The sequence below is a fragment of the Balaenoptera physalus genome (assembly GCF_965194825.1).
Source record: "Balaenoptera physalus genome assembly, chromosome: 6".
Classification (NCBI taxonomy): Eukaryota; Metazoa; Chordata; class Mammalia; order Artiodactyla; family Balaenopteridae; genus Balaenoptera; species Balaenoptera physalus.
The window spans coordinates 34,447,120-34,591,298 of record NC_138885.1 but is presented as its reverse complement, the minus strand read 5'-3'; the positions used below and the strand labels follow the sequence as shown (position 1 = coordinate 34,591,298).

The window sequence follows — 144,179 nt, the reverse complement described above, 5'->3', positions numbered from 1 at the left end:
AAACTTGAAATATAGTAGGTGGCACCTCCCTTCCCTTTGGGTGGGTAGGTGGCAGAACTTAAAGCACAGGGCGTGCTCTCTCCCAAGTGGAATTGCCAGATAAAATACAGGATGCCCAGTTACATTTGAATTTCAGATAAACAACAAATACTTTTTTAGCACAGGTATGTCCCATGAAGTATTTCAGACATATTTATATGAAAAAGTTACTTGTTGTTTATCTGAAATTCAAAGGTAACTGAGTAACCTGTATTTTCACTTGCTAATTCTGACCACCCTACACCCAAGAAACCTCTTCTCAAATCTTTCCCTTCCATATCACTCTCCAGTGTTTTTATCCTCTAAGAGTGGATGATAGGTTTTAAGAGATTGTGCAACTCATTCTCTGGATTTCTTGACTCACTTTGGTTGAGTACCTTACTGGAGAATTCTCAGTCTATCGCGTGCTGGTGCATCAGCTGAAAGATAATTTAACAACTTCTCACATTATTAGCAGCAGGCATTTTGCAGAGCATTGGAGATGGCAAACCTTTGTAGAAATACTCTGGATATTTTAAGTAAACTGAGCAGTCACACACAGAGACTATTTGAAATAGTCATAGGGCTCTGACACAAAGAATTAGTGTCCAAGTAACAGCAGCCTAGCATAAGGACAGCGTGGTACACAAAGAAGTAAATCAACAGATGTTAAAATGAAAAAAAAAAAAAAAGATGAGGCTTATAGAGCACACAGGAGCAGAGAGCTCTGTAAACTAAAAGTTGCTACCATTTCCTTAAGGATAAGAAAATTAAAATTAGTATAAGAACATTGAACATCTACAATTTTTGCATATTAAGGTAATTTAATTTTACTTCCGTTATGAATTATCAGTCATTTCTAATAAATCCTTTTTGTTGTTTCATAAAAAAACAAGTTAAAAAGCTCCTGCAGGTACTGTTACGGATCTATATCTGGACCTGAACAGAGCAATCTACACCTTACGGACTGTAGTATTATATGGGCTCGTTTCAGTTGGTGAAATTGTTTAAGGACCTCTGATACCAAATTGAGGTAAAATGCTTAGTATGAACTCGCAGAAAGGATCTGACTCCAGGAAAGAATTCTAGTTTTGTTAGAAAATAAGACACTTTGGGGGATTATGAAAAGATGGTGACCTATACACATAGGTCATTTAATACATTTACCAGTTCTTTGGGGATGGTTTTCTAGAGGTACGATTGCTGGGTGAAAGGGTAAATACATGTGAAATTTTACTAAATGTTGCCAAATTCTACTCCATAGCTGTTGAAATGTATGAGTGCCTGTTTTCCTATTCTCACGACACAGCATATGGTAAGACTTTGGATTTTAGTCAGTCTTACAGTTTGTTCGAGTCTACTTTTGTATATTTATGCTTAAATTATTTATTTTATCTTTTTCCATTTTAATGGAATTTTCTGTTCCTTTGTATCTTCTAACTTTTATTTACATATATGAAGTTTCCAATATTTCAATGTTAGTTTAATATATTGCCATTTTACTAAATTCACTTATTATTTGCAGTGGTTTTCCTTTGACTCTTAGGACTTTTCCAGATATTCAGTCATAATAGAGATTTTTTTACTCTTCTATTGCAATTCAAATTTCCAAATATTTTATTTTGTCTAATTACATTAGCTAATATCTTCACTGCATTATTACATAGTAGTGCAGATAACGGGTAAATTTGACTTGTTATTTAGTGGGACTGTCTTTACTATTTCCCTATTAGTTGGCTTTCAAAATGAGGTACATATTAAGAAAGGATCCATCATTTACTATTTACAATATGTTTTTGTCAAAGATGGGTGTTGCAGTTTGTCAAATGCCAGGTGTCAAAATCAGACAGTGTATTACTAATACTGAACTACTCTTGCATGCCGAAAAATATTTCCACTTAGTCATGGTATATTCTTTCTATTTAAATATAATTTTTATTGAAAAGCGAACAATTTATTAGGCACAGCTGATTGAGTTTTCACAAAGTAAACATTCATGTAACAGTATACCTATCAAGAAACAAAAATTACAAAACACCAGAAACTTCCTGCCACCTTCTAGTCACTACGGATCCACAACAGAATAACCATCCTCATTCCTTCCAACACCATGGATTTGTTTATTATGCCCTTACTCCCTCGAGGCCCCCAAACTCAAGCCATCAATGGCTCAGCAATGTTGCTTTCATCTAAGCTGCACTGGCAACAATAGTAGCCACTAGCCACACAGAGCTATTTCAATTTAAATTAAATAGAACGAAAAAACCAGATAAACTCAGAGAATAAGATTAATTAAAGCAAAATCAGGAATAAATAGTTAAGAAAAAGACAATAATAACATCAATTAACAAATAAATAGTTAAGAAAAAGACAATAATAACATCAATTAACAAACTGGTTGTTTGTGAAAAGTAATGAATTAGATAAATTATTAGCTAACCAATTCAAAGCAAAAAAGAAAAAAAACAACACAAATACCTCACCATAGAAATGATAATAGAAAAATATCCACAAATACAGAGGAAAATAAAGGAATCACAGATTACTACTTTGTTCTTTTTTTTTTTTACAAGTAAGCTTGAATGTGTGGGTCAAATAGAGGAGCTGTCTAGTAGAATTTAAATTACCAGAAACGATCTTATATGGAAATAGAAAATGTAAAAGCTTAAAATTGTGCTCAAGCTTGATTAAAATGTTAATTGAAACCGTAGGACAGAAGTCACAATTTTATTCAGTAAAAAACCTTAGGAAGGAAAAGAGATAGCTAACCCAGTTGCTTCATAGAATATGAAGTCTAGGATAGTCTTTATTTTTTATTATAAATAAACACATAAAATCAACAGTAATCACAGAGAAAAATGAGTGTGTGTTTGAAAAAGAAAAGGGAACATTCTACTTAAGTTATATTTCTACATAGTCTGTATCTTGGCAATAAAAGATTGAGTTCCTGTGTAGCTTAGTTTATTATAAGAGCAAGGCCTTGATACTCTGCTCTTTAACTCAAAGTAATTTATTGCCATGACTTTAGTATGTGATCCTTAACTGAGGGTCTGTCATTACTGTAATCCTTTTCCTTCTTGTTAGAATAAATTGTATTTTTTTTGAAGATGATGATTGTAGGAAATTTAATGTTATCACCTGTAGTGTAGGGTTGAATGGAGTCCCCCTGAAAGATGTGTTCTCATTGTGACACCCAGAACCTCTCTATGTGACCTTAGTTGGAAAAAGGGTCTTTACAGGTGCAGTGAAATTGAAGATTCTGAGGCGAGATCATCCTGGCTTATCTGCCTGGGCCCTAAATTCAATGACAAGTGTCCTTACAAGAAGCTGTAGGAATAGGGAAGGTTTTTCTCCTACAGCTTTCAGAGGGAGCACAACCTTGTCAATACCTTAATTTTGGACTTCTGAGCTCCAGGATTGTGAGAGAATTATTGTTTGTTTTTTCCAAGCCACTAATTTTGTAGTGATTTGTTACGGCAGCCCTTGGGAACTAATACATCACCCCTGTTGTAATGTTCACACTAATAGTGTAATGATTACCTTGGTATCTGTCAGTTCATTTTATTTGTAACTCTCCACGATAGGTGTGGTATAAATTTACTTCCTTAAGAGAAAGGTTTAAAATATTTTGTCTTGGATTTCCTAGTAGAGGTCTATTTGAGAAAAAGAAATTAGTCATTCTAACAGATTCATTTTACACCCAAATGCAAAGCTTATATTTTTTATTTTATTTTATTTATTTATTTCCAGTTTTATTGCGGTATAATTGACATACAGCACATGTATAAGTTTAAGGTGTACAACATAATGATTTGACTTACATACATCATGAAATGATTGCATCGTCTCATGTAGGTACAACAAAGCTTGCATTTTTGACAACTGAGATAAATTTGAAAACATTAGCAGAGCAGCAGCCATGGAAGAAACGTACCCACTCCCTGTGCCTCTTGCCATGATGTTGGGTTCAGAAAAGTTTACATTTAAAATTTTTAGACCTTCAGGGGATACTAATTCCACAACTGAATTACGTGATAGTAAAATTTGGTAGAGATAGAAGAAGTATTTTTAATTATTATAATAAAAATAGTCTAACATTAAAGTAATAATAGAAAGGACAATGATATAATTTTATAAATGCTTATGAAAATTTTAGAGACTATAAAAGTAGGACATGTATAAAAAGAGTCCTTGCCCAAATTGTTTTAATAGTAGAACGTTTCAATACAAGCAAATACAAGAAAGCACTATTACTAGTTCAAAGGATAAAATAAAATACTGAGTACCTCAATTGAAGCCAAAACTGTGTTTATCAAATGTTAACATCCTACCATAATTTTAAACTTTCAAAGTAGAAGTAAATGGTAATAGTAACATCGTGCCTTATGATACGATAGTGGAGTCATTCCCACTAACGTCATCACAATATTCTGGAAATTCTATCCAAAGTGATTAGATGATACACAGAAATGAGAAGTGTAAATGCTTGAAAGGGTGAGTGAGAAAATAAGAATATTTTAGGATTATACAGTTCATTACATATAACATCAAGATAATCACTAATTTCCCAAAATGCCAATAGGTTTCCTACATATAAAATATATATAATAAAGAAAAGTATTCATTATTAAAGCAAAAAAGTAGTTGAAATGCATTGACAAAAGATAAGCATTTAATGTACAGAAATTATATATTGAAGAAATACTTCAAATTATAGTGAGGGATATCAATATATACTTTAATAAATGGGAAAAGATTTCCATTTATGGCAATATGGTAGATCAGATTGATTATCTTGTTTAAAACATTTTTTCTAAAAATTTGCTTTTAAATGAATAACCTGGTTTTTAAAAAATGATCAGAAGAAAGACTTCAAAACAGACTGAAAATAGAATTTGGTAGTACTGAACATAGCTTTTGCTCCAAGGGAAACTGTTAAACACTCGTTACCCTGAGCTTCTGTTTTGATGGTCAAACAAGATACTGAAGAAGGCATTTGGTGCCTAAGACTTATGAAAGGTGGGGAATGCAATAGGCCTCTGTATAAAGCTGAAAATCTAAATGGATCTCTTGGGATCAAGAAATCAACTTACCTCACAGAAAGAGACAGTAAGAAAACTTGCCTGAGTTGAGATTGGTACTAATGGAAAAAGAAAAACATCTTCCCTGAAATGTTTTAGTTGCTCACATCATTTTATGGCTTAAATTCACAATACCTGTTTCATCTGAGAGGCATCAAGTGGAAAATTAAAAGTGGTTGAAGTCAATAGGGCCCCAAGCTAACTGGCAGAAGCAAATGAAAATCTGTTTTGAAAAAAAAGAAGAAACCAAAGGTGTCCAATAATTCTCTCAGATAAAATTCGAAACAGTATATACATTCACAGTCTATGGCCATAAAACAGTGAGTCATCAGGGGAATGTATCAATAAATTAAAGTCACAGTAACGTACTCCACACTCACTAACATGGCTAAAATTTAAGAGATTGACAATACCAAGTACTGGTGAAAATGTAGAGTAACAAGAACCCTCATGGATTACTTGTATACGATAGTATAATTGCTTTGGTGAAATGCTTAACAATTTATTGTAAAGTTAATATACACTTACTATACAGCTGAGTAATTATTTGCCAAGGCAATTACCTAAGTGAAACATAAATATATGTCCACCAAAAAAAGACATATGTGAATGTTCATTTCAACTTTATTCATATTAGCCAAAACACGCAAAGAACCCAAATGTCTATTAACTGCTGAATGGATAAGCCATTTGTTGTACATTCGTAGAATGAAATAATGCTTGACAATAAAAAGAAACAAACTATTGATACAAGTAAAAACATGGGCTTAATAAATATTGAGGTACCCAGGCAATTATTGCTAGGCAGTGGATATATTGGAGAGACTAAAAACAAACAACAAATTATAAGTTCACTTGGAAAGGTAATCAAAGCATATTTTACACTAAAAATAATTATACAAATAAACAATTTGCTAAACAGTGTATTTTCCATCTCATTTCTGATTTCAAAGAATAACTTCAAATATATGCAACTATAAATAGAAAGACGGATGGATAGATGGATAAATGGCTAGATAGATATGTTTAAAAATTGACAAAAGTCTGGAAAGATAGGTTATCAAACCCTTAACAGGAGATGTCTACTCTGGTTATGGGATTGTATAGAATTGATGAAGGAGTATATAAAAAGAGAACTTGCACTGTTTAATTTATAAGTAAGAAGAAAGTCTTCCAGTTCTGGATAATTGGTTTCCTTTGGTGTGAAATCTGAGTTGAGAGGCTGGCAGATATTCACACTGAAGTCAAGAAACAGACTGCCTACGCAGGGAACTCTACTCAGTATTCTGTAATAACCTATATGGATAAAAAATCTGAAAAAGAATGAGTATATCCACGTGTATAACTGAATCACTTTGCTGTACACCTGAAACTAACACAACATTGTAAATCAACTATAGTCCAATAAAAATTTTTAAATGCTTGAAATAAATATGACAAAATTAATAGTTGATGATTCTGAGTTGTGGGAAATACAGGTTTTCTATGTGTAATGTTTTAAATATCTAAAATAAAGAATAACAAGAAAAAAAAGAAACAGGCTGCCTGTACCATAGGCAATATGATCAACATTATAGAGACTCAGAAGGGCCTGCAGTCAGCAAGAGCCAAGGGGTGCCCAGTTATAAGAAGAACCGAGGACATCGGCAGAAAACGCTATCAGAATACCTGAGATAGAACTGGGTCAATCAGTCGTATCCCTGGAGATGCTAAATATTAAACTTTCAAACAATTCTAGTGTATAAAAATCATCACATCAGGACCAAGTGGGTTTATCTCAGGAGTGCAAAGTTAGTTTAACATTCAAAAACATGTTATGTGGTCATGTTAACAACAACAAAAAAAGGAGAATTATAGATGCAGAAAATGAATTTGATAAAATCTAACACGCAAACATTATAGAAACCTGAGGAAACTAGGAATATAAGAGAATTACCTCGGGCTTCCCTGGTGGCGCAGTGGTTGAGAATCTGCCTGCTAATGCAGGGGACATGGGTTCGAGCCCTGGTCCAGGAAGATCCCACATGCCGCGGAGCAACTAGTCCCGTGAGCCACAACTACTGAACCTGTGCGTCTGGAGCCTGTGCTCCGCAAGGAGAGGCCGCGATAGTGAGAGGCCCGCGCAGCGCGATGAAGAGTGGCCTCCGCTTGCTGCAACTAGAGAAAGCCCTCGCACAGAAACGAAGACCCAACACAGCCAAAAATAAATAAATAAATAAATAAATAAAATTAAAAAAAAAAAAAAGAATTACCTCAATCTGATAAAGGATATCTACCCCAAAAACCTACAGCTAACACTGAAGACTAGGATGAAAGACTGAAGACTTTGACCTTTTTTTGTTAAATGTTTTAAATTTTTATTTGAAGGTCTAAAAAGAAACCTAGCAACCTTCTTCTCGTTTTTTAATCCACTATAATTCCTATTTGTCGTTTATTTCAGGAAAAACATCAGAGAATGAAAGATCATATTTCATCTAATCTAAGACACAATCATTTTGTGTCATACCATTATTTATTATGCAATTAATAAAAAATTGCCAACTAATTGTCAGATGCCAACAATTATGAGAAACATTTTAATTTTTGAAATCTTAAAATGTGAAATAAAAGTTCATCTCAGAGTTAATGAAATGAGATACTTAGCAGAGGACATGTAAGATGCAATAAACATATTATGGAAATATAATACAAAAAGAATGAAAAAATACTTACTAGAACTGAAAATTTTTGAAGACTTTGCCCTTAAGATCAGGAGTAAGACAAGATGTCTATCCTTGCCACTTCTATTCAACATTGTACTGGAGGCTCTAGCCAGGGCAATATGGCAAGGGGGAGAAAATACAAGGTATTTAGATTGGGAAGGGATAGGTAAAACTATCTTTATTTGCATATGACGTTATCATATAAGTTCTAATGAATCTACACACGAAAAAAACTATTAGAAATAATGAATTATGTAAGGTCACAGGAACAGTGCCCATGTAGAAAAATTAATGCATTTTCATATACTACAAAGAACAGTTGAAACTAGAAATTCCCCTTTGTAGATCTTGAGCAAATATTGAACTTTTCTGAGTCAAGTTTCCTGACCTATGAAATGAAGGAGTCGGAGAAGATGGAATGATCTTGAAGGCTCCTTTTCACTTGATTCTTTAGTGTTTCACTACTCTGTAACTTCGTGAGATCAGAGATTCTGTTTTCATCATCATTTTATTTCACAGAGCCCAGAACTGTAGGTGTAAATACATTGTCTGTTGAATAATAAAAGAATGAGACGCTTGAATAAGCCACCAAGGAACAGGAATGAGACTTCACTTGTGCAGATGTTTTATGAAGTAAGTAAAGAGCTGCCATCTGGAGAGCCTTGTAATTCTAAAGTCAGAGACTAAACTGTGTGGTCTTTTAAGGTTTCCTTTGGCTCTAGGAGTATATAATTCTTCCCATCTGAGGCTATCCATCGTGATAATGAACTGCCAATCAGAAAGCTGTTACTTACACTAACTTGAACGTCGCACTGCGCTAGGCAGTGTGCGGGAAGAACAGTAGACCATTCCCTGCCAGAGACCAAGAGTCAGAGGCAGAAACCAGAGTGGAAATTATGTTCCATCTCCAACAGAAGCTCAAGTGTTTGTAAAATTACCCTCTAACGTCTCTCTCTTTCCTAAAATTATGGGGAGCAAAGACCTTTGGCTGTAATAACTTCAAATCACAGAATACTTAACCTAGTTTAATATGCAATTGCCTTTGAATGTATCTGAGGTTTGCATGCTTCATTATTCTTTTGACAACCAGGCTGTAAAAAAGTTTGCGTGTGTAAGCCTACAGAATGATCCCTGTTGGAATGTGTATTTTACCAAGGTTAGTTCTGCTTCATATCACCCCTGGGAGGCAGGTCAAAATTAAACTTTATCTCAGAAGCAAACACACACACACACACACACACCCCCAGTGAACTAAAACCAAGAATCTAAATAGTAGGCAACTGAGATTATTTCCCCTGAGCCAACATAGACTGAACTCAGAGCCAGGCAGCTCCAAAGAATCAGGTGTCAGGTGACCTCCGAATGAGTCAGTAAATGTGTGAGTGCTAGAACACATGCAGAGTTGGTGACCAGGACTCATTTCAGAGAGAGAACAGGGAACCAGGGGGAGTAACAAACATGAAATTTCAGACAAAAACTAATGGCCCCTAGATTCCAAATGTACTCACATAGTCAAAAGCACTTATTAGGGTAAAAAGATATTAAAATGGAAATATTTAAAAAGATGAAGAGTATGATCATAAAGCAACCTAATTTTTTTTCCTCCCACTGTCCATTTAAACCCCTTCTGTATGTGAATGAAAAAAAGGGAAAAAATATATATATAGAGAGAGAAGGAAGAGTAGGAGGAGGAGGGGGAGGTGGGGAGATGGATTTATTTTAAGGCACTGACTCACATGATTGTGCAGGCTGGCAAGTCCAAGATCCAGAGAACAAGCCAGCAGGCTGGAATTCAGGTAAGACTCCTGAGTCTGAAATCCTTGAGACAGGCCAGACAGGCTCAAAATACAGGCAGGATTTCTGTGTTGTAACATTGGAGCCAAATTCCTTCTTCAGATAACCTGTCTTTGCTCTTAAGGCCTTTAACTGATTGGATGAGGCCCACCCACATGATGGAGAGTCTGCTTGACTCAAAGTCCACTGATTTCAGTGTTAGTCGCATCAAAAAATACCTTCACAGCAACATCCAGACTGGTGTTTGGCCAAACAACTGGGCACCATAGCCTAGCCAAGTTGACACATAAAATTAGCTATCACAGTAGGTAATTCTCCCCCAGTCCCTTGGATGAAAATAAGAGTAGTAATTATGATTCTCTGCTTCCTCCTAGGAAATGAACAGTTCTCAAGTCATTTCAAGCCACAAAACAGTCTCAATTCAAGATTTCAAATAGTCTAAACATCCAGGTCCATATAAATAAGGTTAAGGCTTCATCCCTCAATCAGCTCAGGTCTGCTTTGGGCAGGCTGCCTGTATTAGTGGTGGGAGAGGGAGTGTCTGCTTCGACAGGTCCTAGCCTAGCACCTCGATTTTTCCTCCCTCATGCACTAGGCAGCCTCTAGTTCTTCCAGGGTTGATATCAAAATGAGCAAGAGTCACTGATGCTGTCATGAGCTGCTTGGTATTAGCACTCTCTGGGCTTCAGAGAAATTTAAAGGTGACTTTTCTCTCAAGGGATGTTTTTTGTCCGCTTTTATAGACACATCCCACCCCCATCTTGGAATGTCTCACTTGTCTTCCCTTGACACAAGTACATAAATGTCTTTCCTCTGACTTAACAGTGGTATCTCTTTCTCAACTCCTAGGAACAAGCTGGTCCCTCATCTTTTTTTTTTTTTTTTTTTTTTTTTTAATTTTTTTTTTTTTTAATGATATTCTTGTCTGCTTACATTCTTTTTTATGTATGTATGTATGTATGTATGTATGTATGGCTGTGTTGGGTCTTCGTTTCTGTGCGAGGGCTTTCTCTAGTTGCGGTGAGCGGGGGCCACTCTTCATCGTGGTGCGTGGGCCTCTCACCATCGCGGCCTCTTGTTGCCGCGCACAGGCTCCAGACGCGCAGGCTCAGCAACTGCGGCTCACGGGCCGAGTTGCTCCGCGGCATGTGGGATCCTCCCAGACCAGGGCTCAAACCCGCGTCCTCTGCATTGGAAGGCAGACTCTCAACCACTGCGCCACCAGGGAAGCCCTGGTCCCTCATCTTTATGTTGGTCACCCCATTCTTCCAGGCAGTTGTGTTCTTTCTTTCACAGGAGTCTCAGGCATGGGTCTTGGTAAATACACAGGCATCAAGACCCTGATAAACTGGGATCCTGCACAAAATGCTGTACTAACTTCCAGTCTCCTTCACCATCTAAGCTTTCAGGGGCAGAAACTGAGGTCCTGGAATTGACCCATGAGGTCCCCGTCTCTTGTACAGTTGACCCTTGAACAATATGGGTTCGAACTGCTTGGGTCCACTTATACATGGAGTTTTTCAATAAATATGTACTGTGGTACTACATGATCCGTTGTTGGTTGAACCCCTGGATGCAGAACCACGAGTACTGTGGGAGGATTGTCAAGTCGTAGGTGGATTTTCGACTGCTCCAAGGATCTGAGCCCCTAATCCTCACATTGTTCAAGAGTCAACAGGATTGAATTTAGGGACAACTCTCCCACCACTCCCTAAGGAAGGTGTGTTTCCTCTAAGGCTCCCCAACTACTGCCAGACCTGGGCTTTAAGCTTTCTCCCACTTGTCCCCCAAAGCTATCAAACTCAATTTAGGAGATATGTAAATATAGGTCAGAGACAAGTTTGGTGTTCCCTTATGTCTCTTCTATGCATATAAAAATATTTTATGCAGGGTTTTTAGTTAGATTTTGAAGGAGGAATTCTTCAAATAACCTAGCCTAACATCATTTCTAGAAGCTAAATTTGAAATTTTCCAATTCTCCAATATAACACGCCACCTTGGAATAAAACTGCTTACTTATCAAAATATAATTAAAGTATTAACAACTGATGAAAATGATTATTTTAACTAAAAACCTTCTTAATCTTGTTCTACAGAATGACAATAGATGTGAAAGGAAAAAGGAGTGTGGTTTGTGGTCAAATAAATTTTGCAAATGCTGTAATAAACACTTTCTGGACAGGTTTCCTCTGAACTTTATTTATTTATTTATTTTTTTAACATCTTTATTGGAGTATAATTGCTTTACAATGGTGTGTTAGTTTCTGCTTTATAACAAAGTGAATCAGTTATACATATACATATATCCCCATATCTCCTCCCTCTTGCGTCTCCCTCCCTCCCACCCTCCCTATCCCACCCCTCTAGGTGGTCACAAAGCACCGAGCTGATCTCCCTGTGCTATGTGGCTGCTTCCCACTAGCTATCTATTTTACATTTGGTAGTGTATATATATATATGTCCATGACACTCTCTTACCCTGTCACATCTCACCCCACCCCCTCCCCATATCCTCAAGTCCATTCTCTAGTAGGTCTGTGTCTTTATTCCTGTCTTACCCCTAGGTTCTTCATGACCTTTTTCCTCTGAACTTTAATATGCATACTTATGTAAAGGAGAAGTGTATATGTTGCTGTCCTTTCCGAACCTATTTTAACACAAAATTTCTTTTATACTGTAGCATCTCCAAGGACTAGTGTTCCACAGCATGCACTTCAGAAAAAAAAAAAATCCTAAAAACTAATAGCTGCAGATTTGGGAAGATATGGTCATATATGTGTATGATAATTTATTTTTCCCAGTTTTTATGCACCTAACTTTGCCTGTTTTCAGCTTTTATAAAACCACTTTGTATCTTTTGCATATTGCAAAATGCTACTTGTTAAAAGATCAAAAAACTGACAATAACTATTATATTATTGGCTGTAAACTGATTTTTCTGTTTTCAGGTTGATATTTAAGGACTTAAGAAATCTTGAGTAGATATGATTTCAAGATAAACATAGGCACACAGGACCTCTTAATGATTTTCTGATGAGTCCCTATGGATTCTTTCAGGACCCCTATTTTCATATTCAGTTCTCTCAAAGGTGGTAGTAACATACAAATATTTGCCCTGGTGGCGGGGGCTAGGGGGGGAATTGTGAGGTAATTCTGAGTTTAGAGAAGATAAATGTGAAGGAATACAAAAAATGAATGTGTTTTCATTAAGTTGAATTCTAAGTGAACTTTGTAAATCATTTGGATTGAAAGTGTGGCCCCCCCTTCATTCTAGAATTAGCCCCAAGACATATTACTAGCACTGCTTGACACTTTGTTAAATATTCGCCATAAACGCCTACTTTCATAGACAGTTTTAGTTTTAATTAGTTTGCACTGGTGTAGCGTTCCTTACAGAAGGAACGTCATTGTGGTTGGGATTATGGATGGATTTCTCGAGTAATGATGAAGGTTACTAACAAAAGACCATGCAAACTCACATCATCTCCTCCCATACTCCTAATATAGAACAGCAAAGAAGTTTAACTTCCCCATCTTATTTGCAGTTATTTTTTTAAATTGCATTATATTAAAAGAAAAAGCTATAAATTATTCATATATCTCTTACCTAATCCTGGATTACATTTCAAAATGATGATAATCAACAGGCTATAGAAAATGGTACGATATTTATAGCAACATGGTAACCAACTTAATTAAGTAATATCAAAGACAAATTGAAATCTCTATGTTCTTTCTCTTGATTCAGACAATTTTCTTCATGATATGATAACTCAGATGGAATTACATGGCTAGATTCTCCAGATACTTATTGGTTCCTCAGGATCAGTTATCCACATTTATTAAGTGCTATATCTAATTGGCAAATCTATTCCACTTACACTTTTTAAATCGCTCCATTGTTGGTCAAATTGTGTTTGACGGTACCAGACTCCATTATACAAAGTAATTTAGTTATAAATATGATTTTAGGTTTCCCTAATGCTGTTTCTCTGATTATACATGACAACTTGGATAGACTAGAGCCATTGTAAAGACTGGAGCTGCCATATCATTTTCCATATTATGAAATCAGTCTATATTCTTTATAAATGCGGATCCCAGCAGCAGGTTTAAACTCGATTTGCTGCATCATCGTTTATACTATAGGCAAACTCAAGTGAGTAGCAGTACAATAATATCCATAGTTCAATAGATGAAGAAAACCCATAAAATCCAGATTGTTTGATTATAGAATCTAAGAGTTAAAAGAGACATCAATGATCTAGTACAACTTCTAACTAAGGCAGAAATCTCCTCTGCTATGTACCAGATAGGGGATAGTTATTTTTTTATTTATACAAGTTCAACAATTAAAAAAAAAACAATCACTTGCTAACAGGGAATCCCATTACAGTTCAAAGCATCAGAGAAGTATCACATCCTCGTGGTTAAGCCTATAGCCTATAGAGCCAGATTGTGTGTTCAAATACCATTTCTACTATCTCCTTAATGGGAAGCTAAGTACATTTCATCACATCCCTGTACTTCAGCTCTATGGTGTGGAAAGTAGATTTCTATAAAGATTAAATTCATTGAGACATACAAAGACACAGAGTTAATAATGTATAAACACACCTAGAAGAACTATTGGCATGAAAACAATAATATTTTTTAGAAAATTATTCCACATATTAAACTGAACCTGTCTCCTAGTACCTTCCACTCATCAGTTCTAGCTCTGACTCTAAAAGTGCACAATGTGAAACATTCCCTCTTCTACATTTCCAGTCTTGGTCTTCCAGACTTCTTTTCTTCAGGTGGAGAGTTACCAAGTCTCTAATATACATGAATACTGTCTTCAAGCCAGTGGAGGCCTAGGCTAAGATGCATGTGTTTCTTGATTTCTTTGCTGATTCACGGCACTCTACAATGATTTTTAAATTTTTTTTTGAAATTGAGATGTAATTGACATATAACACTATATTACTTTTGGGTATAAAACATAATGATTTGATATTTGTATGTATTGCAAAATGATCACCACAAAAGGTATAGTTAACAGCCATCACCATACATAGTTACAATGTTTTTTTCTTGGGATGAGCACTTTTAGGATCTACTCTCTCAGCAATGTTTCTTTTAATTAATTCTTTTTTATTGGAGTGTAGTTGATTTACAATGTTGTGTTTCTGCTGTACAGCAAAGTGAGTCAGTTAATATATATACACTCTTTTTTCAGATTCTGTTCCCATATAGGTCATTACAGAGTATTGAATAGAGTTCCCTGTGCTATTATATAGTAGGTTCTTATTCTCAGCAACTTTTAAATACATAATACAGTATTATTAACTATAGTCACCATGCTATACATCCTCATGTCTTATTTATTTTATAAATGGGAGTTTTTACCTTTTGACCTGCTTCACCCACTTTGCCCACCCCCTACTGCCAGCCCCTGCTTCTGGCAACCACAGAATCTGTTCTTTATGTCTGTAAGCTCATTTTTTTTGTTGTTTTTGTTTAGATTCTACGTGCATGTAAGATCATACAGTATTTTTCTCTGCCTGACTTATTTCACTTACCACGATGCCCTTAAGGTCCACTCATTTGTCGCAAATAGCAAGATTTCCTTCTTTTTTATAATGCTGAATAATACTCATATATATATTATGTGTTCTCTATCTATTCATCCAGTGACGAACGCTTAGGATGCCACCATGTCTTGACCTTTGTAAAGAATGCTGCAATGAAATGGGGGCACAATGACTGCTTTTAAAGAGCCTCAGCATGCCTCATATCCCTTCACAAACTTCACATTCATTTTAGCAAAAACGTAACCACTAAATTTAGAACGAGGAAAGTATGTCACACGCCAAATAGAGGCACACACAATGTGTGCTTTGTTGCTGTGGCTGCTGGGACTAGAGACAGAGCACATCCTTCCGGAGCACCACTTCCCTCTGTGGGGCGTCCTAAGGCTGCGGAAGAGCAACTGGATCAAAATACACAGTAAATATTTAGTCATCTTTTCACGTTCAGAAGGCAGAATCTTTTCCATTTCCTCATGTACTTCTATCAAGCCTTCAAGAGGTCAAAGACACTTATCAGGAGGAAGATTACACAGAAGAAAATAATATGTATTACTCCTAGAAAGGTAGACCGTAAAGCACACAGTGTCAACCATGGAGTGTGTTCTCGACACCTATGCAGGCCCTTCGCTCCACAGACACAATGGCCGTCACATGGCCCTCTGCCATTTATCTACGCAACTTGGTTCACATAACTCTGCGTGGTTACAGATTTCACAGGAGCCTTGTTACTACTCTTCTATTAATTCTAAGACCCGAAACAGGTTATTGAACTTCTTGTTGCCACTTCTAACGAATGATGTTGAAAAACAAGCCTGCTTACTTCACAGAATCGGGTTACCGTGAGACGAGAAACTTCGAGATATTGAAATCACTCTAAAAGTATAAAATTAAAAAATTACCAGGATTGTTGCTACTGACAGTCCTGAGAAGATGCTGGGTCCATTATCCGTTTTTTATTATCCAGAATATTTGGGTATGTCTAGTAGTTTCTTTCCAGAGCGTTCAGACACAGGATCTGCGTCAAGTTTGTTCAGTTTTTCTCCAGCCGTGACTGACATTCATATATTGTTTCTCCAAATTTGGATTGAGTTCTCAGAGGGCAAGAACAAAGACTTCTCATCAGGGAACCTTCACAAAAGCAGATATTTAATAACAGTAATTAAATAAATGTGTGGCCCAAAGCATTAAAAAACAGTAAATTTTCAGCATAACAGTTCTTTAGTGCTTCAAAAGCTGGTCTGAGAAAATCTGCCTAAAATGTCAGTGTGAACTCATATTAAGAAATTTTTAAAACTATGAAACATTAATATTAAACCAAAACATTAATATTTTTAGGCTGTAAGGGAATGCTAATACTGAGTAATCCCTATAGTACTTTGACAATAACAGGAACATTCTTGGCCATGATGGTACATTTTACTTTTGGTCTCCTTCTTTTGCAGATGTGTGTGACTTATTAACTTGTTCATGAATACAGTAGCCCTGCATGGAGCACCCACTAGATGCGTGGCTCTGTTCTGAGCACTGGAAATCCAGTGACACATGAGACAGATTGCCTGCGCTTAAGTTACACTAGGAGAGACAGAAATGCGATAGTTAAACAAACAAGTATATACACGGATGTACTTTCAGATTGTGGTAACTGTTGCCAAGAAATTAAAGGGGAGAGAGCATAGGAAATGGAAAAGCTATTTTTTTTTAAACAATTTTTTAGAATTTATCTTTATTTATTTATTTTTAGCTGCGTTGGGTCTTCATTGCTGCACGCAGGCTTTCTCTAGTTGCGGCGAGCGGGGGCTACTCTTTGTTATGGTGCGCGGGCTTCTCATTGTGGTGGCTTCTCTTGTTGCGGAGCATGGGCTCTAGGCGCGCGGGCTTCAGTAGTTGTGGTGCCCGAGCTCAGTAGTTGTGGCTCATGGGCTCTAGAGTGCAGGCTCAGTAGTTGTGGCGCATGGGCTTAGTTTCTCCCCGGCATGTGGGATCTTCTCGAGCCTGTGTCCCCTGCATTGACAGGCGGATTCTTAACCACTACGCCACCAGGGAAGCCTGGAAAGGCTACTTTAGAATGGATATCAGGGTGGGTGTTTCCGAGGAGGTGATATTTGAGCAGAGATCTGAAGATATGTAGGGACAGGCTGTGCGAAGATCTGATGAAAATGTTCCACAGAGAGGGAATACTGGGTGTAAAGTTCTCAAGAGAAGAGCTTGGAGTGTTGTAAAAACCTCAGGGAGGCCAGTGTGACTGAAGGGGAGAGTGTGAGGAGGAATAAGTAGGAGGTAAGGCTGGAGAGTAGCAGAGGCCAAGTTGCATAGGCCAGGGGAGCCCCTGGTAAGGAGCGAGGCTGTTATTCTAAATGTGATGTGAGGCAGTGGACGAGTACTGCAGAGGAAGTGACAGAATCTGACGTGTGGTTTAAAGAGCTCTCTGATGGCTGTGTAGAGCAGAAACTGGAGTGTTGCAAGAGTAGACACAAGGGGACCAGTTGTGAGTCAATTTCTACTGTCCATGAAGGAGATGGTATCTCAGAGTATGATGTTTGCAGAAGTGAACAGCAGGAATGGGACTTAGATATATTTTGAGAGTGAACCCAACAGAGCTTTCTGATGGATTAGATATGGGGGAAGTTTAGGCCAGAGAAAGATTTGAAATAATGGAGCCATCTAGATTTGTGCAGTGCACAACCTTCATCTGTGTACAGGTGAAGCTTTAGCAAGTGAATGAATGCTCGTGGCTGCAATGAGGAAGAGAGTGAAAAAGCAGACTTGGGCGGGGGGGTTGTGGTGGGAATATACAGTTTTGATTTGAACATGTTATGTTTTAGATACCTTTACTACTGTTAGTACTAACTACTTAGTTAAGGATGAGTCTGGAGTCAGGGAGAGGTCTGGATGGGGAATACAAATTGGGTATCATCAGCATGTAGATACTACATAAGACGACAGGATTGGAAGATCTCTGAGGGAGGTAGAGAGAGAACAGGGCCAAGGATGAAGAACGGGAGAAAGGCAATAATCAGGAAAGGATAGAGGAAAAGAAACTGGCAACTAAAACTGAAGAGAAGTGGTCTGTGAAATAAATTTCATGGAGAATAAAGTAAAGAAGGTATATATTAGAAATCTCACTGAATGGAGGAGTTAAGGTAAAGACATTGAACTTACTGATGGATTTAGTGAGATAAAGGTGTTGGTGACATTGATGAGTGATTAGTGAGGAAAAGCTCTGCTGTAAAGTTGAAAAGGAAATGGAAGCTAAGGAAGTGGAGACTGAATGTAGATGACCCATTCAGTGATTTTTCCCCCTAAAAATAGCAAAATAAATTGACAGTAGCTAAAAGGGGATGTAGGATCAAGAGGTTTTTTTTGTTTGCTTGTTTGTTTGTTACAATGTGTTTGTATGCTCTATTAGTCAAGATTAGCTAGATTATGCTGCAGTAACAAATTAGGCCCCAAATCCCAGTGGTTTACTACAACAAAGGTTTATTTCTCACTCATGCCACATGTTCTAGGAGAGTCAGCTGGAGGCTCTGCTTAGACTCCATTGATCTTAAATATGCAGACTCTTCAATAGCTACAGTAGAAGAGAAAGATGAGAAAAGAATGAACGAGATTTTCATTCTCTTAGCCTGAACTGATGCACGTTTAATGGTCAGAAGTAGTCACATGGCCCGCCTAACTGCAAAGGAGGTGGAAAATGTAGGAGAGCTAATGAAAGCTTTAGTGGCCATCACTGCCTCTACCACATCAGACAATAAGAAGGATGCAATAGGGAAAATACGTTGGATGTAAGAACCAACTTCCTGAGCAGACCAAAGGGCATGGAAATCAGTGTACTTCTGGAGAGACTAGTTTTAGCAGCCCTATCTGAGTGAGGATGTTTTACCCACTGTATCAGGAAAGAAAGTTGAGTATATGGATACTGAGTCATGGAGACTGGGAGACTTGATGACGGAAGGATGAGGGCATTGTCTTCTGAATACTTTATTTTCCTGGGGAAATAAAAAACAAGGTCATCCATTAAGAATGAAGGAAGGGGAGTGATTTCTGCAGATTTCAAGAGACTGTCAGTAATGGTCTCTAACAGTGGAAAACAAGTTTACTAGGAAAACAAGATAAGATGGTAGAGGTAGCATAGTGTACTAGTTACTCTGCATAGATCTTGGAGGCAAACTGTTTGGAATCCAGCAGTGGCTGTGTCACTTATGACTATGGACTCGGGTAACTTACTTAGCAGCTAAGGGCCTCAGTTTCCTGATCTGTAAAATTGTAGTAATAATAGTACCTTCATTATAGGGTTGTTTGGGGGATTAAAACAGCCTGACACCATGTTGTGTCAGTTGTTATTGTGAGGATAGCCTGACTGTGGGAAAACTTCAGGTTTATGGTCTAAAAATGAAATGATGCCACGTAGTATGGCTGTGGTTTTTTTCCTCCATCCATGTTCAACTGCTGAGTTGCTAGGAAGAAGGTGTGGAGTAGGCAGAAAATTAGATTTTATCACAGTTAGACTAGATGTGTATGAGAGGGTATTTTGTCCAGTGCGCTATTGCCAGGTGGTCTTAATCTTCCAAGTTTGAAGATGTCTGCTTTCACATTGTTTTATTTTTTATCTGAAATCCTAAGCATTTTTCTAGTTTCTATGAGCTATGTGAGATTTCACAAAGTGGAACTTTGTAGAGGCCCTTCAGATTGTTTAGAAAGTTGGAATTCCATTTATGATTAAATTAGTCTTCTTCTCCAAGAAAAGCACCATTGATGATGTCTTAAACGTGGTACATTTGGGACTTCCGGGGACACGGGTTTGATCCCTGGTCTGGGAAGATCCCACATGCCATGCCGCAGAGCAACTAAGCCCGTGCGCCACAGCTACTGAAGCCCACACGCCACAACTCCTGAAGCCTGTGCGCTCTAGAGCCCACAAGCCACAAGTACTGAAGCCCGTGCACCTAGAGCCCATGCTCTGCAACAAGAGAAGCCACTGCAATGAGAAGCCCATGCACTGCAGTGAAGGGTAGCCCCCGCTCGCTGCAACTAGAGAAAGCCTGCACACAGCAACGAAGACCCAATACAGCCATAAATAAATAAATAAATAAATAAATTTTTTTGAAAAGGTGGCACATTTGACAGCAACCAACCTGCAAGTCTCTCCATGAGGAAACATCACTTAGAGCTACAGAAGTCAAGTAAATTATTTTCAAAGTTTCTCTCTTGGAAATGAAGAAAATTATTTCTTTACCAAATGAAGTTACATGATTGGGATAAAGCTTACAGTATTTTTCCCATAGGTGACTCCTTTTTCCTGTATTTGAGAATCCCTGAGTATTTGAACTTTGATCTTTATTGGGAAACAGCACACCAAGGATCTCCGCTTCAATTATCCTGCCAGCTTATACACTGCTTTGTCAGTTACTAATGATCTGAAGCAAATGTCACCAAGTAGAAAAGAGGAGTAATTCTAACGAGACTATATGGGCATGCCGAATCTATCTTCTGTCCTCACTCAGGAATCTGCAAGGAGGCCAACAAAGGAATTTGTTATTGTGAAATACCAATAGGACAGTTTTCTCCATGTTTTTCTTTGCCTTTAGAAGTCTTTTTCCAAAATTCATCTCTAGTTTCCTTAGTAACTCAGTCTTTACAGAAACCCTTGTGATGTTTGATACTGGATATTACTCGCCATCTAATTCATTGGACTTCCTCATCCTACAACTATTAGATTTCTGATTTCAAAGGGCAAGTGGCTGGCAATATCCATGATGGCCTCTTCAGTTCTCATTAAAATATGATTGTAAATATATGAAGCAAAATATATGGAAACAGCAAAAGATGAAAACTCAGAATAAAGAAACGAAAATTGGAAAATAACCTAATGCCAAAATCAAAGAAAAATTGTAATTATTTCTATTGCAGATGGAGCCAGGTGGGAGGATGCTCCATAGTCCATTCTTCTATTCCAAGAGCTGGATGATTAAGGAAATATGCAGTTCTTCTATGATGTCAGGTATGATGTTTACCTTCTTTGAGTGGTGGAATTGTGAGTGATTTTGATATATTTGCCAATATTTATTTCTCACTTTCTAATTTTTAAAATCTAAATAGCTTTAAGAAGAGAGTATCTATCTATCTATCAGCGAAGATAATCTCAAATGTGAAGTGGTTGTTTTGGGGATTGGAAGTTTGGGTGATGATTTTGTCCTTCTATTTTATTATATTTCCAAATATTTTTACTATATTCATATGTTATATATAATTATAGAATAGAATATAGTTTTTAAAAGACAGTACTATAGAGGACTCTGAGAACATTGGTTTTATTGCCTCTCATTTCAAGTCACATTTGCAACAAAATATTTTCTTTCCTACTTGGTATTTTTTATTACCAAAGTGAGAAAGATTATCTTTTTTATGAACAAGACTTGTTTATATGTATATATAAGAAATTCAAAATGGTTGCCTGGATTCTTACCCAAAATGGAGGGTGTGTTTGAGTGGTCTGCCTTAAAATATAGTCTAGGTAGCACGCAGAACTTACAATGGTTATTCCAGAGCTAGATTGTGTAGAAGCTAAAACTGAGGATGACTTTTTAATAATAATCATTTTAACAATGTGGAGAGAATTATTGAGATAATCTGTGTCATTAATAAAATATCTTTGGATGCATAAGGGGCTGTGGCATATCTTAAAAGATATAGGAGTCATCCTCAAAAGCAACTAAAACTGAGGTATGATAAGAGACTCTTGTAACTGCTTTAGACTTTATTGTTTTATTATTGTTATTATGATTAAGGCATAATTTACATACATTGAATGTACAAATTTTAAGTGTACAGTTCAATCACTTTTAACAAATCCATATAACCTGTATAATCTGCATCTATATGAAGGTATAGAACATTTCTATTACTACAGAAAGTTCTATTAGGCTTCTTACCAGACCATTTGGTTTCTTCCCAGTTTAGGGCTTTTGTGAATAAGGATACTATGAATGTTCTTGTCCATTATAGTAGATACACTCATTTCTGTTGGGCATATGTCCAGGATTGAGGTTGCTAGGTTATGGGGTATGTGTATGTTGAGATTTAGTAAGTACCTTAAAACATTTTTTCTATGTGACTGGACCAATTTACACTCATCCTGCTAAGTAAGAAATTCACAGTTGCTCCATATACTTGCTAACACTTAGTATTGTTCATATTTTAATTTTACTCATCCTGGTATGTAATGACAACTCTTCTTGGTTTTAATTTGCATTTTTCTTGTGAGTAACGATGTGAGCCTTTTTTCATATGTTTATTGGGTGTTTTGATGTCTTCTATTATGAAGAGCCTGCCTATCATAGTGTATCATAAATGTCTATTTGCTTGTCTATAATTATGTTCTAACAACTGGTCTGTGAATTCCCTAAAGGTAAGGAATGTTTTTAGTAGACCTTTCTTTTCCTGATACTTAGCACACTGCACTAGCCCACTGAAGATTCTAAAAAACATTAGTTTGAACAAAAAAGGGATAATTATTAAATAGCTCTTCGTATGTGTCAGATGCTCTTTGTGTATTACCTCAGTTAATCCCCACAGTAAATCCACTTACCGATGAGGAACTTGAAGCTCAGAGAGCTTTAAGTATTTGCAATGGCCATAGAGATAGTGAGTGGCTTGCATTGCTATAGACTAAAACCAAGACTTTCTCATTTGAAAAGTGTCTCAATTGTTCCTTCCAATCCACTACAGTGGCTTCAAATTAGAAAGTGGTCTTTCATTGTATTCATTTTGCACCCATTTTTACTGCTCATGATGGCAGAGGATGGTGTGCTAATATCCAAGTTTCTCTTCTTTTCTCTGGGCACACAGCTAAATTACCTTTCCCAGGCCCCTTGACGTTGGGTAGGGTCTGTGACCAAGTTACAGCAACAGAATGTGATTTAATATTGTGTATACCACTTCCAGGTTTCACCTATAAAAATCTCCCACACGCAGTCTTCCACTTGCTGCCTACACGTTGAAGATGGTGGCAACATGAGCTATAAGGAGGCTGGGTCCCTGAGTGACTGTGTGGAATAGAAACTCCTCCCCTCCCCCCACCACAGTGGTCTATCATGAGTGAACATGAAGCTGTCATCATGATAGACCACAGAGATGTCAAAGTTTGTTATAGAAGCCCAGTCACCTAAGTCTCTCTCTAGATATTGGTGATGTGGAGATGATGGACTTTGAGAGCTTCAGTTTGGTAAATAAAGAATTCTAACACATGACAAATGTTATAATAAAGGTACAAACTAAGTTCTATGGCAAATGATGGAGACAGATCAGTTCTGCCTTGTAAACTTAAGGAATATCTCACTGAGGGAATAATATTTTTTTACCTTGTCCTTGGAAGATCAGATCGAAGTGATGGGCATTTCAGGTTGTAGAAACAGCATGAGGAAATGTGTGGAAAGCTAAAAAGCATGGTGTACCGCTTTTGCCTGGAGATTTGTGAAGTTCAGTGTGGCTAGATTACAACTCATATGAGGAGATGGTAGGAGAGAAATTTAAAAAAAGGAAAAAAGTTTGGTGGCCAAAATTGAAGCATCTACTCTACCATGAAAAGGAATTAGAACTTGGTGTTATGATCAATGGGGAGCCATTTCTTATGAATTGAAGGGAAAGAAACTGGACCAGGAGAGTCATTTAAAGGCATTGCAATTATCCAGATGAAAAATAATGAGGATCAGAACTAAAACATTGTCAGTGGGTATTAAGAGGAGGTAGATTTTTAAAATTAATGTGGCTGTGGAGACAAAACGAATGACATTTAGACTGTTTCTTTTGCTGAATGTCACCCACTATTAGAAAAGTATTACATAAATCAAGTCCAAATGAATCTTTGGTATTTTCAGGTCTTCTTCTAGAGTCTGTGTTTCTTGTTAAAATGTCAGGTGTTGATTTCTTTCTCTAACTTCTCAGAACTTCTGGCAGCCTCGTTCTACTTAAAATGTGCTCAACAATAATATTCTGTCAATGAAAAAAAACAAGTTAAGATTTCTGTAATTGTTCCTTGCGTGCTGTTCCCCAACATTTCAGTTTGTTTTCTGTTTTAGATGGAAGATAAACAATTTAACTCCACAAATAGTTATTGAGCTCCTATTACGTTCTCAGCATAGCAGTAGTCAATAATGATAAAGAGAGAATAATCCTCAATTTTCAGCCTTTATGAAATTCCTGGTCTAGAGTCGGTAGGGAAAAGGAAATCAAGAAGGATAACAACTCCAAATGGCAACAGTACAGTCTAAAGCTACTACCAAAATGAAGTATTATGAGGGTTCAAAGTGCTAAGAAGATTCAAAGGGGTGATGTTAGGTATTTGGAATGGTAGGTGTGGTTTTGTGCAGACTTCACGCAATGTGGTGTAGGTTTCGATGATGAAGGTGATGATGATGGTGATGATGATGATGGTGGAGGACAAGTTCCTTTTAGCATCTGTAATTATATGACACTGTAGTTACTAGTGACATGCCTGTGGGCATATGACCAGGAAGGCTGTTCTTCCACATGCATGCCTGGTCTCCTGCATTAATGATTCAAATCACTGATTATATAATAATAATAATGAGAATTGCTAGCCAAAGAGTCAATTTTCACTGTTTGTTTTGCTTCTCAGGCGAATAAAGGCAGTTTTAGAAAGGCTCCCGTGAATTAACAGAATAAAGCAAACACACAGGAGGAAAAGCATCACCAAGGATTAAGGAAGCTCACGTTAGAATCAGAGTAGGAGACACACAGAAGCTTAGCAAAAGGAATGAAAGAGCAGTTTCTTTTCTTCTGCCCCTGAAAATATACTTGCAAACTGAATCACAAGCAGAGGAGGAAAAAGGTAGGCCATTGTATGATGAGAGGAGGAAGGAAAAAAAAAGCAGCAAGTAGGATTTTAGTTCGTTTTTTAGAGGATTAAATAAGGTGGATGCCAGGAACATGCTGAAGTAAATTTCCCAAAGGGGTAAGATTTTGGCAGAAAGTCAGAATCATGTATTTAGAAATGAGCATTATTCTTTAACTATACCAACAAAAACTCTAAAGTATTCAGCCTGGAAATGAATTTGGAAAGAATATAATAGATGTATTCATTCATTCATTTATTCTGCAAACATACATTGAATGGCTATTATAGAACAGACACTCTGTGAGGCATTGGTAGGAAAAAAGGCTGAGACAGTCAGGCCTCCCTCAAGAAGTTCATGCAGGGTGACTCACAGAAAAACAAAAACAGAAAAACAATAAACATGGTGGTGTGTATTGTGAAGCTAGGTATGAGCTAGCTGCTAAGGAAGTGTGGAGAAAGAAATTCTTCATCTGGCTGGGGCAGTCAGGAAAGGCATCCCAGAGGAAAAACTCTCTTGAGTTAGGATGTGCAGGATGAAAAGAAATTGGCCAAGAGGAAAAAGCAGGATAGATGTTTAAGGCAAAGAGAAAAAGAAGAGAAACAGATCATGCACCAGTGATAATTGCTGCACATAAGACTCACTGTTGGATGCTAAAATTAGTGGGTAAAAGCTTTTGAATAAACAAAATTTACACAGTCTCAAAGTATCTCCCCCAAGGTATGTATTAACTACAAAGGCAAAGATAGTAATTTTACAGTAGAAAAATTCAGCAGAAACCAACTTCTAGTAGCCAGAGATCAACATCACCAGTGAAAAGCCATGAGTGTTATGAACCCAGTGATACGATGCACTGAGAAGAACACAGCATTTCTGTATTGTTCTTGCCCAAAATGCATAACTTCAGTCCAATCATGAGAAGACATCAGACAAAAGAAAACTGAGGGGCATTCAACAAAACAACTGATCAATGCTCTTCCAAGGTGTCAAGGTCATGAAAGATAAGGAAAGACTGAGAAACTGTTACAGACTGTAGGAGACTAAGGAGAAGTAAGAACTGAATGCAAGGTGGGATCCTGGTTAGGATATGGAACAGGAACAAAGTTAGTGAAAAAAACTGGTGAAATTTGAATAAGGCTGTTAGCTTAGTTAATAATATTGTCCCAATGTGAATTTCTTTTACTCAATTAATGGACTGCTGTTATGTAAGACATTAGGGGGAGTGAAGGATATATGGAAAGTCTCTGCACTGCTTTTCCATTTTTTCTGTAAGTCTACAGTTCAGAATTTGACAAATTTTTAAAAGACACTCAAGTTTAAGATAACAGAATGTACACATGGGAGGATGAGCACATTGATAGAATCTTCATGTTGGATATTTGTGGGAGGTGAGGTTGCCCGAGTCCTTCCGAAGGAGTTTGGGTGTCGGTGACAACAGGCCATTGAGGAAGTTAAGCAGCAGAGCATCATAATCAGGTTTGCGTTTCATGCACATCCTTCTGGTGACAGCATGGACGTGAAGGTAAGGACTCTGGAGTTGGGGACAGTGTTAAAGTAGCTATAGGTCCAGAGAAAGATGGTAAAGACTTGTACCATGACAGTGGTACAGGTGATGGAATGGAATTCTAGAGTTGCACAACAGGCTTCTAAGAGATTCATCATCATCCCCTTGTTAAAAGTCATATGTAAAAGTTTCCTAAGCCTATTTTCTATGCTTATCACCCATATACCTATGTATGTAGCCTACACTGTTGGCCATTTTATCCTAATTAGGAATTTACTTATCCTCCATCCCATATGTGCTCCTCCTTCCTGACTTCCAGCCTGAAGTTTGATGTCATTACCTGAAGATCAGCTGCTCCTTATATACAACAGGTCAGATTTCTTTCAGTAGACCGTGCAACCTGGCGATGGGCTTTTCCATTCCCAGAACACTCTGCATGTAGGCGGCAATAAACAGAGATAAGGAACTTCCTCTCTTTCCCCGTGCTAAAGTTGCCAACCCATCTAGCTGATCAAGACCACTTGAATCCAAGATCAAATAAGTTCTTAGCCATTACTCCTTTGTTAAAGAAACAGAAAAGGAAGAAAAAAGACTAAGTGAGATTGTCAAGGAGAATATTTCTTTAATCTCAAAACCAAACAATACAACCCACCTTCCAAACCATTTCTCTTCTTTGAATCTTGTCACCACTTTACAGCGTTTTGCCACTGCCTCCAAAATTCACTACTTGGGCTTCCACTTGAGGCTGCTTAGTTCTGCATTGTATTGATAATTTACCCTGGAGTTTTGATTTTAAAAGACCCAGAAATGGGAAAGGCTTCAAGTAGGATAAAAAGGCTGGCAAATGTATCCTTCAAAACCTCTACTCCATCCTGCACCCTCTGCTAGTTTCTTGAATGCTTCCCTGTAAAGGGAGCCCAGGTGACCATCAGATGGCTTCATAAAAAAGCAGATTTGATTTGATAAGTAGAGGAAATAAGTTGCCTTCCCCAATGATATTTTATCTGCATTGTTCTATTAAGGACTTATTCCTTTTTAATTAAGCATAGCTTCCTAAATCTTTTTTTTTCAGTATTCTTTTTTTAAAATTTTTTTATTGAAGTATAGTTGATTTACAACGTTGTGTTAATTTCTGCTGTATAGCAAAGTGATTTAGTTATAAATGTATATGCATTCTTTTTCTATATTCTTTTCCATTATGATTTATTATAGGATACTGAATATAGTTCTCTGTGCTATACAGTAGGACCTTGTTGTTAATCCATTCCATGTATAATAGCTTACATCTGCTAACCCCAACCTCCCACTCCATCCCTTCCCCAGCCCCTCCCTCTTGGCAACCACAAGTCTGTTCTCTATGTCCGTGAGTCTGTTTCATAGCTAGGTTCATTTGTGTCATATTTTAGATTCCACATATAAGTGATATCATATATTTGTCTTTCTCTTTCTGACTTACTTCACTTAGCATGATAATCTATAGTTGCATTCATGTTGCTGCAAATGGCACTATTTCATTCATTTTTATGGCTGAGTAGTATCCCATTGTATATATGTACCACATCTTCTTTATCCATTGATCTGTTGATGGACATTTAGGTTGTTTACACGTCTTGGCTATTGTGAATAGTGCTGCTGTGAACATAGGGGTGCATGTATCTTTTTTGATTAAAGTTTTGTCTGGATATATGCCCAGGAGTGGGATTGCTGGATCATGTGGTAATTCTATTTTTAGTTTTTTGAGGAGCCTCTATACTGTTTTCCACAGTGGCTGTACCAACTTACATTCCCACCGACAGCATAGGAAGGTTCCCGTTTTTCCACACCGTCTCCAGCATTTCTTACTAAATCATTTTCTAACGAAGCAAAGACTCCTGATAGGAAGGCTCTGCCAAGGCCATGTAGTGTGTTCAGTGTTATTGGATCTCTGTCCTCCTTGAGTAAAGCAGATGGAAAGCCTGAATATGCTGGACACTTTAAGAGGAACAGTGGCAGAGGGTCAGGGTTAAAAAGGTATAGCAGAGATTTTGGCCTTCCAAGGATGCCACACCTCCACGTATTAGCAGAATACCTGATTTATTCCCACGTTTGCCCCATTGCTTTGCATTATGTATGGGATTGCCTAAGACATTATTTTAAATATAGAGCTACTGACTGCTTTGAACATTGGAGTAGGTAAGGAGTAGCTTGGTCTTAGGTGAAAGAGATTAGAAAAGGATTTCTGAAAAAGATCTTGAAAGAAGGAGGGAAGAGACTGCACTCACAAGAAGAGCTGGAATTAATTTTTTTAAGTTAAGACACAGTAAAAATCAGCTAAATGCCCAAGCTGAGACTGGGAACAAAAAATAGAGGAACCAGGGTTTGTAACCAGGACGGTGCAGAGTCGGGTGACAGGGAAAGATGAATTAGAGAGTGTAGACATATAAGCATTTGCCTGAATCATTTGTCTATTTGCCTGAATATCTTGGGTCTAGTTACCTAGGGTGTAACTTTGCTCCCATCAACTGATGTAAAAAAACATGATAAATGTTGTCAAGTCTAACAAGTTTAGTACTAAGGTTATTGAAATCCTTGGCCTATTTTGTGACCCTGTGACAGGGCGGAGGAAGCCACTGTAGATGAGAAATCCAGTAACAAAACCATCCCAGGGAGAAATTGTAGGTGTGTTTCTATTTTAGGGAATTTTTTGTGCAAATATTATGGGAGATTCCCAACTCCTTCTCAGGCTCCAAATTAATTGGTTCTTCTTATAAGACAATAAGGAGAATTCAGAAAATATAAGGGAAACTTTAGACAGAAAGGTTTTCAGTAAACTTTTATTTTCTACTCAAAATGACATTAATAATTAAATATTACCCACATTGGTTTCTCAGCTTGGTGTGAATGAGTTCTTTTGCCTTTAATTTTTCAAATGCCAGAGTACAGATTCAAGATCTCTTCTGTTTTAGGGGGAGGAAACAAAAAGAGACTCTTCTGCCGTCAAGCTTGTGGACGGTGCTTCTCCCCTCTTTGGGGACCTATCCTCTGTTACACCGAGACCAATAACAGACATAATTACCTGTTACATCATTCCCTTTCTCAGTTGAATGTAAGAGGTAGGCTTTTTTCTGCTACCTGGCTTTTACAAAGTAACAAGCAGGCAGAATTCTTGTGATATATAAGATACAAAGCTCAAAGAACATGCTACGTTCACTTCCATTCCCTTGTTGTAAATCGTGCACTGGAGTGCACCGTGCTGTTCTAGGGACAGTATTATCAGTTCCTTATACTCATAGATGAAGAAAGTACTGTCACATGAAAAGTGGTCAAGAAGAATTATTCATGGGACATGTGATACAGTTCCAAAGATAAAACTTCACCTAGCTCATAATTTTACCCTGAGTGAGCCCTGAGTTCAGGGAAGAGTCCTAACAGCCATATGGGAGTGGCCTCTCTCCATCATAATCCCACCACTCAGGACTCTGGGACAGTAGAGAATCATCACTCTAGGTACTCACTTTCCATCAGTGGTGTGAATGCTGCTGTTGGGATGCAGAGGTTGTCTATGGGGATTGATGGGATTTTATAACAATTACCAAGAACTAATCTTCATTCAACCTCCATTAAGCATGATGTGCTATATATTAAAAATATTACTTACCAGGGATAATTTATCCATGACCTTTTGCAGCATGAGGAATTATCTTGTCATGTATTATCATAGTAAATCCTCTCTCTCCTTTATCTAATAGCAAACATTTTTAATAGGTCTCTGAGGATCTATTTTAAATAGTCAACCTAATACAGAATGCTGTAAACATATATCTTTTGCAGATAAAGAGAGCTGCTTTTCTTTTTCATTGGAGATCCTGGGCTTTAGATAGAGGGACTGCTGGGGAAGGTGAAATGTTGAAAGCTATGTATCTGATTCAACCCCCTCACTTTGAAGCAGAAAGCTAAGAGGTTAGCCGATAGTCCAAGGTCAAGGGCAAATCAGATGCAAACCTAGACTCACGCTGAGTTTCCTTCATTCTCTGTCCAGCACTTTATCCTGCACATTGACTGAGAACAGGGTTTAGAAGCAGCTGCTGTCCAGCAAGCCAAGAGAGGAAAATTCATGCAAGAGTGAGAGGAAAGACTTTGTAACATATATGGTGAATTGTGTTGCTGTCTGTTACTATGCTGCTAGGAGGTGAAGTTGGTTCTGTGGAGAATAAAGAGGTCTCCCTGGAATTCTAACATAGGCCAAGTTATATGTGCAGGAGTCATGGACGTTTGTTCTTTAAACAAATATTTATTAAATACCTCTGCACACCAGACATTGTGGTAATTGTTGTCTAGGAATCTCGGGGGCTGAGGTAGGCATCTCCTTTCCCCAGCTTCAGGGGTCTATGAGAAGAGACATCGCTTGATGTCTCTAACTCCCTCCCCACTCCACCACACACATCTTCCCCAGTTAGGTAGTAGAGGTGGACGGTGACCTACCTTATTGAAGAGTTTCAAAGAGGAACCTGGCGTGACTCAGCCCCCTTTTATTCTCTTTCTCTTGGGAATCTCTCTGGTCAGCTCTTGGTCATGTGTTCAGCGTAACAGTAAAAGTTCTGTTCTAATGGGGATGAATCCGTGGTTTCCCCTCCATGCTTATGACAGGAGCTGTCAATTTATCTAATACAAACCCTCAGTTTTATGAAACCAAATTTGCCTCACACTTATGTGAAGTATTCCATCAGCTTTACTAGTAATAAAGTTGGTTGAAGTCAGGCAAAGGGGTGCTAGGTCTACAAACAGCATTTGGGCCACTACAGTGCAGGGCTGGGGTCATGGGTGTACGACCAGTGCAGTCATACAGGGTCCTCTACTTGAAGGGCCCACACTAGGCTTAATGCTTTGCTGTCATTGTCTTGAAATTCTGAACTTTTGAATGAGGGGCCCACATTTTTATTTTTTTACTTGGCCTTACAAATTCTGTAGCCAGTCCTGCCAAGGTTCTTAGTTCAACAGTGGGGACTTAGAGCATGGGCTGTGTGGCTTAATCTTAAGCTACTCAAGATGACCTTGGCCTGGTATTGCCAGATCATTTTAGTCATTAGTGGATAGAACATTTGCCACTTTTGAACCTTAAGGTGGCTGGGATCTGCGTACAGAGCACTGGTAAGACTCTAGCAGTAAAATGTTAGGTTGATCTGGATTTGCTACCCCCAAATTACATTCCATATTCAGGACTACAGAGGGGATTCTGTATTCCTGAGGCTTTTCAAAAGCCTGGTGTATCACTACCCCCACCCCCTCCCAAACATACAAATTGGCTTCGGAGTGATTCAGGACCAGTTAATAACTAAGCTCTTTCTGCGTTTTTCTGTATTTGAAGAGCACATGTCAGAGATTTTGGTCCTCGCAGGACCCCTACGTACAAGTTTCAGAAGCAATAAAGGCTTCAGCTCCAGGGTACTGGTCCTGCTAAAACCCAGGTAAAGAAAGTGAGAAGCTCTCTAGAAGGCAATTTCCTAGGCCTAATCAATTCCATAACAAGAGACTTTGTTAATAGACACTGAGGCATAGGAGTAAGAATGCCTACCAGCACTCTTACCGTAAAAATATGCTTCTAGAACAAGCTCTACTCAATAGAAAACTGGGGTGCCAGGGACTCAGGGATTAAGGGAGAAATGGAAATTAGTAAAATTTAAATACACTGAATGGGGAAGAATGATACCTCAAAAAAGACTTGTTGATTGGACTGCTACGTTGCAAATTTCTAAACCCCCGAAGCTACACGATATCAAATGGCACTTTCTGGGTGACAGAACCCCAGGCAGAATCTTCTCAGGTATGATAAAGGCACCATGCCCAAAGAAGCTTTCTTTAAAAAGATCTCCCAACTGAGTTTAAATTTAAAGGTCTTGGTCTTCTTAAACAGGCACGGCCTAATTGACATTCTCTGGGGCGAAAATAAAAAATTTCCACACTTCTTTCAAATACCACTTCTTTCAAATACCATCAAATCTTTGCTATATTCTTTGGCAGCCCTAAATTCTGGGTTTCTTTGCCTGAGATGAGGGCTTGAGGACTGAAAATTACCTTTGTTTCTATGTTTGCTAGGTTTGCAGCAGTTCTGAAATAATATCTTGTATTCTAATATACCTTTGAACTCTTTAAAGAGTGAGGTACATTAAAGATTTTATGTGGAACTAATTCAACTCTTGAGGTCCAAAGGAACTGCCTGTATTCTAGTGAGGGACAACACAGGCTGTGGCTTCTAAAGGAACCCAGCTCCATTTGATCACTGAGAGAACACCTTCAACTAAGACAAAGCAGCATACAAAAAAGACTTCACTTTCTTTGGGCTTTTCATACCCAAGAACAATATCTGATTTTGCACTTTAATTACTTTCAACTTTGATGTATTTGAACTTGAACTGTCAAGGGACTCTAATCTATGGATTTATTTTCTCTCAAGGAATTTGATCCTGGAAGGGAGTTTATATTCAGGTATTGGGAATTTTACTATTGAATTAACTTTAAGTTTCCCAATGAGTTATATTAGGCAGTGTACTTGAACGTAATTTAGAACTGGGTGAAAATAGGCAGACAAATTTCACTTGGCTGCCGTGGTTTTAGAATTAGTTTAATTAATGACCCATTTCAGTGGGGAACAATCTACACTGTCTTCTGCAACCTCAGGAGGGTCCTTAATGAAGGAGTGATTGGTATGGAGGAGAGCTTTATGAAGACAGAATCAAACCACCCTAATGGGCTGCCACTTTCCTCCTCCAATGAGATAATCATTCTGGTGTTGACTATATATTTAGGGTTAAGCCAAAGGAGTTAAGAGAACCAAAGTCTTGGGAATGTTGATTGGAAAGCATCCTTTATCCTGGTTCCTGTTTCCAAGGGAAGAGACATCAATCAGTAACCTCTTGGCTTCTCTCCTCCTATCTTATTTTTTCCTCTCTAAGGCAGATAGAATAAATTATCAGATTGGTGTGATAGGGAGAGGGACCGGGGATTCTCAGTCCCTTGCTGTCTTTTTGTGCTCTCTCTGCATTCAGAGAACGTGTATTCTTGCCTGCTCTTGGCCTTGTGCTAACTTTGTGCTTGAGGCTTCCTTTGGGGAGACCTGTAGTTTTCTTATGCTATTTGAGATTGTGTGTTATGAAGTACACTGTTGCTTTTCACTTAAACTACAATCTCCTTCAGCTGTATAGTGGCAAGTTAACATTTTAACTCTCACTGCCTTGTTGTAGACACCGGAAAGACTTCTATTTTATAAGCTAGATGATCTTTCTCTAACTATTTAACCTATTTCTCAGTTTCCCCATGTGTAAAATGAGATAATACCTCTACCTACTTTTGCAGGATTGTTATAGATGGAAAGAGTTAGTGGCAAGTGCTTAGGAAAATGCTATATCAGTGTTTGCTATTACTATGTTATCTTACTATGTTATCTTATCTACCAATTTGTACAGAATTTGAGGAGTGGGAATGAGAGATGCATTTTATTGGGTTTCCCATGCAGTCCAACAATATGTACTAGGTACACAAAAAACAATGTCATGGTCCTGGCTTCAGTCTTGGGGAAGACTTGGGGCTTCAGTCTTGGGGTCCTGGCTTCAGAAACAGACAAGTGAATCAATAATTGTAGTATAGCATGTGACATGTTATAATAAAGACCTGTGCTCTGTGCCATGGGAATTTGGAGATGGGACCAACTGACAATTTAAATGTTACTGCGGCTGTGCTCAACACTAGTCCAAGGAAAATTGTGAATTGGAGCCTCATATTTTTCAGCCCCAGAGTTACACCTTCATTTTAGTGCCTTCTGTCCCCATTTTTCTGCCACACCATGATCCATGCTCTCTCACCACTGCCTGGCTGCCCTCCTGGAGTTGCTCCCTCTAATATTCAGTTGCAGACTCAGTCGCACGTTGGGACAACAGCTGCCTGAGGCACCCATCCATATCAGCTGCCAAACCATCAGTTGAGGGTTGAAAACATCACTGGATATGTAACAAGACAGAGAGAACTGAGTATATCAGAAAGGAAAGGAAATTGGGTACCAGATGAGGATTATAGTTCTAAGCAACAGAAGCTAGCTCAGAAAGATTGAGCAGACAAGGAATTTATTTAAAAGATATTTAGCGGATCACAGAACCATTGAAAGCAAGCTGGAGACTATTATGTTCATGGCAATGCTTTAAAACCACATTGTAATACTGGTCTGGGGAGGAAACTGTAGCTGAGGCCACTGTACACTAGATGACAAAATGTGTACCACTGTCACTAGTGCATCAGGACCTCTGCTCCTGCAGCCACTGTTGCTGCCTACATGATGCCGCTTCTGTACAAAGCAACTTCACAGCTTCTGCAGCCACCACAGACCCCAAAATGATGGACACTTTCTTAAATCTTGCAAAACAACAACAGTGACAACGACAACAGGACTGTGAATTCTGTGCAGTTCTTGCTTTTGCCACTGCTTACTTTCTACCAGTTTTGCAAAGGTGCATCCAGTTGGTAGAGACCAGGTCATATGCCTGAATTCCAGTGGCAAGGCAGCTGGCAAAGCCGGTTTTCTGGCTTCTCTCTTGGGGTGGTGTTGGGAAAGTATTAGACAGCCAGAAAACATGACAAATGTCTAGTATACTACTGAGAACCTTGGAGGAGGAATGAGACCCTTTAAAGACTTGATTGAACAATGATTGATGCCAGTAAGTACCTTATAAGGTTTTTTTCCTTTCTTTTTCAAAGGAATGGAAAGGTTTTCTTTTTCTTTTCAGTATTAGCCATTATTATTATTATTCATTTTTCCTTTATTTCTCTCGCTGTTGAGGTTCTCCCCAGCCTCCAAGTCAAAGTGAAATCCAGACGTTCCTAAAGGACCCCATCCCACCACCTCTCTCCCCTCAAACACAACTGTGCTTTGCTCTTCTTTTATAACTCATCACAGTTTCAAAGACTGACTTTTATTTGAGTCACATATTGTCTTTTGCCACTGCCATCACCTCCTTTGTGACCTTTCTAGAAGCCGGAATTGGCTTCATCTTGGGTTCTCCCATACATAGGTAAGTTGCTCATATAGAGCAGAATTTCAGCAAATATTTGTTGGATTGAGCTAAATATTAATTCTTATTTTGTCTCATACCCCCTGGCTTTTGTTAATTAGGCATAGAGTATAAAGTATTTTAATAGGACACTGAGTTATCCTTTCATATAACTCATTTTAAATTTTTTAAAATTTTAATTCATTTATTTTTATTGACGTAGAGTTGATTTACAATATTATGTTAGTTGCAGGTGTACAGCAAAGTGATTGTTATATATATATTATTATTTTCCACTATAGGCTTTTTACAAGATATTGGATATTGTTCCCTGTGTTATACAGTTAATCCTTGTTGCTTATCTATTTTATATATGGTAGTGTGTATCTGTTAATGCCATACTCCGAATTTATCCCTCCCCACTCCCTTTCCCCTTTGGTAACCATAAGTTTGTTTGCAATGTCTATGAGTCTGTTTCTGTTTTGTAACTAGATCATCTGTATTATATAATATAATATAATATTTGTCTTTCTCTGACTTCACTTACTATGATATGCTCTAGGTCCATCCATGTTACTGCAAATGGCAATATTTCATTGTTTTTTGATAGCTGAGTAGTATTCCATTGTGTATATATGTACCACATCTTCTTTATCCATTCATCTGTCGATGGACATTTAGGCTGCTTCCATGTCTTGGCTATTGTAAATAGTGAACATTGGGGTGCATGTATCTTTTCGAATTAGAGTTTTCTTCTTTTCCGGATATATGCCCAGGAGTGGGATTGCTGGATCATATGGTAGCTCTATTTTTAGTTTTTTTTTTTTTTTAAGTAACTCATTTATTTTTATAAGGGCCTTCTGGAACCACTTTGAAAACTTCTTAGGTATAGGGGTTCCCTAAAAAGAATACAGGTAACCACCCTTGGGAAAGGTAAAGTAGAACCTCATGATCCAGAGGAGAGGTATATCCAGAATAACCCCCTGTATTTCACAGGGAAAAAAGGAAACTTTCCTGATCCTTCAGAGAAAGAGTGACAGTAAACAGAGAGCTGACTTCAGGAACCAAACAGGGTACGTGTGGGTTGAATTCAGCACCAAAAAGTAGAGTCACTTTCAATCTCTTCTTCCCTTGAAAAATCATTGATGGAAGCTAGTCAAGTGAAAACCTGTAGTGCTGGATGTTATCAGCCAAATTCTTCAGTGACACTTTCTGGTAGTAAAAAACCATGGGGTCAGAAGCTGCCACAGACTGATCAAAAAACCAGCCTCTCCTTCTTTGGACATGGAAGTCAAAGAATAGGGTGGGCAACTCTTTTCTAAAGTTTCTCTGGGAGTTTGATCTGGTTTTATTTTAATTTGGAGAAATAAATTGTCATCAAACTTACAGGCTGATTTACAGTACTTGCAACCAAAATTATGTTTTTACTGCTATAGTTGGAAAGGACATGGGGAAGACTGGGAAGCTGGATGGGAAATGTATGACAGTATAAAATACAAGTATAGGTGATTTAATGTGATCACAGATAATAGCTTTTCTTCAGAGTAAGTTCTAGTTGCTGTTTATTCTTCTGCTGCCTAGTGAAGTCCTTTTGAGGGAAGGATTACAGAATGTTTGTAGAAGAAACTTGGAAATTGTCTAGTCATTTCATCTGACAAAGAAGTACCCCGAAGGCTGGTGAGGAAGTGAGACCTAATAAAGGTCACACAGAGTAAACAGCAGAAGTGGAATCAGATCTCTTTTGGTACCACCTGGCCCTGATCAAAAACTATCTAAGAAATACTCAAAGACAGCATCCTTTACTTTTCCCCAGGCCTCAGGCAGACTTTGTTTCTAGCTCTCATTTTCAAAATGATTACTTTGTGAATTTTAACAACCATGTTGGAAAACAACAGAATTCCAATGTTAATTGCTATTTGAAAGGGGAGGGGGACTTTGCAAATATTTTACCCCACCCATCAGCAAACCCAGCTTTGAGGCTGATCTTTTCTTTGTGACCTTCCTCCCCAATCCCAGTCTAAAAATATTTGCTGATGAAAAATCTATTCCAGCTGGTCCATTTTTCAGAATATCAACACTTCTCTTTGCCTCTCTTTAACACTGGGCATCTGTGGGTCCTGTTTTGGCTTTGTTCCTAATTACTATGCTATTAGCTCACTCTTCATCTGTTCTTGGCCATTTAGTCTGGGTGGACTTGTTTTCTCTGCCCTACTGATAATGAGATGGGCCCGTGGGATAACTGAAACAACCCCACTCAGACCCAGTAGATAACCTTGTCCAAGATTAATTGTCTCTTTTGACCAAATTATCACTAGCCATCCCCCTAGCATTCCTTTTGAAATCTGTTAGTTAATAAAGTTCCCAAATGACCAATCAGGAGTCCATGTGGCTTAGGCAGACAAATCCTATGAGTTAATCCTATTAATCCAATTTGGGGCACAGTTTAGACCCAGGGTGCTTCTTGAGAAGTTATATCTAGTTTGAAGGTTGTATTTGGCGGCTTCATTTGGGGGAAGTTTACTAAACAACCTGGTATATAGTTTTCTCTGGAAACCTCTGTGTGTGATTAAGTTTTGCACACCATAACAAGGTGAGACTGGTTGACAACCTAGCTGTAGTCACCTAAATGGAAAGCACACCCGTGGTTTGACCAATGGAAAGACATCTGAGACTCTCATTCAGATAAATCTGAAAAGTCCCAGTTAATTCATTCTACTTAACGGTCTCCATTTCCAGCCATTCACTGCTTATTATGGAACAGTGAGAGCAGGCCCTCAGAAGAACCCCACACTTAGTTTAATGCTCTACTATTGCTGTCTTGAAACTTAATAATTTAATCTTTGAATGTGTGTTTGGTAAGTGAAGCCTCATGGGACAATGGAGCATATACTTGAGCAAAGGACATACGCAGAAGAAAGGTAATTACCTTTTATTTCGGTACTTTTGATGGTACTTTTTTCCCTGATTTTTGAGCAAGGAATCTCATTTTCATTTCTCTTCTGAGTGAGAGTGGCATATATCGCAGAGTCCACACTTCACCTTGGCCACTTATATTTCCACAGGGCCCTGTCACCTTCTGTCCTGGCTTACATTGTACCCACACACCTATATCACCTCAATGACTAAGGTTCACTTTATCTCGTTTTTCCTAACAATGATTTAAACTATTTTTTAAGTACTTACTCTGTGCCATTCACTTAACTCACCTTATCCATGTAATCACCATGGCACCTCTCTGGGACCACTGTTCTCAGTAGTCCCATTTTACAGAGGAGGCAATTGAAATTTAGCTTCAGTAACTTGCCTAAAGTCACACGGTAAGTGTTGGGGTCAGCATTTGAACTCTGGCAGACTAAAGCCAGAGCCAGTGCGCTGCATTCATAAGCATAAGTGAGAAATGTCTTTAAAATGCTCAGTCCAAGAATATGAGGGGAGTATTACATTTTTATTAATCCATTTCATTATTTACTCATTGGCCTTTTAACCCTTTATTGATCTATTTTGACTTTTAAAACATATAGTACTACATTATAGTAAGTTTATGGCCCACTAAAATCTGTCTTAATGAGGCATTAATGAGGTGATAGTAGACCAGTAGTCACCTGCCTTCTCTCACTTCATTTTCTTTATTGAAAGTGAGGAATATTTGAGTGAACTGTTGTTCGGCTGAAGGTCCTCAGGTCAATATTGCACTTTAATTCACTTAGTCATCTCTGTTTCCTGGTCACTCCTTCTGTCTCTGAGACTCAGTTTAGAAAATTGTGTGCAGTATAGATAGTAAGTTCAAAATCCGTAGAACTCGATTTCTAGAACCTGATTCCAAGAAAGCATAATGGTCTCCATACCAATCTTGCAAATGTATCCGAAAACTGTTCTTTTCTGTCCTGTTCACCCTTTAACTCTGGGAAAAATCCAAAGGCCCCGCTTCCAGGCATTCATTCTCTCTCCCTTGACTACTATACCAGTCATTCCAAATTCAAAACTTAGATGATATTTCAGTCTGTGAACGCAAGGAGACAAAAAGTTTCCTTTTCGTTTCTTTTCTCATCTTTCCCCACTGCTGTGAAGTCTAAATCTAAATGTTACCCATTCTGTAGGGCTCCCGTTAAATGGGCCCGTGAGGAGCTGGCAGCTGAGGTAGAGAATATGTAGATCTTACGCTGAGTGTTTCCTGTCCTGCCTAGAGGCTGCTGTATTGCTGGCACTGGACTGTGCAGGCTGGAGACGGTAGGGGAGGTGCTTTCCCTCTTGCAGTTACTGGAGTGGGCAACCCTGGTTAAAATGCATACTTCAGTCTGCCTCTCCCAGTGATGAACACAATTTCGTCTTTCTTATGATCTTTGATCTGGGAAGTACAAAATGCAACTGTTTTCAGGAGAACAGATTTTCCTACGGAGCTACGTTCTGTTCCTCGTGAGTTTTCCTAAGGAAGGTGCTCTTGACGAGCAAGGAGAGGAATGTGGCAGCAGCAGGAGACTGCAGAGAAGGGTACATTACAAGTTACCGGAACATCCGTCATCATCAAGAGGGCCTAGGCTGTGACCTCTGTGGCAGAAAGCAGTTCCAAAGAGAAGAAACTCCTTTTTGCCACTTTACTACTTATAGCAGCCTCTGTGCTATTAGCCTAACAATATTTCTTGAAGTTAGAGTGATTTTGTAGTAATTTTTATCTGAGGACCTCATTTTCCATGTACATCAGCCCAACCGGACTAGGAAGAGGAAGCTGCAGCTCTAGCTGTGACCAGGAGTCAAACGCGCCCCTAGTAAAGAACCACCTGTGTTGAGCTCTCCCCTTGCTGCTAGCCATAATTACACTCACCGAAGCTTCCAATACCAGCAGGCTGGGAAGTAAGGGAGGAGCAGTCTGGGCCTTACCTCCCGGCCACAGGCAGATCCTTTTAGGCCTAATGACCACCGTCCTCTGTCAGCAGGAGCGCATGCCATCGTACGCTGAAGTATAAGCGTCACCAGTCACCAGTCACACTCAGCTTTCACACCCGCTTCACTCCCCAACACGGAGGCTTCCTTTGCACACCCCTTTTCCCCAAACCCTTCCACCGGTCCTCTGGAAACATGATGGGCAAATTCCCCTAAGCCTCAGCCTATCTTACAGAGGTCCCTCTATCCCTTTGTTTTATCTGAACCCCATTTCCTGTAGCCTACTGAAAAGGAGGGTTTATCTAGTAATAGGAATAGTAGGTGGGGTTGTCTCTCTTTCTCCTTGGGGCTAATTCCAGACCATTCCATACGCCTTCGAGAAGGACAGACTCCTTCTATATCATCCTACTGATCCTTTACCAACACTGAGACATCACCTCTCACTCACTGAATATTGTATCCCTTGTTCACTCTCTTAACGTCCAGCTCAACGTTGACCCCTCTTCCAGAAAACTTCAAAGACAATGTCTACAATTTGTTCAGCCCACGGGTCTCTTATTTCCTTGAATTAACTCTTCATTTCAAATGACCTTCACCTCCATTTAACTTCAGCCACCCATTTCCACATACCTGTGTGAAAGTGTGATTATAAATCTATGATCTATAAATTTCAACTGAGCTTTCAAAAGTGCTTAACATTCTAACTTGACTATGCTATTACGCAGATTCTACTACATGCTTTAAAATATCGTTTGTGTATTCTTCACCTTCTTCATAACACCTGAAGTTCCCCTCTACTCAGTTTCACTAACTATTGAAGACTTTGCCTCATACCACAAAACAGAAACGATGAGATGGGACCTTCGTTTCATCCAGATCAATTTTCCTACATAAAACCCATCCTCCTCTTTTCCCTCTTACTTTAAGGAAAAAATATCCTTTACAGATATTAAGGCTCCAGATATCCAGGTCTTCTCTCGCCTTCCGAGAGACCTCTCTATATCAGTTATATCTTTTTTCTCGTAAATTTGAAGTATTCTCCCTTAGCGGATTCTTATCCTTAGCATTCAGACATGTTCTTGAACCACCAGCTTGATCCCCATCCCCACGCAGACGCTGCCCGATATTTTCCACTGGTGTTCACCGTTAACTTCTTAAATCATCTTCCTGGGCATCCTTAACATCTCTCTCTCACTCATCCGTAGCATCCAATTTAATAGCAAATTAAATCCGTTGTAGCTTCAGAATATTTCCATAAATCTGCCTTTTCTCATCATGTCAACCACTAGCACCTGGCCCCAGCTGCTCTCATCCCTCACCTGTTCACTCCAGTAGCCAGCTGTGTGCTCTCCCTGCTTCCTCTACCTTGCCTCCTGCAGTGGCCTGTGCTGAGAACCCCCCAGTGGCTTCCCATCTCGGAGGAAAAGCCTGAGTCTTGAAAACAGACTTTCAAGGCCTGACACGATCTGCTCCAGCCCCCGCCCCGTCCCCACTCTGACCTCACCTCCAACCCTTTTTCGCTTTATGTACTTACTTCAGCCAACCCGGCTTCGCTGTTATTTCTCAAAGATGCCCTGTGCTCTGCTCAGTATTCTGTAACATCCTAATGTGGAAAAGAATTTGAAAAAGAATAGAGGCATGTATAACTGAAAAAAAAAAAGTTCCTGCTTTTAAGAACATAAAGGCATTTATCCCAAGGTCCTCAATAAAGGGGATTTTTTTTTCTTTGTAATAATAATGAAAAAGGGCACTTTGAGCAGGCTTCTCTCTCCTACCCACCAGACCAGGTAATGACCCTTCTTTATTTTGAAGAGACCTTGGAATATTTAACACTGTGTATTAAGATTATAAAGCAGGAAGATATTCTTCGAAAGAGAATGTATATGAGAAGTAAAGTTGACCTTTGCCAACCTGGTAAAAAAAACTGCCCTGTGTTCAGCTGCCTCAGGTGTTTTGTATGTGATGCTTCTTCTGCCTGGAATGTGCTTCCGTAGAAATTCCCATGACACAGGCTCTCTCTCTTACTTCCGGTGGGTCTGGGCTGCAATATTACCCTAGAGAGAGGGCTCCCCTAGATAAAACACCGCCACCTCCACTCGGTAGTTCCTCTCCCCCTTAATAGCACTTTATTCTTTCCACCTGACATATTGCATATTTAATTATTTGTATGCTTATTGTCTGTCTCTCCTCTATAACAAAAGTGCCTTCAGGCATGTTATTTTGTTTTTGTTTTTGATTTACATTTACTACTCTAGCTCCAGCATCTAGAACAGAACCTGGCAGGTAGTGGGTCTCAATAATCATTTCCTGAAAATGTCCCATCTTATTATTTCCACTTTTTCTCATGGTCATTCCAAACTGGTCTGCTTCTTTGACTTCTATATTTGTTCTTATTAAGGTCTGCAGTGACCTCCTTTGCTAAATCCTCGTCTAACGTTACCTCACAGCAGGTTTTGATAGAATAGGTAACTCCCTTCCTCTTGAATCATTCCTCATGGCTTTTGTGATTTTCCTTCTGGGTCCCTGGTCCTCAGTCGCATCCCTGCTGACTTTTATGCAGCCCTTAAGCTGTGGAATTCTTCAGAGACCTCTCTTCTCACGCTGCACTTTCTTTCCCGGTGATCTCATTTCCTCCCATGGCTTTATAAATACCATCTATTATTACTGGTCTCAAACTTATTTTCCTGCCCAGCATTATCTTCTGAGCTTCACTAAGAATCATTAAGAATCTCAATATGATGTATGAAAAACTAAAGGCCAAACTTATTATCCTTGAGAGTTACTTCCCTCAGAAAATGGTGTCATTGCCTAACTCAGAAAACTCAGAGTCTCTTCCCTTTCCCTTATTTCCTACGTTCTGTTCCCCACCAAGTCCTGTCCACGCTGCTGTCGCACCATACCTTGTGTCTGCTGCCTTCTCTTCATCCTTTGTCATACCTAAACCACCACCACTTCCCACCTGCAGCACTGCGACGGTCATCTAAATGGTCCTTCCACCTCTGCTCTGGTCTCCTTTCCATCTGTCCACTACACACTCTCTAGTATGACCGTGCCACTTCCTGGCTTAGAACACTTCAAGCAGTCTTCAGCACAGTTAGGTTATAAAGTCCATCACGATCTGGTCTGTAGCTGTTTCTTTTGCATGATATCTTACATCTCTCCTTCATCCTCAGTCTCTGCCTACACACAGCAGTGCTCACGAATGGCTTTTCTTAGGGCACCTATTATGTGTATTATGGTAGTAATGTAACCTATATTATATCCTATCACATCTTTCATGCAGATGAACATTAATGTCATTAATTTTTAGATGAGAAAGGAATTTTTAGTTGAATTCCAGGGAAATTGATCCTGGCACTGAAATCATATTTATTGAATGAATGAATGAATGAATTTGCCCAAGACCACATTTCTAAACATTGCATAGTTTCTCTACCACGCAGGGTTGTTGGAATGATATACGTGTTAATTTTTTGAAAAGCATAAAGTACTAAAATGTAAATTTTAAAAAATCATGGTACACTTTGGAAGTTTGGGTTACCCTGTATTACACAGGCATTCCTGCTGAGTGGAAAATAAATAACTAAAAGGCTGAGTCCCCACCTTTAAGGAGCTTATCTCCTCACTAGGCAGGCAAGGCTTACATATAGTAGAACTCATAGAGAACAGTATAATATGACACTAATAAATGCTGGGGAGAATAACTGGGGCAAGTCCTCTTTTGCATTCTGTTGAGGAAGGATACAAATAAAGGGCCCCCGCCCAGTCAACCTAATCTACTGAGTGAACCAAAGGAGTGTCATCAATTATAGCCAGATCTCCAGTGTCCTATGTGAAAGTCCCCAGCACTGGACTTTAGCCCAGCATACATAAGCCACAAGAATGTGTTACATCTGATCCTGCAAAATAGTATCTAACAAAAGAGGTTCTCTCTGACACCGTGTCCACCCAACCCTGCAACTCCCCACCCCCTTTAACCTGGCTCCCCTTTAACGTGATCTATTTTCTTTCTTCTCCCCACCCGACACCATATATTTATTTGCTTGTTGTCCGCTTCTTTTGTTTATTCTGTCTCCCCCAACTAAAATGTAAGCTTGAAGAAAGCAGAGACTTGTGTTTCGTTTGCTGTTGTGTCCCTGGTCAGTAACGGGGCTCGCAGTTGGCCGTCACTGAATAAATAACGTCTTAAATGCATGAAAATTGAGGCACTAGGTTGAATAGAGTCCATTCTTTAACTAAGGGACTCAGGGATTAGGATCATCATTTTAACAATGCTCTAATATTATCCTTTCTTGACTGGAAAATACCACCTGCTTCTCCGCTCTCAATTTCCAAGACTGGCTTTTTTTGCTCTTTTACCAAATCTCATAACAGGAGAAACTGCAGCCCGGCCACCCAGTGTTGCCAGGAATGTGACCAGAGGCCTGGGCCCTGCCCTCTTCAGAGGCCCTCTGAGACCCTCCACAGGCAGCCGTCTGGCGTCTCAGTGGGCCTCACTTTGGGCATGGCTCCAATCCAGAGGATCACCACCTCATCTCCAAATGTGCTGTTTATGAGGATTGATCCAGATACGGCCCTCCGGAACCCAAGAGGCCCCATGCTGGCTCCATTCAGCTATGACAGTGTGCCCCAAAGCTACCGCAGGTTTCACTAAATTACGGAGCAAGTGTCAGACTTCCTTTGCGTTATCAGACACATATTACATGGCCTCTTTATTGGGTTTTTATATCTTGAGGGGGTCCTAATAGGATGAAAGGGAGGCTTGCTAGGTGCAAATGAGTGCCATTTGACTATTTAAAGGCACATTTAATTAAACTGGATTCATTGCCTGCATGGGGCAAGTTAAATGAAAACTAAATAGATGGAGTATGATTACATATTATTAAGAAGAGAGGCAGCTCTGGAGACCAACTTCTTTTAACAACATTAAGCTGAGCTCATTTCATGTGCACAGTTTAGCACTGGCCTGTAAGGAGAATGTGTTTTGAGAAAGTCAGAATGGTTATGAGCTCTAAACAGCTTTTAATAAAATGCAGTGTTTCAGGGAAGGAGCAGCTTCTAAGCTTCACTTAAATATGCTAATTAAAGAAAATGAAGTTTCCCACTGCTTCCAGGTTCGCTTTGTTTTCCCTCTATTTTTTACGTTCGTCTCAACCAGGCTGCTTTCCGCTTTAGCTTATAAACTCCTAGAAATGCTCCAGATTCCTTATTTACAAGATGTCAGGATTTTCTGTGAGTTGACCGGAAGAAAAAAGCCCAAGTCTGTCAAATCAATGACTTTACTCAAATTGGCTATCTGGGTCTGATTGTCCCTAGACTAACCCTAAGCTTCTAGCTGGTTTCTAGACCATTGTAACCAAATGGGCCCACCAAGTTTGGCAATAATAGTAAAAATAGCTGTGATCTGTTGACTGTCTGTAGTTGGGCAGGTGGTTTACATACATCATCTAATTTGATGCCCACCATCCCCCTTAAAGATAGGTATTGATAGTCTCACATCCCACAGAAACACATTGAACAAGGCAAATAGATGTTGGTGCAGCTGGGATTCACACTCAGGTCTGAGTGACTCCAAAATCCCTTCTCTCTCACGGGCAACAGCTGCCCTGACCCCATCCGGGGAATCACAGCTCTGGGGGAGGGGGCAATATTTGAAAAGCATGTGAAATAGTGTGATTTGATATTACAAAACAGAACCAAAAAAAACCTTCCAATAACTTTCAAAGCGTGGACCCCTGTAGAGGAAGTTTTGCACAGTTCTCTTGGCTGCTGGTCCACAGGTTAAAAAACAAAGTTGAGAAGCGCTGATCTGATTTATCCACCCCAGACATACAACCTTCTGATTTTGCCTCGCCAGTTCCCCCTTCTTCTGATAGCAACACCTTGGTGTAACTTCTTAGAGTCTGCTCTCCTCCATTTTCAGTCCATGTGGCCTGAGCTGTATTTACCCTGCCCTTTAGTTTCATGAGTTTGCACAGGTCCTTGGTCTGGTCAGCAGGGTCCCAGATTGATTCATGAGACCCACTCCAGGAAAGGAGCTCCAGCCCTCACACTTTTTCCGCTGGAACTATTGAGAAAGTGATACCCTCTAAGCCGGTAGGATACATACCTGGCGTTGCTCATGGTCCTCTTGTCATCAAGAGGGAGAGCCTGCCTGAAAAGAAGCCAGACCCAGAGATGGAAAGGCTCAGAATCCCCGGTGACATTGTTTGAGAACCCGTGTCCAGCCATGCATGAAGTCAAACATCTACACATGGACTTTCCAAGTTCATGAACCAGTTAATTCCATTTTGTTATTAAGCCAGTCTGAGTCATTTTTCTATCACTGGCACCAGAAAAAGTATGCTTTCCCCATCCCCACCAATTTTATAGTTGTAGAACCTGAAGCTCAGAGAGGGAGAATGATTTCTCAATTTTGTTACTCCTAGTTAGGGACATAGTTAGGTCTAGAATCTAGGGCCCCTTCTTTCCAAGTTAGTTTTATCTCCCTGGACCATGGATTCTCAAAGTGTGATCGCTGGACCAGTGGTACTAGCATCATCTGGCACTTGTTAGTAATGAAAATTCTCCAGACCCTTTCCAGATCTACTGAATCAGAAACTTTGGGGGTTGGACTAACAAAGTCCTTTAGGTGGCTTGGATGCCTGCCCAAGTTTGAGAACCACCGCTTTGGATCAGTGTTTTCCAAATTTTTGAAATGGCAGAGACATTTTTTAAAATAGAATAGTGCGTAGGAGCTCAATATATTGATAAATACCGATAAGGGCAACTTACTTTGCTTGAAGTGGAGGCAAGGAGCCCAGAAACCCGCTTGTTCCTGAAGACACATGACAGCGCTTGGGAACATTTCTAAGGAAGCTCTAGGACCCCACGAGTCACAATTCAGACAGAGAAAGATTGGAGAGATGCTATGTTACATCCACACCAATTCTCATCACTTCAGGGTACTGCCCCATTACCATTTATGCTCAGATTTTCTATAATCCCTGAAGTGCTGTCTTAGGGTGAGCTATTCAAAATCTTTACATAAAAAAAGGGCCTTTTGAATATTTATAGAATCAGAGGGGAAAGCTGGGATTGGGGAGTTCACAGTAACAAAGATCTGCCTTGGGAAGTCCCAGGTCCTGTCCCAGCTCGCCCCAAATCCAAATGTGGACGTAGGAAGTGAGGAGGCAGCAGCTTTTTTTCAAAGAGCTAAAGATCCAAACCTTTGGTGTCTGGAAATGGTGTAGGAAGTGATTTGTATTCCCCTCAAACATGGATTGCTGTAAACCTTGCAAATTCAGTAGGGCTGCTCCTCGACAAATTTATGGAAAACGGAAATGTGTTACAGAACCTGGCACTCCTTGCCCTGTGCTCACCCAGCATTGCCTGGAGGGACTTGGTCTCTTCCAAAGAAAACTGTCTAATCACCCGTGTGTGCTGTGGCCTCAGACACCTGGTGCCCTGCCTCCCAGGGACGTTTGCAGGGGACAGGGCAGTGTTAAACAGAAAGGCAAGCATCTGCCGGGAAATATTTGGGGACAAGGAGATTTTACAGCCCTCCTAGGAACACTGGTAACCGCTTCCGTGTCTTAGCAATGGTTAGTCGTTACCCCTGAAATGCCCTGTGATCTTCATTCAACTCGGCCCATTTCCAAAAATTCTTATTATTTTATAAGTTTGATTATAATAAGTTCAATTACCATCTCCCTTATAAAACTATACATGGCTCCCTATCTCCCTGTCTTCCCGACATTCCTTTTTCGATGTTCCCATTGATTCTTGTACATGGCTCTGTTACAACATTCATCATATTATTTTAACATTAATAGCATTTTTTTTGGTAATAATGGAAAACACATTTTATATTTATTACTGTCATTTTGGGGATACATCGCTTCATTATGTGGTAAGAGTAGGGACCATATGGTGTCATCTGTGTATCTCAAGAGCCGGGCACAGCATCTGTCACACCATAGGTGCTCAAAAATATTTTTTCTGTGAAAAAAATAAATTTCTTGCTAGGCTTGTTCTCCCAAGGTCAGCTATGGAGTTCACCAGCTTGAGAACTTAATAACAGCCAGTGTGACTCTAATGCTGAATATAAGCCAGGCCCAGTGCCTGGTGAGTTTCAGATGAGGAAACTTGTGAACTTGTCCAAGATCAAGTAACTCGGGAGTGATGGAGGAGTGACTTAATCCCAGTCTTGTTTGATTCCAAAAGCTTTGCTCTTATCATTATATCTGTCTCGCCCTCTCATTCATCATTCATTCATTCATTCATTCATTTAACTCACACTTAAGGAGAGCCCCCTTTGCTTCAACAGTGTGGCTGCATATGTGGATATGCTGAGCGGCTGTCCTCATCCTCAAGGGCCCAGACTTCCATGAGCTCATAGAATGGTGGAGAGAAAGTCCCCAAAACTGCAACAAATAGATGGACAAATACAATCCTGTCTGATAAGGGCTCTTGTCTGGGATATACGTAGTACTTTTCTTCCAAAGAATATAAAACTCTGAGGACATAAGCAGTGAGATCATAAAGAGATTGACCTCGTTTCAATCCTTTCCCCCATAGAAATGAAGCCCATTTCTGTACAACATCCTGAGGCTTACAGGCAGACCAGATTAAGCAGGTTATCTTGGTGATGTTCATTATCCCAGGCCTGCCTGCCTGCCTGCCTGCCTGCCCGCCCGCCCGCCCGCCCGCCCGCCTGCCTGCCTATCCCCTGCTCTAATTGCTAGCTTTCCTGGGCAGAAATATTTCCAAGCTGCGTGCTCTGCACTTTCTCCTCCTTTTTAATATCATCAGATTTGAAATAGACATACACTGCAGTAGCGTTGCTGGAAATATTATAGAAGCCCAGTAGGAGATATGTGCATATTTATGAAAATAGTTTACCTTCTGCTTTGACAATAACAAATGCTCACAGTCTCAGCGGTTTGTTCACTTTGTCCAAGGAAAGAACCAGGAGCATATTAACAATTTGAGAAGAACTTTTGGGGTATGGTTACAAATGATTTTATTTTCCTTAATGTTATTATTCCACGAAGTTTCTGTTTTGGCATAATTTCTCATGCCAAGTACAACCTTCTTCTGGCCATGATAGACATGGAAACTTTTGGAATTCTCCCCAAAATGTGCCAAGAGTTTAGGTCAGACTTTGCCAGACTTACCAACCAGTCTACACTCATTGTTCATCTTTGACAAATATAATTTTGTCAATTTTTACCAGTTTTTTGGATAACTACTTAAGATGGATCTGTTTCGTGAGTCACTGTCACTTTTCTAAAAATCTTTCTGAAGCCATTAAGCAAAGGGGGATGCAAATCTGACTCACTGATAGCTAGTTTTTAGCCTTTTTTCTAGGAAGAGAAGATTCCGGAAGAAATGTTTGAAAACAGAGAGATGAAAATTACAGTGCTTTTAATGACACTGCATCTCTGGCAGCCAGTGTTTGTGTTAGACTATCTCCAGCTACACCACCAGTTTACTGTAATTTTGAAATAGTTTAAAAGAAATGAGCCCCCTGTGGAATAGGCTGAATGACATATTGGAAAGACAAAGGTTTTGACGTTAGACAGACCTGGACACAAATCCCCACTCTCTCACCTACTTTGTCTTGGAAAGACAAAGGTTTTGACATTAGACAGACCTGGACACAAATCCCCACTCTCTCACCTACTTTGTCTTGGAAAGACAAAGGTTTTGACGTTAGACAGACCTGGACACAAATCCCCACTCTCTCACCTACTCTCTCACTCTCTCACCTATTAAGTTTCATCAGCTGTATTATGGGGCTGGTCATGCCCACCTGCATGTTTCTATAAGTTTTCAATGACAAAGAAATATGGGAGAATTCTGAGTATGGAAAGCTCCAAAAATATTAGTAGGTGTTCAGTAAGCTTACTCTTGTTCAATAACCATATTCTTGGAGTATGTATTCCATCTTTTACTGTACTTGTGTTAGAGCTATTGTGTAGTTTCAGTGCCATTACCAATTGCTTTTGTTTCCTATGGCTGCTGTGACAGACTACAACAAACTGGGTGGTTTATAACAATAAAAAATGATTGTCTCACAGTTCTGGAGGCCAGAAGTGTCAAATCAAGATGTTGGCAGGGCTGTGCTCTCTTAAGGCTTGAGGGGAAAAGTCTTTCTTGCCTCCTCCAAATTCTGCCAGCTCCGTGTGTTCCTTGGCTTATGGCTGCATAACTCCAGTCTCCATCTGTCTTCATATGGCCTTCTTCTCTTTGTTTTCTCCTATTTTGACTGCTATAAGGACACTTGTCCTTGGATTTAAGGTGTACCCAGATAATCCAGGATAACATCATCTTGAGATGCAAAGACCTTTTTTCAAAATAAGGTCCCATTCACAGGTTCTGGAGATTAAGGCACAGATGTATCTTTGTAGTGACCACCATTCAGCCCACTACACTAGGATACTGTGGAACTACAGTGAGGCAACTTAAAAGGTAAATTCCCTTAGTTGCATAAGAGTGTGGAGCAAAGCCTTGAAGTAAACTACAACCTGAGTGGACCCATGAAAGGTAATGGATGTGACGAGATGATAATACTGAAAAGTTAGGCAGGAAGACAGAAGAGAATGAATTTAGGTGAGACGGTCCCAGTTGTGAAAAGGCAAGTCTGGCTACTCCGAATGACTCTCTAACTTACCTGCAGTAAGCTCGGTCTTTCTAGAATCTCCCTGGCTCAAATATTTCTGAAATCCCAGAGTGGGAGTAGGGCCATGGCAGTGAGTTAACTAACACAGTGAATCAGTCTTGCACTTTTTAAAGAACTGCTAGGGAATTTCCCTGGTGGTCCAATGGTTAAGACTCCTCGCTTCCACTGCCGGAATCAGGGGTTTGATCCCTGGTTGGGTCACTAAGATCCCACATGCTGCGTGGCCCAAATAAATAAATAAATAAACTGTTTGGATCTTAAAAGAGACAGAAATTTATAAAAAAATAAAGAACTGCTAGTTAAGCAGGAAGTCAGACCCTCTTGAGACTCATTTTCATAGAGAGAGTCCCAAGCAACTAGCAGCTGAACTTCATAAATATTGGCCTCCATTATAGTTCCTTGGGGAAGTTGCTAAAACACAATTCCTGTACTCAGACAATCTGTTACATCTCTCGATATAGAGCTCTGGCGATCTGATTCCCTTTTTTTTAAATGATAGCTACTATTTCTTTTTTTTTTTTAATTTTTATTTATTTATTTATTTATTTTATTTATTTTATTTATTTTTGGCTGTGTTGGGTCTTCGTTTCTGTGCAAGGGCTTTCTCTAGTTGGCGGCAAGCAGGGGCCACTCTTCATCGCGGTGCGCGGGCCTCTCACTATCGCGGCCTCTCTTGTTGCGGAGCACAGGCTCCAGACGCGCAGGCTCAGCAGTTGTGGCTCACGGGCCTAGTCTCTCCGCGGCATGTGGGATCTTCCCAGACCAGGGCTCGAACCTGTGTCTCCTGCATTGGCAGGCAGATTCTCAACCACTGCGCCAACAGGGAAGCCCCCTGATTCCCTTTTGACCAAATCTTTCTCACCCCTTATGCAAAAAGAGGATACAAATCGACAAAGAAAAGTTAAATGCCCATGTCTACCCACCAGTATTATCCAAGCTCCAGACATGACCCAGACATGTTATTAGGATTTACACCTGAATTTTGGAGCAAGGGGTTTATACCTTCACTTAATGTCATTCTCCCGACCACACATCCCCCACACAACTTTTATAAATTCCTTAGAAAAATATGTCTAAGCAAACTATGCTTAAAGACAAAGAAAGGTGGAATCTTTACATTACAGGGACGAAAAGGAGTACAAGGATCAGTGGGTGAGGAGCCGGTGGGGAGGTGTACTCGGGGAGAACGTCAGAGACTAGGCACACAGCCATCACTTCTCCCCTAAATGTTACCTTCTGGAGACCTTTTCTGTCGCAATACTGAAGAAGCTGGGTCTCTGATTGTTGTTAGTATAGAGGGGAAACTTACAAACCTTGGAATCAGAGGAACTTGGATAAGAATCCTAATCTACCACTTACTAGCTTTGCTTTCTCAAACAAGTTGTTTAGCTCTCTTAATCATTGGTACCGTGATTAAGTCGAAGAAAATACCACCTAACTTAAAGCACTGCAGGGGAGATTAAATGAGAATTGAGAGCTTTGAGCTTTGTCATCACAAGAATCCATTACTTTGTAATTTGTATAAGCTTTAGTAATTTACAGATTAACTGTCCATGGTACCTTTAACTCAGAGCATCTTTGTTGCTGGACCTACCTCTTTGGCTTGTTACCTTTTCATCTTCAGATTCTCAGCCCTGCCATAAACTTTGCTCCCTGATAAGTTAATTGATGGGTGCTGAAGATTTAGATGAAAGTACTGTCATTTTCAGAAATCTCTCCTTAAATAAATACATGAAATTCGTATTCTTATCTTTCATTTGCCTTTAAAAATAAACTAATATAGGGACTTCCCTGGTGGCGCAGTGCTCAAGAATCCGCCTGCCAATGCAGGGGATGCAGGTTCAAGCCCTGGTCTGGGAAGATCCCACATGCCACAGAGCAACTGAGCCCATGCGCCACAACTACTGAGCCTGTGCTCTAGTGCCCGCGAGCCACAACTAGTGAGCCCGCATGCGAAGAACCTGTGCTCTGCAACAAGAGAAGCCACCGCAATGAAAAGCCCTCACACTGCAACAAAGAGTAGCCCCTGCTCGCCACAACTAGAGAAAGCCTGCACATAGCGACAAAGACCCAACCAAAAATAAATAACTTAATTAATTTATTTATTTATTTTAAAAAAACTAATATAGATAGAACTTTCTGGCACACTTAAATGCTAGTTTGAGCTCACTCAGCTCATTTGCATGGATGACCTCTACTTGAATTCATTTCTCTGGAAATAAAACTTTAGTGCACTACTAATTCAACTTAGTAATTGGAAGACTTCAGCAAATGAGGAAAATTCTAATTTTATAGGGACTGGGGACTTCATTCAAATGAAAAAAGCTTCACTGATGACATGAGTTAATTGTGCGGTTAACATGAAATAACCTTACCTAGCATTACAAAGATTTTAAAAGCATCAGTTTGCAGGTATCAATGATTAAAAGATTCTTTAACGGGAAATGGCATTTCCTGAATTTTCTCTGTGTTGTATATTAAAAGAGACAATCACCAGTCACTCGAGAGTCTAATACTCTCCATAATATTATATAGTAGAGCCCTATTATGTCCCCAAATCTAGGCCTAAAGATAGGGTTTCTTCAGATTCCCAGATACCATACTCTTTCTTTTGTGGAATCCGTACCTTCTCCCCCTAAATGTTGGCAGTTTCAGGGCTCAGTTCCAGACCCTGTTATCTAATTACATACCTGCTTGGAGATTTCATCCATTCCTCTGGCTATGAATACCATTCGTATGCTACTGATGCCCAGATACTCCATCTCTCTGAGGTTGAGTCATATATCAACCTGCCTACTTAACATCACCACTTGGATGCCTCATAGTCATGTCAGATGTAACATGTTCAAAATTAAAGTCTCTCTCAGGTTGGGTTCCTTAGAAGTAGAGCCTCAGGCAGGAATTCTCAAGTGATTTATTATATTGATATTGATTTAGTGATATTCAGGTGATTTATTTGGTCAGTGTTCTCAGGAGAACGGGGCATGGGGGGGAATAGGAGAGGGCTGGAGAAAAGAGCTAAGTGAGACTAGCTTCAGTATCATCCCACAGGGAAGCTCTGGAGTGCAAAGTGTGCGCTACGTTGGTCTCACCTTGAGGCAAGGAGGCTGGCCTTTTATAACCACGTGTCAGGTTTCTGGCTCCCTAGGAGTGGGAGGTTGGAGGACATAAGTTCCCAAGCACCGTTTTACTGCGAAAATTCTCCAGAAAAGGTGGCAGCTGTGAGCAATTAGCATCCAGCACTCATGGCAGCTGGGGAATGGGTGTATCTGCCAATGGAGAGGGGAAGAACGGGGTAGCAGTAGCATCCACTAAAGATTCTTAATGGACCCCTCAATATGTGGCTCAAACTCGACCTACAACTTTTATCTGAAATCCACCCACTTCTCTTCAACCCTACGTCTAATACCTAGGCCACGCTACTATCATGTCTCACATATCTGGCACCCCTGGGTCTACTCTTACTCACCAGCAATACATTGTCCTAATAGAAGCCAGAGTTGTTTTCTTTGTGTGTTTGTTTAAAACACCAGTCTGATCACCTTCAAATCCTTTAATGGATTCTTATTGCCTTTGTAATTAATCTTGAACTCAGGGTCAAGATCCAAATTCACCAGAGAGTCAGGCCTCTGCCCCCAGTGCCAACCTCAGCAGCGGCCTCTCTCCCTCTGCTGCTTCTGATGCTGCCCTTTGGTCAACTCCTCAATCGTTAAAAGCTTCTTCTGCCTTGTGGCCTTCCCTTTTGTTGTTTCCTCTGGTGAGAAAGCTCTTTCCTCATCTCTTCATTTGCTTGGCTTCTCATCATTCAGGTCTCTCAAGTGTTCGAGGACACTTGTCTGAGAGAGGCCTCTCCTGACCTGTTAGCTCATTCACAGCACTAATCTCAGCCTGCGGGGTTATTTATTTGTTCTCTACAAACCTGACTATTGAATGAGCCAGACTGGTGTATGGAAGCAGAAAACAACTTTCTATTAGCCTTGATCTCTTAACTCATTATCCTCCACAATAGATAATCCCATAGCGTCTCCTATTCCTCTCAGGTATTAAAATTCTAATTGAGGGAGACATCTACACTTTAATTCCTTAGACTTATACTATTTAAAGCTTTTTAGCTTCCCCAACTTGGGCCTGCCTCAGGCTGGAGAGACTGCATTGGACAAAGAGGGCAAGATCAGCCTCTTTACTATTTCCCTTAGTTTGCATCCCCCTCCCGCCCTCACTGAAGGGTGTAGGCTTCCTGTGTCTTCTTCAGGTTTGAAGCAAGGGCAGAGCCAGGTGGGGCATAAAAGGACTTACTTCACTTGGATAATTGTAACCTGGCATCAGGGCTGTCTATGAGTTGTAGTCCTGACTGCTGATTCTCCAGCTGGGACTCCCCCTCTGCAATTTTCTGATACAGTAAATGCCTTAGGTGCTGGCTGATTACACCTCCTTCAACTCCTGGCTTCCTGTGGCCTATTCCCCCAAACAGCCATGTTGGTGTCTCCTCACTCCTTTGACCAATACACTTTTGAGATAACCCAAGTACAGTTCCCTTTTGCAGAGACCATATCTGGAGCAGAGGAAATAATTCAGCTTTGTGCAGCCCACCTCAGGGCATGCAAGACTGTCTCAGTCCATTCAGGCTGCTACAACAAAAATACCATAAACTGGGTACCTTATGAACAACAAACATTTATTTCTCAGTTTTAGAAGCTGGGAAATCCAAAATCATGGGGCTGGCAGATGCTGTGTCTAATGAGAGCCCACTTCCTCACTGATGGCCATCTTCTCACTGTAACCTTATGTGGCAGAAGGGGTGAGGAATCTCTCTGGGAACTCTTTTATGAGGGCACTAATCCCATTCATGAGGGCTCCACCCTCATGACCTACTCACCTCGTAAAGGTTCCATTTCCAAATACCACCGCACTGAGGATTAGGTTTCAACATATGAATTTTGCGGGGACACATTGAGTTCATCGCAAAGACTTTCCAATGAAACCTGCTACCAAAGGTTACACAGGGCTGGCTAGAGGCATTCAGCTATGAGTAGTAAGATATCAGAACCTATATCTTCCAGACTTCTGCTTTCTGAGGATGAAGGAATCTGCTCCCCTACCCTGGGCTGTACTCTGACAACACCCTGTTCATCACGCCTTACTCCCAGGCTTCTCTTATTTCCTGTTCTTTATAGCCAGGAGGTGAGTGTTAAAACAGTTGGCAGAAGTGATTCTATCCAATCTTCTTGTATAGCCAACATAGAAGATCTAACCCTACATTTAGAGTTTGGAGTACATTATGCCTGCTTTTCTCAGCTCTAAGGCCTCAGTTAAAAACTCCAAGATAGGGAAAGCCCCATTTAACACCCTGTTATTTTTTTCCCTTTTGTCTGTAACTCTCACTAGAATATATATACTATGAAAGCTGGTATCCTGTCCATCTGGTACTCTGATGATTCCTCACCACCTAGCTCAGTTCCTGGCACATAGTTTGTGCCCAGTAAATATTTGGTGAGTAAACTAACAGTGCTGTATATATAAACCTTTTTTTTCTTAGTTCCTTTATCTGTAAAATCTGTTTAAAACTTAACTCTCAGGAAAAAAAGAGACAAGAGAAAAAATTATGCAGCACACAGAGAAAAAGTAGGGCACTGATGTTCAGATTATAAACTTTATTTAGGATTTGAAGGGTCCCAGAAGTCAGTATCAGGGATTTACAACCCCCGACAGATTCCCCAGGGGTCTTTTGTTTAAAATGTGGTATTTAAACTGTTTACTACTGTTTTCCTACCCTAGTTCTTGGTAAATTCTTCGCATCACTCATCTCCACACCTGTTCTCCCTAGAAGAGCTCTTCAACAACAGTTAGTCTGTGTAGTTTTGCAAGGTAAGAGGCCCTTTCTCCTGCCACGGAGGCATCGATCTCACCAACCCTGTCCCACTTCAGCTGCTCCTGCCTCCTTCCCAAGAGTTCAGAGATCCACAGTGAGAGCCCTCTGTCTTTATAGGAGGCAGGAAAAAGAGTTACCTGGAAAATTTTCTCTATCATTGGGTGATCAACAAATCACAGTTATTGTAATAATTATCACATCATTATTATCATGATATGTTAGTAAGTCATCCTGCCAGAGTCCTTTATGTAGTGAAAGTAATGAACTTCCTTTCATCACCACTTTCCTTTGTCAACATGTATTGTTTCTGCAGCTAATTAAGCAAACCAGTGTACATTTTCATGGTCAGAGTGAGCAATAAATTCTGCAAAAAAATGTTCAAAAGGAAGGGGTGTCTGTCAAGGAGACCTGAGGATTCCATCCTGGAAGGTCAGTTGTCTAATGAGAGGGCATCTAGCTCCCTAAGGGGCTCCTTGTGTGTCAGGTAATGATTTTGCAGGGTCAGTGCAGGTGAAAATGCCGTGAAAGTGAATGGTAAGTGTTGAGAGCAGAGAGTTGCAATTTTAAACAGGAAAGTCAGGGAAGGCCTAATGTAGAACGGACTTTAAGTAAAGACCTGAAGGAGGTAAAAGAGTCATGGGTCTTCTGAGTAAAGAACATTCAGGCAGAGAGATGTAAAGGACTAATAGCATTACATCGGGGTGATTAAAGAGGGACTCAGGAAGGAATATAAAGTTTCTGGCCAGAGCTTCTAGAAGGATGGCATTCTTATTCATTGAAATGCAGCAAAGATGAGATGGAGAAGGTTTGCTTGGGGGTGAGTTTGAGGAGATTAGGAGCTTAATGTTTAGGTGTATTAAATTTGTGTAAAGCCTATTACACGTTTAAGAAGAGATTCCACAAAGGCAGTTATGTCTATAAATCTAGAACTCAGAGAGAGAGAAATCTAAGAGTTGTCAGCCTATCAAGAGTACTTAAATAAATTAAATGAAATGCCCCAAGGTAATAAGAGTAAGCATAGATAAAAGACCCAAGATTGAGTCTTTGCCACTCCAAAAGTAAGAGGTCAGGGAGATGAGGAGGACCTCAAAAAGAAGCTGTATTAGTTAGGGTTCCCCAGAGAAACAAAACCAACAGGATTTATGTAGCAATATAGAGATATATAGAAAGAGATATATTATGAGGAACTGGCTCACATAATTATCGTGGCTAAGAAGTCCCATGATCTGCCATCTGTAAGCTGGAGGCCCAGGAAAGCTGGTGGTGTAGTTCCAGTCCAAACCCGAAGGCCTGAGAAACCAGGGGAGCCAATGGTGCAAGTCCTAGTCTGAGTCTGAAGACCAGGAGCACGGATGTCTCAGGGCAGGAGAAGATGGATGTCCCCGCTCAAGCAGACAGCAAATTTGCCCTTCATCTGCCTTTTTGTTCTATTCAGGCACTCAATAGATTGGATGATGTCCACCTACATTGGTGAGGTGATGATCTTCTTTACTCAGTCTACCAATTCTCATGCTAATCTCTTCCAAAAACAACCTCATAGAAATAAAGCTTTGCCATCTGTGAATCCCTTAGCCCATCTATCTGTGAATCCCTCAGTCAGTTGACATGTAAAACTAACCATCACAAAAGCCTTAGAAGGACTTCCTTGGTGGCGCAGTGGTTAAGAATCTGCCTGCCAGTGCAGGGGACACAGGTCTGAGCTCTGGTCCAGGAAGATCCCACGTGCCACAGAGCATCTAAGCCCGGGCGCCACAACTACTGAGCCTGTGCTCTAGAGCCTGCGAACCACAACTACTGAGCCCACATGACACAACTACTGAAGCCTGCTCGCCTAGAGCCCGTGCTCCGCAACAAGAGAAGCCACCGCAATGAGAAGCCGGCACACCGCAGTGAAGAGTAGCCCCTGCTCACCACAACTAGAGAAAGCCCATGCACAGCAACAAAGACCCAACACAGCCATAAATAAACAAACAAACAAATAAATAAATATTTTTAAAAGGCTTATACTTCCTATTAAAAAAAAAAGCCTTAGAAGTAGTGGCAAATGAGGTGTGAGGCAAAACCTGAGAGAGGGTGTCCTGAAAGTCACAGGACTGTGTTTCAAGATAGAATGTGACAAATGCTGCTAATAGATGGAATAAGGTGAGGGCTAAGGGTGTACCATTGGATCCAGTCATCTGGAGATCACTGGAGATGCTGAAAAGAGCAGGATCAGTGGAGTAGCATGAAGTAAACAGAATGGGCTCAAGGGAGAATGAAATAACATGAAAATGAATGAAGTGAGTATAGAGAACACTTTTGAGGAGAGTTTCTGTAGAGGGAAAGACAGAAATTACTGGTAGCTGGAGGAGGAAGTAGGATTAGTTAAGAAATTTTTTATGTAGGAGAATAAACAGTAAATTATGATGTTGATGAGAAAGATCTAACAGAGAAAGGAAAATCATGGTTCAGGAAAAAGAGGGGATAATTGCAATATCTTTGAGCAGACTGGAGGAATTGGCACCCAGGGCACAATGAGAGACATTGGCGTTAGCTAAGAGCGTGGACAGTGCATCCAGAGTACGAGGAGAGAAGGTGGAGTGTACAGGGACAGATGCAGGTAGGTCAGCAGATGTGGGGGGAGTTTGCAGAAGTTCTTTTGGTTGCTTGTACTTTCTCAGTAAAATATGAAGTTGAGAAGGATGAACCAAGTCATCAACTAAGAAAGGAGGATGGGGGAAGAGGTAATTGGAGATTTCAAGTATGAAATAGTCCACTGTTAGAGTGGGAGAGAAACAGATATGGAAATAAAATTTCCAGTTAGCATGAAGAGCCCATTTGAGATGAGTGATCATGAATTGAAAGTGAGGCCATTTATCATAGTTTATGCTTTTCTTTAATCATGTTGAGTTGCACAGTTGCAGGCATGGAGTAGACAATTGAATTTAACTAGGACTGTGCTTTTCCCTATGATGAAGCTAGAGAGGGGCAAAGAAATCATGAATACCTGCAAGGGAAGGCTTATAATTCTTGGTCACAGAATTAAGGCTGGATGAGAAAGGGAGTGAATCCAGAATGGTCAGGAAAAGTGAAACATTGCATATCATTGATAGATTTTAGGTTCTGATGGGTTCAAAGGGAGGTTGGAGAGAAGATACTGGAAGGAGTGGGCTGGAAAGATAGCAGGTAGTCATCAGAGAGTGCGATGCTGGAAACAGAGAATATGGAGGGGACGTAGTTCAGATAATGACAAGGTCTGTGATATATTCATGAGAGCAAATGGCTGAGGAACACAGAGGAGCAGATCCTAGGAAGAGAGGAGCTCTGGGACTGAGAAGCCGGGTATTAGAAGGATCGTGTTGGACTAGAAGGGCGTTGATATTACCAAGAAGCAGGAGTGGTGCAAAAGAAAGTGACAGTGAGCCAGGATCAAAAATCTTCCAAAACTCAGAAGTAGCCTGAATCTGAGCTGACGACTAGTACAAGGAGGACTCGTGTGTGGAAGCACCTGATCCTCTGAGATTCAAAGTGTTTTTGTGGAGAAGGAAGAGAAAATACAAAGGAAGGAGCAACGAGGGGGTAAGAGGACACCCATCCCTCCTGCAAGCCCAGTGTAGGAGACTGCAGAAGGGCTAACAGATATCATCTGAAAGGGCTTTCTCAAGAGAGAGTCAGGGTCTGAAACATAAGGGGTCTTTAATTTTATAATAGACCAGGAGTCCTATAAGTCATAGTGGAAAAGTTTTAGGAATTGGGTACAGTTAGAAGATGTGAGCAGAAAACGATTTCATGGGGTTTAGCCTATGGAGTATAGAGAATGAAAAGTTCTATGTGATCTCTTTAACGATGGAGACCAGGACTTCTGGGGTGGCTTTCTTTTGTTGAAACTTTGAGTTTCTTTAACTACTGACTGATAGTTTTGTCTAATTATAGAGGAACTAATTTCTTCTCATGGGGCAAGATGCACAGGCGTGAATACATATGTACTGGGCTGTGTTTTTTTTGTTTGTTTGTTTTTTGTTTTTTTAAGTATTTGTTTATTCATTTATTTATGGCTGTGTTGGGTCTTCGTTTCTGTGCGAGGGCTTTCTCTAGTTGTGGCAAGCGGGGGCCACTCTTCATCGTGGTGCGCGGGCCTCTCACCATCGCGGCCTCTCTTGTTGCGGAGCACAGGCTCCAGACGCGCAGGCTCAGTAATTGTGGCTCACGGACCTAGTTGCTCCGCGGCATGTGGGATCCTCCCAGACCAGGGCTCGAACCCGTGTCCCCTGCATTGGCAGGCGGATTCTCAACCACTGCACCACCAGGGAAGCCCTGGGCTGTGTTTAAGAGATAATTTTCCGTGTGCTGTGATGCACTGTGCCTAAGAGATAACGTATGGAAATTGGGCGGAAAGCAGAGTTTGGCTCAGGATAGCAAGATCTCTACAGATTAGGAGAAATTTGCATGGCAGTGGGAAGAAGGGGTTATTAGAGTGTAAAACAACGTATCTGAAATCAAGCCTATCTTATTGTTATGGGAACGTTCCTTCCACTGTCAACAGTATGTCATGCCCTGGTATCGGTAATATAGATTTCAAAGGTGGAAGGAGGAAGAAACTGACTTGCATAGATTTTGAGTCCTTACGTGAGTGATAGATTACATATTTCGAAAGTTACAAAAGCAGAACTTTAATTTATTTTTTCACAAATTGGACTTTGTTTTTGTTGCTTTCAATTTCATTTCCACCCAATGGTGGAAAATATAATCGAATTACTTTTAGGTAAATTCAGACAAATAATGGATTACTTAGCCATTTTGAGTAAAAGTTCAAATTCAGAAAGTCTTTCTCTACCCATCCTTCTCTGTAAGTTTCGGGTAGGGAGAGTTTGGCTGTCACTCTAAGGGAGAGCCAGCACTTACATTTGGTCTGTATAGTGAGAGTAAAGTGAACAAACATGGTGCCATGGCCTGTCAGCAATGAACGCTACGTGACCACTGGCATCCACTGTGCTCTCAGTGTCTTCCAGCCCGCCTGCCCAAGAAATCCTCTCTGATTGCATCTCCTCATCATGTCTCAATTATCTGATGAGGACCAGTGGCCATTTCTTGACCCTTGCACACTCATTTGGGTATTAGAGGGCAGAGTGAATAGGGAATCTCAGGAATGCTTTTTTGTGCCACTCTGGAGCTTATGAGAACACATCCTGGGGTATGGTGTCCTCTGTTTCCCTCTCTTGCCCTTACAGGTTTAGCCATGCTATGCTAGAAGTGACAGTTTTATTTTGCAGTAGCTCCTCATGATTAAAGAAAGATTGCTCTATGAGGTTTGCTGTCTCCCTTGCCGTGACCCAGGATGGAAGACGCAGATACGCTATACTATCAGATCTCCAAATTTAAAATATATTTTTTGTGTTACCTCACATATTTGACATAGAGTCGGGCATATATGTTTCTTCTCCATCCCCCAATAACAAGAATTCTCTCTTATGTCTATCATTCCTTTTTTTCCAATAACCATATTTGCTATTCTGGGTTTAAACCATCTTTCGCTTATGAAGACATGGGAATTTGGTCAGGGCAGAGAGGAAATCATTCCTTACTGAAGTCATATGCTTTATCCTTGGAGTAAGACATTTGATGTCCTTGTTCTTTGGTTCCCCACGAAGAGAAAACTTTGGGCATATCATTGGATATGACACATAGTAGGTTTTTACATTCTCCTGAAATATCCATTTTTATTTTAGTGAGAAGCTTGGGTTGATAAATGAAATAATATACCTGGAAACTGGCAGACTCTTTGCAAGAAAGGTGCTATAGGAATGGGAATAATTGTTTCAGATTCTTGGGGATGGTAAAGAGAGAAAGAGCCGGTGGCTCATCGTGCTTTCATTGGCTTCCAGGTTGGTTCCAAATGGCAAACGATTGCCTGGGCAAATATTTGGAATTGAAATGACCCTACTCCATTTGTTCAGAATATTTCAGTACTCTCTGTACTATGTAAGTCATGTTCACCATTATAAAAGGACATAAAACTTGCTAGGGAAAAAAATGTGATTTATTAGAACACTAGGATGGAGTTTGAAAAGGAAGCAAGTGAAAGAACAGATATCTGTCACCGAATGACAAAGATGCTAACAGAGGAAGTAAAGAGTCTGAGCACATGGAGAAATTTGAAGTTAAGATGGCAGAACTTTTCTCTAGGGCTGGGGCAAACTCTATGTGCTTCATTGTGATAGAGACCAAAAGTATTTTCAAATGAAAAGTAGATCTTGAATTGTGGGTTTTTTTCTAAAAAAGTCAGAGAATATTGTGTAATTTTGATAGAACCAATCATTTTTATTGAGGAAATAACATTATTTATTTATTTATTGCCTTTAGTTAAACATGAAATCACTATATTTTGGAATAGCTCTTGAGAATAAAAGTAGAGCAGGATGATACCATGACTGAGAGCATCAATCAAATTAAGAGAGAGGGAGGAAAGAAGGAAAGAAAGAGGGAGAGAGAAAGAAAGGAAGGAAGGGAGAGAGGGAGGCAAGAAGGAAGGAAGGAAGAGAAAAGCATAGTTATTAAGTAACATGAATTAAGGTTTGGCGGGTGGACACTGGCTCTCTGTTGAGCTCTCTCTAGTTTATTTCATGAGATTAATTTTTAAAACAACAATATGGGTGGTATAGAGCTAGCGTGTGGCACAGTTTATGCTATCAGATAGGCCTTAATCTGAATTCCCATTATACCACTTAATAGCTGGATATTAGGCAAATCTTAACCTGCCTTAGTTTCCACAACTTTCCAAAGTATCAGTTTTTCCCTCTGTAAAATGGAAACATTAAAACCTACTTCATGATTTGCAGGAACGCAGTGAAATACATTGATTGCTTAGCATAGTATCTGGGACATGGGTTTAGGATTTTGCATCTAGTCCTTCTTAGTGCATTTGCTATGCAGAAGACTGCACTGATACCGTCTGAACTATTTGACTTTTCTTTCAAAGACATTTAGGAATAAGTTCAATAAAAGAGCCCCTTTGCTCTGCTTTTTCCCACTTAATGACTGACTAAAACTGAAGGCCCAATGTCCCATTGAAAGAGGCTAGAAGGACCTAGATATTAGCGTTTCCTTGAAATAAAAAAGATTTATTCCTTCTGGCTACAGTTTAGTTGCTCACCTGGCCCCCCCCCCCCCCCCCACCAAGCAATTGGTACATTCTGGCTCCAAGTTGGACAAGCATAAATTAGTCCGCCCCACCCCAAGCTAATGGTCATTCCGGAAATAGGAATCTATTATTCTCCTCTTGTTGTGACTTACCCCAGAAAAGGACATTGCACTCGGGGATGGGGTAGGGGAGGAGTCTCTAAAGAAAAGGAGGAAAAAAAAAAGATGTAATTCTTTAAGATCCTTCTCAGGGCTTCCCTGGTGGCGCAGTGGTTGAGAATCTGCCTGCCAATGCAGGGGACACGGGTTCGGGCCCTGGTCTGGGAGGATCCCACATGCCGCGGAGCAACTAGGCCCGTGAGCCACAACTACTGAGCTTGCGCGTCTGGAGCCTGTGCTCTGCAACAAGAGAGGCCGCGATAGTGAGAGGCCCGCGCACCGCGATGAAGAGTGGGCCCCGTTTGCCGCAACTAGAGAAAGCCCTAGCACAGAAACGAAGACCCAACATTGCAATCAATCAGTCAATTAAAAAAAAAAAAAAAATCCTTCTCAGAAGGGTCCTGTCCATGAAATCTGTTTCTTTAATCCTCTAGTGAGAATTAATTGTGTTACATTCCCCCAAGTACTGAGAGTTTCTACACCTCAATTTTGCATTTCTGTCTCACTTTATCATGTATTATATTTTTCTTACTTGTCAGTTCACCGGAGCAGTCAGTAACCGCTGTCAGGGCCAGGCTGACCTTCTTCGCCGTCACTTTCCCATCCTACCTAACTTCCGGTCTTGCGCGCAAGTGTCCAAAGTCAGCCCCTATCAATCACTCCCTCTCTGCAGAACCCCAAGACGTGAGTTTCTTGGTTACTGTGATCGTAGTCATGGAAATGCATGTTCTTAATTTGGGAATTGGGGAGATTTTTCAAGTAACCGTAATTATCTAATACCCCATTTTAAGGTAAGAAAGATTGAAGTTTGTGGAACCAGTTGCCCTTGTAATGCAGAAAGCCCTACTCTGGTCCTGCGGGCTTCCATCTCCTTGGCTGAGAAATATCACAGACTGGTAAAGTTCACCTCCAAGCCAAAGGCACATCTGTTTACACAGTTGTAGCTATTTCTGTTTCAATATTACATTTGCTTCTCCCATGCTCCTCTCCCTTCTCAGTAATGTTTTCTCACTGCTCCATATAAATTCTTCTATTTTTCAAGTTATTAATATGAAAGGGGCAGGAGTGGCGGCTCTTGCATGAAAGGAAAAATCACTTGGTATATGTCGTTAACGTGAATGCCTGACATTTGAGTTTAGTTGTTACCCTCCTAAAAATTAAATAATGTCTTTTTAAGGCACAAAATTGGGACTGCTATAAAGTCTGATCTTAAATAGTCTTAGGTATCTGGGCCAGGTATAAACATATTTTTCTTGGTGGGAAATGATTATGTCTCACAGGTCCCTTCAATACTGTTGTGCACAGGCCAGCAGACCACTGTTCTTTTTGATTGGAAAATGTAAATCATACTTAAGAATTGTTCCAAAAAGACTCTTGAGCTGAGTCCTTGGATGCAGAGTTGCAGCTCACTGCAGATTCTGATAGTTGAGTTACAACTCACTGAAAATCAGGGTTTTAAAATGGAGGCACTGACAAACCTTCAAGCCAGGGCAGCACAAATGCGCCTTGATAATTTATAATCTACAGGTTTATTATTACAATGACAAATGCACTGTCATTGTTAATAGGATATTTCCCAGCAGGGACTTCTTGTTATGCAAGCCAGGTTCGGTATGTCATGCAGCGCGATAGCAATAAAGTCTACAAGAATTTGTAATGAACTTCAATTACTAATAGATTATGGTTAATGGGAAATATGTGCAGTAAAGATATGGGTTTTTATATGTGCCTTCTGGTATGCTACAAGGCAATGATTTATGCAACAATTTATGTTAACATTTTCTACTATGAAAAGGCCCAATTTGGTAGAAAGCCACTACATCCATAACAAATATTTAAGATAATTTTGCACATAATATAAATGAAGGTATAAAATTAGATATTAATCTATTTAATTTTAGCATTTTTATTTTTGTTGAAAATGGAGACTTTTTTCTTTCCTGAGAAGTACCGTTGGTTAAAAATTCTTCCTATAAAACAGAAGCATGAGATTTATTGATGTCTTAGAGTTAAATGTAACATTTTGTATGTTAATTTCTTTTTTTAACTTCCTGCTGTAATTAGAGACCCACTTAAGATTTGATATAGTCTGGTGTCTTACTTATGTAAGTATTATTTTAAAATAAGAAAACCCACAAGCATACATGTTAAATTAACATGAATTTTTAATCCACATCATGATTCCTCTTTCTACAGAGATTGATAGCTGTAATATGTAGACGTGCATATGTAAATGATTTATGTTTGTGTGTATATGGGTGGGGTGGCATACACACAAACACACACACACATACAGTTTATATACATGTATATACACTGTGACAAAAACTGACAAAACTGTAAAATTCTAACCACAGCTTAGTCAAGTATAGACCAAAAAATATATATATATAATTAAATTACAAAAAATGAAACAATTCACTAAAAGATTTTGAATTAAATGATAGTGAATTTAAAATTATGAAAATAGAGCAAGCACAATCTTGGGAAATCACTGAAAGCATTTTTATGTCTATCAAATGTGCATGTAAGTGTGTTAACAGCTAAGATGGTTTATAAAAAGCTTGGTGTTTAAAATTAGCACAATATATTTTAATGCTCTTCCTTTTCTTTTAATTCCTGAATTCATTTTTTTCACGAGTCCTATATGATATCTTGCAAATAGCGTTGTAGACTAATGAACACCGATGCACCTACTACTGTCCTTACTTGAATAACCTTTGAAACATGTTTTTTTCTCCCCGATCAATGATAGTGCTAAGAATGAGGAAAGGCCTTAGCATCTCAGAGTTACACTCTTGGACTTTGGAGCAGAGACCCAGCTCTGCCATGTCTTAGCTTAGATACTGTGCAAGTCTATCTAAACTTATCAAACGTCATTGTCTTCATCAATAAAATGAGAAAAATTAGTAAAAAATGCCTTTTTATTTTGAAAATTAAATGAAATAACATGTCAAAAATTGTATATGGTGCCTGATACATAATTAGTTCTCACTTCATTTAGATATTATTAAATAATAATGCAAATGCAACGTTCAGAGGATACTGTTTCAGATATGTCAGTGAATGATGTAATATTTCTATAATTATTCCTATTATTATTACCAATATTCCATACAAGTTTCCATATCTGGTGAGCCAGAGAATCAACTGGTTGAGCCATACAAAGACAGAATCCTGGGCCTCACGCATGGTTCAGATCTAGGGTGGAACCAAGAAATTTGCATGTCTAATAAGGTGCCCAGGTGATTTGTCTGCCCATTGAAATTTTAAAAGTAGTGAGCGACTATGATTTACAGAATTTGTTGAGGTTCATGTCTCCATAACTTGTTGAAACAGAATTAAATACTATGATGAATGACTAATCTGCTAGGTGGATATTTGACATCATGCAGATTAAACATCTAGAATTCAGGTGATTGATAAAATAGGTACACTTATCTTGATATTTTAGCACTATTTGGGGAAAAGAAGTTTTATTCTCAAAAATAGTCACCTACTCTCCTAGACCCAGTATAACATGTGTTGTATTTTTCAAAGTTTTTTCTTATTTTCTCAGTGTTCCTTTTGGCCTGCTTTATAGATTAGAAGAAGAAAAAAAGATTCTGAAAAAGGTGGGAAAGACTTGGTTAAGATTAACCTACTTGTGGTAGGTAGGGCATGGATTCAGCCACTGCTACTTCAAATAAGTCAGCATTGTACATGGAAGGTAGAAAGTTATTTCTGTCTTTTGTAACAATCTGAAGGTAAGCAGTCCACCCCTAATGTGGCAACTCTGCTTCACCAGGTCTAGGGACCCAACTCCTGTTGCTCTGCGTTTGCTAGGGCATTGCCACTCTTGTCTGCCTGGTCTGAGATTAACTCACTGTCACATCCACATTCCAGCCATCTAAAAGGAAGAAAAGCAGATGAAGAGAACATACGTCTTCCTTTGTTGGCATATCCCACAATGTTACTTCTCACATCCCATTGGCTAGAACTTAGTCGTGTGACTATATCTGGCACAAAGGGAGTATGGGAAATGTAGTCTTCATCTGGGCAGCCGTATACCTAATTAAAAATTAGATATTACGTTGTCACAGAAGAAGGGGAGAATTGCTACTAGGAAACAGTCTCTGCCATATTACCTTCAACTCTCTGGCCAGCTGGAGCTACACAGGCCTTATGATTTGCCATTTCAAAGTCTCTTGTGTTATGGATACTCACTAAGTGAAAATATGTGTACACAAGATTAAAATAATAAATCAATTCACTGGGATTGTCCTTCTCTGCCCAAGAGGGCAGGCCTGTCATACAGGAGCTGCCATTTGAGGATAATACATTGTTGGATCAAAGTTGATTAAGTCAAACAGGTGTTCTTTTTTTTACCAGAGTCAGCAGTTGAGATCAGTCCCCAGGAAATAGAATGAAAATTCGAAGCTAGGAGATAATTCCTGTAAGGAAGCTTGGATAGTTAGGATAGAAAGGAACAGAATCAACAAGGATCACCCTTAGGCAGCAAGATGTGATGGTTAAGAAAATGGTGTCTGTGGTTTATCGCTATGGCTTGGCATTCGCTGTGAGAATGTGGGGAAAGTTACATAAGCAACTTAAACCTCAATTTCCTTCTTTGTGAAATTGGGATAAAAATAATAACTATCCCATAAACTTGTTACAAGGATTAGATTAAATAATGTGACACAATACCTAGCACATCTTAAACACTCAATAAATATGAACTATGATTAAAGTTGAGTCCTTAAAATTCCTTAATGTCTGTTATTTAGCAAAGAATCTCCATGATCAACTATTTTTCAGGCTGGAAATCTATAAACTAGAGAGACCAAAGAAAACACAGGGAAAACAGCTAAGCCTGGAAGCTAATATTTACTCCCCCGTTCTGAGGACACACAGATGGGAAACCCATGGGTCGCCAACCTTGCCCAGATAAATCCATCCCATGAGGTGTCTCCTGAAGCAGTAAGCCCTAGCTAATTTCCTTGTCCCATTTTCTAGGTGTCTTTTATAAAATGAGAAAGAAGTCCAAACTCTTCTCCCAGTCAGACCTGGAGAAATAAAAAACCTAATAGATAATAATAAACCACAAAGACTGTTACACTTCTCCCATTAAAAGCTATTGTGGGGTAGATGAAGCCACTTGGAAAATGTGCAGAATGGTAGCAATCTCTTGATAAATAAGCCACGGTTGCAATGTGCTTGTGCTGATAATAGGTAGCATGGAACAACTGCCTCTTCTACAAAACCCTGGGATTTATGTCCAGTCCGCCTACATCGGGGACTAGAGAATTAACTCATGAAATCCATCCATCAACATGTAGAATAAGGAATCACAGTACAGAAATGAAATTAGCATAAAGTTAGTTAGCTGTAGGACATAAATAGAGGTACTGACATTTTCCTGCCTCTTTTGTATCAAATGTCTTTGGAGAATTCACAAAGCTTGGACTGTAGTTGATAGCCCCTGTGATTTATTTCAACATTTTCTACCATAGGCAGGTTGTTTGCAAAGTCCTTCAAGTATCATTAAGACAAATCAGGAAACACAGATAATTCTTCAGGAGAAGAATATGATCATGGGAAGACACTGCTTATATAGGGTAGCCTCCAGGACAGCACATCACTGTATTTATTAACCCATCGCTGCAGAGATTACAGCAATCTGACATGGAATCCTAATGAATTTTTGGCACATTTGGAAATTGTGACTGTTGTTGCCCAGGGAGCCTCTTAAATCAACCCCCCTTTTACTGCAGTTGCCTTTTTACGGTGTATATCATGTTGAGAAATGGATTCCATGATCCACAGCTTTAACTACCCTGCATTTGTTGATCGCATACTATGAATGCATATTGCACAGTGTATGAATCACGGGGGAGCTAGGATAGGGGTGACAGATAAGTTAAACATGAAATGGGTGATGCTTGGGACCTGGTAGGAATAGAGGTAGAGAAATAAAAGCAAAAGTCAAGGCAAATGGATGAGAGAACCCAGGTATTTGGCAATAGATTAAAACTACCTTATTACTGAAGCACAGTGTTCAGAAAGAGTGCCATTTCACCATTCAGTGAGGTGATTTTTTTTTTTTTTACTACCTTTTGACCATCCTATTGCTTTTTCTTTTCTGCAATCAGATCCCTTCAATTTGCAGATGGATATTTGGGGGCAAAGGCAATTTAGTCTGATGAAGTCTTACTCCTACATCTATGATGACAGAGGATCATAAACTTAATTTTCCCAATGTATAGAGGCACAGTGTGAAGTCAGAATGTGTAAGGGCTAGCTTACCTTCTTTTACAAACTTATTTTGAGAGCGGGGCAAGTCAGTTAACTTAGTATCTCAGCTTCATCACCTCCAAAATGGGATAATAATAATCAGTCTTTCAAATTCATTAAGTAAGAATCAAGTGAGATCGTACATGCTATTCTAACAATGACATTTGGGAGGCAAGAGGCAGACACCCACACAGACACCTTGGGGAAAGGGGTACTTGTTTTCCGGCTAAACATAGACAGGAATTGGAAATGGTAAGGAACATTACTCGAGACAACCAAAGCACAACTTCTGTTCCAAGGCCATGTGGTCTTATTCTCTCTGTAGGTCTGCTCCATTCCTCCCTTTCTAACTGTGGCATCCTAGTGAGGTCCTCCCACGTATGGCCACTGTGGTGGCTACTCTGGACTAGAATTCATCTCATGACTTTTCAGCCCACCTACTGTAGAAAGCCACCTAACCTCCTGACTGTCCTTCAAGTGTGTCAAGCTCATTCCCACATCAGGGACTTTGTACTTGCACTTCCTCCTTTCTGAAATGCTCTTCTCCCAACTCTTTGCATGGCTGCCCCTTCACTTCATTTAAATCTCTGTTCGAATTTAACCCTTTTTAAAAAAAAAAAAAAAAAGCCTTCCTTGACCATTCCAACTACTCTTATTATCCCCTCTAGTACTCTTTTCTCCTTATCTACTTTTGTTTTCTTTTTTTTTTTTTTAAACACATTTAATGTGGAGATATAATAATTTTTTTAAATTAATTTATTTATTTTTAGCTGTGTTGGGTCTTCGTTTCTGTTCGAGGGCTTTCTCCAGTTACGGCAAGCGGGGGCCTCTCTTCATCGCAGTGCGCAGGCCTCTCACTATTGCGGCCTCTCTTGTTGCGGAGCACAGGCTCCAGACGCGCAGGCTCAGTAATTGTGGCTCATGGGCCCAGTTGCTCCGCGGCATGTGGGATCTTCCCAGACCAGGGCTCGAACCCGTGTCCCCTGCATTGGCAGGCGGATTCTCAACCACTGCGCCACCAGGGAAGCCCCTACTTTTGTTTTCTTAATCATGCCTATCATTATCTGACAAATATTGATTTTTCGGTCCACCCTCCCACTAGAAATCAGGTCACTGACGTTGGGAACTTTGTTTTCTTTACTACATTATCACCTTTGCTTAGAACAATGTCTCACACAATCAGTAGTGGTGGAATGTATATTTCATGAATGAATGAAAAGATGAATGCCTAATTTCCCCAGGTTTGGAATTCTAAATTAGTAAGAGAATTAAAGGGATCCCTTTTATATTTGTGAAGAGAAACCACTCCAGTCAATCTCTGGCCAGCCTGTGTGTTGCCATCCTTGTGTCAGCTGCCCACCCTTTCTTTGGTCTACTCAGGGTTGAGATGGGGCCACTTTTCATAGTATGGAGCGCTGGTACTTATAGCATCAGGCAGGCAGATGCCCTCAGGTGGGATTTGAGTGGCTCAGCCCTGGTGGCACTTGGGCTTCGTGAAGCACCAGTTCAGCAGTAACAGAGAGGCCATCTACCTGTGGCTAGAAATGTCAAAGTCAGGAAATAGATTGCTTCTTCCAGGTACTATCTCTCTCTCTGGCCTCAGTCATAATTTTCCTTAATTTTAATTTTTTAAAAATGTGTTCTGCATTTTATACTGAATTTTTATGAGCAGTTAATAATAATTATAGTTAATATTTTTGAAATTCCCTATGAGCCTGTCACTTTATGAGCATATTTCTGTACCTTAACTCCTAGAATCCTCATGACCATCCTCTAAGGTCGGTACTGTGATTATCATCTTCATTTTGAAGATGAAGAAATCTGATAATAGAGAAAATGAATTGCCTGAGATCTCTCAGTGAGTAATTAATAGAACCAGGATTTGAACCCAGGAAATCTGGTTCAAGCTGTCCATCTAACAAGACTATTTTAGGTAATCAGTCCCTTGTGGGGCTTATCAAGAAGTCCTTATTTTCTGAGAAATAACATGCTGATGGGGTAAATATATGTAAATATGCTTTTAAAATGACAAAATACTCTGTGTAAGCTATTTTTATTAAGCAAACATTTAAAATACATTAAATATACATTTGGGTCTGTGCAATGTCACAGACTTAAGATCTAGTATTTTCTGTGACCTTTGCATCTGTTTTTTATGGATGCTCACCAGAAATTTAAATTTTTTCTTTTGCCCAGATTGGCAGAGTTTTCTTTTTTTATTTTGTTTTATTTTTTGTTTTAATTTTTTATTGAAGTATAGTTGATTTATAATGCTGTGGTAGTTTTTGGTGAACAGGAAAGTGATTCAGTTATATATATATATATATTTTTTTCATATTCTTTTCCATTATGGTTTATTACAGGATATTGAATATAGCTCCCTGTGCTATACAGTAGGACCTTGTTGTTTACCTATTATATACATAATAGTTTGTATTTGCTAATCCCAATCTCCCAATCCACCCCTCCCCCTCCCTCTCCCCCTTTGCAACCACAAGTCTGTTCTCTATGTCTGTGAGTCTGTTTCTGTTTCGTAGATAAGTTCATTTGTGTCATTTTATGGTTCCACAAATAAGTGATATCATATGGTATTTTTTATTTTCTTTCTGACTTCACTTAGTATGATAATCTCTAGGTCCATCCATGTAGCTGCAAATGGCATTATTTCATTCTTTTTTTATGGCTGAGTAGTCCATTGTATATATGTACCACATCTTCTTTATCCATTTATCTGTCAGTGGACATTTTGGTTGCCTCCCTGTCTTGGCTATTGTAAATATTGCTGCTATGAACATAGGGGTGCATGTATCTTTTTGAATAATAGTTGTGTCCAGATACATGCCCAGGAGTGGGATTGCTGGATCATATGGTAGCTCTGTTTTTATTTTTCTGAGGAACCTCCATATTGTCTTCCATAGTGGCTGCACCAACTTACATTCCCACCAACAGTGTAGGAGGGTTCCCTTTTCTCCACACCCTCCCTAGCATTTGTTATTTGTAGACTTTTAATGGTGACCATTCTGACTGTTGTGAGGTTGGTACCTCATTGTAGTTTCGATTTGCATTTCTCTAATAATTAGCGATGTTGAGCATCTTTTCTTGTGCCTGTTGGCAATCTTTGTGTTGTCTTTGGAGAAATGTCTATTTAGGTCTACTGCCCATTTCTTGATTGGGTTTTTGGTTGTTGTTGTTATTGAGTTGTATGAGCTGTTTGTATATTTTGGAAATTAAGCCATTGTCGGTCGCTTTGTTTGCAAATATTTGCTCTCATTCCGTAGGTTGTCTTTTCATTCTGTTTATGGTTTCCTTTGCTGTGCAAAAGCTTGTAAGTTTGATTAGGTCTCATTTGTTTATTTTTGCTTTTATTTCTATTGCCCTGGGAGACTGACCTAAGAAAACATTGCTATCTATGAATTGTGTCAGAGAATGTTCTGTCTATGTTCTCTTCTAGGAGTTTTATGTGTCATGTCTTATATTTGTCTTTAAGCCCTTTTGAGTTTACTTTTGTGTATGGCGTGAGGGAGTGTTCTAACTTCATTGATTTACATGAGGCAGTCCAGCTTTCCCAACACCACTCCCTGAAGAGACTGTCTTTTCTCCATTTTATATTCTTGGCAGAGTTTTCAATTAAGAAAGTTGCCAATTTTTACAATAAGCAAGGATCAAGGCCCTAAAATACTTTGCTCCACTTAATACTTTGTCTTTGGATTTGGCAGGACTCTCTAACAAATGCAGAAAAGTGTCAGAAACACTTTAAATAAGTTAAGGTTTATACTAAGGGCAACAGTTTTGTTGGGTTTCTTGAGCTGTGGTTACAACAAGAATATAAACACATAGGTATAAGATAGGTGCTTGAGAAAGAAAGTAATCCATTACTTAGCATCTTCTATACTCATGGCCCCATGTTAAGCACTGGGAGATGTACAATGATGTATAAAACAACATTCCAAATTCATGTTGTGGGCTTTTTTTCTGAACCACAAAAAAAGACTTGAATATTCAATATGTGACTGCCTCAAGTCCTTTGTAATACCTTGAAGTGCAGGCAGAAGCCAATAGTTCCATCCCTCGCACCTGTTGTACCCTTGTATCTTTCCACCACTGACTGGTAGGTAACTCCTAAGGATTTTCTCTTAAAAAAGGCTTGACTGTTCACATTACATTAAATTGAAGCAGGTGAGAATTTATTTATCCTCGTATTTTATAGTAAGGGCTGTATGAGAAAAAGGCCATATTTACAAACATCCGTCTATAGACTGCTAGTCTTCTTCATCTTTAAGCAGCATGTTAGTTCTATTCGTGTTTTGTTTTGCACATGTGCTTTTTAGAAAAGACCGTAATTTGCTCTGTAGTCTTGATTTCCATTTTTTTGGTGAAGTTGTTCAAGGTCGTCATGGTCCATATCCATCAATCATGCCTGCTTCACAGATTTCCTTTGTCAGTAGTACATATCAGTATGATTAATGGTTCAGGGTTCATATTCAGGAATCTGATTGGATAACTGTCATTTTATTTGTTGGAACTGACAATTCAAAAAACATTGATAAAGTTGTCCAAGAAAAGAGAGTAATGCAAGTCAGTTTTACTTATTATGAACAGTAAAGCTTGGTAATTTGTTGGTATAAATAGGCTCTATACTTCAGTGTATTTCCTGGGCCTGAGGGAAGGCATTAACCCTTTTTAAGTGACTGTACCACAGCATTAAGTGGTAGCTCTGTGATGTGAAAGAGTGAATATCAAACTATGTTGAAGGCTTCATCACTGGTGAATCAGGGTCCGTGACCTCTTTAGTAAAACCTTACTTTTGTTCTGTTTCTAACAGGGAGTAGTAATTATTTACTTACTTTTTAAAATATATGTATTTACTAATTATAAAATTACTTAACTACTTAAGAGGTGTGCTTTTTTTTAAGAATGATAGCTGTTTATTATTAAAGATAATGTAAAGATTATCAAAAACTTTTCAAAAATCCTCTGAAATACTACTGTTAAAGATAATTTTTTAAAAAATATATTTATTTTATTTTATTTTTGGCTGTGATGGGTCTTTGTTGCTGCGAGCGGGCTTTCTCTAGTTGTGGCGAGCAGGGGCTACTCTTCGTTGCGGTGGCTTCTCCTGCTGCAGAGCACAGGCTCCAGGCGCGCAGGCTTCAGTAGTTGTGGCTCACAGGCTCCAGAGTGCAGGCTCAGCAGCTGTAGCACACGGGCCCAGCTGCTCCGTGGCATGTGGGATCCTCCCAGACCAGGGCTCGAACCCGTGTCACCTGCATTGGCAGGTGGATTCTTAACCACTGTGCCACCAGGGAAGCCCTAAGGATGATTCTTGATCTTAGAGGAGATCTTAGACAGAGGGGCATAGGGATGATGGAGTACTGAAATAGACTCAAGTGTTTTCTAGAAATTTAGTGAATGATAAAAGGTGTATTTTAAGTCAGTGGGTTTTTTTTTTTTTTGTCAATTGTGTTGATATAGATGGTTTTCTTTTTGAAGAAAATCAGCTTGTTCTCAACTCACTCTTGATACTTATGTAAACTTCAAACATATCAAAGATTTTTTTACAGTGAAATTATAAAATTATTATGATTAAATATGTTAATATTCTAAAACCTTGGTTTTGGGAGGCCTTTTAAAATGTGTCAGAAGTCCAGAATTAAAAAAGGAAAAAACTAAGTTTGACTGAATAAAGTAGAAAAACTTCAGTATAGCAGAAAACAAACAAAACACTACAAAATCATAGACAAAATTAAAAGAGAAAACAAAGTGGGAGGAAGTGACAACACACGACTAAGTTAATTAGAGTAATCAATAAAAATAAGAAACTACAATAAACAAATGCACATAGAGAAATACTTCTTCACAGAAGGGGAAAAATCAATAAACATATGCTTTCTTAATGTCCAAGGTATCAATAAGCATATACTTTACTAGTATTTTAAAAATCCATAGCACATATGCAGAGCGGTTTGGTCGTTAGTCGGAGGAGCTTCTTCTATTAGTTCGGCGACTGCGGCTCTTCATTGGGCAGCAGGAGCGGCGCGGCTGTCGGAGAAGCGGCGTAAAATTTCGGCATTGGGTGAAAGAAAATGGCCCGAACCAAGCAGACTGCTCGTAAGTCCACGGGTGGCAAAGCGCCCCGCAAACAGCTGGCCACTAAAGCGGCCAGGAAAAGCGCTCCCTCTACTGGCAGGGTGAAAAAACCTCATCGCTACAGGCCCAGGACCGTTGCGCTTCGAGAAATCCGTCGTTACCAGAAATCCACCAAGCTTCTGATCCGGAAGCTGCCTTTCCAGAGGTTGGTGAGGGAGATCGCCCAGGATTTCAAAACCGACTTGAGGTTCCAGAGTGCCGCCATTGGTGCGCTTCAGGAGGCTAGTGAAGCGTACCTGGTGGGTTTATTTGAAGATACTAATCTGTGTGCCATCCACGCTAAGAGAGTCACCATCAAGCCCAAAGACATCCAGTTGGCTCGCCGGATACGGGGAGAGAGAGCTTAAGTGAAGGCAGTTTTTATGGTGTTTTGTAGTAAATTCTGTAAAATACTTTGGTTTAATTTGTGACTTATTTTGTAAGAAATTGTTTATAATATGTTGCATTTGTACTTAAGTCATTCCATCTTTCACTCAGGATGAATGCGAAAAGTGACTGACAGTTCACAGACCTCAGTGATGTGAGCACTGTTGCTCAGGAGTGACAAGTTGCTAATATGCAGAAGGGATGGGTGATATTTCTTGCTTCTCATGATGCATGTTTCTGTATGTTAATGACTTGTTGGGTAGCTATTAAGGTACTAGAATTGATAAATGTGTACAGGGTCCTTTTGCAATAAAACTGGTTATGACTTGATCCAAGTGTTTAACAATTGGGGCTGTTAAGTCTGACCATACGTCACTGTGATAGAATGTGGGCTTTTTCAAGGGTGAAGATACAAGTCTTCACCACAGTGTAACTTACAGTTTCCTTATTAAAAAAAAAAAAGTAAACCTGGCAGCTATAGAATACACTATGTGCATTTATAATAGCTATTTTATATATTGTAGTGTCAACATTTTTAAATTAAATGTTTTACATTCACATGTGGTGGGGAGTCTTGTCATTAAGGTGTGTGTAATATAGAGTCCGGTTGGTTTTCTCCTAACTAGACTGCACTTGTTTTTCATACGTAGTAAAATGCTTTGCGCATTATACCTTGCATAAGTCCTCATTCTACCACATGTTGACTAACCCTCTAGCTGATAATGCAGACACTAACGGGGGGATTTATTTATAAGGGCTCTAGAATATAATACAAGTTATTCACACCAGCATCATCTGTCACTAATATAGTAGTTAGTGCAGCTTTTCTTTGTGTTGTGGTTGGTCTCATAACTAGGTTGAGTTTTTCTCTGCCAAGAGGGAACAATACCAAACTTCTTTTCCTTGTGGAGTTTGTATTATAATAACCCTTTAGGCTAAACTTGCTGTGGGGGAGGGACACACAGCTTCAGCTCATGGAACCTCTGCCGGTTAAAATGGTGTCATCTGGTATAAGGTCCTGGGAAAAATCACTTCATAGAGATGGCTTTCTAAGTGGTTTTAAAATTCATCCTTCTATTGAAGTTTTTAGGTCAATTATGTATGTTGACTAAATTTACAAATAAACTTGTTTACCCAAAAAAAAAAAAAATCCATAGCACATATTTTATTAGTATTCCCAGAAATTCCATTATAATCAACAAATGGAAAGGATTTTATTGTCAATAAGCCCGTGAAACTTAGTTGTCTCATTTTTCCAGATTATGTGGTATGTAGACAGCATGTAGTCTCTTTGCCGATAGAAGGGATGGGATAAGACCAGCAGTGTCATATATGATTCCACATGGAAGTCCAAGAATATCTTGGGATTTTCTAGATTTTACATATCAGAGAAAATGCTCTGTTTATGTTATGAGATATATTTATAATTTTAATACACAAATAAGTGAATGATCAAAATTGTTCAAACTATAGCTTTTGAATACATTCTCATGGTGGATATTTATGCCTCAACCACTATGAAACTCAGACTGTTATTGAAAAGGACCTTTCCCTCTTTCTTTACACTGAATTCAGGCTCTTGCAGATCTTTCATAATTTCTGCTTTGAGATCAGGTGGTGCTGTTGTACTAAAGTTGCAGGTTTCTGTCAAAAAATCCCAAAGCAGGTCTCCATTTTCATTGCCGTCAATAAAACAGTCAGATATGTCCATGGTGGACAGAAGGTCATAACACTCATACTTAATCCCCATCTTGTCCAGCATCTGCATGAGGTCAGATGACGTGACATACTGGCAGAGCTCATCCCGGTGTAAGTGAGATCCATACTTTTTCCACAGCTTGTTCCAGCTACTGGTTCCTGTGCAACAGAACAAAATTCATGCTTTCAGTTATTCTTCTTTTCCTTTACCTACTCTGCCAACCAGTACACTAGATGCTTGTAATAGAGCAGTCAATTTAAAAAAAAAGAAATTCTTGCCTTTGTGTAGCTCAGTTCAAGGAGTGAAGGGGGTGGGAGGAGAGAAAGTTAAATAAATAAGTAAATAAATCATATATCAGATGGTGCAGAGTGCTAATGAAAAACAAATCAGAGCAAGGAATAAGGGGGATCGAAGAGTTGGATGGGTTGCTGTTTTATATCAGGTGGTCGCAGACAGTCTCTCTAATAATGTGACATTTGAGCAGAGACATGACAGCAAGCCACACAGATATCAGAGAGGAGATTACTCCAGGTAGAGAGAAGAGCAACTGCAAAGGACCTGAAGCAGGAACAGGCTTGGCATGTTAAGAACTAGCCAGGAAGCCAGTGAGATTGGAATTGAGTGAACAGAGGGGAGCATGGAAGGAGAGGAGGTTGTATGGGTGATGGTGAGGAGTAGATTGGGTGCTAAATCGTATGGAAAGAGATGAGAAGCCGTTGTAGTGTGGTCTAATAGAACTTTCTGGACTCTTGGACATGTTCCATATTTGCATTGCCCAGTATCGTAGCCACTAACCACTTTATGGTTATGGAACATGTGAACTGTGGCTAGTGTGACTAAGGAAGTGAATTTTAAGTGTTACTTCATCTTAATTCATTTCACTTTCAGTAGCCAACTGTGGCTTCCATATTGGACAACACAATATTAGAGTGACTTAACCTGATTTGCATTTTCATAAGGTCACTCTGGCCACACAGATAGACTATTCTCTATTGAGAATAGACTATAGGGGCGTAAGGACAGAGCAGGAAGAACAGTAAGAAAGCTACTGCAATAATCTGGGTGCTAGATGATGTTACGTTGCACCAGCAAGATTGGAGGTGATGAGAAGTGGTTGAATTTTTTATATATTACACTCCTAGATCCAATGCCATTTGCCAATGATTTGGATATTGTTAACAATAATAATTTGGATAGTGAAAGAAAGAAAAGAATCAGTGATGACCCCAGTCATTTTGACCCAAGCATCTGAAAAGAGAGAATTGCCATAATTGGAAATGGGAAGAATGAGGGAGGAACATTTTTAAATGTGTTATCAGGCATCTGGTTTTGGAAACATGAGGTTGAGATACCCGTTGGACATTCAGGTGGTGATAGGAGGAAGGCAGTTGTTTATGTTAGTCTGGTTCAGAGGAAAGGGTCTAAGAGTAAAAATTGAAATAGAAGGAAAGAGCACAGCAAATACAATGATAGTTTACCCCAACCAAAGATGGGATAGCCTCTCATGTCTGTACAATTACAGGATGCTGCCTTGCACTGCAACAGCTAGGTTGAGTCCTAAAAATTTTGTCCCCAGCTTTAGAAGATATATTAGCAGTGTATGTTGTATTTAATTGAAAACCTGGCCCAGTGTAGAAGCTAAGAGATACAGCGTCTGTGGGAGAGATAGGTTGGACCGTTCTGACACTTCATGAATGAGACAAGGTTTGGTATTTAGTCTCTCAGAAGCTCAGTTTTCTCATCTATAAGATAGAGATAACCATACTTACCTCAAATGCAACTGCAAGTATTAAATGAGATATTTGAAGTGAATCATTGCTCAGTGGTAAGCACATGGCAGATGTGTAATAAGTACTTACAAAATAAATGAATATTATATGGAATTACTTTGATAATGTATTTCCACTGGTTGTAATCTTGAGAATGTGAAAAGACAAATTTGCTGTTCAGAAATCTGTATAATACTAATAAATCAAAACAAAAGAACAGCTATTTATGGACTTTCTAACATACACATCTAATACTGGGCTACTACAGAGATAGTGGATATGTGCAGCAATTAAGAGTGGTCTCTAAAGCCTGACTTTCTGAGTGTGAAGCCTGGCTTTTCCTCTTACTAGCTTTATGAACCTGTGCCTCAGTTTTGTCATATATAAATCAGGGATAATAATAGAATATCTTCATAGGATTGTTCCAAGGATTCACCAAGTTAATAAAGTAAGGCACTTAGAACCATGACTGGCACATAGTAAACACTGCTGAAGTGTTATGAAATTAAGTTGGACTTGGCCAAAGCAATATAAGAGAGAACTTACAACTCAATGAGTTTCCAGGATTAAAAGTTAAGATTTCAAAGGCATGAACTATTTTGGTTCCGAAAGCTCCTTTATGATGTAATGAAAGTAATCGGACTCTCCAGAAAACTATACAAACACTATATAGCCACACAATTCTGCATATAATTATAGGGCGTTGGCCTCATGCATGGGCTTGGCTAAAGTCTCCTGATTTAACTCAACAAAAGAGAATAACCAAGGCAGAAAATGGTAAATAATAAATAAATAAATAGCCTAGATAATTGATGTTCCACTAACATTTCAGAAGAGGGAACGATAACTACAGGATAAGCTCTAGAAGAAGGTGGAATTGGAATGAAGCAGAAAAAAATAAAACCTCAGTTCAGTGAAAAAAAAAAGAGAGTCATGAGCATGTACTACAAAAATCTTTCATTCCAAAGACAGTGACTGTCTAAATAAGAATTTGCCTGCAAACAAGACTACAAGAAAATAAATATTTCAGTGGTTGAGGAAAGGCTCTGTTATCATTCACCCTGGCAGAGAAAAAAGAACCAAACACTAATTGCGGAGAATTTGCTGGTGTCAGTGTTCTGTGACTCAGTGCCATTTCTGAGCTGAGCAATTAGAAACTTTCTGACTGATACATTATCATAATGGCTCCCGGTGGGCACAACATATGGTGTTACTTTTGTTTTCAACATGATATAAACCAGGTCCCTCACCCCCCCATCCCCCCACCCCGTATTAAAAATAACACACCATGATTTGCCTCCTTCCTTAGATAAGGAGAGGGCAGGACAGAAAATGTCACTGATCTCCTGGCTAATCTCCTGTAACCAGATAAGTTGCATTTTAATTAGCAACTCTCAACGAAAGCCTGGCTACTACATTTGCAGAAAAACATGCCACTAACATTATTTTAGTGTGGGATACTCCTCATTTCAAAAATCCACCTCTTCTTATTTCTCTTCTTTTTCATCCCCAAATCAAATCGTTTATCATTATAATCAGGAACTTATGTTTGTTATAAATAAATAAATATTTACTGAGCTGGGCTAACTCTTTAATGGATACTTAGCAACCAGAGGAAAGCCTCTGTTCCCTCCAGCAGCATGTATTCAAACGGGCTGACCAGAAAAATACTGTCATTTAATTCTGATTTCAATTTCTCTTCCTTTTCCTAATTAGTTTCACTTGCCTACCCTTCATTGCTTTTGTCTGCCTATTTTGGTGTGCACTGTATGCGTGTGAGTATGTGTATCTTCTTTATTGAGTCTTTTCTTCCTGTTTATTAAATCCATCTTCAAATCTCCAGAACTTTCTGTATTCTCTGATTCCATGTCTATCATGTTAGCTAAAACATGGTATCTTTTTCTGAATGGACATTCAGAACTAGTTGTAGTTGGGATAGTATAAGGCAGAAATAATAAACAATTATTCAGTTCAATTCAAACACATTCACTGGGTGTCTTCTTCTAGGTGCCAAGGGTTTTGCAAAGATCTGGAACTAGAGATAAGAGGCAGAGCGTCCTGTTCTCCAGGAGCTCTCCTTAAACTCCCTATCTGCCTCTGATCAGAAATTAGCACCTTTTTGAAAGTATGTACATGTCTGAATCCTCCATTAGATTAGGAGCCTTTCAAAGGTAGAGGAGTAACAGTCATCTTTGCAACCCCAGAGCCTAGCAGTGACCAACTAGAGGAGCTCAATAAAAGCTGAATGAACCAAATCTACACGACTATCCTATGCAGCCAACTTGGGACCAAGAGTGTAGGCTGTGTTTGAATATGCTGAATACATCTGTCACCTTAACCAAGCTAGGTGCCCTGCATAATTAAATCTAGAAACTGACCCCGTATTTAATTATCTTAGAATCTAATAAATTGCAAAAAAATGGGTGTCCATATGGTGCTCAAATAACTGAGTAATTTAGTTTATTCAGAGAGAGAGCGCATCAGTTCAGTAACAGGTCAGTGTCTGACTCGGATGGACGGGCAGGAGCCTTAGCTGTGGGGCATATTTAAGATGACCTTTTAGAGCAAGATGTTAATCCAGACATACCATTATGTGCTTAGGTGAGATACTGGCTTGATGAGTGTTCTTAGAAATTTAACTTAGTGACTAGTTCTAAGCTTGCCCGACTCTGTTGGCATCGAGTACTCAGTTTGCTGTATTGCAGTGAGGCTATGGATGACAATATTGCCCCGAAAGAAAGGAAATACACAAACAGGCTTCTTCACTTCTGGGTAATTATGAAGCAAATTCCATTTAGAAAGTGACTGCAACAAATGTGATAAAAACAGAGCCTAGTGTGAACCATTTTGGTGCAGGTGTTTCAAGTTTTAGGGTAATATTCAAGTTTTAGGAATGTTTTCTTTGGGCAAGTATGAAGAATGGGGTTTCAAGAATTATAGTTGGGGCTGAGAAAGTAGTTTAGGGTAATGGTTTTTCTACAGCGGTAAGGTAGGAAGTTGATCAGGCACCTCAGATGACCTGGGGAGCTTTCCCAAACTTGCCTGCTATCCACAGACTGGTCTGGCAGATAGGGATTTGCAGTGATATCATCAAATGAAAAAGTGACTAATAAAAATGTGGATCAATTCTATACGTGTTAATTGACAACGATATAAAACAAATCTGATTAGAAAGTTCTTGTGATTAACTTTGTTTTCACTGTTGGAAATTGACCATGCTCTATTTTCCTGAAAGTTGACCCATATATTTGTATCCGCTTTATGAATGCGACAAAGCAGTTCTTGCTTTTTTTACAAAAGAAGCCCATAGGCACTTCCGTACACCGAGGGGCCAAAAGAATTTATCTCAGAGAAATATACTGTTGTTAAGATGGGTTTATAGGTGCACAGGTTTATCTAGGTCAGAGAGGCAGAGCAAAAGGGAGTTAAACTGCTCTAGGTAACAAATAAGAGGGGTAGAAGGGGGAAGTGAGGAGCTGGTATCTTAGGAAAAGCACGGGAGTTAAGAGGGTTGTGTGTTACCAGTGTTTTCCTCTTTGGGATACCTGCCTCCCACGCTGTGCGCAGTAATGAAAAATTGTAAGCTGTGTGCTGAAAAAGTTAGTAAAACATCTCCACCAAACTACAGAAGGAATAAGTTTTGACTCAAAATACCTTTTTTTATGGAAGCTAACTGGTTTTTGCGCTTTTACTCCCTTTCTTTGATTTTTTTCCCCCATGAATGTATATAGACATAGTACATGTGAACTACATGTATGCATAGTTGCCATATTATGTAGGTATGATTATCTGGAAATAGTCCTTGCAGGAACTAAGACTCACAGACCAAGTTCACACAGCTAGGAAGTGCCTGAGCATTCTTGATTTTATGTATCTTCCTGCATTTCACTGAGCCTGTTGTGGTTTGCACATATCCTGATGCCAATAAACCATGGATTCTATTAACGTATTCATGATGTAGCCAGCAGAATACTGTATCCATAAGGGCACTTAGTCCATTCTCAGTTGCTTGTAGACTGCTCATGCCACTTTCTAAACCTTAGGCTGGCTTTTTCTTTTTGGTAGGCATATACTCAGAGAGAGCTGCCTTCTGACACTCAAATACTTGACTTCTGAAAATATTTAAGCATAAACCAAATATATATAACAGTGGATCTGCATTTGATATGAAATATATCCTAAAATCAAACATATATGACTACTGGATGAATTGCTATTTCTGCCTGCAACACTGTTTCTTTATTATTGATACAGATTATCAAGAATAGACTGCCCTCAGTGTTGATAACTAAATTTACTTCTGTATTCCTAAATGCAGTACAAAGTGCTTTACCCAAGTGTCCTAATTTAGAGAGAGGTTGGTGGGAAACATCCAGTTTACAGAAGCCCTTCTAAATGGTAAGATAGAACTCTCCCACACAAATGAGTATTTTTAACTAACCTGAGATAAAAATAGTATATCAAATGTTCCCTTAGAGAAGAGGTTGTGTACAGGAACTCTCATTTGCCAAACTCCCACATGAGTTCAAACCCAGGATTATAGGCAACAGCTGTGTTTGCCATCCTTAAAGCCATTCCTCATATTTAAGAATACTTGGGGACTTCCCTGGTGGCGCAGTGGTTGAGAATCCGCCTGCCAATGCAGGGGACACGGGTTCGAGCCCTGGTCCGGGAAGATCCCACATGCTGGGGAGCAACTAAGCCCACGCACCACAACTACTGAGCCTGCGCTCTAGAGCCCGTGAGCCACAACTACTGAGCTCCGGCGCCACAACTACTGAAGCCCGCGCACCACAGCGAAGAGTAGCCCCCGCTCATAGCAATTAGAGAAAGCCCACGGCCAGCAACGAAAACCCAATGCAGCCAAAAATAAATAAATAAATAAATTTATAGAGGAAAAAAAAGAATAAATGAATTTTGCGACATATGGTTTCTGAGTACGGGGTCTGGTATAAGCTGAGGGAGATAGAGGCTGCTGTGTACGGGGAGTGAACCTGCCTAGCAGTGTGTGGACAATCCACAAAGACTGCTGAATGAAAGAAGTAATGAATTAATGAATGCAACAATGTCAGTGTTTCATTTGCTGATCTGTTTACTTATGTTCTCCGTGTGGTACTTACTGTATCATTGGAAACAACATGACATGATCAGATGCCTTCTTTGGAAAATAACATGACAACACAAAACAAAACAAGTGGACCATTTTTGATAGTTACTCGAGAAAACCTAAATGAACAACATTGATAATGGCTCTAGAAATGCAAATTAATCAAATATGATAGTGTCCCAAATATTTAAACCTTTATTTTATTGATATTTATTAATAAACATCACAGAAGAGAAAGAGACATTCCAGGGACAAAAAGGAGGTAAATAGATATATTTACTATTTTTAGTCTCGTTAAAAACATTCCTATCAGTTGTATCTGCTGTATGTTAAATGAATATTTTTTATATAGAGACAACAAGGATATATTTTCCCGAGAGAAAGAAGTAAACAGACATTTAATTCCACTGGAACTCCTAAATTGAAAGCTGTTGTGAAGGACTTTCCTAATACTGTGTTAATTAATTGACCCTGATCAGAAGCCAAATCAAGAATTTCATAATGAAGATGAAATATACCAGCTGCCTTCAAACACATCCATCCATGCGCTATCACTGTTTTAAAATTCAGGCTGAAGGAAAATAACTTACCGGACACAACAGTAATGAGAATCTTAGCACTGGTAGCCAAGAGACTATGGAAGAATTTCAGGGTGGCTGGGATGTCTTTTACATAATACAGCATCTAGAAATGAAGGAAGAGAGAAACGAGATGCTTTACTATGTCAACGTCTTTGTTGCTTGGACTGAATACTCACTAGAAGGTTTGATGATCAAGTTGAGTGGATTTTTATTCAACAAAACACTTAAGAAATTTAAAAATTAACGATGTTACATATAGAGATAGAATAATAGTGTGAGAAAATATTTGGGGAGAGGGGAAACTATGGTATTTACTCAACTAGAGTCAAACAGCTTAAACTTTACTCTTTCTGGCTTCATTAACACAGACATTTATAGCTCGAGACAGTCTGCATTCCACATGGGGGCAGTGAATTCTAATGCTCGCTCTATATTTTGTGAGTTTTAGTAGTTCTGGGCAAAAATGGTGCTGGAACCGTAAAAACATTCCATTTCATGGAGCGTTGCTTTAAAATTAAGCCCTTTGCACTAGCTTCACCATAGGCTCACAGATGCTTTTTTTAAAATCATGGAAAATGTGACAGGCTTTGCTGTTGACAGATTCTCTAGGGAAATGGACTGGATAAAGCCTAAAGTTACATGCATGGTCCCAGAGTGCTAGGAGTCAGCCCACCCTTTTTTTTTTTTTTTTTAAAATAGATCTTTATTGGAGTATAATTGCTTCACAATACCGTGTTAGTTTCTGTTGCACAACAAAGCGAATCAGCCATATGCACACATATGTCCCCATATCCCCTCCTCTTGAGCCTCCCTCCCATCCTCCCTAACCCACCCCTCTAGGTGGTCACAAAGCACCCAGCTGATCTCCCTGTGCTATGCTGCTGCTTCCCACCAGCCAACTATTTTACATTCGGTAGTGTATGTATGTCGATGCTACTCTCACTTCGCCCCAGCTTTGCCCTCCCACCCCGTGTCCTCAACACCATCCTCTATGTCTACCTCTTTATTCCTGCCCTGCAACTAGGTTCATCAGTAGCTTTTTTTTTTTTTTTTTAGATTCCATATATATGTGTTAGCATACAGTATCTGTTTTTCTCTTTCTGACCCAGAGTGAAGTAAGCCCACCCGTTTTTAATAACTGAACCATCTCTGGTGAAGTGCAGGGAGAGGTCTTTCCACCCAACACAGATAGAGCTTGGAATTAAACATTGGCAGTAGAAAATTTTCCCTAAGGACTTACATCCCTGGAATCTACCCCCATAGACACTTCTTAACGTCTCATCTTCAGCTCTCTTAAACAAGAATTCAATGTTTTATGTAGATGCCATGAGAGAATTTATTGCATAAAGCAAAAGCAACCTAAGCTACGCCCCTCTCACACAAATGAATGCAATACAACGGAGCTGCACACGGCTTGTGCAGTATCACGGGCCATATTTAGTATCGTGTCACTCCATGCTGTTCATCACAGGGACCATGCATACACAGGCACCCAGATGCAGCTAATCCACAGGATGGCTAACAGTCCGTGACATGACCTGGCTGAAAAGAGGAGGTGGGTCATAGCAGGTGCTCTGAAATTGGATCTAATAGGCATAGAATCTCTGCAGTTGATTATGAATATTAAGTTGAAGGATGTCATGAGAACGCTAGGACTGTTAGGAGCAATGAAAAGACAAATAGCACAGAAAAATGCAGAGTAGATGGAGAGGAACAGAGCAGTAATGCAGAGGAAGCAGAGTTGCTATAAGAAAGAAAGAACAGGGCTTCCCTGGTGGCGCAGTGGTTGAGAGTCTGCCTGCTAATGCGGGGGACACGGGTTCGAGCCCTGGTCTGGGAAGATCCCACATGCCGCGGAGCGGCTGGGCCCGTGAGCCACAACTACTGAGCCTGCGCAACTGGAGCCTGTGCTCCGCAACGAGAGGCCGCGATAGTGAGAGGCCCGCGCACCACGATGAGCAGTGGCCCCCGCTCTCCGCAACTGGAGAAAGCCCTCGCACAGAAACGAAGACCCAACACAGCTTAAAAAAAATAAACTAAATAAAAAAATAATAATTAAAAAAAAATGATAGTGTCTATTAACTGTCGCTAAATATAAGCACTAATCCATTCCTAATTACTGTGTTTTAAAAGCCAACACTCTTCAAACACTGAGATATTTAAAGAAATGGGTTAAAATAAATAAATAAAAGAAAGAAAGAACAAACGTGGAGCTTTTGAGAGAAACTGGAGAATGATCTCTGAAGCTGCAACATTATATAAGAATTTTATAAGAATGGGATCCAGAGCATATGTGGAGGGATTGGCTTTTGATAAAGGGAGGCTTTTGTAATAAGAGGAAAGAAAGACATGGTGCATACAGGTGCAGCTATGTTTGTAAATTTGGAGAGTGAAAGATGATTTTCTACCTGATGGTTTCTCTTTCTGCCACAGAATGGGAAGTGAGGTCATCAGTTGGAAATGAGTGGTGGGGGAGGGATTACAGGAGGTGTAAGGAGACAGAGAGAGGTATGAAATAGTTATACAGGTGACCCTTGAACAAGGCAGGGGTTAGGGGCATCAACACTCTGTGCGCAAATATTCACACGTAACATAGAGTTGGCCCTCCCTATATGCAGTTTCTCTGTTTCTGGGGTTCTGCATCCAGTCATGTAGCATTTATCATTGAAAAAATCCACATATAAGTGGACCCACGCAGTTCGAACCTGTGTTGTTCAAGGGCCAGCTGTATGAGAAGGTGGGAAAGTAAGTCTAGTAGAGAAACATAGGTTTGCTGAGCAATGTTAAGCATTCCCTTATAGGTAAAAGATTTTGTCCGCTAAGAAAGCAAAGATGTAGGATTGCCTGGGTATGCTGATCTTGGAGTCATTTCTTCCTATGATTTTAAAAACTTTATTCCTGTGGGATGACTGTGCTTGTGGACTATAGAAAGCAAAAAGCATCTTGTTGTTCATCGTGGTATTTCTAAAATATACACATCTTCTAGGTAGCCAACACCCAAAGCCTATACACCTATATGCTATCCAGATACGTTAGTGATCTCTGGAAGTATGTCCCCATACCACCTACTGAATTGTCTCCCCCTTTCCAAGAAATACACTATCGTATTTCTAGGAAATACACTATCAGTGCTGGACCATGGAAATAAATTCCTATTTAATGACTGACTAATGTCAGTAACACTTTGTTGACCTGAGAAATCATCTAGCCTGCCCTTCTGTCATGTGCACACGAGCCAGGTCATCAAAAGAAGGCAAAAGCAAGAGGATTCAGAAAAACTCTGGGATGTTGGTCCATCCAGACCATTAGAGTCACTGGAGAATTGTGTTAGGATGTGTTACACTCTACTGTCTATGAACTTTCAATCCCACAAAAGTTAAGCCAGCATTGAAAAAAAATCAGTAACTATGGGGGTATTTTGCATAGAGAAAACTGGCTTTTTAAATGTTACAGAGAATCTCTTAGTATTGTCAACATCTTTAACTTCAATTTGGACAGATAATGGTCACTTGTAAAATCAGAAATCAGATTTTCATTTTTCTTTTTAAAGTTAAAATATTAGGTACTCTGAAATATTTCTGAAAAATCTTTCTTCTGAGAGTATATAACAATAAATATTTCTTACCTGAATCATATGAATAAAGTCCCACTTCTGAAGTTCTTTTTTCTCCATCATTCTATTTTGATATTCAGATGATGTCTCCTTATGCCAAGTAAACTTTATGTTCTCGAGGTTTGATGTCTTGGCTACAAGCTCTAAAATACGGAGAAAAGGTGGCACACCATCAATTTTAACTGCAAATTCGGAACCCATTTCCATTTAGAATTTTAATGCAATCAGTGTTATATACATAACAGATATAAAGCACATTTTTCTTCTTTATAAATCTCCAGAAGACCAAAGAGTTCATCCTAGTTTTTCCATTAGTGTTAAATGAAATTAGAGAATGGAGTCAATAAGAAATAATTATGAGAATCCTGATCAGACATAGGTACTATTATCTCAGTGTTAATGGGAAATCAACTGGTGAATTTTATCAATGGAAAATTGATGTAAGACAGGTGATATGATTCCGTAACTCAGGAATCAGCAAACCATGGCATGGGCCGTATCTTCCCACCACCTATTTTTAAATAGACCACAAGCTAAAAATGTACACTACTTTCTGATTTCATGCTTCTTTCATATCTTGTGCCATTACACTTTTAAATGGGTGAACAAAATCAAAAGAAGAATAATACTTCATGATAGGTAAAAATGATATAAAATTCAAATTTTAGTGTTTATGAAGTTTCATTGCAACATACCCACACCCATTAGTGTATGTATTGTCTATGGCTGCTTTTGGGCTTCAGTGGCAGAGCTGATTAGTTGTGACAGAGACCATGTGGCCCTCTCAGTCTAAAATACTTACTATTTGGCCCTTTTTAAAGAAAAGTTTCCTGATTCCTGCTGTAAGCAATGGAACGTAAGCTCTTTAAGGGCAGGGATTCTGTTTAAATGCCTCTGAATGAATTAATGACTCTGTCTCTAAGAATAAATATCAAAAATAATAGTTGATGACCAGGGGAGGGATGGAGAGTCAGTAAAAAAAAAAAAAAAAAAAAAGGGGGGGGGGAATTCTAATCACTATTTATATTCTGAGATGTTTAGTCATTCCTGCCGAGAAAACAAATTAATCAGGTTCTTCTCTCAATAAGCTTACAAAGAACATACCACAGCAGCTATGTTGTTAATGATTGAAGGGACGCATTTGGGATGACAGGCCTTTCAGAATAGAATTTGATATACAGCACCATGGATTACAAGTACCTTTGTACTTGGTGATTTGTTCAGCACTTGGTTCAACAACTTCATTGTTGATACTAACTCCTGGGTATTGAGCCTGCACTTTGGAGAGGATATGAAGATCAATTTCACCTGGAAGAAAAGCATAGGGAACAGATCACCTCAGTCCAGAAAGAAATGATTAAGAATAATCTGAACGAGTTTATTATCTCTAGGAAAGCCCAGCGTAAATAAAGAATACTACTCAGCTGTTGCCCTGCCACAATGTCTACGATGCAGAACAGCTAAGTTGTAAGTAGGAATAATAATGTGATTTGAGGAGGGCTATGATTGCTATTCATTCATTCATTCATATAGCCTTTATTTAATATCTATTATTATATTACAGTAAGTCTAAGATGCCCTTCATTATAGGATGCAAACCACCCTTCTTTTTATATCCCTAAATCAGAAAAAACACCGTCAATTATAATTTTAAGATTTCATCAACGGGAAGATGTATATCAATTTCAGAGATGTTAAGTATGAAAAAAACATGCCAAAGAATTGATAAATTAGGCTAGGCCAGATGCATACAAAAAATATGTCAAATACAAAATATGTCAGGTATAAAAAAGGATAAAAAAGTATATCAGACATGTGCCCTCAAAAACACCATGGTCTAGTGGTATAGACAGACATGGAAAGAACCCTGGCTGGGTTGGACCAAGGTGGGAAGGAGAAAGGAGACAGCGAGAAGGAGGATAGGAGGAGAGGCCAGAGAGAGGGAAAGCTTCGTGGCAGATCACTCCTGAGCTCTTTGTTACAGGGTAAGTGGAAGTTAGCCCAGGGCCTTCTGGGGAAGTGGGAATTGCAGGTAGAGAGGACAGGAAGTCAGGAAACAGAATCGTATATGTGGGACTACTGGCAATTCAGAGTTTTGCAATGTTAGGCAAGGCAGTGCCTCCATGCAAGAGGTGATCCCAGAGAGGTAAATGGAGGGGAAGTTATGGCAGAATAGATATTTATGCATTAATGCATGCACCAATGATTAATTGATTACTTACTATGTACCAGGCACTACACTAGGCTCTAGCAAATGATGGTAAGAGGAGCAAATAGATACCTGCCCTGATGAAAATTTAGTCTGCAGGTGACTATGTAAGAGAGATAGATGATGGTAAGTTGGATAGACTTGAGTTCCAAACCTGTCTGATCCACTTACTTGGTATTATGACCTTTGGAAATTTGCTTTATCTCTCCAAGGTGCATTTTCCTCATCAGAAAAACAGCAATATTAATAGTACATAATTTATTGGGTGAGAGGATTAAATGAGGCAATGCATATAAAGCACAGTGCAAAATAGAGTTGGCACCTAATAAATGTTAGCTGTTCATTATTTTTATTGTTATCATTGAGTCCCTCTCTTTAAAAATCTCTCTTCTTTCTCTATTACTGATGCCTCCAAATTAAGTTTGCACTTTTATTCTCTTAGTTATGATGTTGACCTTCACTAAAACAGACTTATGTGCTGGCAAGACTAGCATATGAAAATGACATTAGTCTTTAACATTTTGGCATAAATGGCATTAACAGAACCTTTCCAAGGTTAGATACGGCGGGCGAAAAAAGCATAGGTCATAAGACTGAGAGGTCTGAAAAGAAGGAGACGAGGAAGATAAATCAGGAACAAAAGATGCTAGGCTAGGGAAAGAGGGCCGTCTAATGGTATAATGAGAGTCCCAAGTACTGGTAATGGGAGACAGTGGGGATTAGGGGGGAGAAGATATGGGAAGGAAGCTAAAACAGAGGATGAAGAAGCCTATGTGACAGTTTTCTCCAAAGCCGGCCCCACCAACCTGACACCTTTTAGTCCTTCCTTAATCATTATTCTAGCCGTCATTTATTGGCCACCTATTATTTGTCAAACACTGTGCTAGGCACTTGACTTGAAACATCTCACTTAATCCTGACCACAATGCTATCACAAACGCCATAGTATTGTTCCCAACTAGATAAGGTGATTTGAGTAATTTGACACTGAGGGGACATTAATGTGCCTAAAGTTTAAGGCATACTTGTCTGACTCTGAAGTGTTTGTTTTTCTAACAATTTCATACTAAGAAATAGGAAAACACCAAATACTAAAAGGACATAGGAAGTTTTTCTCTACAGTAATTATTTTTGGAGGGTACAAAAGATAACTAAGGCAAAAGGTTGATAGGAAAATCTGTGGGCTAATGAGAAATAGATTCCAGCTTGCCCCAAAGGCCCAGAGGCCAAAAGTTTTGTTCTTGCCTCTATCAGCCTAGCCATATATTTTATTTTATTTTATTTTTTCTATTAACATGCAATGATTTTATTATTATTATTTTTTTAACATCTTTATTGGAGTATAACTGCTTTACAATGGTGTGTTAGTTTCTGCTTTATATCAAAGTGAATCAGTTTTATATATATATACATATATCCCCATATCTCTTCCCTCTTGCATCTCCCTCCCTCCCACCCTCCCTATCCCACCCCTCTAGGTGGTCACAAAGCACCGAGCTGATCTCCCTGTGCTATGCGCCTAGCCATATATTTTAGATTAAAAAAATCATTAATTCTGAGGCTCCCAAATCCAACATTTAAAATTCAGATAGTGGGATCTACCCAAATGGAAGAATGTATCTAGCACATCCCCAGGGCTCGTTCCAATCTTGTCCCTTTCCCAACCTGCAGAATGTTCTACCATAGAGCCACCCAGTCCCGCCTCCTATGGCAATGACAGAGGACACAGTGCTAGAATTGCAGTGGAGACTTGGAACCCATAGGTTCACGTAACAACCTCTATAGAGCGTGAGCCCACGTGTGGACACGAACCTTCTGTGCATTCACTGCTGGGTCCCTAGCAGAAATGAATGAACAACAAGAGGAGATAATGAAATTATTTCCTCAGGGGGTAGCACATAAAATGCAGTTCTGAGTCCATAAGTCAGGTGACCACACTTCTTGTTTGCCAGGGACAGTTGCACTTGCTCCTGGTGCTAATGTCCCATCTGGTTTTGTTTCCCAAGTTTCTTTAATTTTTAACAAAATATTATCACTGCAATTTTAGTTTTGAAAATACTTTTTAAAAAATAACTATATTTTAAAGTTTTTTGTATTGAGATATAGTTGATTTACAATATTATATTAGTTTTCAGGTGTACAACAGAATGATTCAGAATTTTTATAGATTATACTTCATATGTAGTTATTATAAAATATTGGCTATATTCCCTGTGCTGTTGTACAATATAGCTTATTTACTTCATACATAGTAGTTTGTACTTCTTAATCCCCTGTGCCTATCTTGCTCCTCCCCCCTTTCCTCTCCCCACTGGTAACCACTAGTTTGTTCTCTTTGAGTCTGTTTCTGTTTTGTTATATTCATTCTTTCATTTTATTTTTTAGATTGCACGTACAGGTGATAACCAAGTATTTGTCTCTCTCTGTCTGACTTATTTCACTTAGCACAAATACCCTCTAGGTCCATCCATGTTGTTGCAAATGGCAGAAGTTCATTCTTTTTTTATGGCTGAGTAATATTCCATGGTGATATATGTATCACATCTTATTTATCCATTCAACTGTTGATGAACACTTAGGTTGCTTCCATATCTTGGCTATTGTAAATAATGCTGCTGTGAACATTGGGGTGCATGTATCTTTTTGAATTAGTGTTTTTGTTTTCTTTGGCTATATACCCAGGAGTAGAATTTCTGGATCATTTGATAGTTCTAGTTTTAGTTTTTTGAGGAATCTCCATACTGTTTTCCATAGCGGCTGCACCAATTTACATTCCTACCAACAGTGTACTAGGGTTCCCTTTTCTCCACATCCTTGCCAACATTTGTTATTTGTAAACTTTTTGATGACATAAAAGAACTATTTTATAAATTGACTGATATAATAAAAACAATTTGTTCAATAAATAAATATTTTTAAAAACTGTAATAATTTTACTCCTTTTACTCACTCCCTCCCACTCTCACTCTTAAAAGTATCCTGGGTTTGACAATAAACAATGTCACCATGCTCATAAGGCACTTATTTTCTGTGTTATGTTTGTTATTTATAACAGACTCTATTATTTCTTATTGTGAGATTATATATATATATATATATAGAGAGAGAGAGAGAGAGAGAGAGAGAGAGAGAGAGAGAATCTCCCATAAGACAATATATTCCTTGATCTCATACCATATGTAGTTTGCATTCTTGTATCACTCAGAAATAAGAGAAATGCATTTTAAAAAATGATTTATATGAGCCTCTTTCCCCCAGAAAAGAGAGTCAGTAGAGAGGTAGTTTGGATGTTCTGTAGTATTACAGTCTAAACATTTAGCATTCAGTTCTAAATAAATTTAGTTACAAATATTTTCTTGATACATCACCTATACTGTTTACTTTCCATCCAGACATCCAAGCTTTGCTCTTTTCTTCATCTTCCCTCCCTGGCCACCTGTAAGTTTTCCTGCTATATGTTTCATTACTTTCTCTTTTCCATCCATACTAGCAATGTCCTTGTTTAGGCCCAAATTACCTATCTCTTGGAATACTAAAATAATAACCTAAAAATTCAGCCTGTCTCTGCTGAACTTGGTCTCCGTCAAAGCCATCACTACAACAACCATTTAAAACCCTGAGCTAATAAGCAAGCCCAATATTTCTGAGGTTAAAACCTTCTAATGACTAATCAACTGGATTAAGTCCAAACTCCTTAACTGAGCACAGACCACCTTGTCTGCTTTCTTATTCTCATCTCTCACAACTTCATATTTTGAAACTCTTGTCTCTAGGAACCCTGAATTTCTTGTATTTCTAGGCCGCGCTCTCCCCCTCGCCCCCCCATTGACATCATGACTCTTCCATACATTTTGCCTGCGCTCTCTCCTCTGCCAGGAAGACTCTCCCCTCACTGCCTCACTTCATCTGACTGACTCTTAGGCATGAACTCTTCCACACATCACTAACTACCTTGGTAGTCTTTCTCACAGAGCCTAGCAGTAGCATCAGAACCCATCAGACAGAAGCTGCCAGTTATTTGACTGGAGTTGGCAACACAGATATAAACCTTGTGTTCCCTCATCCTGAATTAGTGCTTTAATTCACTTATTTTATTCACTAGCAGAGGCTTGATTCCAATGAGTTTGTTAAAAAGTATCAAGGACTCTAAAATGCTAGATTAAGCAACTGAGCAGGTTGATCGTTAATCACTGAAAAGCATGTGAGGGCTTATCAGACCCTATAGTACCATGAGCCAGCAGTAAAGAGATTCAAACAATGAAAAAAAAAAAGAAAGGAAGAAGATCATTTGTTCTTTCTCGGCTGAATCCTTCTGAATAGGAGCCATAACATTATGAATGTGTTCCAGTATCAGACATTAAGTGCCCTGTAAAGGCTTTTAAAGAGCACCCAAGCCAAACTAATATGCCAAAAGAATGGGGGAAAGTAAACTAGAAATGAATCAGTCAAATAATTCAGAAATTCTCTACAGATTCGGGGGTAAACAAAAGAAACGTGGAAGCCAGCAGTCTGCTGCTTTTATTGTGCATCGCAGAGCCTTCTGGAAATCTTAACTTTCAGGTCCAGAAAACAACATTTAAGAGGAATAAGGCAGTACTTATTCATTTTATAGTCAGTCTCCTTTCATATATGATCTCTCCTTAGGCATTGCTTGATCATAATTCTGGCAGTTGTAGACTACTTACTGATGACATCCGAAGCCTTTAGGCCAGCAGTTGTTTGAGTTAACTAAAGCCTTATTATTACATGTTTCCCCCTAAAGCTTTGGAACAAAATCTGCAAAGTTTCCTGTGACAAATGGAAAAATTATAGGGATTAAGCAAACTCTTTCCAATATACCATCCTTCTTTTTTTTTTTTTTCTTTTCTTTCCTTCCCTCCCGCACCCCCTTTTGTGACTAGGAAACCAAATTAATGATTTTGGAGTCTGGGCATTTTATGATGATGTAACTGATTTTCTCAGTTGATCAACATGTGGAGCTTGAGCAAAGTTAGGAAAATCCAAACATGTGTCAGTATGAATCAAAAATTATTTTCTATTAGGCTGGGTTGTGGGTTGTTTTTTTGTGTTTTTTTTCTATTAGGCTGGGTTGTGGGTGTTTTTTTTTTTTTTTTCTGTTCTGTTCACTCCTGTGTTATTTTCTATCCTGACTTTTTGATTTGGGAAGTTAAATGAAAACTAAATTTTTAAAATCTCCTTCCTTGCAAATCTCTTTCCTTTGTACTACTCCGTCCCTCAAATCAGCTACAACTATAGAATGACTTCCCATGTCTCCTTTCTGACCTAAGTTGAGTGTTTTACTTAATTTCACAGTCAGATATTTTTGTGGTTATAATATCTTGCTTTCATATGGGCCATATTTTAAATGCATCATACCTATATTTGAAGAGCGACATATAATTGAAACCTCTGACAGTGGAACTTAAAAAGTTCAAAAACAGGGAAAAGGTGGGGATATTCTCTTCCAGACAACTTTTCTCCACTGCCTGAACTTCAAGGATATATTTCATGAGATAGCAGAGGAATGTTGCCTTTTTGCTTAAAACCCGAGGTCATTTGATTAAAAAGGAAAAAAAAATATATGAAAAGGAAAAGTTAGAGGCTATAGAGAAAACTGAACTCAAATTTTGTATTCACTAGAAATATCTTATGCAAATTTGTTAATATCTCTGCCCTTTAAATTGCATATCTGTAAATTAGGGATAATATGGTCTACTCTTCAGGGTCACGCTGAATGTTAAAGGCATTATATGGAGATAATTTACCACTGTTCATGATATACAGTAATAATTACATAAATTGAAGTTATTATACATTAAGTCAACAAATATTTTTAAGCACCTACTAAATGCTAGGTTCTAATCATTGGAGATACAGCAATGAATAAAATAGACAAAAACATCCAACCGTTATGGATGATGATAAGTCCCATGGAGAAAAACCAAGGCAAAAAATAGCTAGGGGAAGCCATGAGGGGAAGCTCTGTGATTTTCACTTGGGTTGTCATGTAAGCCTCCAGGAAAAGGTGACATTTAAGAGAAGGCTGAAGGAGACTGGGAAAGAAGGAAATGAAGATTTGCCTTTCTAAATGGGCAGCTCCATAATAAAATGACACTGTGAAAGAGCACTCATCATGTATTTGTGATGGCTTGTCTTTCTGACTGAGCTACATTCAATGAAACACAAAGCCCAGCTTGAGAACCCTGGGGCTGCCCCAAATAAGAACATCCTCCAGGCCAAGAAAATGGAGGATTAAAGACTGGTCAAGTTATCTCCAGCCATTTGATTTCCGTCTATTCTTGCTTCATTTCTAATATCAAAATATATGTGAATTCTTCAGATTATCAGCAGGAAAAATTTTATTCTATTACAGTTGCATTAAGATTACGATCTTCCTTTTTCCCTCTACTAGAATATCAGGCACAAAAAAATTGTTTCTAGGGAGAAAAATTGCCCAGATAACTCTCTGCTTAGTGATGAAAAATAATTTCAGCTATGGGTTTGCAACCAGAACAAGAACAATCTGATTCTGAGCTGTAGTGTAAAAGATAAAAGATTCTTGACGAGATCCCTTCTCTTTCCTTTCTCTCTCAATCAATCTCTCTCTCTCTCTCTCTCTCTCTCTCTTCCCCCCTGGGAGCCTCAGTATGGAGGCAGTTCTGTCAGTATGGAAAGACAAGAGTAGAATATTAAAATAGCTGGAGAGTCGCAGGAAGGGGATTATAAATATGAATTCTGAGCCAAAAGGGCATTGCCATTTACTCTCGTGTGTCTCCTGGCTGTTGGCCCAGGAACAATACTGCCTGATTGCTATGCAACTTCAGCAGAAAAGCCATGCTACCAAAATGTTCTATGAAACACAAACATAGAGAAAATGTCCCAAAGGGTGCTGAACACTGAAGTGTAGAGATATTTGATAAACAACTCAAAAAAGACTGCGTTTTGCCTTACCTTTCAATTTATACATTTTAAACATAAAGATATTTGCTACTTCAGCACATACATAGAGAGGTAAATTCTATACCTACCATATTATGATGTTTATAAGTCATATTGAATTACCCTTAATAAAGTACCAACTTTCTTCTACCTTCTTCATGCCCAAAGACAGGATTTATAAGATGAAGCTACTTGAGCTGGCAGAGGTAGTCCAAGATAATCATGTAGTTGGTGTGATTTCATCAATATCAGCGTGCATGCGTGTTCTTACGCACTCTTAACCTTCACAATCTCTCATCTGACCCTAACACCATTGGCCCGCCACATTAACAGTGGTTAAAACACAAATGTTGCCGAGGAAAATTATCAGCCCTAGTGTGAGCAGAGTCTGAGAGCCTGTTGCCCTTGTAGAAAAAAAAGCAAGAAATAATCAACAGAAAACATCAAGGACCTGAAGGACCAGAGAGCCGACAACCACCATCCTCTTGATCCACATCACCCTCACTCTCATCACCATGGCCACCATGTCCTCGCAGCAGCCATGGGAGAACAGATGGACTCTGAAGAAAAGCTCTGCTAAGCTACAACGCAAGCGAGATTGTTCTTAAAGTATTCATATGGGTGCAATACTATTACTGGTGAGTCAGAAATAGCCAAAGGAAAATTGTCATGAAAACGTGTGTCAGAACAGTGCTTTGGGCGTCAGCCAAACAGCTGAAGGAACTGTCAGAAGTCAGTGAGTCTATTCTTTACCATCATCTCTCATCAACTATAAAATTATAATTTAAATTGGGTTTATTTTTCCTGTCCCTGGCTGTAAAATTAATACTATAGAAAACTCAAGACATAGAAGTGTAAAGTAAAAATAAAATAAATATCTCACTACTGGAGAAAGCAAAGGTATAATGTTTTGGTTTATTTTCTCCTAAGTTGTTTTTTTCCCCTTTGAGCAAATAATTTTCTTTAGTTTACCCAGGAGAGATTATTATGTATATGAATTATTTTGACTTTCCCACTTGAGAGTTAAACCATGAGTATATCAAAATTTATTTGAAAGTGCTATTCGTATTCTCAAAAACGGATATGTGGAATAATCAATTTCATTATTAACCTTTTATATATAATATAAATAAAAGTATATATCTAAAAAAATATATAAATGTGTGCATTTATATGTGGAAATATATATGAATATGTATTTATACATAGAAATACATTTTTATATATAGTTTTATATGTATAGTTATACTTAGCTTTAAGTTTTTTTGCTATTCTGAGGCATCTGACAATGAACCGTGAATTTTTGGGCAAAAATCTTTTTGCAGATTAATTCCAAGAACCAGAATTAATGATTAGAATGAGATCCTTGATCTCTGGTGATATAAAACAAAACAAGACAAACAAAAAAACAGGTGTCAGACACTAGCTGCTGAGAAAGGATGCAGGCTAAAGAACTAAAGAACATTCTTAGAGGCCTTCTGAGCAGGCAAGACCAGTCCAATTGTTGGGACCCTTGGAGGTGGGGGGCTGAGGTACAGGGTGGGTGGGGAGGATATACAGAATCTATGAGGAGAGGCTGAAGCAGCAGCAGGGGCTGTGTTGGGACATCAGGAATTGGCTATTTACCAAGTATGTCAGTATTTTAACAACCAGCATCACAAGGGCCTTGTGCGATAGATGAATATCAGAACTGTCCTTGATATATAATGCCACGCTACTTTCAGGAAAACTTCGTTTCATTTCAAACTCTTACCTTTTGTACACGAACGCTTTCATGTCACTGTAACCTCATCACTATTGCATATTTGCTTTTTAAATCTTCTCAAATTGTTCTCAGTAAAAATTTGAACTTTTCTTCAAATAGTTTTCTTATATTTTGTACTGAATATATTAGTAGCTCAGCCATCCAGTATTTTTTTACCATTTCTATCAGTTTGTTATTGTTAATAGAGACAAAGCCTCAGAAGACCCTGGGCATTGACCCCAATCTCTAGGACCCCCAATCCCCTTGTGGCATATATGATTAGGTTCACCATGTATAAAATGAAGATGACAGCAGACACGCTACACCAGGGTTACGTGACTGTGTGTATTAAATCGCAAAGTTGTATTCAATAGCGTATGTCAAGTAGAAGCATATTCACCGACTAAGAGACTGTGTCCCAAACTGGCACAAGAACTGGGAAGATACAAACTTGTCCTTCAGCAAAATTACACATAACCACATGCCACAGACTTTCTAGTACATTGTAAAATAATCAAAACTGTAAATGAAAAACACTCAGATGTTGACCAAAAAAGAAATGTGGATCTACCATATTGCTTTCTTCCTATTTTACCTTTATCGGGCCATTACTGCATTCTTATTAATTTTAAGGCTATACAACTGAGTTTATTTGCTTTTCTAAGTATACAGTCATTTAATCTGCAGATAATGATAGCTTTGTCTTCACTCTGCTCTTTATCCCCATTTTCCTGTTTCAGGCCTTATTGAATTAGCCAAAACAATCTTGTTTATTTTGGTTTTAATGACAGTGGCTCCAGTATTGTAGCATTATGTTCACGTCTCTCCATTCTGTACTGTATCTGTCTTTAACAGTACTTTCATGTTCACTGAAAGTTTTAAATACAATACAACGAGGTAAACTATTTTGGTAAATTTATATATGGAGACTAGTGTTTTTCAAAATAACATAGTTATGAATGCCTTTAACAATACTTTATATCTGAGGCCCCAAATTATCTGAAGTAGACAGTCCTAAATCCTACAGGTTAATAATTGGCTAGGGTCCATATCCTTCCGGTTATGGAGTAAGTGCTAGCATGCTGCACATAAGTTGAACAGTTCTTACTCATGTCAAGTTATAAAGCAATTAGGATCCAGACAAAAATCGTCTGCATGTCTACAAGTCCTGTTTAAACTCTACTTCTTCAATGTAACCAAACGTGGTGTTAGCCACACCACTCTGAAGAAATGCCTACCTCTTTCTAGAAGGTTACTCATAAGATCATAGATTATCTGGACTGAAAGCACCTTTAATGGCCCAAGCACCCAAGAAATCAGTGCCTGGGTCCTTTCCATAGCATATGTGCAAAGTGTTTTTCCAGCCTAAGCTAGTACTCCTAGAGTGACTGCTCTTTATATCCCAAGATGTGTGCTTTCATTTCTGAACAGGTTTGATCATCAGTAAATGCTAATACCGAACAAAGAAATCTCTCTCTTTTAACCACTGGCCCTTTAGGGGCAAATATTCTGTGGTTTGCTCAATAGGAAGTATCTGCAGATGGCAATAAGCACATTCAGATTCTTTTTTTCTAGGCAAAAAAAATCCCCCAATTCCCTGTATTTCCCCAGTCATTCCTTAGTTGCTGATACAGACTCTTGGCTTACTCTAGACCATTGGAAACATTAACCTTTGCTTCCTACCAGCTCCTGCTTCTCAACTGGATACACTGGCTCTTCCAGTTCTTGCCTTAATTACATGTTTCTACTTCTATCCACCTAGTTTAAACTTCAGGGTCACCTTAACATGTCATTTATGAAAGGAAACGAGATTCATAATCTGATAAAATTAGATTTTCAAATAGCTGGTCATTACTAAATACTGAATCTCTCTTTTGCCAGGTCGATAATTAACTTTTCTATCTGTTTAGTACAGTTTGTTGGACTGGACTACAATCAAGAGACCTGGGTTTTATTCTGCCTGATGGTTCTCAGGCTTTTTGTTTGTAGAATGAGGGTATTGATGGTCTCTAAAATTCTCTTCTATTTTTTAATCTCTGGAGTAATGTTGGTGTCTATATGTTACAGAATAAGAAAACAACCTAACTCAACATATGTCAGCATAATTATTTTCCAAAAAATGTTATAAAAGGGTTTATACCACCTGTGTTTCATATGTGAATTGCTTCAGTGGATTAAAAATTTATCTATAAATATATACACTATTATATAAGTTATGATGCCTGAGTTGGTACATAATAGGTTAATAAAATGAAAGTAGAGAGCTGGATAAAGTGAGATTATTTGAGTCCTGTCTAAACCTTATAAAATTTTCTGGCATTTGAACATAAGAACTGAACAACGCAGCAGATAAAATGATTCTCCTTGAAGCAAAGCCCAGAGCAAGGAGAAAACATTGCCCATTACTGCCTTCTGGAACCTTTTTCCATGTATAAATGTGCACTGTAAATTAACAGCATTCTCCCTTACCAAAAAGAGTATGGGTTTCTTTTTCTTCATGTACCATCAAACATAAAGACAACACTCATTAAAAGTTGAATAATGAAGAAGCTCCATTGGGTGGTTTAATTTTAGGAAGCATCAGTGTTGAAGATGGACCAAAAAAGCATGTTCTCTGAGACTTAGAATACAATGCAGTTGCTCTCAATAGCTAAAAACAATTGGGAATTCCCCAGCGGTCCAGTGCTTTTACTGCCGAGGGCCTGGGTTCCATCCCTGGTCAGGGAACTAAGATCCCGCAAGCCGCACAGCCAAAAAAAAAAAAAAAAAAATTGTTGAAATAAGCATGATATGAATACCCTGAGACCTCGAATAAAGCATTCCCGTTGCTCACTTTGTTTCATGAAAGCATACAAACTTATGCACATACACATACAGCTTTACACTTCTCTATTTGGCCTTTGTAAAAACTATATGGTCTATATTTCTGTACATGATTTGTTTTTCTCCTGATTTCCTCTCTTTCTTTTGTGGATACACATAATATTTATTTCAAACATTCTCCTAACATTAAATATATAATCTATGAATAACAATGCTGCTTATCAATTGTATTTCACTGATGTAGTAGATCACTTACAGAAGACATGGAAAAGTTTTCCATCAATTTCCTTTCTTTTGAACTGCTCAGAGCCCTAATAATTGCTTGGCTTCTGAACTGAATTGCCAAACACCTTTTTCTAAAACCTTACATTCTCTCTTAAATTATGAAATCCCTCTCCACCCAAATACCAACCTCTATAGAAGAGACAGAAGACAGATAGCGTACATAGCAGCCCCTGCTCATGCTTCTGAGAAGAAAATCAAACAGGCCCCCAAAGAATATGAACATTAAGTGACATAAATGCAGCAATTTGATTTAGGGAAGTTTTCAGTTTGTTTGCTTTTGGTGTGTTTTTTCATCATGATGGTGAGAATGGTATCACCATTACAAATACAAAGATAGTATTTGCACCAAAGATATGCAGAATAGGATCTGTAGGTATATGGACATCCAAAAGAAAACATCTAGGAAGTGAAACCAGAGAGGCCCATAAGCTAAGACCAGAGTAGAACCCTGTAAGATGCATTATGGGAGCCGAGCACAAGGTGTCAGACGGGGCCAATGGCCTCATTTGCCAGGGACTGGAGTTCAAACACTGATTTGGAAGGATACCTAAGCCACAGGATAATGCAAAAGTCTCAGGCACGCTGTAGATTGTGAAACATTTGGCGAACCCATTTCTCTAAGGCAAGTACAGGAAATTCCTCACTATATAATAATATATTTTTCTTCTGTGCACGCAGTCCTTGCAGTTAGGCAATGACAGATTATTAGATAAGCATCTCCCAGTTGGTATATAAGCACTCAGACTAACTGAGTGAGGTGTCCTTTCCCCCAAAACACTACTCTTTCATGCCAAGGACCTCTAGACCTAGGGGTTTTAAGTGCCTTGCTTTTGATTTCATGTAACTTACTTGAGCAGTGAAGACTAAGTATTTACAGCTTGAATTTCTCTTGTAATTCTTATGTTTCTGATCAGTTTCTTATGAAGAATGAGCTTAAAGGGCACCCATATTCTCCCCAAGGCAGAGCTTGTTATTAATACAATGTTAGGGCTCAGTCAGAAGAACACCAATTGCTGCTCCCTGTGTTTGGAAAAGTTCTCTATATTAGCCCCTCTGTGCACCTTTATGTAAGGAATTACTGTGTGGGGCAAATGGTCCTTTCTCTAGATAGCTTATAAGCATCTTGATAAATTTACATTAGAAATTCAATTAACTTTATATTAAAAGGTCAATTAACTTGGCCACGGTAGAGATTGTTTTTAATTACTTTTCCTTGTAGGGCTTCTTTTCTTGTCCAAGCACAAGTGACGCTATCAAATGATAGTCTCATTGCCTGTGGTTGCCTGAAATTCATTTGCAAAACACACTGGAAATGACTGTCTTGGTGAAATGAATTAATAGGACACTCTTTGGGCAATTCATCACTCTTATAAACCTTAGGACATAAAATATCACAAGCAATAATAGAGTATTTTAGCTTAAACACACTGTATTAGATCATTCATGACAGTATCTTTCATTACCTGTCCTTGATGGTTTCTGTTTTCTTGGTGAAAGATAATAATGTAAAATTATTTTAAGAGTCAGTCCTTATTACATTATATTACAGTGTATTTTATGAAAAATGAGCAAATGATGACATGAAAAACTAGCTATCCTATTCCATTAGAGGGTTCTTGGTTATCTTTGTGTTAAGATGGGCACAATTCAACTCATTCATGTAGGATTAGAACACTTACACTTAGAAGACAGAAGAGATTACCATTTGGCACTATGTGACAAGTGGTAATGTAGTGTCCACTTGTTACCAAGTTGTAACCTATACTAACCATCACTCCGTGGTTACTTCAAATGAAAACAATAATAAGGATATAAACATATGAATAATGTGTTTAAATATTATATATGACTATATATTATTATATATGGATATATTATATAATATAAATATATGACTATATTATATTATTATAGTATTAACATATCATATATATTATATAGTATATATAATATATATATATATTATTATGTTAACTCGGACCTCCAGATGACTAGCAACTTAAAAGTAAAGCAAACACTACTCAGGAGTTTGATATGAGGCAAAGTCTGGAGATGAATTTTCTTGTTTTATTTTTGCAGAAAGGACCTACCTCCACCTTATAGAAGCACTTTATAAACTAATCTATATAAATCTCACTACAACCCTATGAGACATAATTCATTGCTCCCATTTTACTGATGAGCAAACTGAAGCTTATGTTTCAGCCAAGTTCACACAGTTCATTAGTGGCAGAGTCAGAAACTACACCCACATTAACCTGTCTTTCCAGACTTCCCATTTCCCCTAGGATAAAAGCACTGGCTCTAAGTAATGAGAACATGAACCGCTTACAAAAGGGAGTTGGGGAGTGTGCTGAATTCTTAGAGGGCAGCTTTAGAACTGAGCCAGAGGAAGGGAATGGTTTAGACCAGTGCAACTCAAAAAGAGTGGGGTTACAAGAGTGTAAATTAACTATGTCATTAAGCATATTTTTCCCCATAGCAATGCTTTCTCAATGAAAGGAGCTGTGCATTGATTTACATTCCAGTGCACACTTATCTTCTCATGCACCAGCAATAGTTTGTGAACCATTAACCAGTCTATGGACCTTGCTTTAAGTGGCACAAGCTTAAGGAATGTCTTATGAAATTTCCCTTTTCTGTGAACAGTTAAATCATTTTGAATCAAAGTTATCCTTAAAGTTATCCTATATTTTTTCCATTTATATTAAAAAAAAATAAGAAAGCCACACGTATCCGTATCACAGATAATAATGAAGGCCGATGTCCTAAACCCTATAAATCTATGTGGACATTAATCTTAGTTGAAGTGGTATGTCTCTTACTAGTTTTAGTAAACTAAACTCTGCCAAAAGCAAAGGAAAATGGCTTTCCTAAAGAATGAACAATATTGCTGTCAGACAACATGATGTTTGGAGTGAAATACAAATTTTAAAATGTGTTATTCATACCTGCACCTCCACCAATGCTTAGAATCTTAATTTCAGATTTTGTGTCTCCAATCCTGAAAAAAAAAAAAAATTATGTAGTTTAAGAAAAATGTGCCAGGTGGTTTGTAAAATCTGATTATCAAGTCTAGTTGAAGAGAACAGACTAAAATTACAGTGAACAAAAACTAGGCCAACAAGAAAGGCCTTGATCGTTTCAGTGGTTATATTGCTGTCTTCAGAAATCTTTAGAAGTAAAGGTTCCATTTATTACCAATCTTGAACTGGGAGACTTTTAGAAACATCACTATAAACATCTCAGAGGTAGGAAATAGCATTTGTTTGAAGATTGTTTGGAGAACAAAAACAGAAAATGTGGGCCTTTGAGTCTGGTAATATAATAAACCATTCATTGTAGATGGGAGAAAAGCTAAGGTGATTCATACTATCTCTGATATTTGCCTTCTTTCCTTCTTCTTGCTAACTTCCTTTCAATAAACAAATGTTTATTAAACATTTATTATGTGCCTATCCTAAGCACTGATACATAAAAATGAAAAGACCACTTTGCTCTCAAGTTGAAATGTGAGACAATAAAGCCCAGTATTATGGCTCTATACAGAAATAGAGTGGAATTGATGGGCTGGGATGCAACAGTAGGATTTTCTTTAAACTGATGTAAAAAAAAAAATAAGGGGTCAGAAAAAGGACGAGGTGCACGATGACTGCCATGTTGTGAATTTGGATGACTGGGTGAAGCGTGGTATCGAAAAGGAAGCTGGACAATGTGATTTTATGGCAAGTTTATGTTTTGTCAGTTTTTTGTTTTTTGTTTTTTTTGGTTTTTGATAAATCTGAATTCAACAGACATTTGGATATGCAAGATTGAAGCTGGGTAGGAGAGAGATCAGGATTGATGATGTGTTCTGGAGAATTATCATATAGTAATGGTCGAAACTAGGAGAATAGATTCTATCACCCAAGAGTATTGCAAAGAGAAGAGCAGTGGGATTATGACACGATACCAACTTTGAAAAGTCATGGGATAATGGGGAACACACAAAGAAGACAGAGAGGAAAGCAGTAAAGCTCAGAGAGATGCTAAGACAATTAGAGAAGGAAAAGGCCATTGTACGTGTCTGACTGTATTACTAAAACATAAAAAAAGGACAACTCTCCATTGAATTTGGCAATATGAATATCTTTGATAATAGCAGCTTTAAAAGGTGGTTGAGGGCAGGAGTCAGATGGCAGTGGGATTAAAAGTGAACTCAATAAAGAAGAAGAAGATCTAGAGATTTTTGAAAAAGGATGAAAGAGTGAGAACGAAAAAGGGAGACTGCTAGAGAGGAAACATGAACTGAAAGAATGGTGCTTGTTTGTTTGTGCTTCAGGATGGTAAACAAGCCTACTTTTTGGCTAAAGTGAGGAGCCTGCCCAGAGTAATAGGAAGAAGACAGATTGAAGCAGAGTTCTTAAGGACACTGGGAAACACAGAGTCAAGGACACCTATGAATGAGTTGCCTTCCTCAGTTCTAATTATCTTCCAATTCATAATCATGAGTCCTAATACACCCATCCTTGTCTGTGCTCTTGGTTAATTCTCTTTTTTTTTTTTTTTTTTAAAGATTTAGCTTTTTTTTTTGGTTTTTATTTTATTTATGGCTGTGTTGGGTCTTCGTTTCTGTGCGAGAGCTTTCTCTAGTTGCGGCAAGCGGGGGCCACTCTTCATCACGGTGCGCGGGCCTCTCACTATCGCGGCCTCTCTTGTTGTGGGGCACAGGCTCCAGTCGCGCAGGCTCAGTAGTTGTGGCTCACGGGCCCAGTTGCTCCGTGGCATGTGGGATCTTCCCAGACCAGGGCTCGAACCCATGTCCCCTGCACTGGCAGGCAGACTCTCAACCACTGCGCCACCAGGGAAGCCCTTGGTTAATTCTTAAAAATGCTTCTATCATTAGCTAGCATAGTGAGGTTACGGAGCAGAGCACCTAGGTTGAAATCCTAGCTTACTAATATGTAACCTTGAGCAAGTTATTTAACTTCTCTGTGCCTTTATTATTGATTCTAAGAAATAGGATAATAATACCACCTACCTTATAGGGTTGTAATTATAGTATCTGCCTTATGGAGGAGTTGTGAGGATTAAATGATATAACTGATGTGAATCTTTTAGAAATGTGTCGCACGTGACAAGCACTCAACTTATTATTATTATTCCAGGCACAGCTAAGTGACTTATATGACTTAACTCTTTTTAAAAAAAAATTTTTTATTGAAGTATAGTTGATTTACAATGTTGTGTTAATTACTGCTGTACAGCAAAGTGACTCAATTATACATATATATACATTTTTTTAATATTCTTTTCCATTATGGTTTATCATAGGATATTGAATATAGTTCTCTGTGCTATACAGTAGGACCTTGTTGTTTATTCACTCTGTATATAAAAGCTCACATCTGGGACTTCCCTGGTGGCGCATTGGTTGAGGGTCCGCCTGCCGATGCAGAGGACACAGGTTCAATCCCTGGTCCGGGAGGATCCCACGTGCCGTGGAGCGGCTGGGCCTGTGCGCCACAACTACTGAGCCTGCGCTCTAGAGCCCACGAGCCACAAGTACTGAGCCCGCGTGCCACAACTGCTGAGGCTGCATGCCTAGAGCCTGTGCTCCACAGTGGGAGAGGCCACCGCGATAAGAAGCCTGTGCACCGCAATGAAGGGTAGCCCCTGCTCGCCTCAACTAGAGAAAGCCCGCACGCAGCAACGAAGACCCACGGCAGCCAAAAATAAATAAATAGATAAATAAGTAAATTTATTAAAAAAAAAAAGCTCACATCTGCTAACCCCAACCTCCCACTCCATCCCTCCCCCAACCCCCTCCTCCTTGGCAACCACCAGTCTGTTCTCTGTGTCCGTGATTCTGTTTCTGTTTCCTAGGTAGGTTCATTTGTGTCACATTGTAGATTCCACATATAAGTGATATCATATGGCATTTGTCTTTCTCTTTCTGATTTATTTCACTTAGTTTTTTTGGCTGCACTGGGTCTCCGTTGCTGTGTGCAGGTTTTCTCTAATTACTCTTTGTTGCAGTGCACAGCTTCTCACTGCAGTGGCTTCTCTTGTTGCTGAGCATGGGCTCTAGGAGCACAGACTTCAGTAGCTGCAGCACATGGGCTCAGTAGTTGCGGCACGTGGGCCCTAGAGTGTGCAGGCTTCAGCAGTTGTGGCTTGCGGGCTCTAGAGCACAGGCTCAGTAGTTGTGGTGCACAGGCATAGTTGTTCCACGGCATGTGGGATCTTCTGGACCAGGGATCAAACCCATGTCCCCTGCATTGGCAGGCAGATTCTTAACCACTGCGCCACCAGGGAAGTCCCACAAATGGCATGGCTAAGTAGTATTCCATTGTGTATATGTACTACATCTTCTTTATCCATTCATTTGTTGATGGACATTTAGGTTGTTTCTGTGTCTTGGCTATTGTGAATAGTGCTGCTATGAACATAGGGATGCATGTATATTTTTGAATTATAGTTTTGCCTGAATATATGCCCAGGAGTGGGATTGCTGGATCATATGGTAGTTCTATTTTTAGTGTTCTGAGGAACCTCCATACTGTTTTCCATAGTGGCTGCACCTACTTACATTCCCACCAACAGTGTAGGAAGATTCCCTTTTCTCCACACCTTCTCCAGCATTTGTTATTTGCAGACTTTTTAATGATGGTCATTCTGACCAGCGTGAGGTGGTACCTCATTGTAGTTTTGATTTGCATTTCTCTAAGAATTAGCAATGTTGGGCATCTTTTTATGTGCCTGTTGGTCATCTGTAGTGAATTAACTCTTTGAATTCTTACAACTCCTCTATGAGTTAGATACTATTATCATCCCATTTCATATATTATGATGATAACTAAGAATTATTGAAAACTTGCTATTTTCTGGGCAAGGATCTAAATGCATTATATGTGACAACAACAAACTTTACTATTTACAGCTGTATGCTATAACCATCCTCACCCTGCTTACCACCTCCAGATAGAGGATTGAATAATTCCTCTGTGAAAAAATAATCCATTTCACTAAATAAACTTATCTATATTGGCATCTGAGAATCTCCCATCAAGTGCAAAATCTACATCGAATTACTACAGTGAGCCAACTGCTCAACAGACTGTTCCTGTACATACACAAAGAGGACCTGAACTAATTTTTAGTGCCTTATTATTTGATTGGATGGACAACCAAGACTCATCAGTAGTTGGGGAGCTCCCCTAACATGAGAGAGACCAAAAGAAACAGAAGAGGAGAATTCAGAAGAAACATGCAGAGAGCAGAGGAAAATTTTATAATAGATAAAAGATGGTATTATATCTATGAAAGATAAACAGGATGCTATAAAAAAGGAACATTCTTTGAAATTAAAAATATAATAGCAAACAATAGAGGGCTGAAAGATAAAATTGTGAAAACTGGAAATATAAGAAAATTAGAGAATCAACTGAGAAAGTCTTCTGTTTGATGAATAGAAGTTCCAGAAAGAAAGAAAAAAAAAAAAACCAAAAGACAGAGGGCAGAAATGATTAAATAATACCAAAGCTTCCCTAAAGTGAAGGATCTGAATCTTAATTGAAATGGCCCAGGGACTACTCACAAAAATGGGTGAGAAAGACCCACACCATAACTCATCATCTTAAAATTTCAGAATACTAGATGTAAGAGAAGATCGTAAAAAACAAAAAACAACAAAAAGGTCACAAACCAAAGATGAAGAATTTGAATGGCATTAGATTTCTCAACAGTAACTACAAGACCATGGAAAAATATCTTTAAATTTCTGTTATAAAATCATTTTCATCGTAGAGCTTTATACCCAAACTATCTAACTATCTTAACAAAGATGAGCAAGGAGTGAAAGCATTTTTAAACACACAAAGTCTCAAAAAATTTACCTCCCATGCACTCTTTCTTAGAAAGTTCTTAAAGGATTAGCAGGGAAGGAAAAAAAAAAAAAAAAAAAGACTAAAGAAACCAAGAAAAAAACAGCATGAGATCCAGAAGCCGGGAATTCAGTACTGGAAAGAGAAGGGAATTTCTAGAAGATGAAATAAATTCCTCATCAATACTTGTATAGCAGGCCAAAAGCAAATCAGCCCAGACTGGAAAAAAAGAACAGAGAACTCCAGAAAAGATGTTCCCATGAGGAAAAATCAGCAGGTTACTTGATCTGTTGGAATATATTGAGAGAAGATTAATACTTGTGCTTGGGGTATAAGTAGTGATAGGTACATAGGAAGCTAAGAAAATAAACTAAAATCAAGACAATAGTTAACTCTAGGAAAAACAAAAGCCTGTACATGAAAGGAAATATAATGATAGTAGTAATGATAGTATAAATGCATTGTTCAATTATGAAAAATATTTACACAGGCAAAATGATATGATATAAACAAATTAACCAAAATTCAGACATATATATGTATATATTTATATATATATATACATACACGTATATATTATATATACCCACTATATATATATATGTTGTATTGACATAATGGGGAGAGGGATGTGCATGTTTATTTAGCTACTTTAATACATCAAAATTAAGAAAGAGAATAACATGTTGTTTAGAATTAGGAAAGAAAATTCCATAAGCAACAACTAAATGATTTCAGAGTGTTGAAAGTGGTTGTCTCTGGAGAGCCCAAATCAGGAATGGAAGTGGGTAAGGCAAGGAACCACTATTTTTGTTGTTACTCTAAGCACCCATAGTATGTCTTCAAACCAAACGGATGGCTGAAGTAAACCAAGGATCTGCATAAGCCACAGACATGAACCCAGATGCTTAGTATTGCGAAAGAACTCAGAAATTAACTCATTACCTTTAATTTTAGAAATGAACAAAAAGACTCAAAGAAGTAAACTATAATTAGTTCCTAGGTAAGAAATTGTATTTGCTGTCTGCTTTGACTTTTGCATTGTTATCCTATTACTTATTACTTATTAATATATGATACTTAATTTAAAAAAAAACATTTAAAAACTGAACCATGAAAAATAGAAGATAGAAAGGGAAATAAAATTCCATATACATCCAACAATGCCTTCTCTGGTCAGGTGGAGTTAACTATCCTGGTGAAAGAATTACAGGCCTACAATAGAAAAATCCAGCAAAAGATAAAAATATCAGTTTCCTTTGCTGATAGGAAACTTTCCTTTCCAGTTGCAAATTGGATCCCCAGCCATTTTTCCCAGTTTTCCATCATTATTTCCTGAAGCGCAGAGTAAGTTCCAGCAATCCACCCCCCAGATAGGTGATTTGATTATCATTGCCATGTGAAATCTGTTACTCTCATAATACTTATCAGCTCTGGCACAAATTGAACACATTAATCACCAAAAAAAAAAAAAAAAACGGAGTCTGCGAGAAGGATAGGCACTAGTGAGTTTCACTGATAATGGGAAAATGCTTTTTTAGGGCCACATTGCTAATATTAAGTTGAAAGTAAAAGACAGTTATTATTATTATTATTTTTTCTGGAGAGTGGTAACTATAATAATGGATAAGGAAAATGAATTTAAATGGGTATTAAGAGAATTGAGAGGCACCCACTCAATCCTCAGGGGTAAATAGTATTTGGTAATTATTTGATTCTAATGCAAAAATACTAGACTCCGTTGGGGGTTTTTTTTTTTTTTTTCGGAAGGTAAAATTTGGAGGAGGGCTGAAAAATCTGAGCTCAAAGATTGGGATCTTATCTTTTCCCAAAGGAACGTGGATTTGTGCCTTCCGATGGTTAACGCTTATCTCCGAGCAGCTGGAAATCCAGCACAAATCAGAGCCTTTGAACGTTTCAAGCGAGCGTCTAACTGAAACGCGGCAGGAGAAGGGGCCCAGGGCGGCGCGGAGGGTCGAGCGGGGCGGCTGTCAGTACCTCGTTCTTATCCCCGCGCCCAGCCTCCCGGGATGGCCTTGACCCATCTATCACTGCACAGAACGAGACCGAGGCTTGTCCCTGGGACAAAAACGGCCTTTTTTTTTTTTTTGGTTACCTTGCTATTATGCCCGGCAGCTTCTCGTCCATGAATTGCTGCATGCACTGATGCTCCGTGGAATTGTCGAGAAACCTCCGGAAAGATTCAACATATCTGCTGTGGTCAGAAACCAAGCTCTTCATGGAAGATGCCATGTTTGGTTTTCTGAGAAAGACAAGGAGGGAAGGGAGGTCTAACTTCCCTTTTCTCTTCCCAGTTCCTTCTTTCTCTTTCTCTCTTCACCCGCACCAGTTTATATCCAAAAAAAAAAAAAAAAAAAACAAACACAAAAAAGCCCTGCTTGGAATTTAACGTGCTGGAGAGGCTGGGTTTGCAAAGATCGTTACTAAGTGACTATTTGTACAGGACTTTGCCCCTGAGACTTTAACCCCGACACGGGCGTTTTGGAAGAAATGAAGTAGTAAAGCAAAACAGTAAATCCACTGCTGAAACTTGTTTTAAAACTCTTGAAGTTCAGAAAGTCCTAAAAACGGACGACATTCAAATCACTTCCTGTTTTGGCAGCAGGGGCCAGCCAGTAAGTTCCCAGTGGGAAAGTGGCTGCTTTCAGGGCCAAAGGCGGCAAAGGCAGGAATAAACAGGCCAGCTCCAAGGTTACAGACCGCTTCCAGAAATCGACAGCTGCTGAATCTTTGACAGAAGATTGTCATCTGCCTCCGGGCTTTCTGTTAGGAGAGTTTCATGCCTTTACATCCCTAAACACTTGAACTTTAAACTCTGCTGCGTTTCTTCATATGCTGATTGATTTGTTGTGATTCAGGAACAGAGCTATTAACTGAAAGGTCTGAGAAGCCTAGTTGGGAGGTGAAGATGGGGGAGAGGAGGAGGGGGCAGAGAAAGAAGTCTCAGGGAAGAATGCAGGACACTGGAATCCTTCAATCCATAGGAAGCCTTCCCTAAGTGCTTCTGAAAGTGGGATCCTAGAAATGTAGGATTGGATGAGCCTTTGGAGGCCCACTGGTGTCACCCATCCAAAGAGCCAAAGCGTCTGAGTATCCACATGCTGGGCCTTTTACCTGGGAAATGGTCTTTAAGAAATCCACCCCTTATCCAACATGGGATGTTAATAATAGTATCCAAATCATGAAGGAGTTAGGAGAATTAAATTCATATACCTCTCTTAGAAATGTGTCTGCCTAAACCATTCTCTTCCTCTGATTCAGGTCCAAAGCTGCCCTCTAAGCATTCAGCATACTCCTTAACCCTCTTTAATAAACATCTCATGGTCTCACTACTCTTAGAGCCAGTGCTTTCATCCTAGGAGGAAATGGAAACTCTGGAAAGGCAGATTACTGTGGATGTATTGATAGTTTCTGACTCTGCCACTAATAAACTGTGTGAACTTGGCTGAAACATAAGTTTCAGTTTGCTCATCAGTAAAATGGGAACAGTGAATTATATCTCATAGGTTGTAGTGAGAATTATATAAATAACATTTTTAAAGTGCTTAGCACATTATTAGTGCTTAATAACTGGCTCCTTCTGCAACAGTAAAACAACAAAAAAGCAGTGGTTTTATGTATGGACACTGAAAATTTAGTTTTATATTATTTTCACATGTCACAAAACATTACTCTTCTTTGGTTTTTTTTCAATCATTTAAAAATGTAAAAGTTATTCTTAGCTCATGGGCTGCACAAAATCAAGTGCTGGCCTGGATTTGGCCCAATGGCCGTGGTTGGTCGACCCCTAGGCCTCTATACATGTGCTACTTAACGCCCATCTCTATGCAAAGAGCCTCGCCTTCTTCATGCTGACTCTCACAAGCTTTTAATTCTTATATTACCATTTTCCACCCTTCTCTTTAGAACTTAATCCAAATCATTCATTCATGTATTCATCTACTGAACAAATATTTAGTAAGGGTGTACTGTGTGCCATTCTGCTGAGAAGAAATAACCTTAACCTCTGTCTTCCTACTAAAAACTACCTTTAACTAAAACTCAATCTTCACCCGAGGCCCTCACCTGCCTCACTTGTTCGCATGTCTTTCCCAACAATCTGCTCTTTATGTGTGACTCGTTAAGGATTTCCTCTCCATTCTTGTTGCTTCCATGATACTGAGATTCTCTTTTTTTTTTTTTTTCACCCACTTTCCTGCATTAGGAATCACACTTTCAGCATGACTTGCACTTGACTAAATGCTGGTTTTAGCAATCACAACTACCTTTTAAAATTGCATTTAGAATATCCATTTCATAATCCATAATGCATCTGGAATGTCCCTGGAGATTAAAACATCTAGCTGGCTGGTTGGAATGACGAAGTTTTCCCCTCTTTTTTGAAAATTGGGGCAAACAGTCCAGCACATCTATCATTTGCCATGACTTCTCAAAGGTTACTGGCCATAGCATCATTATTGCTTTTATAAATTATTTTAGTACATTGGGATACGATTCTTCTAGGCCTTGAAGGATTGTCAAGTTTAGAATTCTTAGGTATTCTCTTACTTACTTTGGGCTTCTGTTCCCTGTTACCTATCACTTATTAGGCTGTTACTGTGTCAAAGTGCCTTCCATGAATTATCTCCTTTAATACTCCTAACCCTCCGGGGATGAAACTATTGATATCATCAAGCAAGATTCAGAGCAAATAAGTTGTACAAGATCATATAGCTCATGAGAGAAGAGTCTGGATCCAAATTCATGTTGTTGAACTCCATGGACCATTTTTTAAAAATTACATCCTATTACCTCTCACCACTTTGTAGCTTTCCAACATAAGGATTATTTTCCATGGTAGAGAAGACTAGAACAAAGCAAAAGTGCAGTAGTTCTGTATTGATCCAATCACCTATGAATATAATACTACCTGTGCTAGGTCAAAAAGCAAAGGGTTTCCCTTGTTTATTCTTATTGCTCTTATATTCTTATTCCATTGCTTTATTCTTATTAGGCTATGTGCTATTCCAAAAAAACAAACAAATGAACCAAAGAGAAAAATATACATTAGCAGAATTCTAAGGACTCATTTTTATTGTACATAGCATTTTTTGGCTCTCTCATTCACCCTGGTATATAGTCTTCTGAATACAGTTCTTATTGGACTGGCTTCTTATCCTTAGTAATATGCCCCATAGCATAGCATATATGTATATGACAATGGTAATATTGTTAAATTATCATAATCAAATAGTTAGAAGAGTTCCATTTTATTTTCTCTTAACAAGAAAAGAGAAGGAAGATGTTTTTATACAAATTGATTGGCTCACTTGGTATGTTGGTTTGTTTGAAATTTAGTAAGTAGGTGACCACAGTAGTCTCGAAGGGAGGTTTGAAATCATAGTACATAAGATTTTAGAGCTCAATTAGACTGGCAATTTCAGGCAAGTATAATAGGTATCAGGAATCTTAGTTTCAACAGGACATTTGGCTAAGTTTCTCATGAGTGTAGAAACAAGCCAAGAAGCAAGAGACCTGAATGCTATACAAGCTTAGCCTCTTACTAACCAAACAACATTGGATAAACAACGTAAGTACTCTAAGCTTCCTTCCCCCGCATCCATGTTATATGTAAATATGGGGAAAGAAGGTAGACTAGATGATCTTTAATGTTCCTTGAAGTTCTGATTAGTCTTCATCTTTTTAAAAAATAAATTACTGTGAGCTTGTGAAACTGAAAATAGATAGATTCATACCTAGGAGAGCCACTGTATTCCAAAGACTGCCGATAATTGATAACCTAAAGATAGTCTCTGGATAGGCAGCCCCTTGACTTTATATGAAATGTCATTGGCCATATTTTATCAATGTAAATTGCTTAAGCTCACATAGGTGATGATATGCCATATGTCTTGTTTTTAATGGCATAGTTGTTTCAATTGCACTTTATTGACATGCAGTTTATAATGGTTTTGTTTTAATTAACTTATAACAGAAAAAAAGGCCCAAAATACCCAGAGAGGAAACAAACCAAACAAAATAATGCCAAAGAAATATTTGTGGAATCATTAGTTAAGAGGGAGAGGGGTGGATGGGTAGATGAATAATGTTAAAAGCTGTAGAAAACAGTGATATTCTAGAGATGTAAAGCTTATATGAAATGTTCAAGGGTGATTATGAGACAAGACAAAGAAGAAATAGTCTAAGAACTTAGTTCCTATTTAATAAGCCAAAAATTTAAAAAGTCACCTGCAAAACTCTAGAATCCCTTGCAAAGATAGAGGTTGGTAAGTATTTAGAACCTGGTAAATTATCAGGAACTGGACAATTGTCAAAAAAAAAAGAAAGAAAGAAAGAAAAAAAGAAAAGAAAAACATAAAATAATACAATTCATCAAACAACCTTTGCCTGAGTCTGTGATACAGATCACCTCGGTTACTGACTCAGTGACCCTAAGGAGTAGGTCTCATGTTGAATTAGGGATCTGGTGAAGGTTAAGGGTTCATGTAAGAGAAACTTTTATAAAGAGAGTGGTCATGGTAAATAAACTTCTCTGGCATTTGGTACAGGGGCATGTGCTCAAGAATGTGCCAGGCTAAAACATCCTTCCACCTGGGACCTTGCCTGTGAATGATCCAGAGAATGAAAGGATACACACGCCCAAGAGGTCCCAAAATTACTTTTATTAAAAAATGAAAGCATAATGTACATACAATAAAATACATAAATCTCAAGTGTACAGGTTGAGGAAAGCTTGCACATGTATACATCCTAGAAGATTAACTCATGTCTGTAATCAGTAATACTGCCCGCCCCCTACTCCAGAGAGCCACCATTCTGACTTTTATCCCCATAGATTAGTTTTTCCTGTTCTCGAACTTCATGTGAAAGCTCCACACAGAATACATTCTTTTGTGTCTGACTACTTTTGCTCATCATCATATTTTTGAGATTCACCCATATTTTTTTTGGGGGGGAGGCATCAGCAGTTCATTCTTTTTTATTGCTAGACATTATATTTTATAAATATTTCATAATTTTTAAACCATTTTTCTCTTAATGGATATTTGGGCTATTATGAATAAAGCTGGTAGAAACACTTTTGTACATATCTTTCAGTGGATATAGGCACTTATTTTTGTTACCGTGAGTAAAATGTCATAGGATAAGCAAATGTTTAACTGTAGAAGGCATCGCAAAAATGTTTTGCAAATGTCCACAATCACCAGCAAAATATAAGAATATTAGTTTCTCCATATCCTCACCAATTCTGGTATTGCCAGTCACCTTTGCTTTAACTCTTCTGGGGTTATATAGCAGTATCTCTTTGTGGTTTGCATTTGAGTAATGATTTTTTCCAATACTTGTGGGCCATAAAAGTTACGTAGTGTTTTATGAAGGGCCTGTTAAAATCTTTTGTCCGTTTTTTAAACTGTATCATTTGCCTCTTTTCTTATTGATTTATGTAAGATTAATTTTTATATTCTAGATATCCTGTTATATATATGTAAATGTCTGTGTATGTATGAAATGTCTTCTCCCAGTCTGTGGTGTGCTGTTCATTTTTTGCTGATGTTTTTTGAAGAATAGAAATTCATCAACTTGTCCTTTTTAAATCCCGACTTAATCTGGAAATATATGTGTTTAATAGAACCAAGTCAACTAAAACTACCCTCGTGCCTTTTATACCTTTAGCCATTGGTGTGATGGAGCTGATTAGAGTTTCAGGAATCTCATGAGCTGGTTGATATCACATTAGTAGCTTAAAATCACCCATAGTGGGACTATTTACACCATGGAAATTGGCAAAAGAAAGGAATCAAGACTTTCTTTTTCCTGGAGGGCAGATTGTTAAACCATTAACAGCACCTCACTGCTTTTAGGCCTGTGATTATTCGCACAGCAGCTGTGGAGAGCCTTCTGGTAAACTGCCTGAGCGTGGTAATGCAGCAGAGGCCTCCTTTTCCAGTCTCTAGCATGCACTTCCTGAAGAGCTTGACCAATCAAACTCCGGAAGAGGTGGTACCATCTTCCAGCATCTCTTAATTAATTGGTTGTACCCTCACTGTGATCTAGAATGTCTAGAATGTTACCGAATGCAAATTTGTGTGCCCTATGCACAGGGAGGCCAAATAATACCAAAACGTCAGAGTTTGGAGCAGAGAAAGGTTTATTACAGGGCCGTGCAAGGAGACGGGTGGCTCAGGCACAAAAGACCCGGAACTCCCTGAAGGGTTTCAGCAAAGCATTTTTAAAGGCCAGGTGAGGGAGAAGGGTTGCAGGGTTTGTGAGCAGCTCATGCACAATTCTCCGGTTGGTTGATGGTGAGGTAACAGGGCAGTTAACATTATCAATCCTTAGGCGCCAGTAGGTCTGGCGGCTATGTGGTCAGGCTCGTGACCATCAAGTAGTTAATTCCTTTCATTTGGTGGTGGTTTTTTAGCATCTGAAAACCTCAGGAAACATGCCTGAGATACTATTATTTGGGCACTTCAGAGAGGAGCTACAGCAGAGGATATGGGGGAGGGGGTCTGTCCCAGGCAGACCCCATAGGGTCGTGCTTGGTTATAAGCGTAGCTCCTAGGTCTGCCACTAACTATTATGACGTTAGGTAGGTTATTTATGTTCCCTGAGCCTTATTTTCTTGTCTGTGAAATAGGAATAATCACATCTACCTCATAATATTTTTGTGAGGATTAAATGAAATACTGTGTAAAAGTGTTCGGCATAGTGTCTAACACACAGTACTCTCTCTGGTATGAGACAGGCCTCTCTAACCTTCATGGCCTCCATTTATAGGATGAGGACAATCATGAGATTCAAGTCCAAATGGCAGAATCCACGTCAAGTGGTCCAGAGGGCATTTTTCATAGTGGGAACTAATTGTAAAGGTACTGGGAGAGCTGAAAGGGCCAACCGAGATGGTAAGGCAACCCACCAGGAAGCTCCTACCACCTGTAGGGCTGTTACCAAACCCCTGGAGCCTGGACTACGCAGTCAGAGCCAGAACAATGGAGGGGACTCAGCCGCTCTTGGAGACGCTCCCTGAAACGGAAGGAAGTGGGCAGAAATGTCCAGTGTCTCTCCTCTTCCTACCTTCTCGTCTTTGTTACTTTCCCTCTTTACTAAAACTAACTGAAAACCAGTTGGCAAGAAAGCTCGGGTGACGTAACTTGCAGGGTTCAGCCCCCTTCAGTATGGCACAGAGCAGGGGAAAAACCAGAAGCGACTCTGACAGAAAATAGGCAAAAACCAGCACAAGTGCCTACTGGATTAATTTGCTGTGAGAGTTAAATTTTTTAAAAATGTATAAAGCGAAACACCTAGAACATGTTAAATGCTCAATGAAAATCAACTATACTTCAATAAAATATTTTTTTAAATGCTCAATGAATGCCAGATAATCACAGTAAAATAGTGAAAATAAAAGCTGTTTTCATTGTATGATGCTATTTTTGTAGCTATTATGGTATTATCATATATGTTCTATATTATGATGTTATTATAGTTATTATGATAGCTGCAGGGTCAAAGGAAGGCTGACATTTATAAAATCTTAAAAATGAGGAGCTGAGATATGATCATTAATTCCCTCAGGTCATCAGGAAGATTGGCTTTGTTTTAGGAGGGGGGTATTTGGTTGGTGTTTCTTGGGAATCTGTCAGGGTTCAGTAAGCTCATCACAAAGAGCCATCGTTGGGCACCGGGGGCCCCTCTAACCTCTGAACGTTTCAGAGCCGGCCAGGAGCAGGGTCAGGTAAGTCCCCTCTTCTCTATGCACGTGGGGTTAGTAAGCAGAGCAGCCTGTGACTTCTGACTCTACTTCTTGCCACTCTGCTTACTAACTCCATGTGTGATTTTGAGCAGGTATTTAAATCATCTGGCCTTGAGTTTCTTCAAATGTAAAGCACTAGATTCCATCATCCATTTCCGGTTCTAAAATTCTAAGATTACTTGGGTATAAACCTGTTACTCAGAGCCAGTGGCTAGGATTTCAGGTAGGAAAACAGGATGCCACTTCTCAGAAAGGTATGCCTCGTTCTCTGACTCTTTGGTGTTCCTCCTTCACTAAATTCAAAGCTATTTTCCATTTTTAAGCATAAGTGATATCATCATAATGCACTAATCATTTGGTAAACATAAGGAGAGTATAGTAATTACCCATATGCTCTCAGGCAGTAGAAAATAATTAAGATCTGTTTACCAATATGGCTACTTAAAAGCAAAAAGCATGTATATATATCAAAGTCTGTTTTGATTATTTCTTATATAGGCCTCTAAGAGTTGTTGATACCTGCAGGACCCGAAGAACTAACTCTTTTCCCAGGATGTTCTGTAATCAGACGTTAGACGTGGAGTGTTAGGCAGTTTCAGTAGCTAGAAGATGGCCTCCCATAAACACAGTTGCTGTTACATTTCAGAGTTATCAATTCTGAATGCATTTTGTGCAGTCAAGTGAAATTTGCAGTCAATAAACACATGATTTAAGGAAGCGGCATCGTGTGTACAAAGTGCATATGAAATCTCTCTATTCTGCTAGTCCAAAGAAATGCTTCCACCTGGGACAGTTCTAGCAGCAGTGAAATGCATATTGGGTCAAAGATGGTGAGAGTATGTTGAATTAACTCAGTTAATTTTGAAAATTTGCTTTGGGGAATTCTGAATACATGTGTGGGCTACCTTGCCTCCGAAACATCATATCACTCCCTCCTACCCCCCCAAAAAGATCACAGAGTGATTTTTGCCTTCCACAAATGCCCGCTCTATTTTATAGTCTGCCTTTAGTTTGGATGCCAGAGGAAACACTGGTTGGAATTCCAAAGTTGATTAAAACTTTTCACAGTATTTGGTCTTTCACTGGCCAGATAAACACCGAAAAGCTCATCTGTTTTTCATAATATTGCTGTTAGAATCATTTTCTTAAGGTTCATTTTATCACCTTTTTATCCCCAGTCAGGATAAGAAATGAATGCATACTGGAATTTAATTTGTGTAGGGAATTCATTTTGTTTAATTTGGTTTTAAAATACTAGCTGTAATCCAGTATTGAGAAGAGATAGCTTAGACTCCTTAATAGCCTTATCCAGAGAGATTTTCATAGTGAAAATGGAGGGAGAGGGGGAGATAGATATTAGTGATATTCAAACAAATAATTTTAGAAAACCCATGGAACGAACCAAAATTATGTATAAAGACTCAAATTGGAATTAGAATTCAAAGCAAGGTCTTGCTGAATATGGGGCCTTGCACACTGCTGCTAGATGGCAGGCAGAGGGAAGAATAAATGAGCTCTAGCTTTTGAGAAACTTAATTAAAAGTTGTATCAAACCTGGGATTCTCCTGAAAGAATTTGTACTTTCTATAATAAAGGCTGTTTCTCATTGAGAAGCAATTCTAATTTTATACCAGGCTTGCAATTCTATGCTGAAAATGGCCTTTCTATGAGATCTTGTTCATTTTTGCAAAAACAGTATATCGCCACCCCCAGGACCTTCCTCTGGCACCCAGACAGGAGAGCATTTGCCAAAACCATAGGAATGCTTGGAAGATAATAGTTCTTCTCTGAACCTTATTACTGTTAGCTACAGTACAACCAAAAATCCAGACCAAGGGCAATGCCAAGATAAAAAGGAAACCACATTTACCATCCAGACGAGAAATTTTCATTTCCATTTTTAAAATTCTGGTAGAGCCAGAGAACAGATGGGTGATGGCCAGGGGTTAAAAGTCGGGGAGAGGGTTTGGACTATGAAGAAAAAACAAGAGAGAGAATTTTTGGAGTTAATGGGACTATTCCGTAGTCTGAGCGTGGTCATGGCATTTGTCAAGACTTCTAGAACTGTACGCCCAAAATGAGGACATTTTACCATATGTAAATTTAAAAATAAATAAACAAGCAAACATTAGCAACTTTGACATTTTAAAAAAGTGTGTCAGTTTAGCTTTCTGTTACCTAAGTCCATCAATAGACTTGACATCTTACTGGTACTTCTCCGCCTCCCTAATTACGATTTCAAAGGCCCCCTCCCTCCCACCTCTCCTCAGTTTCCCTTCTTCCTCAGGGCTTGCTATGATTTCCTGATTTCTCTTCTTTTGCAAAAAACCTTTGAGAATCAAGGCATCAAATTAATGATGAAAAGAATTCAGACCTGGGATAGAGCATCAGGGGAGAAAATGTGCTGATGGAAAAGCTTCGCACGGAAAGTTGGTGGGGAGGCGAGGGGTTCCTTTTTCTGCAGGACCCCTGAAAGTGGGGGACTAGGGAAGGAATGACGAGAAGGATAGAATAATCCTACCTTTTTGTAAAGTGTGTTATAGTTTATGATAATCTTAAATGAGCTCCTGTAATATTCCATCCATCTGCTCGTGTAGGTAGGGGTCATTGCCCCCCCATTTTACAGATGAGAAAACAGGGCTAGTATATGAAAAAGCTTGTATGTGAGCTAGGATTCCTGTGCTGAATGAAATGAAAACATACAACGTGAGAGTTGTGAGTTTCAGTTTTATTTGGATACTGCAGTCCCAGGAGACTATTTCTCAGGTAGCTCTGAGGAACTGCTCTGAAGAGGTAGGGGGAGAGACCAAAATCTATATGTGATTTTGGCGAAGGGGTATGTGCAATCAAGCAAACATCTTGGTAGAAGATCACTGCTAGTCACATATCTCAGTTAAATGATTTTAGTGCTTTTCTAAGTATGGGAAGATGCAAGAACCTAGGTTCATAAAAAATTTCTCCTGAAATATTTCTAACTGTCTAAGGGCTTGTTTTGCCTGTTTTCCCAGAGCACAGACTGACTCATCCTGATCTTCACCCTGGATTCCTCTCAGGGTATATTGTAGGTCAGTGACTGCAGTGGCTAATGACTTGATTCATGTAGGACTGGATGGTGGGCAACATTCTTTGTTTTACGCCTGGTTCTAAGCACTGGCTTCAGTCTAGAACCCCATGTAGCCTCTGCCCAAATGCTATGAGTCCAGAGCCACTGACAGGGATGTCACCCCAGTGAAATCCTTGTGGACAGTTGTCAAAGGGTGTGGGTGAGAATGAGTCTGCAGTCTCCACTTTGGGTACATCTTTTAGTGATGACGTTGCAGCCAATGCTGTGTTGATGGGTTTTCTCTTACTATTTTAATTTGGTCTAGAAAAGCCATAGAAATAGGTAGCTCAGGCTGGGGCAGTGTTCTCTCTGTCAAAGGCAGGCAGCATCAATTTGAAAATCCAAACCCAGAAAAGAGTGCCTGAGATCTCATCTCCCATGTGGTGTAGGAGAGGGATTTGACCAATTCAAAAAGTGTGTCAGGCACGTTTTCCCTCATGAGGCAGGAAGTAATTAACTAGAGATTAATATCTTTGTTTATGCTGTGCCTTGTTCCACAAATGATTTGAGAAGGCTAGCTAGGAAATCCCAGATCTAGTCCTGTTAAGCAAACATAGTTCAAGGAAGACGGGCCCCAGCACTTCCTGAGAAATTTCCTCAGGAGACTTTGGTTTGGCCAAATGTTGTGTGTTTTGCTCTCTGTAATGGATTCAGTATTTCTCAATATGTTTCACAGTATAAATAGGAAACCAGTTGAGCAAATGCCTATCTGATTGTCTAATCTCCTCTTTTTAGATAGAGGAAAAGAAATTTGCCTCTGACTTAAAAACTTGGAAGAGAGTTGGTGGCTCTATTTCAAATCTGATCTGGCCACAGGCCACATTAACTCATACCTGAAAGTCATTTCATCAGAGGGACAATCCCTGACCCCCCCATCCCCCTTTCGAATCCCCTTCCTGGCCTCCTCCAACCTGTTATTCTCCAATGTAACTTAGATCTTTCCTTTCAAGGGAAAAGATCGAAGATCCCTTAGATCTTCATTAGGCTGAAATACCAGGAGGGCCAGGAACTGTGTGTTTGAGCCATAGGTGGATCTCTGTGTATTACTAGGGCCTCTCACAGTCCTTGGCACATGAGATAGATTACAATAATAAATGGAGCAGACTGCTATGGAGTGCCCATAACTATGGGCCAGAAAAGCTAGGCTGCCTTCCCTTTATAAGCAGAGGAAGCCTTTTCCTCCCTCCCTTTCATGCCTCCCTTTACATGGTAGGAAAAATGTCTCTCGTGTCAGACGATTCTGGATACATGGGCAGCCCCCCAGGGGTGTATGCAACCGTGAGAGAATATAAAGCCACTCTTCTACCTTCAAGGTCTCTTCTTGTGAAGGTTGGACAGGCTAGAAGGCAAACATTAGGATGATTATTGCTGGAGTTTGCTCCATTGTTGTGTGAGAAACTCAGTTTCTTAAAATGTAAAATGTGCAAACACTCGTGGAACGAGCACTGGACTTGCTGTATTGAAATCCTAAAAATAGAGCTGGAACTACTTTAGACACCATCATGGCTGTTGGTTTTCAACCCTCACCGTGTGTTAGAATTGTTACCGAAAGCTTGGCCTCTCTGTACACAGGTGCTGAATCAAATCCTAGAGACAGAGTTTTGGGTGAAGTAGAAAAGGATAGCTTTATTGCTTTGCCAGGCAAACGGGGACACACTGGGCTTCTGCCTCGAAAAACGATGTGTCCCAACACCAGAGGATTTGATGATGGGTTCATAACAGTGGTTCAGGGTAGGGTCTCTGACAAGATTAGAGTCTATGTAGGGCTTACACTCCCTTCATCTCATCTTGATGAGCTTCTCTGGTCCCTTTAATCTTGCCTCAGGTGGTCCTTGGCTGATCTTCCCTTGATTAGCAACTGTTTGATAATCTGCCCTTTGGAACTCAGGGAAGGTCATGGAGGCTGGAGTCTTGCCTGCAAGAAATGGGGGACAAAAGTGCTTCCGTGCCTGGGAGCCACACAGGGCCCCACTTGGTTTCAGAGTCCCCAGTAGAGACAGAAATAAATGTATGGATGCCTGGGCCCCATGTTTAGGGATTCAGATTCATTTGGTCTCCTTGGTATTTTGTCATTTAATTTGTCCTCAAAGCCCTGCCCACCCCCGCTACCCTCCCGCCAGGTGATCTGGCTGTGCAGCCAGGTTTGAGAATGATGCCTATGAACCAAAGATTTGAGACACTCTGGTCCCCTGCTTTGGCTGCCCAGCAGCATCTGATCCCGGGCTCTGTGTTCAGGGAATTCCCCACCTCATGAGTTGTGGTGGTGGCAGCACCTTTTCCCAGGTCCCCAGCCTCCCTTGCAGCTAGAAGGTCATGAGGGCCTGAGAGTGAAACCCTTTCAATCAGACACACCAGCCTTGGATTTTGGGAATTGGAATGGGAATTGGAGATCCCAGGACTCTAAGGTCACGGCAGGTCTCTCTGCTGGCAGTGGCTGTTACACCAAGAATGAATTTCTTGGGCAACAGTGGAAGCAGGTCCATCCCATCATCAGTTGCAGCAGCAGTAGTATCCTTATCGCATCAATTCTGGCTTGTTCCTGGCAAGCAGCCCTCAGATCCACTTCTCTAGGCCTCCCTGGGAGAGAATCAAGACCCTTCAGAATAGTCAAGTAAATAAATGCCTTTTCTGCCCAGATCAGCTAGACTCAGGTTCTGTTGCTTGTAAAGGGGGATCTTGAATACTGCAAATGTTTTTTTTTTTTTTTTTTTCCTGGCTATATTTCTTGGAATCTTGTGGTTCTGTGGGCACCCCAGGAGCAATGTAGAGAAGACAAAGCAAGCCAAGCCTGCATTTCTCTGGGTTCACCGTCCCCTTCAACCAGAGCCGTTCCATTTAATGTTTTCTTATGAAAACGGGTTTCTACTGCCAAGAAAAAAGTTTGGAACCCACATTTGGGTAGCAGGGAAGACGTTCTTTAGTCTCTACCAAATTCCATTAATTTTTCTGGACTTTCCCTGAATACCAAGACAGAGCTGTTCTTCCAGTCTTGGGTGAAAGATTCTAGTAGTGAAGTAAGCCAAAGTGGCCACCTGTTCCTTTTCCAACATTCAAAGTTTGTCCAGCTTATATTTTAACTGGGGGTCTGGAGACCCCGTGGAGATCATATTTCTTAGCCATGTCACCATGGAAAAATACCTTATTTCCACTAAAATTACATTCCCCTTTCGGTAAAATAGAACAACTAACACTCTTCTGTCAACTTCATATGAGACCTGTATGGCTCAAATGATATAATAACTTCAAATGATATAATAAGTAAAGATATCTTATGCACTTATAAACTATTCTATGCATGCAAGATGAAATTATTATTATCATTACTGTCAGCATGAAATCTTAAATCAGTTGGGGAGTTTATTTCCTGGATATGAGTGAACTAAACTAGTTAACCCAAATGGAAGAAAAAGCTGGTTCTTGTCACAGAAAGATGTATAGTGTTCTACTGTGGGTCTGTGGTTAAATTCTGAGGTGACACTGACATTTACAACATACAATCTTTATACTTCAAGGGCCTATAGGCTCTGAATGACTTATTTGCTTTTGGCATATTATTTGCAGAGAGAGCTAGCAGTAATACAAATGGTTGAAAGACAGTATCCCTTATATTTTCATTTATATAAATTTGTATATTTATAATTATATACAAATGTCAATCAAAGAACAAATTTTATTAAGCACCTTCAAAGTATAACACAGTGTGATTCTATGTTTATAAAAAGGCAAGGTTTGGAACGAAATTGGGTCATTTGTAGAGACGTGGATGAATCTAGAGACTGTCATACAGAGTGAACTAAGTCAGAAAGAGAAAACCAAATATCGTATATTAACGCATATATGTGGAACCTAGAAAAATGGTACAGATGAACTGGTTTGCAGGGCAGAAACTGAGACACAGATGTAGAGAACAAACGTATGGACACCAAGGGGGGAAAGCGGCAGGAGGTGGGGGTGGTGGTGTGATGAATTGGGCGATTCGGATTGACATGTATACACTGATGTGTATAAAATGGATAACTAATAAGAACCTGCTGTATAAAAAAATAAATAAAATAAAATTCAAAAAGAAATAAAGGCAAGGTTATATAAAGGCAAGGGTTGTTAGAACTCTGGTTATTAGTCTGAAGTGCTTGGATTCTGCTCAGTAGTTAAGAAGCTATTGGAAGTACGTGAGAAGATTCAGACGACAACAGCACTGTTTTAGTAAGAAGTAAAGATTAATTGGATAATGATTAAGGCATTAGAAGGGTGAAATATAATTCAGATTTCCTAACTGGAGAAATTGAGAGCATGACATTGCCCCTAGAAAAGAAATATCTGGCTCGGTGTTTTAGATGAACCTTTAGAATGTGTAAAAGTCTTTAAATATGGCCAGAATGAAAAGAAGAACAATGAGTACAGAGTATTCTTGATTTGCATCCACTTTTAACAACCACTGCCACCTGGTGGCTTGTGACCCTGTTTCCACTGAAAGAAGAAATCTTGTTGATTCTTGATCCTGTGGACCTAGGCAGGGTTGACGCAGAATAGAAAGAACGCTGAGCTGGTATACCAGAGATCTAAGTTTCTGGAGCATTAGGATTAAGAGCCATGTCACCTTGTGCAACATTATAACATGTCTAGTCTGTAAAGTTCCTCCAGCCATAAATATCTATACTTTAATGATTTCTTATGAAACTCACAGCCAGAGCTGGAATCCAGCAAGGTTTCTGATAGCAGTAGATGTGAATTAAAACTGCAAATCCCATCACATATGTTCGAATTACTCCCTTCTGTTTCCTTTTGATTCAATAAGCCTCAGATCTCTCTTTAATTACTGAGTAATAGAAGACATAAGAACCCCAGTAGTTTAGGAAAGAATATGTGGACAAAGTCACAGTGAGAAAGACAGTGAAAATGAGCAGCACAAAACATTTCAAGGAATAAGTTAACAATTGAATTTTACTGAAGTAATATCATAGTATAGGTGCATAGCTGCTGATAATCTTGATTTCTGAGAGTGAATATTTACTCTCAGGGCCAACATTCCATCACCTATAACTCCTTATCATTTTCTAAAAATAACAGGCCATTTTAAGATTTCTTGGTACCTTTCTTAATGCCTCCTGCTGCTTGGAAATTCCACCCTACTGTCTACACATTTCTTTCAGAAACTTCTTGTTCAAAAGGCTTTCCTCATCCTGGAAAGCCTTCTAAAACTTTCTCCAAGCAGAGACAACACTTCTTCCCTCTGTGACATCACTGATTGCATTTTGTTTTCATCTTACTATGCTCTTATCAACTCCTCATTATACTTCTATCAAAGCAATGTATATTAGATCAGTTTAAATGCATATCAGTGTCACTGTACTTTGGCCTTCTTCAGATCAGACACTTTGTCTTTCAGTTCTATATTCCACATATTTTTTTGGTTGACAGCTGCTAGAATAGATAACACCCCTCTCTCACATCCCAGGAGGATAATTCTGGGGAGAAATTGATAAGCCTGTGATAGACCTAGATACCACTTTCTATGAGGGTTAGGGAATAAAGACAGTTTATGTAAAAATCTACATGCTTGCACCCATGGACCTGAGCTTCTAAATAGTTTTTTAAGGCCTCACTCAGGATGCATAGGGAGCGTTTGCCAGCAAGTAGATTTTATCATGGAGGTTTACCAAATTTTGGCTTTTTTTTTTTTTAAACCAAAGGTCCTTTTACTGACAATATGTAGACATAGTTTCTGGGGCTCTTCCGTTTCTCTAGAGAGGACCCCTCTGCCTTTGCCCAGGGGTATAGCTCCTGACTGCCAGTCAGTGCTCTGGAAGCAAGACAAGAGAGAATGTCCAGGAAACCTAAGGTTAAATATGTAGAACATGGAGGAAACAGAGATCATCAGAGAGAAGAAACAAGATTAAAAAGCAAAATAATGCTATCATTAACAATCTCAAATGGATAAGAGAAGCTAATATATCCATAAGACTAAGTTGCTATGAAAAATGAAATATACAATAGCCAAGATAAATGCAATAGAAAGGTTAGAAGATAAAATTAAGGATATCTCCTCAAAAATAGAGCAAAAAGGGAAAAAGAAGTAGAAGAAGGAGGCAGAAGAGGTAGAACCAGAGAAATAACATCATGAGAATGATTTGATGGAAGGGGGCCATGAGCCAAGGAATGCAGGCAGCCTCCAGAAGCTGGAGAAGGCAAGAAGATGGACTCTCCCCTAGGTCCTCCAGAAAACAAGGCAGCCTGGTCAACACCTTGATTTTAGCCCAGTGAGATGCATTTTGGACTTCTGGCCTCCAAAGCTAGAAGATAAAAAAATCCATGTTGTTTTAAGCCCCCAAGTTTGTAGTAGTTTGTTATAGCAGCAATAGAAAACTAAAAAGGACCATATTGCATTTGTTATTTATTCCCTTCCTTGGTTGCTTTAGGACACTGACCCCAGTCCTGCTGTCCTTGTCCATAATCCTTGATACCCAGAAGTCCATCCTTCCCACAGGATATGGTCTCTGTTTTGCTAGAACACCCAGCAACCTGTACTCACTGCACTTGGACCAGTCCTAACTCCTCGTTGGCTTTGAAACCCAGTACTGCAGAGTGTCACTGAGTTAGCTCAGACTCTGGCTGTCCTCACTCACGCCCACCTTAAGCCCCTAATGAGAAGAGCATCGACAAGGATAACAAACCCCCTGGGATTCTTTGGCATCATCACATGGACAAAGAGGGTTCCATCCTGTGTCTTCTTTTCCCCTCTCAGGGCTCAAATGCACTTATATGACTGCTTTCAACACATGGATGAGTCTTAGTTGTCTTGATTGAACTCTCCATGCATGGTTTTTAAGCAAAAATGCCTTTAATTACCCAGCTCATCTCTGACTCCCAGCTCATCTCTGACTGAATCCTTCATGTCAGTCAGAAAAACTATCCTACTGGGATCTAGCTCTTGGCAATCCACAAATAGTTATTAAGTTGAGAGTTTCTTTTAGAGTTGCAAAGGATTGCAAAGACTGCTGAAAACTGGGAATCTTAGCCAGAGATCTAAGGGGAAAAGAGTCAGTGGGCCTATCAAGAAAATAAATAATGACTGAGAGATCCCAAAGAGGACTGCTTAGTGCAAAGGGCCATTAGTAGTGGGGGAGACACCAGGAGTGGCAGGAGAGATCCCTCAGAAGCAGAAATCTTCAAGACAGGCCAAGCTCATTTGAGTGCAGAACCTAAGTCATACGCCAAGTGCCTGGCTTGATAACATTTTGCCCCAATTACCGTTTTCCTTCTGACCTCAGACTAAAATCTAATTATAGTCAGCATGAAAGAGGTCTGGTGGGAGTTGAATACCCACAACCTCTCTCCCGTCTCTTTTATAGAGGGCTAAGAGGGGGCCTGCAAATGTGAACAGAACTAGCAGCCAGGATTTCGCATCAGGCTAGCAGAATCTCATTGTAAGAAACAACCAAACTGTCAGGGACAGAGAACAGATTCTCCTGTCGCCTGTGATTCTCCAAGGTTGTTTTTATTAAAATGGAAATATCCAAGGCTTTATGCAGGGCTCACATGTCGATGAAAGAGCTGCCTCACCAGCAGCTGAGCTATAATTGTCTTCTCTTATTCCTGAACTCAGCACTTGGCTGTTCATTAATTAACGGCACGCTCACGGGCATAGCGTTTCCAAACCGTGGGTTGCTAAGCAGTTCCTCAGCAAACACTGTGTTTCCTGCATTAGTATCGCCGCTCCTTGATGTTATGGACTTCTAATTATAATTTTATTCCTTTTTCATTTTGCACATTAGTGTTGAACTTCTAGTGTAATAAGCCAGTTTATGAGCTGTTGTGGAGGCTATAGAGATAAATAAGACGGAATCAATGCCTCAAGGTACTGAAAGCTGGCAGCTGGGCTGACCCCCGGAAGAAACATAGAGGGTGTGGCCACCACCTTGGAGTAAGAATACAAAGCCCAGATTACTTCCCTGTACCCTAAGCCTTCTATTTTTACTATCAACAACAATTTTTTCTTAATAATTTTAGTTGTAAAATAGATTTAAGAAAAGTTTAGGCACTGTATATTTTAAATATGTGCACCTTATCGTCAATTATATCTCAATAAACCTGCAAAAAGTGAAAAGAAGAGAAAGGTTTAGGCACTGAGATTAGATTCTGTTGGATGCTCATAATAACCTTAATGAGGAAAATGATATACTTTCCCATTATATGTAAGCTGCATTTCCCAAGTTTCTATGAAACTGGCACAGATGAGGTCAAATCATTGGCTGTAACCTAAGTTTTACTTGATTTTTGCCAACATTCACCAATGAAGGACTTCCAGGAACGTGTGTGTTTTGAGTCGAACAAAGCATCGTTCATGCAAAATGAGCTCAAGCCTGTCCACTCCTGGTCGGCTCCCACCACTGGCCTAGCAAAGCCTGCACTACTTTTGGGATCCCTGCTCTGCAAAGATGAGGACATTTGGGCTCTGAGTCAGTGAGTTGTGTGAGGGCACACGCTTGTAAAAGACAGACCCGGACGGACTGTACTTTGCACTCCAACTCCAAGTGCAGTATCTTCTCTCTGCGTTAGAGCTGATCAATCTCTTGTCGAAAGGCGGAGCCCTCACACATGATCCCAGTCTTGTCTATTACTACAGACTTTCACAATCACACAGATTTGTTTCCTTTGGCAGATAAACTGGAATTGCAGCAATTGGCAGGCTACAAGTGTAGGTTGGGGCCGAGGAGTCATGTCCTGAAAGAGGCCTCATGAAACTAAAGGGCAGGTGTCCCTGAGGACAGCGAACCACAGGCAGTGCCAAGTCCAGGCCTCGCTCTTCATCTAGGCTGAGCATAGTTTAGATGATACCATGTACCTAACATCTAGTACTATCTAGCAGCTAGACCGCACGCTTTATCACTAAGCAGAAGTCCCTATGAGCATTCACCTATTGCCCATTCTATGCCAAATGTATACACCATGGTTTGCTGACTTTCATCTATTTATACAATCTTCTCAAAAGTCCTGACGGTCCTTTGGGACAGAGAATGTCTCTTGCTTCTTGTACTCCCTTGCTACCCTGCTAACAATGCATGAGTAATAGATTTTGTTGTTTCAAATGCCAAAGGGAGTGGAAATTCAACCAGTGTTACCCAAATTAATCTTCCTTGAACAGGGCCAGTGCCCTTCCTTGGGATGCAAATCCCATGTACCCCTGCAAATCCTGTGAACAACTCTGCAGTCATTGATGTGGTCATTTCTGGCTTCCCTCCCCCTCTTTGAACATCAGTGGATGCATTTTCTTTTTCTTTTTTTTTTTGCAAGATTAAGGAGGCCAAACCCTCAGCTTCTTGGAGAACGTGCTCATCTAGTGCAGCTCACATATCTCTTCTTGGAAGGCCAGGTCCTCAGAAAGGCGAGCACTTGACTTTTCCTAAAGCAGTGAACATTTTATCTCCCTTCCCTTAGACAAGCACCGAGTCACGTATCATTGCTGCTTGATGCCCCAGCCTGTTCTCTCTTAGCTCCTTCATCCTCTCTCACCTTCAGGCTTGAGCTCCAGACTATTCAGGGATTCCAACTGTATCACGTCTCTTCCTCTTGACATTTCTCTGAGCTTCAAGTACTCAGGAAAGATTCTGTTTCTCTGTGTTTACCAACTGCATTGGTGTGGACAGAAGGGTACATCCCACACACCGTTTGCAGCAACTGTTTCTTAGGATCAGTCATTTTAAAGCAATACACCTCCTCAGTCTCTTAAATATGTCACGGCAGGAACTGCTGCACCCTTTCCCCATCTTCTCCATCATGCATATGTCAGACATGCCTTAGGTCTGCTGGGCATCTGCTCTTCACCAGTGGACCCCTCTCCACCCCCAGGCCCTTGGTAAAGTCCTCTGAGGAGTGACTTACGGAAGACACAGCAGACTACAGGGAATATAATCTAAAATGTTTTAGTTCCCAGCTTGGTAAAAAATAGGTAGGGAATTAACTGAAGGTTTGCCCACTGCAGGCTCTGTTCATAAGCATAATATTTATTTATTTATTTATTTATTTATTTATATTCAAACAGAAAGTCACAAAAATTATAATCATCCTCATCAGTTCACTCAGTCCCATGTAATTAATTTTTTTTCATCTTGATCTTTTGTTAGCACTTTTATGAATTCATCAGTTTGCCATTAGAGTTCTGAAAATGCTTATTCATTCAGTTCAGCAGTACAGTCAGTTACCAGAAACCTGTACTTGTCAGAGTCTTTTCCATGAATTCTTTGAAGATGAAACACTTTTATAGGAACATTTTTGCAAAAACATCAGAGTACACCCAGAACTGTCTGTAAATGACAAAAGACTTAAAAATAACCATGGTTAAAGATTTGATGCAAGTTCATAATAATGCAATTGACAAGGAAATTTAGTTATTTCTGAGATATACATTTTAAAGTAATAACTAGAATTATGACTTATAACATTATACCAGAACATATAAGATTTTTAGAAATTTCATGTAATGTCTGAAACATTTTTATTAACATATTTCCATACAAATAACCCAAAGAAAGTTTAGTATTAGTTGTTTTTTTTGTTTGTTTGTTTGTTTTATACTGCAGGTTCTTATTAGTCATCAATTTTATACACATCAGTGTATACATGTCAATCCCAATCACCCAATTCAGCACACCACCATCCCCACCTCACCGTGGTTTTCCGCCCTTGGTGTCCACACGTTTGTTCTCTACATCTGTGTCTCAACTTCTGCCCTGCAAACCGGTTCATCTGTACCATTTTTCTAGGTTCCACGTACATGCGTTAACATGCGATATTTGTTTTTCTCTTTCTGACTTAACTTCACTCTGTATGACAGTCTCTAGATCCATCCACATCTCAACAAAATAAGCATAATATTTAAAAGTTAAAAATAAATAACCCCTTCTGCTCCTCTGTTTTCTAAAGTGCTCTGGGTAGCTCAAAATGGTGATATTTTACATTTCATTTCACCAATCAGTTTTTGGAGAGAGAACTGTAGCCTGGGCATTTTATATAATTCTGGTAATACTTTGATGAATAAGGCATGGGCAAGACCATAGACTTATTGGGGGAGACAAACACCTAACGAGGTCATTAGAGCAGATTGTGGTTAGAACAATGGCAATGCTGTTTACCGGTAGGGATGCAGAGGAGGGTCACTTAATGTAGCCTAATAGAGGGCAGAAAAGGAAGACTGAGAAATTCTCTGGAGAGAAGAGGCACCTACATGGAGAGTTAAAGGCTGAAGAGTTAGGGAGGAGATTGGTAGAAAGGAGGGAAAAAAAGAATTCTTAATTCTGTTGTCCCCTAACTTGTGTGTATTATTAGCACACCCTGGGAAATCTATAGCTACTGCTTCTTCAGAATTCTTTACACCTGGTGAATTCCATGGCCCTCTGCCCCCATGTAATTTCTGTGCATTTGCTTAAATAAGACACTGTGACAGACTGGGCAGACATTTCCTGGCAGTTAATAATCAGCTAGAGAAGTTTAAGTCTTGAAGCAAAGCTGTGAAAATATACATGTATATTTGTATAAAAAGTAGTCAAATTATTACCTTTTCATGTCTTGATCAGCCAAAAGTTGAAAAGGCACATTGTTGTGGTCGACAAGCTGCATGTATGGTTGGTTCTTTTCCTAATCTCTAAAAGCCAAATAAACAGGAAGAGAGAAGCACACACTCTTTTGCATTAGGTGTTTGGAATCCAAGTTACCATGGAGAACTTTCCTAAAAGTAGCTGCTGATTAATACTGGGATTAATTACTTAGAGAGATTTGTGGTACAACCATCGTAAAGTCATTTGTAAATGTCTTTATTTAATCAAGGTAGGTTTGACAGAGTTCTACCTAGAGATGGTGGAGTGGGCAAAATGAATCTGGTGATTGGCTTATAAAATGTATAAAATGTTTTGGGTTGATAAATTTAAAGTGTAATAATTGAATTATGCACAGAAATGACGTATAGTATGGGTTATTTCTACTTCTATGAATTCATAGAAAATTGGGCAATTCAGTGCAACAGACATTTATTAAGCTCATACTATATACATGGCACAATGTGAGAATAAGATGATGCACGGACCATCACAGGGTACTCCAGGATATACTACAAGCCAGTGCACTGAAACTGATGTTTTCCTTCTGTTTTTAAAGCAGCTTCTTTCTTGCTCTAATCTTTGTAAAACTAAAGGCAAAATCTGCACCTGTGCAAAGGAGATATGGCAGAGATCTCTCAGGAAGGACTGAGCCACGTAATAAATTCGCAGCTTCTTTTCACCTTGTCACAATCTTGCTCTCCCTCCTCGCAGTATCTGTGGCCTCTATCACATATTATGCTGCTTTTATTTTCTTTATACTCTTATCCCGTTCAGCTTTGTTTGTCAGCTCTTATGCAACCTACAAAAGTGGAATTCTCCTTGGACTCTTCTGTCTCAAACATGAATTGAAATACAGCAACTTTGGCAATGCCCTTTGGACACATTTCAGTACACTCATATCTCAATGAACTGAGTCAAAGAGGCCGACTTGTTTTTACTGACAGCCTAAAGACAAAAGCATTTCAGGGTGATGAAAAAGGCTTACTTTGAAAGTACAGTAAAGAGGATTGTATGGGGGAAAAAATGGATGGCAATGAAATTTTACTGTTTTCAGGAAACAAAACATTAAAAAGTTTAGACTGTTATACCCAGATTGCTGGGGGAAAAAATTGGGTCTTCATTTGTACCCTTTAAAGAATAGCAAAAAATACTGAGTTTGATTTTACTAGGAGAATTAACTGGAAGGGGAAGTGTGTTCTTAGGAATTTCTCACAAAGGAACGAATGGCACACCCAGCCCTCCCTGCCAGCTGGACCAGCCTGCTTCCTCGGCTGGGAGACCAGGATCATCACCTCATCTCAGTGGCACTAGGAGGTCCCTCCCCTACATACTCGACCCAACCAATAGCTTATGCTGAGAGTGGTGCCCTGAAAGGGCCCCAGTGGCATTGGGGAAGGGCTTGGGCTTTGATACTGGGGAGATAAACGTGTCTAAGCCAGGGCTTTGCAGTGTGCTTAAGGTTTACATGGGATTTCTTGGAAAGATAGTAGAAGGGATGACAGAAGGTATCTGTGCTCTGCCGCTGCCTCTTTTTCTAGGGTCTTATTCTAGCTCTCTCCTACCGCTTCCCACCATGACAGAAAACATGGAGTGCACGCAGGGGCTTGCTTCTCTTTTCTTGTGTACACGGAGATACTGTACACAAATCTGGTGTCTCTGCATGTGCAATGTGAGGGCTTCAAGACTTCTCAGGTTGAAAGCGGATGAAGCACAACAACATCCTACTGTATAACACAGGGAACTATATTCAATATCCTATGCTAAACCATAATGGAAAAGAATATTAAAAAAAGAGTGTGTATATATGTATAACTGAATCACTTTGCTGTACAGCAGAAATTAACACAACATTGTAAATCAACTACACTTCAATAAAAAAAAAAAGGAAGTGGATGAAGCTTTTCACTACAATTGCACATACATCCTCAAACTGACATCTTTTGTCATTCTCTAGATCTAGAACATAAGCTGTATGTGGTCTTACACTCCCTTTTCCCTACATGAACACATTGCCCATGCACTTCCTGAGTCACATGGCTCTGTAGACAAAAGCGGGTGGAAAATTTGGGGAAAAGAACTTGAAAGTAACATGAGCTAGAGAACACTCTGGGAGAGCTAATAAAAAGTACCCTTTCTTCTCTTTTCTTTTTAACCATGTCTAGGAGTACCAAGGGCTGGAGTAGAGATTTCTTTTACCCTAGGCACACACTAGACAACATTTCTCAATCTCCCTTGCAGTTAGGTGACCTATGACTGCATCTGGCCAGTGGGATGCAGGCAAAAGTGATGACTACTGTTAGCCCCTTACCCTCCTGTGCTCTGTCCTTTCTCTTCGCTTGTTACTGTTGGATATTGACACTCAGGGAGACCTTGGAAGCTCTGCACTGAAGATGTTGGGTTTTCTTTCAGCCTGAATCTCTGAGAGACTGTGTACATCACTGTTATGGACTGAATTGTGACCTCTCCCCTCAAAAAAATATTTTATATTTTGAAGGCTTAACTCTTAGTGTGACTTTATTTGGACATAGGTCCTTTAAGGAGGTAATTAAGGTTAAATGAAGTCATATGGGTAGGGCTCTAATTCAGTAGGACTGGTCCTCATAAGAAGAGGGACACCAGAGCTCGTGCTTTGTCTTTTTGTGCACACACAGAGAAAAGGCCATGTGAGGACAGAGCCAGAAGGCGGCCATCTGCAAACCAAAGAGAGAGGTCACACCAGAAACCAACCCTGTGGACACGTAGATCTTGTACTTCCAGCCTCCAGAACTATGAGACAATAAATTGCTGTTGTTTAAGCCACTCAGTCTGTGGTGTTTTGTTATGGTGGTCTGAGCTGATAAATCCAACATAGATCCCACTCCCATCCCCACCCCTGTTGCATATTGGATTTTGCATGATGAAAAATAAACCTCTTTTTTTTTGTTAATCCACTGAGATTTCAGGCTTTATTTCTGAAAACAGCTGGTGTTTTTTTTTTTTTTTTCTAATGCAAAGACCAAGCAGAGCTAATCAAGTTTGTGATATCCCTTTTCTCATAGTGTATAGGTTGGAATTTATGCAAACTTTACCTCAGTGCAAAAGGTTCCTTGGGGTCAACTCCACAGATTATTTTTTAAACAAAGAAAGAAAAGCTAACACCTCTTTATTTAGTTTTGTTTTGCTTTGTTTACAGTGTACAACATGATGATTTAATATACATACACATTGTGAAACGATTACCACAGTCAAGTTAATTAACACATCTGTTATGTCACAGTTACCTTTTTTGTTGTTGTTGTGTTGGTGATGGGAGAGATCCCAAGAAACTTTCATCTTATGAATGAAAATGTGTACCATTTTGTCAACATCTCCCCATTTCCCCACCACCTGACAACCACCATTCTACTCTCTAGTTCTATGGGTTTGACTTTTTTAGATGCCACATATAAGTAACATCATACAGTACTTGTTTTTCTATGTCTGGCTTATTTCACTTAGTATAATGCCCTCCAGGTTTATCCATTTTGTCACAAATGGCAGGATTTCCTTCTTTTTAAGGTTAAATAACATTGTGTGTGTGTGTGTGTGTGTACATACATATACCACATTTTCTTTATCCATTTAGTTGTTGATAGAAACTCAAGTCGTTTCCATATCTTAGCTATTGTGAATAATGCTGCAATGAATATGGAAGGACAGATATTTCTTTGAGAAATTGATTTCACTTCCTTTGGATATATACCCAGAGGTGGGATTGGTAGATAATGTGGTACTTCTATTTTTAATTTTATGAGGAACCTCTATACTATTTTCCACAATGACTATACCAATTACAGTCCCACCAACAGTGCACAAGGGTTCCCTTTTCTCCACACCCTTGCCAGTACTTGTGATCGCTTCCTTTTTTTGTTAATAGCCATTCTAACAAGTGTGAGATGGTGATATTGTGGTTTTGACTTGTATTTCCCTGGTGATTAATGATGCTGAGTGCCTTTTGATATACTTGTTGGCTATTTGTAAGTCTCTTTGGAAAAGGGTCTATTCAAGTCCTTTGCCTAATCTTTAATTGGGTATTTTTTCTAGAGTTGTATGAGTTTCTTATATACTTTTGGATATTAACACCTTATCAAATACATGGTTTGCAGATATTTTCTCCCATTCCATAGGTTGCCGTTTCACTGTGTTGATTGTTTCCTTTACTATATATAAGCTTTGATATAGCTTCTTTGCTATAGTCCGATGTAATTCCACTTGTTTATTTTTGCTTTTATCGCCTGTGCTGTTGGTGTCATATTCAAAATCACCATTGCTAAGGTCAGTGTCAAGGAGGTTTTCTCTATTTATTTTAATAGGAGTTTTACAGTTCCAGTTCTTCATTTAAGTAAGTCTTTAATCCATTTTGAGCTTTTGTGTGTGTGTGTGTGTATAGTGTAAGATAAAGGTCCAGTTTCTTTTCTTTTTTTTTTGTATGTGGCTATCCAGTTGTCCCAATACCATTTGTTGAAGATACTACCCTGTCTCCATTGTGTATTCCTCATGCCCTTGCCAAATATTAGTTGGCCATATATGTGAGGGTTTATTTCTGGGCTTTCTATTCTGTTCCATTGGTCTATGTGTCTGTTTTTATGCTAGTATTCATACTGTTTTCACTACTATAGTTTTGTAATATAATATGAAATCAGGAAGTCAAGAGACAAAGAAAGTTACTACATAATGATAAAGGGGTCAGTTCATCAAGAGGATGTAAAAATAGTAAATATATATGCACTTGACATTGGAGCACCTAAATATAAAAAGCAAATATTAACAGAACTGTAGGGAGACACAGATAGCAGTAAAATAATAGTAAAGGGCTTTGGTACCACACTTTCAACAATGGGTAGATCATCCAGACAAAAAACCAATATGGAAATATTGGTATTAAATAACAATATATACCAAATAGCCCTAACAGACATATACAGAGATTCCATTCAATGGTAGCAAAATACACATTTTTCTCAAGTGCACATGGAACGTTCTCCAGGACAGATCATCTGATAGGTCACAAAACAAGTCTTATCAAATCTAAGAAGATTGAAATCATATCAAGTATCTTTTACCACCATAATGGTATAAAACTAGAAATCAATAGCAGGAGGAAAATTGGAAAATTTAAAAATATGTGGAAATTAAACAACACACTTCTGAACAACTATTTTAAAGGCCTAATGTTAACTTGGCTTACTCTGAAGAGGCTTCCAGCACAGGGCTGGATTAGGGACAGATGTAAATGAAGAACCAAAAAGTGGAGCTAAGGTATTTAAAAAGTTCACACATGTTTGTAACATTCTTCAGAGGTTGTCTGTACAAGTTGGAGCCTCACCTCAACACTTATAAATAAAAAGCATGTTTTAAGTATTACCAAAGAACTTTGTAATTAAAATGATACCATTCTTTTTTTTTTTTTTTTTTTGGCCATGCTGCATGGACTGTGGGATCTTTGTTCCCCGACCAGGGATCGAACCTGCACCTGCTGCACTGGAAGTGCAGAGTCTTAACCACTGGACTGCCAGGGAAGTCCCAAAATGATACCATTCTTAACTCGTGTTTTGAGGGTAATGGAGGAAGGATCAGGGTAGAATATATAAATTTGAAAATAAATTATTTTTCAACCACAGAAAAATAAAAGCTCAATCTGACTAGTGTACACAGAAAATAAGCCATCTTCTAAGTATACCAGTGACTGTAAAGGAGCTGAAGTATGGGGGAAGGGAGAGAAGCTGTCTATAATAAACTCCATGCAACTTCACAAAACTTTTGTGTTTATCCGAAGGGAGTATTAGTTTTAAAAGCCTGAGAAACAAGAGCTTAAGGTATTCTGTTAAGGTCTTCCTTAATGCTAAAGGCATTAATGAGCTGTGTAGGCTTGGATAAGTCCCATAACCCACCTGAGCTTCAGTTTGCTCATCTGTTAAGTGAAGATATATTGAAATAATTATGTGTAAGATATGTGTATGTGTGCTTATGAGGAAGAACATATATTTGCAAATGTCGAGGTTTCTCAGTTGTGGTATAAATGTGATAAAACAAAGAAAATAAAATATTTTGTTTTCGTGACAACTAGCCCATCTCATCAGGTAATTCAGGTCTTAGGACTGTTTTGTCTCCAGTTTCCAAAGCCTAGATCTTATGTCTCAAAAATAACAGTACTTAACTAGAAACACTTTTTGTATTCACCTTGTAATTAAAAAAAAAAAAAAGAATCAGCTCATAAGATTAACTATAGTTGACAGCCATGTCCCTTGAAAGGCCACATTTTCTGAACATTAGTTTTATCTCCTGGAGGAGTAAGACACAACACATGTATCTAGTCCTCCCAACCTAAAGCCTCCACCACCACAGTGGGAATCAAATCATACCTAAGAAGGGCAGTCATTCTAAAGTCATTACAATTCAACAGGAGCAAAGGGAAGACTTAAGCAGAAAATTTGATTCCTGAGACATAATAAAGTGGGTTAATTTAGGAATGAGAAATGACACTGTGAGGGACATTTAGCATCATCACCCTCGAGAAGCATGTCAGAAAGATCCAGAACATTATCCTCTGGGTGGTACAGATTTGGAAGGGGGCATCTACTTCAGCTCTCCTTTCCCTCCCTGGGACACTGATACTACCTAGCATATAACTCAGTTCAAAACAGGAACAAAGTCTGGAATTTCATCTAACACTTCTAATGGATTGAAAAGTCTGAATAAAAATTAAAGGATATTGGTGGCAGTAGAGGAGGGTGATGGGGCATTTCTTGGGCAGGAAGTATTTATGTAGAGATAAACCATGAAGTCACACTTTCTCAACTCCTGTCTCGCCTCTGTCTTCACATGGCCTTCTCTCTTATGTCTCTGTGCCCTTCCCTTGCTTTTTAAGGACACTTGTCTTGGATTTAGGATTAAAATCCAGGTAACCTCGCCTCCAACGGAAGCTCGAGCGTCCTCAGAAATGACCCTGGCCAATGTCACCGCAGAGCAGAGGCGGTGTCTTCAGGGCTAATGTGAAATCTCTTCCCATGGAGCCGATCCCCCGGCTCGGCAGCACCAGCTCGGACAGACTGAGGTCTCTGCGGCTTTGGTGACGCTGCTTAAGCATTCCCACCGTGTCCCAGCTCTGCTCTCAGCCTGCCGCCCACTGCAACCCCTCTCACCTGACCTCGGAGCTTGAGGAGGGGGCCAGTGCCCCCGAGGCCAGGGGCTTTTGCTCAGGAGAGAGGTCAGGCTTCTTGGGGGCTTTGAGCTCTACCGGGGTTCAGCTGACCTGGGACCAGGGGTTGCCCAGAGATGCACCTCATCCTGTGCCTCAGGAAGGGCTAGGGAGCAATTTTGTTATTGTACTAACTTTACTCGCTTAACTCATTTGAGAAACTAAGCAATTTTTACTTTCTGTTTAGAATGATGTATGTGTAGGAGAGTGAGCCGGCATGCTCCCAAAGTGCCTTGTTTTCTCTGATATAAATATATTTGTAAGGACCAGGTCCAGCGGATTCTTGGGTGTGTTTGCCACATGAAGACTTTAGGGACTGGGCTTGTTGTGTAGTGGGGTTACAGTCTGAAAATGAGTCTCCTCCCCCTGAAGATGGAAAAGGAGCTTGAGGTGGAGCTCTGAGCAGTGGACTTCAGCCAAACCCCTGAAATGCCCTTTCCTCTTCACCCTACTCCTCTCAGGTCCTTAGAAGCACGTCCAGTTTTTCAAAGCGCTGTGCCTCCAAGCCTGGTCTCACTTGAGTCCCTGCCAGGCTCATGTGTGTACCACATCAGCACCCCAGTGACCTGAAGATTCTATGTACTTGTTTTATGTATACATGCGAATACATAAATGTCAACATTTGAAATAGTTTGATAAAGTCTTTGTAACCACGCCAAAAAAAAAAAAAAAATCCAGGGCGATTTCATCTCAAGATTCTTTTTTACTTCCTAATTACATCTACAGACTCTTGTTTTTAAATAAGGTCACATTCTGATGTTCAGGGTACACATACATTTTGGGAGGACACTATTTATTCCACTACACCACCTTCCTTTTTATAATTTATATTTGATTAATGATAAGCAA

The 144,179-nt window shown here is 39.2% G+C and overlaps 1 protein-coding gene and 1 pseudogene across 2 annotated transcripts; one reads left to right on the top strand and one right to left on the bottom strand.

Moving 5' to 3' along the window:
* The first annotated feature begins 76,455 nt into the window (after positions 1 to 76,455).
* On the top strand, positions 76,456 to 77,341 carry LOC309662411 (histone H3.3A pseudogene; annotated as a pseudogene). Its single transcript has one exon. The product of its transcript is annotated as a histone H3.3A pseudogene (transcript).
* An 815-nt stretch (positions 77,342 to 78,156) lies between these two features.
* HNMT (histamine N-methyltransferase) lies at positions 78,157 to 114,602 on the bottom strand. Its single transcript, XM_082465193.1, has 6 exons — positions 113,762 to 114,602; positions 106,732 to 106,784; positions 90,981 to 91,088; positions 89,793 to 89,923; positions 86,177 to 86,270; positions 78,157 to 78,868 (listed from the first exon to the last, which is right to left on the bottom strand). Exons 1-6 carry the CDS (start codon positions 113,896 to 113,898, stop codon positions 78,513 to 78,515), a joined length of 879 nt encoding a protein of 292 aa, XP_082321319.1. The 5' UTR covers positions 113,899 to 114,602; the 3' UTR covers positions 78,157 to 78,512.
* Between the last annotated feature and the right edge of the window lie 29,577 nt (positions 114,603 to 144,179).

Excerpts from the sequence above, each read along its gene's own strand:
- HNMT (XM_082465193.1), bottom strand. The coding sequence starts at position 113,898 with ATGGCATCTTCCATGAAGAGCTTGGTTTCTGACCACAGCAGATATGTT. Across the intron at positions 106,785-113,761 it reads CTGCCGGGCATAATAGCAAG|GATTGGAGACACAAAATCTG; the intron begins GTAACCAAAAAA and ends TTTTTTTTTCAG. Across the intron at positions 91,089-106,731 it reads AAGCATTGGTGGAGGTGCAG|GTGAAATTGATCTTCATATC; the intron begins GTATGAATAACA and ends CTTTTCTTCCAG.